Source organism: Thunnus maccoyii, chromosome 24 (assembly GCF_910596095.1).
Source record: "Thunnus maccoyii chromosome 24, fThuMac1.1, whole genome shotgun sequence".
Lineage (NCBI taxonomy): Eukaryota > Metazoa > Chordata > Actinopteri > Scombriformes > Scombridae > Thunnus > Thunnus maccoyii.
In genome coordinates, this window is record NC_056556.1 from 6,117,291 (window position 1) to 6,235,066 (window position 117,776).

Consider the following 117,776-nt stretch of genomic DNA (forward strand, 5'->3'; position numbering starts at 1 on the left):
AAATCCAACACACATTATCAAGGTGAGCAAAGCATTTCTACAAATAACCTTTTCACCACATGTTGCACTATTATGATATGCATTCAACGGGACATCTGGTAGCTTATAACAGCAGACCTGAGGTATATTTTGAGTAAAGTAGGGAATTAGAAAAATAATGAAATATAAACCATTTATATATCTCCCATTTTAATTAACTTAGAATAGGGATTATGATTATAAATAAAATCTAACTCACAAACTAACTTACTACTTTTTTCACCAAAACATCCAAAAAAGAGATGGCTGTCTCTAGTTTGTATCCCAGTATACCTCACAAGGACAGCCTGGAAGCTCTGAGTTATTTTTTGAATCTCAGAACTGAATTGGATCCCTCAATGGAGTTTTTGTTATCTTTAACCAGGGAAGTATTGACAAAGAATTATTTTAAGTTTCAGGACCAATATTATCTCCAACATCAGGGCTCAGCTATGGGCTCACTGGTGGCTCCGTATTATGCAAGTCTGTTTAAGAGGAAATTTAAGTTAGATTTTATTCATAATAATAATCCCCATTCTAAATTAATTAAAATTGGAGAATATATAGATGATTAATTTTTCATTTGGAGTGGTAGTGCTAATGACTTGAAAGAATTCCATGCATACATGAACTCAAGGAAGGAATCTATTAACTTAACATTGTGTTTTGATGTTGGATGTATCTCTTTTTAGGATGTTTTGGTGAAAAAAAGTGGGAACCTCTATACACACGGCAGTATATAAAAAGAAAACCGAGAAGTTTACCTTACAGTCAATTATTGGGGATTAGACGCATCTGTAAATCGGAGGATTCATTTGAGTCACATGCTAAAGTCTTATGTGATAATTTTAAGTGTGTAGGGGTTATGGAGAGACGTTATTGGATTAGTATCTTAAGAGGGTACGCCTAGTTCAGCGATCAGAGCTACTTAAACCAAGGGAGGGATCTCTTCTCGGGGCTTGGCACTAGTGTCTACATTCAATTCTATCTTTAAGTCACTCCAAAAAGTAGTGAGTGAACATTGGCATATTTTTGGAGAGCAACCCCCATATTGCGAGTGCATTTCAAATTCCATCAATACTTTTATAAGAGGTCCTCCAACTTACGCGACCTCTTGGTGAAGTCTGATCTACCTAAGAGTTACATGCACTTTTTGTCTCAGATTCCCAGTGGTAACTTTCCTTGTCATAATTGTGTACACTGTTATGCTATTATTCAGGGTAATTATTTCACCCACCTGAAATCTGGTGTGGAGATTAAGGTTAAAGGCAGGATTACATGCAATACCAAATATGTTGTTTATTTGTTAAGATGTCCATGAAATTTATATTACGTTGGTAAAACAAAACGAGAGTTCAAAACTAGGATCTGTGAGCATAAGTGTTCCATCCACAATCATGACGATATATCATCTATGGCTAGGCATTTTAACAGCCATAACCATAGTTTGTCAGACTTACATTACATGAGCATTGAAACTGTGAATATGCCACGGAGAGGTGGCAGAGACAGAATCCTTCTACAGAGGGAGACGTACTGGATACACTCCCCGAATATCCTCATTCTTGAGGGGTTGAATGAACAGATTTCATTTTCCTGTTTTCTAGTGAAGAATCTGCTACTTGATTGAGGTGTTTGCATTTCAGTTTATTTTTTTTCTATTTTATTTTACTTTATTCATTTTATTTGTTTAATTCACTTTATTTTTTTTTTTATTATTTATTTATTTATTTATCATTATTATTATTATTATTATCGGTGGTAGTAGTAGTAGTATTTTTATTTGTCTCTCATGAACTGAACAGAATTTGGTTTCGTTTTGGTTTATTTGAGTTCTATGAGATGTCATAACTCTATGCTCTTAGAAATTGTGAATATGCCAAGGAGAGATGGCTACAGGGACAGAGTTCTTCTGTAGAAGGAGACATATCGGACACACTCTCTAAATGCCTTGACTCTCAATGGATTGAGTAGGAGATTTCATTTTCCTTTTATGAACTTAAGATATTTTCTTTGTATGATCTGTATATAATTCTCTATGATGTGCCACATGAATGAGATTTGATTCTTATTTGATTATTTCCTTGTCTTTTTATTTGTCTTTTTACGAACTGGACATAAGTCGTTTTTGCTTTTTTGTTTATTTTGTTTATTATGTTATGACTCATATGTGTAGCTCCCTCTGTTTGGATGAACCTGATGTGTCAGTTGTGGATGTCTATAATAAGCTCACCTGTTGTGGATTGTGTTGATTGCCAGCATACACACTGAGGAAGGGCACCTGTCCCGAAATGTCTAAGTGGCAATTCAAATTTAAAATCAGTAGACTAGGTGTGCTGTCCTAATCCCCTTCTTTATTCAATGTCAATATTCTAAGGATTTAGCACCCGGCTTTTTGATTGTGAGTTGAGTGCGTTGAATTACATACTTTGAGTAAAACGTGAGAAAATGAATTACACATTTGAAACACATCCTTTCAGTGACAGTGACTTCAACGTTGGGGCAAAGATGTATGAATATCTTTTTGAAATGTAAATTCTGACATGGAGGGTTGCTACAGAAATACTATCTGTAGTTTCTGCATCATGAATAGAAATATTGTAGCAGAGCAGCTTGTCTTCATCCTCACTGAATCATGTTCCATCAGGTCAGTTTACAGCAGAAACAGTCTCTTACTTTGTGTCTGAGGGTCCAGGTTCATTACTGAAGTTCAGAGGAGGACGGTGGGACCGGTCACTCTTCATAGACAGACAGTCCCATGCTGGAGACTCTGCTCTCTGTCTGTGGTCTGTCTGACCTCTGTAACACCACCAAGATGTTTTTATTCATATCATGTGAATCCTTGATAAATTCTCTGATGACAAAGCCATTGAAGGAACTCTAAACACACAAACTGCTGCTCCTGCAGATAATAAGTCGCAGATTAGATCACAGCTTTTCTAAATGACTGACAGCTGACACAGATACGAACTCAAAGTCAAAAGCTTTGCAATTTAGCATCACAAAAGTCGTTACAGGTCACCTACCAAATTTGAAGTTGCTCTGGTTAATTCTCTGGGAGGAATTTGTTAAAATACAACACTTATAATTGGCTTCACTTTGCAAAAAAAAAAGGCACAGTAAATTCAAAGTGGCTGACTTCCTGTTGGACTTAGGGTATGTGTCCGAGAGGCTTTTTTTTTCAATCTGAAGATGTTACATCTGCCTACCAAGTTTCTTACATCTACATCAAATTTAAAGGTTGGGGTTCTGACTTTAACATTTTCTGGGGGGCACCCTTGAGCTATTTTGCCACACCCAAGTCCAAGATCCATATCAGATATCAAATGTTGCCCCTTTTAATGCATGTGAAAAGTTTTGTGAGTTTTCAAGCACCCCTAGCAGCTCTTAAATGCTAAACGTAATTAGGGAATGCTATAGAGCCAACCTGCCACACCTAAGCCCAACTACGATATCAAATTGAAATATTTACTAGTTCGAACATGGATCCAAAGTTTCTTGACTTTTTGTGCATTCTAAAGGCCTCAAACCTGTGTTTGTAAACTGAAAATTGATGCAAGAAATCCAAAATGGCTGACTTCCTGCCGGGCAGAAAAAAAAACTTAATTATGTCCTGAATGATGAGGACAATGATCCCACCAAATTTCATGAACATCAAAGCAGATTTATTCCAACATGGCTCTGTGTTTGAGGGCGCTATGGAGTAGGCGGTGCTACACAAGTGGATCATTAATGCAGCAATACATTTAGCCATTAGTCAATCAGTTTACAGCAGAAACAGTCTCTTACTTTGTGTCTGAGGGTCCAGGTTCATTACTGAAGGTCGGAGGTTGACGGTTGGACTGGTCACTCTTCATAGACAGACAGTCCCATGCTGGAGACTCTGCTCTCTGTCTGTGGTCTGTCTGACCTCTGTAACACCACCAAGATGTTTTTATTCATATCATGTGAATCCTTGATAAATTCTCTGATAACAAAGCCATTGAAGGAACTCTAAACACACAAACTGCTGCTCCTGCAGATAATAAGTCGCAGATTAGATCACAGCTTTTCTAAATGACTGACAGCTGACAAAGATACTAACTCAAAGTCAAAAGCTTTGCAATTTAGCATCACAAAAGTCGTTACAGGTCACCTACCAAATTTGAAGTTGCTCTGGTTAATTCTCTGGGAGGAATTTGTTAAAATACAACACTTATAATTGGCTTCACTTTGCAAAAAAAAAGGCACAGTAAATTCAAAGTGGCTGACTTCCTGTTGGACTTAGGGTATGTGTCCGAGAGGCTTTTTTTTCAATCTGAAGATGTTACATCTGCCTACCAAGTTTCTTACATCTACATCAAATTTAAAGGTTGGGGTTCTGACTTTAACATTTTCTAGGGGGCACCCTTGAGCTATTTTGCCACACCCAAGTCCAAGATCCATATCAGATATCAAATGTTGCCCCTTTTAATGCATGTGAAAAGTTTTGTGAGTTTTCAAGCACCCCTAGCAGCTCTTAAATGCTAAAAGTAATTAGGGAATGCTATAGAGCCAACCTGCCACACCTTAGCCCAACTGCGATATCAAATTGAAATATTTACTAGTTCGAACATGGATCCAAAGTTTCTTGACTTTTTGTGCATTCTAAAGGCCTCAAACCTGTGTTTGTAAAGTGAAAATTGATGCAAGAAATCCAAAATGGCTGACTTCCTGCCGGGCAGAAAAAAAACGTAATTATGTCCTGAATGATGAGGACAATGATCCCACCAAATTTCATGAACATCAAAGCAGATTTATTCCAACATGGCTCTGTGTTTGAGGGCGCTATGGAGTAGGTGGTGCTACACAAGTAGATCATTAATGCAGCAATACATTTAGCCATTAGTCAATCAGTTTACAGCAGAAACAGTCTCTTACTTTGTGTCTGAGGGTCCAGGTTCATTACTGAAGGTCGGAGGTTGACGGTTGGACTGGTCACTCTTCATAGACAGACAGTCCCATGCTGGAGACTCTGCTCTCTGTCTGTGGTCTGTCTGACCTCTGTAACACCACCAAGATGTTTTTATTCATATCATGTGAATCCTTGATAAATTCTCTGATAACAAAGCCATTGAAGGAGCTCTAAACACACAAACTGCTGCTCCTGCAGATAATAAGTCGCAGATTAGATCACAGCTTTTCTAAATGACTGACAGCTGACAAAGATACTAACTCAAAGTCAAAAGCTTTGCAATTTAGCATCACAAAAGTCGTTACAGGTCACCTACCAAATTTGAAGTTGCTCTGGTTAATTCTCTGGGAGGAATTTGTTAAAATACAACACTTATAATTGGCTTCACTTTGCAAAAAAAAAAGGCACAGTAAATTCAAAGTGGCTGACTTCCTGTTGGACTTAGGGTATGTGTCCGAGAGGCTTTTTTTTTTCAATCTGAAGATGTTACATCTGCCTACCAAGTTTCTTACATCTACATCAAATTTAAAGGTTGGGGTTCTGACTTTAACATTTTCTAGGGGGCACCCTTGAGCTATTTTGCCACACCCAAGCCCAAGATCCATATCAGATATCAAATGTTGCCCCTTTTAATGCATGTGAAAAGTTTTGTGAGTTTTCAAGCACCCCTAGCAGCTCTTAAATGCTAAAAGTAATTAGGGAATGTTATAGAGCCAACCTGCCACACCTAAGCCCAACTGCGATATCAAATTGAAATATTTACTAGTTCGAACATGGATCCAAAGCCATTGAAGGAGCTCTAAACACACAAACTGCTGCTCCTGCAGATAATAAGTCGCAGATTAGATCACAGCTTTTCTAAATGACTGACAGCTAACACAGATACTAAGGGGAAGATGGGACAAATTATTTGAATGAATAATTTTTAATATACAAACACAAAATCAACCACTGGGGACAGAAAAATAATGTCATTGGCAGAGGTTATTAAAATTAAAGCTGCAAGCAGCAATGACCGATGAATGATTTTTGAGTACCTTGACCCCAAGACTCCAGGAACAGCACTGGGATTTGAAGCAAATTTGACATAGCAGCCGAACCATGTAATTACAACTTCCAGGTCCGTCACGTGTTGCCCATTGGCGCAAAAAGCATTTTTCCTACACACAATCATAGGAAAAGGCTAAACTGGAAGTAACGAGCTAGGCCGGCAGAAGTCTCTGGTGCATATGCTCTATGGGCCTCACAGATGCGGAAGATCTGAGTAATTTTATAACTGGAAGTTGAACTTTTTTGGCTTCATGTATGGATGTATAAAGAGAACTGGATACAGCGTCGGAGGCGGGGTCCTGTTCATTCCTATGAAAGTTGTGGTGAATGACGCCAAAAAAGTTTGACTTCTGAGTATAAAAGTATTGTGCTTTGGAGCCTACTGGCAACGCCCGAGCCAAATCACTATAAAAGATATAATTTCCCCTCACTTCTGATGCATGTGCAAAGTTTTGTGAGTTTTCGAGCACCTTTAACCCTCAAAAATGTGATTCATTACAGAGAAGAAGAAGAATTGCTTCAGATACAATAGGCCATCGCACCACTCTGACCTAATAATCTCTACAAAAACAACAGGTTCCTCACACTTTCAGTGCCAGGGCCCTAATGAGTCATATAAATGAGTTGGTAGCAGCTCTCTTACTTTGTGCTTGAGGGTCCAGGTTCATTACTGAAGGTCGTAAAATGATCGTTGTACCGGTCACTCTTCATAGACAGAACGTTGGATACTGGAGGCTCTGCTCTGTCCTCCTCTTCCTCCACACGAGCACTCATCTTGTGGACTTCAGTCAGTCTGAGAGGTAAACCAGTAACACTGACTGTGAGATTAGAAAGCAAGATTCAAGAGAAACAAATTATTCAAACAAATTATTAACTCCCCGTTTTATTTCCTCTCTTTATATCCACACAAGTTCATTCTAACTCTTCTCCCCTCTACAGTCTTCAGGGAGGAATTTGAGACTTTCATAGTAAAATAAGAATGTTTTATTAACACTCACCCTGCGTCAGACGTCAGTTTTTATCCATCTGCTCTGCTCCGTTGAAGACTTTCAGTTCCAGTACTGCCACCTACAATAAATCACACGACTCTGTCAATGTGTGTGTGTGTGTGTGTGTGTGTGTGTGTGTGTGTGTGTGTCATAAACATGTTTATGAGGATCTCTTTTGGGTTAAACAGGTTCAATTAAAATAGGTTTTGGTCAAAATGTTAGTACTTCAGGTAACCCTTTATAATACAGTTTGGAGTGTAACTTCCAGTCATTACCATGTAATTTACCAGAACTTGCAGTGTTATATAACTTTTTTCTTTTGAATTTTGCCTTCATTTGTTAGTCTAGGACAGGTCTTCACACTGAGTTGCTGAGTTCAGTGTCATCCTCAAGGGAACATCAATAGTAAATGTTAAATAAAATTTGTCTTATCAAATGTGTTGTGAGGATAAAACTTAGCCTACTTTTAATCTTTGAAATGATTTCTAGTGTTTCTACATCTTCTTATTCTGTTGTATGATTACAGGCTCGTTTACATTTTCACTTGGTTGAATATGACTTTTTGCTGTTCCTAAAACAGAAGTTTTCTGCAGGTACTTGGTATCAGCGTTTCATCTCATATCATATTAAGTACTTTATTCATGGTTCTGATGATGTCGCTCGTAATTAACAACCCCTCCTCTTTCACACACTTTGTTTATTCTATTCATAAACATTGAGCTGTTCTTGGGGGCGTTTGTCTGTTTTAATGCCAGTTTCGTCCTACATTCGAATACACATTTTCACAATTTCATCATTAGACTTCAGGGGTTTCTTATGTTTTTTCACAGTGCTGTCAAGTCTTTTTTCCCTTGGTTTTTACCTGCATAACCACATAGAAATTTGTTTTGGGCTCTGAGCGCTTCGAAAACACAGGTGACCTACGCTCAACACTGTACCTGAACGCCTCCTGTGTCATCGGGAAACTGCTGAGTGTCTATCACGGTTTGATGTCATTTATGGTCGCTCTAGCTTCTCTGTCCTCTCCTCTGCTCTATTTGTCGGTGTTTGTGTTTAGCTTAGTTATTATCGTGTATTAAAATGTGTTAAATTCCTGTAAATTTAGCTACTGGCTGAAACAGCCCCTCCTCTCAACCAGCAGCAGAGGGAGGAGGAGGAGGAGGACAGGATGAAGATACTGACTGATGTCTGTGTTCTTCATTCTTTTTAAAGTTCACGCAGTATTTTAATGTCAGGAATATTATTTATTTTACTGACATTTTTTTATTTCTTTAAAGTGAGATATTGTTGGATTTATATAGTGACTTTGGCGACTGTTCTAAATTTATTCTCTCTTTAATAATTCAAAAATCCCCAATTCTTTGGTAATGAAAAAGAACCATTAAGAGTATTGATAAATACTCTTATTTCATTCCACCAGTGCAGTCAACAAAGCAACATAACTCATCACTATAACGACCATCTCTACTGTTATCAGATCATTTTCAACACCTGCAGACACAAACATGGTGAAAACTGTTGGTTACGTTACCTTTAGATGCTGAAAATAATCTGAATCAAGATGATGAATGAAGGTGAAATTAATCAGCAGCTTCAACCAGGAAACCAACCAGAAGAAGAACAAACATGTAACTCACAGCAGGAGGTTTTTAAGGTCTGTTGATTCACAAACAGTCTCAACTCTCTGTATTCATCTTTAACCTGAAGTGTTCTTTAAGGAAATCTGATAACTGAACAGCAGCTCTGAACTTTGAAACAAAAAACCCGGAACAATAGTCAAATATTAACAGACTTTATAAATCTTTATGGTTGGATCATAAAGTCTGATGCAGGGACGCTGGAAGTCAGTCAGAGTTGAGGTCGCTGAAGAGAAAGTCTATATAATGATGCAACATTCATAATTTCTGTATAAACTTGAACGGCCAACAATAATTTACACCAGTTTTAGAACATTTTACACTTCAACAGAAAGCAAACTTGAACACCACCACTACCGAATAGCGAAATAATTTCGAGCAAATAAAAAAAACTTAACATCGTTTTTTTCTCATCCTCCGGAGCAAGGTTGCTACCTATATTGTGAACAAATGGACTGCATTTAGAAGAAATTATAACGGCTTAATTTGCCGACAACAGAACGGCAAAAACTTCCTGTTCTTTCAGCGAGGGCTACGTGAGAAAGAGTTCGACACAACACCGGAAATACCACGCAAACAAGTTATCTACCCATTTTATTTCCTCTCTTTATATCCATAGAAGTTCATTCTAACTCTTTTCCCCTCTACAGTCCTCAGGTAGGAAAATGACTTTCATGGTAAAATAAGAATATTTCATTAACACTCACCCCGCGTCAGACGCCATTTTATCCACCTGCTCCGTTGAATTTAGTTTCACTTCTGCAACTTACAAGAAATCACATGACCCTGAGGGGAGAGAGACTTCAAATCTCTTCCTTCTCCAAGTCATCCAGTAGTTGCTGAGTTCAGTGTCATGCTCAAGGGAACATCAATAGCCAATGTTAAATAAAATTTGTCTTATGGAGTGTGTGTTGGGATTTAAACTAGTAACATTGTTTTAAATATTTTTAAAAAAATACAATCAGCACCTCTTGGGATACTTTGAAGGACAAAGAATGCTATCGCCTCCCTTTTTCAATCAATCAATCAAGTTTACTTAAAATCTTGTGCCAAAGATCTTGTGCCACATTATAATTTAAAACAGATGAATAAAAACTAATAAAGGACTGGAAACGGACCTGTTCTTGAGTTTCTGTCCGTGCAGCATGAGCAGGCTCTGGGCCCAGGTCATGTAGAACTGCAGGTGACCTGACTTCTCCAAGCACGCCGCCACAAAGCCCAGCAACTTCTCAACGTAAATGTCCGGAAGAGAACCACAAACCACTCGGACTGGAAAACACACACACACACACCCCCAATCCATATTGTACAAGGATTTTCAGCTTCAAATACACAGTAACATTATTTTACATTTAACTACGACACCAGGAGGCGCTGCGTTGTGGGAAAGATGGTCACTCACTCTGATCATGCGGCACCGTTTCCAGCACTTCCTGCTTGAGGGCTTTTTCATTGAGTCTGAACGCCAGAACGATGGCCGACGCCCAATCCTGGAGCCGCAGCTGCTTGCGTATGCTGGCCGGCGTCACGTCAAGGTCGAGGTCATAGGGGTCAAAGACTAGAGATCCATCAAGGGAGTAGACCAGCAGGCCCTCGGTGGTGGTGGCGGCCCAGCTACGACCTGAGAGAAGGAAGAGGGAACTACTTTATTTACCAGCTGACAGCAGACATTCCCCTCAAAGGCTCCATCGTCTTCTTAACGTGAAAATAAATTAAATTTTAAGTGTGTAATGTGAACAGTATGTGTTTTTATTTCCTTGATGTTTACAAATCCTTTAGTTTCCCCCCTCATCTAAATTCCTGAGCTTCTTCAACTTAATTTTAGACCATATTTGAAGATTTTTGTTGATGCACATTATGTTTTATTGTGAGAGCTGCTAGGCAATTTTATGATTGTACCTAGAAGTATGATGGGTGACCAGGCCAAAAATTAAAATATTTGGACTGTTTTTGCTGAATTAAAATGTTCAGAACTAACAAACATTTCCAAAACTGTAAGGAAAGCCATCTAATTTTATAACATATCATTTTTTTCTCCTCGGTCAGATTTTACTCGTGAATATTTGTTCAAAACACTTGGTGATGCCAACTTCTCTGCATGAGGAAAAAAAAAACCTCTCACTTGTAATTCTGTTACCTACCAGTAGGGGAGAAACGCAGCGAGCTGACTCTGATGTCTGGCTTGAAGTGTCGGGAACTCATATCACCTTCAAAGAGACACACAGAGAGAAAACAACAGTGAGCACAGGGAGTGAAGTGATGCAACATCAGAGATTGAGGGAACACGATCTGAAGACCTTAAGCAACAACAAAGTGTCTTTAATTGAACACTTTGTTGAAAATATGTCTATTTAAGGAGAAAAACCAAAGTGACTAAGAAATAAACCACTGCTGTTGGGTGAAAAAGATAATAATAATAATGATACTTATAATAAAGATAATGATTGTTTTTCTTTATGAAAGCTCGTCTGACTGTTAAAGGACACTTCGCACCTCTCCTGACTCCAGGGAGGCTGATGTTGACGCTGTCGGTCCAGGAACTCCTGAAGGCAAAACAGGACCACAGTCTCTGGTCATGTACATTTGCAACTGAAAAATATTCTTCTATCTTTTTAAATTACATTTTTTTTTTTACCAGGATACTATCTATTTCTACATTTGAAAGCACTAACAAGTCCTTCTAACTGAACAAAGTTTCAGATTTCATGATGCATTGCTCTAAAAACTGTGGCTGAGCTGAATGTGAGGTCTTACCTCCATGGCATCGAAGGACAGGTTGCAAGAGATCTCAAACTTCTTCATGAGCATCTGCTCCTTGACGTTGTAGATGCAGACAAACTTGGACTGGCCTCCTGCCAAAATAGACTCCCCGTCCGCAGAGTAGCACAGCGACGTGAAGGACCTGATAGACAGCAAAGATGACACATAACCTGAATCATAAATCCTGCAAATGAAACATTTCCTCTATGGTTTGGACCAGAGGAAATAAACTATGAGAGAACTGCAGACAGAGGGTGTGATCCTGCCCACTCACTTGCCCTTGGCCGACTGCTTGGCTGTGATTTTATCGGTCTCTTTGCGGCCCATCTGCAGGTCGTGGCGTCCAGCCACCGAGCCGCTTTGTGTGGCTGTGTGAGGGTTCCAGAAAGAGATCTCACCGTTCAGAGTGGCCACGGCCAACTCTTGACCGTCAGGGCGGTAAGTCACTGACAGGCCTGAGAAAAACATGGAAAGAAGTGTGTGTTTGGTCACGTTAAGCAGAGTTACTCCACATTATTCTGAATAGCTTGAGTCTTTGTGTTAATTATTTCAAAACATAAAGAGCCTTGAAATTCTCAAAATAAGTTTGGATACTTTTAGAAATTTTCTACAAATGCACAGGAATCAAACAAAACCTGAGAAAAAAAAATGTTTATAACCACTTTAAAGAATAATTTAAATCTTTACAAATCCATGTGCTTCTACCAATCATTATTTACCATCAGAGGTTAGGGGAAGTGTTTCCTTGACCTGCCAGCTGTCCATCATGTCCCACAGCCGGATGGTGCGATCCCACAAGGCTCTGGCCAAGATGGACTGGACTGGACTGGACTGAAGCACAGGCAGCTGACTGGACCCTCATGGCCCCCAAGGACCTAGTCACCCACAGGGAGGAAGGAGACGAGGTCAATAAGAACATATTTATACCGAAGCCAAGTTTTTTTTATTACATTTCACTGAAAAAAATGTCTACCTCCATTATGTGCCTACCTCCAGCAGTCTGCCTGTCTGCATGGACCAGAGGAAGATCTCAAAGGAATCCTGGGCTCCTGCGCTCACCAGCTCTCCACTGACATCTACTGCGAGGGAGGAGAACTGCGCAGGACGAAGCAACGTGAACGTCCAGAAGTTTCGGTATCTGTAATGAATATATGCACACACAAACTCCTTCATACATATACTGCTAAGTTACAGATTCATATATTACATCCTCATGCTCATTCTCCATCTCTATCAAACTTTGGAAGCGAACCAGCTTCACTGTAAGTTCACCTGTGCAGGTCGAACGCTCGGACCGTCCCGTCCAGAGAAGCGTTGACGATGACAAAGCCGCTGAAGGTGAAGGTGACGTTGGTGACGCTGTTGGTGTGCTCTGTGAAGGTGACGAAGCAAAGGCCGCTGTTGGTGTTCCACACTTTGACCTGCGGAAATGAAACCACAGTTTGATGTCAGATACAAACACGCTGAAATCAAAGCACAGGGTTGTTTTTTTTTGGTTTTGAAATACAATGAAAGCAATTTAAAGTCTGGTGAGGTTACATGAAAATTAAAATGTTGAATCATCTATGACATCAGTGTAGATGCAAAAAATACATAACTGTCTGTCAAAAGACAAGACTGACTGAAACATTTCTCTATTCCTGTTTGAGAGTTTTCATCCTTACAGATTCAAACACAATGGAAATTAAGTCATTTATTTTGATTTTTTGACATTTTTACATGAGTCCTGGTGTTTTTCATGCTCATTTTAGCCTTGCAACAAACTAACTTTTCCTTTTCCAGGTTTCAATTTGGTTTATTATTGAAGCTGAGGAAAAAAACTGTGACCTACCTTGAAATATTCTTCATGTAACTTACGTCTTGTGGTTTTTATTCCACAAGAATGTAATGAGAGCTTCTTAACAACAACAAAAAAGTGTGGATATATGTAAAACGAAATGAAACAATCATTTATTTCTAGACTTGTATTTTTATTTCTTTTTTTTCCAAGCTCTTACAATCATTATATTATTTCTCCCTTTTTTCAACAACTGCATATAAATTGAGAAAAATGCTGCATTTGGAAGATGTGGAGCACTCACTTAGCCATCGTTGCCTCCTGTTACGATGTACTGTCCATCAGGTGAGTAAGCCAGCGAGGCCACGTTGTTAAAGTGTCCCTGCTGCTTGAAGACGTACAACTCGCTCTGCCACTCCCACACCAGCAGCTGACCCATCCCTGAAACACACAAATATCCACAAATATCCCAGAACAATAAAATACTTCTATTTTAAATTTTACCAGCACTGGTATGCTGCCCAAGCGGCTTAACTGTTTCCTGTTTTGAAAATGAGATCTAATCATTTAATTTGGAGAGAAATTGCCTCTTGTGTGCTGTAGACTGTGAATGTATTATTCTACAGTATTATTGTGTGAGAGGATGTGGACAGATCTATGGGTGTGGCAGGAATCACTCCAGGGTGTCTGATCAGAACATTAATTTTGTGGTGTTCAGGTGAGAGTGTGGAAAAAAGGAGATGCAGAGTCCAGGTCTAAGGTTTAGGCTGTTTATCTAAAGGTGTGTGATTCTGTAACAATAAACACACAGTACAGACTGATTAGCGATCGAAAATCTAGCATATCAACCTAAACTAGACAGACATCTGCCCAGATAACAGGTAACATACAGAGATAAAGGCTGGTAATGTTTGTGTAATAAGCTAGTAAATATAAATAAAATATTAGCTAATATCATAAAATATTAGCAAACAGTGAATTAGCAAACTGCACAACATATGAATGAGTCACTGTAACAGTTACTAATAAACAAGCATTCAGTGTATAAGGATATAAAAATATAAAAATAATGACAGAAATGCACTGAAATGATAGTCTGAATACAGTTACACAACTCAGACTATTACAAGCTAGCAGCTAACTCTGAATCACGTCATGTAAACAGAAAAACCACAACTAACTCTCTAAAATACACTCGTGGCTAAATATAAACACTAACTGCGTGTAACATAAACATGAGCGAATATTAAACTCACGTTGACGCACACACTCAGAGAAATGTCCGTTAGACGTCACCGTGACCCGAGGTAGGATCAGCTCTGACGTCACCTGCAGGTCTCACTCACTGCTGCGTTCGCGTGCACGCGCAGTGCGGGCACACTGAGCTCATGCGTACAGAGCATAATCAGACACAGGAGATATCACGGGGAAATATGAACAGCTACATGGCCTTTTTTACAATTATGTTTTCAGTATCTTTGGATCCCATATGGCCTGATAAAATAGTAAATTAAATGTTTCAAAATATATCAGAATTTCTACATAATCCATCTGGGTTCCCTTCATATTCTAACAGAGAATGCAAATGTGTTTCATGCTAAAAGTCACATGGCTGACGTTAATAATGCACACATTCATGTACAGTAATAATTCATTTCATGCTTTACTAATATTGACATGAATGGGTGATTTCAAAAGATATTAATGTACATATTTCTCTCCTCTGACCATGCTGGTCCATCTGTTTCTCTTTTTGTTCCCTTTAATCCACTGATGTTTTATTGCTGTGCTATCTACCATGGCTACTATGTACAGTATGAGCATTTCTTTCTTTCCACAGGATTTGATAAGCTGTTGCAACATGTACTGTATATGTGCAAAGCCACACACACACCAACACTATATTTACAATTTCCTTGCACAATGAAAACTGTAACTGAAATGTAATATTCAGTTACATATTAACAGACAGGGAGCCCAAATTAACTCACTATGACAACGCTAAACATGTTTATGGTCTGTAATGTAATACAGTGAATGATGAGTATCTTTTTGTGAGTGTATGTGTGCGTTTATGAATTGAATTACGACAATGATGAGGTCTATTTGAGTTTGTGTATACAGTACTGTGCAAAAGTTTTAGGCACTAAAAGTAAAGTGAGAATGCTTACAAAAATATTGCTATAAATTGTTTTAATTTATCAATTAACACCTTACAAAGTTGAGTAAACAGCAGAAACCTAAATGAAATCAATATTTGTTGTGAGCAGCTTTGCCTTTAAAACAGCAGCAGTTCTCCTCGGTTCACCTTAACACAGTTTTTCATGGTAACTTGCAGGTAGGTTGTTGTAACCATCTTGGAGAAAAATGTTCTTCTGTGGATTTATTATTTAGGCCGTCTCAGGTGCTTCTTCATGTAATCCCAGATTGACTCCATGATATTGAGATCAGGGCTCTGTGGGGACAATACCACACTATCTGTTGCAGGACTCATCATTCTTCTTGTTGCTGAAAATAGTTCTTTATGACTCTAGCTGTATGCTTGGGGTCATTGTCATGTCATGAATAAATTTGGGACCGATCAGACACCTCCCTGATGGTATTGCATAATGCATAAGAATCTAAACATCTAGGGTGCCTAAAACATTTGCACAGTACTGTATGTGTTTGAGAGACTTTGTGACAGAGAAATGAAAATAAGTGTGTTGATGTCCATGTTGTAAAAGGAAACAGCATCATAATGCATGATTTGAATTAACATGGCACCATAAGGAACGTACTGCATGTGAGTGTGTGAAGAAGAAAGAGGCAGCATCAGATCTCACCTTATTTAATAAACATGGAACCAGATTTGTATTTCTGCATCTTTTTGTGTGTGTGAGAGTCATTATGATTAAATATAAATGTTACTAGATTTGTGTATGTGAGTGAAAGAGAAAGAAATTATTGAATAATCATGAAACCAGATTGAAAGCAGCCACTCTGTCTCACAGCTCTGTAATCACTAAATGTCGTTTGGGAAGTGACCGTAAGCACTTTAAACCACCGACGTGTTTCACAATCAGACCAATGAATAAAAGATTTGAGTTTTAAATGCCTACATTTTAAATTTAAAAGAAGTGGAGATGTGGGACTGTGGAAAGTAGATAAATCAAATGATTGTGCTCTGCTTTTCTGATTGAAGTTGACGTCCTTTCTTACAGCAACAGATACAAAAGCAGATGCTGGAGTGTCAGACTTCATAACAGCAGTGATGGTGTTACTGTTTACAGATCAGGTGGGATTAGGGACAGCAGCGTTTAATGTCACTGAGGTTTAAATTGAATTTATATTACTGACAACACAACTTGTTTAAAAAGAGAGCATGAAAGAGAAAAGACTGCAAATGGACCAGAGAGAGTGCAAGAGAAACAAACTGATCTCTAACTTCATTTAACAATATACAGTTTAAGGGAAGACAGTGTATTTATATGCACGTTTAAGCCTAATAATCCCTTTTCATGTATGAAATTTCATCCTGCACTCATACAACAGTGATGATATAGACTGCCCACTCCTGCACTTGATAGAGTAAATACATGTTGTGCTGCAGCATTTGGGCCTCCTGTTGCTGGAGTCTTTATCACTTGTAATTGAAACTGAAGTCATGCTGTTCTTGGTATTTTTTGTGGATATTTTGTGTTGGTTTTAACAATCTGCATGATGTTTTTAGGGATCTTTTTAAAGATAGAGATATAGAAAGAAAGAAGAAAGACACACACATACACTCACTCAGTAATAGACCCTGCAAGATGTGAAAATATAATCATAAATAGTTTTATCTCCTCATTTATCCTCTTTTTTTTGCAAGTAATTGAATGTGAATTTGACACCAGCCAGCAGCTGGACAGATGTTGAGTGGAACACCTCTTCCTCCCTAATACCTGCAGCAGGGGAAACACTCATACATGTAGACACACACATGCCAGAACAGCAGGTGGCTTCCTGTAACAGCGTCACTGTTCTTGTTCAATGCTGCGTCGACACTGGATGTACAACACAGGGATTGACATGAGATGCATTTTCAGTTTTTCCTTTTCAGTCCATCGTATAATTATCACTCAATATTTTTTTTAGCACTTTTATGATATTGAGAAAACAGCAGGAATGAATAGCGTTGTTCTTTCATTTCTCTTCTACCTTCAGCTACTAATCTCTCAGATTGTTTTCTCTCTTTTATCACGTCCGTATGGGCAAGATGAACATTTCCTAAAGCAACAGCCACCTGTGAATGTACATGAAGGTAAAGGAGTTGTAGATTCATTGCTTCTACATTTGAGCCGCAGCTCTTTATATAGACTGTGTGTGTGTGTGTGTGGCTGCAGTTTCTCATGGGGTGAGGCACTGAGTCGTCTGTTTCTGCTTCAGTGAAACTCTGTAGCTGAAGCTGCCACCACCAAGACATTACAGGCCATAGAAAGACTGTGTGTGCATCTCTTATCAGTATTGAAGGGCATCATTTCCACTGGGGATGGGGAGGACATGACCCTCTCACTTCCAAGTTGTGTCCGTACATTTGCACTTTTACAGTTTGAGTCACTTTGTGGACATTTATTTTTTTGCCATTGGTTTCTCCTCTCAGGCTACACACAGGCTGCCTGAAGGCCTGGACATGCTTGACACCAATAAGTATGCAAACATGTTTATTACTTAGTAGCTGTTGTGTATCGTCATACTGGAAGGTCTGGTGATAAGCCTGACATCATCTCATCTCATCAAGCCTGAGACCAGTGAAATGTAATAATCACACAAACAGGGATGATGGTGAACACTTTCAGACAAACTCTCCTACATGACATTTCTTGTCTCACTAAGTTTTTTATGAAAAGTGACAGAAATGAAATGATGAATGAAAAAAAGGACCTTAAGAGAGCGGTTCAAATCCTGCAAAGTGTCTCACCTCTGCACACCTGGCCGATCGCTGCATGAAATGGACATGCTCGTCAGATTGTCAGTTTCAGTAACTTAAATAATTGTGGGACGCAGCCCCCACAATCCCATAATCAGCAATTATGTGGCAGGAGGGGGTGTCTGAAACCCCCTCCTGCCACAAAATCAGGTGTGGCAGGAGGGGGTTTCAGACACCATGACGATGTGATTCCATAAATCCTGATTTGTACAGATGTTTGGGGCCATCTGACAGGACCCGACACAACTTAGGCCCCTCAACAAGTTTTAGAAAAAAAGTCAGTAGCTGTTTGTGTTCTTCCTTGTGTGTGTGACTGTGTACATTTGTGCATCGGCACAGTCCTGTGCACGTCCTCGCAGCAGCTTCAATATCTTGTGACATGGAAGGGCTTGAAAGGAAAGAGAGGATGGAGCAAAAGAAGGAGAGAAAGAGAAGGTGAGAGAGATGAGAGAGGTTAGGGATTGATTATTGATCGCTGTGGAGTTGTCAGGAGGCCGAGGAAAGATGGAGGAACACAGGCTATTTTCCTCTCATTCATCGACTGAGAGCACAGAGAGGTTGGTGGAGAGAGAGCACTGCACAAAAGATTCATGTCATTCTTCCTTCGCGTACCCTCTCTCTCTTTTTTCTGTCGGTTTTGTTCGGATCTCATTTTCCTCCTTGTGTTTAGAAATATTGAATTAAGAATGAAGATGAGACAAAAGAAAACAACAAGGGAGGATGAAAGGAAAGAAAAAATGGATAGAAGGAAGGAAAAGCACACTCATATGCACATAAGCAGTATTTACTTTACTACTAAACAGAGCAAATCAGCAGGAAGAAAAGACTTTCCAGTTTCCAATTCACAAATCAAACAAGCGCTCATTAAAACCTCGTCGTCTCCAGTCGTCCCACAACTCACTCCAACAAATTCCACTTCATGGAAACACACATATTTCACCCCGAGACAGAAACCAAACGTAATCCTATGATTCATTTCCATTCAAATAACACAAATCCAAGAGAGTCTTATTAATGATCGCAGTGAATGTAGCCCACAGATTTCTTCATCCATTTATCAGTGTGAGGATGAGTGTGTGTGTGTGTTTCTTTTTACATGCATGCATACGTTACGCCCATAGAGTGGTTGCCTTGGCAACGGTAAACTACAGCGCTGTTCGGGCTCTAACCGTCTACATTCTATTAACCGTTAGAAACAAACTGAAAATAAACGTTATTAACCGTTAGAAGAAAATTAATAAAACAAAGAAATATAAACTATAAAACACTCTAACATTAAATCTTATAAATACATATATATCAGTGGAGTCAAGCAAACGTTACATCTGACTCCCTTTGACGTTTTGACAGGTGTAATTTGATGATAACCATCATCGTAAACGGCAAGCTAGCGCCAACTCGTCCCAGTTTAGGACACCAAGCTAGCGCAAAGACCGCTGACAAACTACAAACTACACGCTACAATACATAACAGTACATTAAATAGAAAAACTGATAAACTGTATAAATGTTTACATGACATTTACACACCTGAAAGAACAGATGGAAAAAAAGAGTGTGAGTCTGCTGATCCTCCGTGGCTTTACTGATTATACGTTAACTGCCAACTGAAGAATGCAGCGCAGGCTCTCAGCTTATAAACCCCCAGCTGATCTCCTGCCTTTTACACTCCAAATAGAAATATATGAAATTGAATGGAGGGTCTGTTAACGTGTAAAATAGCAAGTTCAACATACCTAGGATATCTTTTTGTTATCTGGCTTCACTGAACCTAACATTGTCCATCCAGATAAATAGAAATATATGAAATTGAATGGAGGGTCTGTTAACGTGTAAAATAAAGTGCAAACATATAAAAGAAAATAACACAAGTCAGTTGGCAATTGCATGTTAATATCCTATGTGCCACATATATGTCAATACAAGTCCTAGACTCAATTATTCCACTAAGGAGACAGTGCATAGTAGCGTCTCTCTCTCTCACACACACAAACCTGAATACACTCACCCATAACAGGAAATGGCTTACTGACTGCTGTGTGTGACTGACATGCTGAGTGCAGACTGCAGCATAGTGTCCTGCTCTCCTTATTCTTCTACAGAAGGACGACACACTTAATGAGTTGTCCCAACACACACAGAGGTGCATATTCACACTTACACACTTGTACTTCCATACTTGTGAGGACTCTCAGTAACCTGAAACATTCCCTATAGCTTCTTATCTTAACCTTGTCCCAACTCATTGCCTACCCCAGACCCTTAACCTGACCCTTACCCAATTCTAACCTTCACACTAAACCAGATCTTAAAGAGACCCTTTAAGAAGGGAAGGGCAGACAAAATATCCTCACTTTCCAAAAATGTCTTTATTTTCAAGCTCTAAAGCTCAACTGGGTCTTTTAGGGGACACTGAATGTGCTGCAGCTGCTTGTTTTTTTGGGTCATGAATGTGATACAGACGATGTTTGTGCTGCAAGAAATCTGACGTCAAAGTGAATCCAATACAAGATGTTTTACTAATAACATTTTAATCCAATCTTTTAAACAGTCTGACCTCATCTGATCAAAACAACATGTCAATAAAGTTTCTATAAATATATAAATAATATATAAATACACTGAATCCTACTTGCTGTAGCTGTGCTGATCTAGATGTTAGCCTGACCTCTGACCTCTCTGGGTTGCAGCGAGTGAGAAGAAATTCCCTCCAATAAAGTAAAGACTGTTTCTCCAACCAAATAAGCTTCATGAGGTCACATTATTGATAAAGATAAATTACATATTATTAAACTCAATTATCATTTACATTTCCACAGGAAAAATACATGAATGAATACATTATAATATAAAATAACAATAAACTAGAAAAGGTGTAACTTTCTGTGAGAAATGTGAGTGTGCTTGCTTTAGCTGACAGATGGTGTTTCAGTACATTACCAAGAGCCCCAAACTCTTCCAATGAACCAGCTTCAATAGTCAGGACAGCGCCTCGGTAAAGGGTGACGGCAGGAGCATTTTTAATCAGCCAGCTGGAAAGTTCATCACTGAGCTAATTGAGCTGGGGAACTTTTTATTGTGACGCAACAGACCACTGACCCACATCTACGCCCTGGTGATCACACGCTTTCCTGTGGAGAAGTCAAATTAGCCGTATACCTGTGCGAGGGAGCGACATCATACAGAAAAAAGAAAGATACTTTGATATTTCAATTACTAAAAACAGCTAAATTGAATAGATGCTGCACATTTCATAAAGATGCTGCACATTCTTACATTTGAATGAAGTTTGTAGGTAAAAGCACGTGAGACTAGTTAGTGAGAGTCTGATTTGATAAAAATAATACAGAACAACCCCATAGAAAACCCTGTAGAATAACACACACACACACACAGAAAGAACTGCTTTGTGTTTCAAGAGTTAATACTCTGTACTGTACTATAGTGAATTAACAGAACAACTAAAAACATGCAGCTCGTTAACCTTCATCATTTAAAAAGCTCTGATTTGCACTTTTTCTTTTTCACATTCTATCTTTTATCTCCTCGCACAAACACACAAATACACACTTTTTGAATCTCTGGCCTGTGACACACACACGTAACATCAATATTTCTGTCAACTTGGTTAGAGTGAATCAAAACTGCAGTTCATATAATAGGAACATAGACATCCCTCTTCATCATTTCTTGAATTCAGGGTGAATTGACACAGAACCAACAAGAATATGACAAACTGGCCCTTTTCAAATAACACACAAAATCCTACAAAATATTATTATACTGTATGTATCCTTAACGCTAACTTAACACATATCACACCAGAGAAGAAGAATGAACTATTCTGACCTTGAGGGTGGTGTTTCAGCTTTTTAAAGTCTCTGTTTAGGTTGATAGTATGAATTTTCTTTCCATCTGTTCTAACAGTAAGATGGTCCAGTTGCCAGCAAACTTCCTGCAATCTGTAGACAGGAATGTACAGATCCCAATATTGGTAGTATGTAGATTTGATTAGATTGATTTAATCCAGGAGTTATTAATAGACTATAAAAACATTACAATGAAAATCCCACTTCTGTGTGTGATTGTACCTGTTGGTCTTGGAGGGGTTGAACTCATAAGATCCGCCAACGGCTTTCTGCATTCTCTCTGAATTAATCCGCCAAAGTTTTAAGGAGTGGTCCATCACACATGACATCATTTATTCACCCAAGAGATCAAAAACCTGCAGTTGGATGAAAAAAAACAACAACACATCTTAAACGCCATCTAGTTTTTCTGTGTTAGTGGATTATTCTTCAGATGGCAGCTGTGATTAGATGTTACTCACAGCACTCAGGACTTCATCTCGATGACCTTCAACGCCTCCAAATATCTCCACTAATGTGTCTGCCTGTTTGTTCATAGACGAAGGGCCTGATCTGAGGAAACAGTCACACAATATCACTGCCAGATAGTTTACACATTTCTGTATTTATGTGATCAATGAAGCTTATGAGACACCAGAGATACAGAGTCAAATGGACTGTTTGTTCATCAGCACAGTTTTACTGAAAACTGAACAAAAACTGGAGAGATATTTATTTTCCTCTTTACAGCTTAATTAATTGATCACTTGCAGCTGTTGGTGGTGACAGTGAGGCAGCAGCAGCACAGCTGAAGTTTCACCTCCTTCCAGCTTCCCAAATGCGTAAAGCTGCTTTTCCTCCATCACATATAATTTTACTCTGACCTCTAGAAACTTGTAACAGCATTTTTCATTAGTTTTAACTGATTGAAAAAACAAATAATCCAGAGGACTCAGTAAAATCTGAACACATAATACAGACATAATACACACATTTTTAGATTCAGCGTGACTTACACTCCCCGACGATATCATCATATGTGATGTGCATCGCGAATAAATGTCCATAAATCTGCTTAGAAATTAAAAAAGTCGCTCCCCATAAATTTTCTTCAGTATCAAGTAATCCAGTGATGTCTGTAGATTCATGGCTACAATGCAAACTGATAATAAAAAGGAAATGATAATAACTAAATCGGGATACTTTTAATGGCGCCATTTTGTCAACATGTAAACAAATATAGGCAAAAAAAAAACGGGGCTCAAGTAGTAGCTCACAGCTAACTCGCTGACTCCATGGCAACACTATACTTCCTGTTTATATCCCCCTAAAGCATTATGGGAAATGTTGTTCCATAACTGAGAGCATGATTATCCTTCAAATCAGTGATGTGTAAGTCTATCTGTTGTGAATTAGAGCTATTGGCTGGTGTTTGGTACCGACTGGTATCTCTCAGAATAACTTGACAGCAAAGAGCAGCCAATAGCAGATAAACTGTTCAGTAGTAGCCTGCTTTCACCAGCAGATGGCAGCGTTATTCTATTGCTGTGATTGACTGACCTGCTGCATGTAAACTCCTTCTGCTTCCTTGTGTACATGTAGTCAGAGATGTACCTGCACAGGTGACTCAACAGTCAACAAGTCTCAACAGTATGCCTGTATGAAGACTCTGTACATATGAAATGAATGTGGTGGACAATAAATCTAATGTGTTTATTTTGTACGATAAAGAATGAATTCTTCAATAACTAACAGTCACCAATGTTAAATCTTTGCTTTAAAAATCAAATAGCACTGAACTGTAGGAAGTAACGATGGGAATATGTTTTAATGCTGTTAAAAGATGCTGAAAATGAAAATAAAAACTGTGTTTACATTATGAAGGTGCCTTTTCAATGACACTGTGTACAGCTGAAGAAAGACTGAACTAAAAGTGTGTACTAGAGAGTCATTCCTGTGGTGCGTTCATGTGCTAGTGTGATAAAATGGACATTAAGGCATTCAGGTTTGCATCTTTTCAGAACAGTCAAAAGTTAAAGTTACCTTTAACTACCTTTAGAGTTTAAAAGTTAAAAAGGAAAATACTAATTTGGTCGCTTCATCAAATAAAAAGGCTGCTGTTCTTCAGCTGAGTGTCAAAACTCAGAAGACACAAGTTACTACAACACCTGAAAGCACCACAGAAAAAAACATCAGCTATCACAGAGCAGTCTTATAAGTTTTATATTATCAGCACTACTACTGCTAAATGTTTTGCATTTTTACATAAAAAACCTGAAACAACTTATGCAATGATGAAACAATGATGCTGGTTGAAACACTGACAGTCGATATGAACAGGAACATGTTCAGGGGCTGTAATCTCTTCTGCAATAATACAAGATGAAAAACTCAAAGACAGCAGACTCATTAATGCACTTACTGTAATAATGCAAATGTTTACACCAAGAGCTGAGATTGAACAAGCTGTGGAGAGAAAGTTTAGTCCTGGGTGCATCCAGCCGCTGGTGGACATTCAAAACACCTGAATAGTCAAAAGAAATACACTGAAAATCCAGAATTGGAGAACAAATAAGCTTTATTTACCACCAGCAGGCCTGAATTATATCAGTCTTTATATCTGACAACTTGGAAACAGGTGAGACAGGCTGTGGATGTCAGGAAGTTTGTGTTAATAACAGCAATAATACAATCGATTACACAATTCATCAAAAAAACAACAAAGATGTAGTGAAACTTTGCACTAATATGAATGACACTTGACCTCACCTGCAGGCTGATTGCTGCATTATTTGCTGAAAGATATAAAGAAATATGCACTGACTCAGTATCATGTCTTTCTTACACGAGAATAACATCAACATAAAATAGACACGGCGGTCTACAACACTACAAGGCCTATTCAAATATAAAATAGACACAGCGGTTTGTCTAATCAAACACAAAGCAGACAGTCTACAGCACCACAGGCAGTGACACAGACAGGTGCCGAGATGCGGAAAACATGGAGTCAAACAAGAAAAGAGCAGCGCAATTAAGAGAAAAATCTGAATAAATGAACAGAAATTGCTCTTTTTTGTATGATACTTTTTATCATCTTGTGCCCTCAAACATTTATCAAGGTTAACTAAATTAAGTGTGAAACTAAGCACTAATAATAGCAGTGGTGTGGTCAGAGGACAAGTCAGACAGGTCATTATAAAGAAATAAGATATACCGGAGGATAACATGCCATTTTATCAAAACAGTGTGTTTCATAGTGGTGTAACACAACAAACCACATTACATTCAATTAGAAAACTCTAAGATGGCATCTAGACAGCATATTTATGTTCTCACCAAAAAGAAACAATGCACATATCATACTGTAGATACATGACTCACACATATTTCTTTATGTATATTCTTTATGAGTTTTTGTTCATGTCATAAAGTATCACTGCATGTATCAAATACACGACTTACTCACTCTTGTTTTCTGCAGGAATGAATTCTCACAAGCAACAAGCAGCTTCTGCACAGGCTCATTCTCAAACCACACAGTCAACAGGTGACTGAACCACTTAGAAATGCAAAACTGGGGAAATCCACCTTATTCAAAGCCTCGGCGGGCTTGTGAGTCCCAGTACAAGATCCAGTTCATTATATAACTTCCATAAATTATGGAAGTGACATGTTTCACTCACCAAGTGTTGTCCCTGCTCAGCCTGCTGTAGTTTAGTGTAAATTAGTCCATTTGTGTCTTCCAGCATCCTCCATAGAACAAAATAATCCCAACAGGTTAACCAACTTTGTACATATCACGGTCCCTTTTTAAATCTTCATCCTCCTCTCCTTCATGGTGCCACTTTGTCTTTGTCGATGTTTATGTCCCGCTCAACACACAGCAAAGTGAGGTTGGATAGTCTGGCCGTTAGCCGCTGTCAGGCTAGTAGTGCTAGCAATAACGTTAGCTTGATGGTCCGCTTTTCTTACTCTCTCGCTCTTTGCGTTTTAATGTAGCCGATTTGTACTTTACCTCCTACCTAGATTTAAAAAAAAAAAAACACACATCACCTCGATCGTTAACTTGACAGTGTGCGACAACATGACGCATTCACGGACACACAGGCTGCTGGCTTTTAAAACTCCCGGCAGCCAAATAGAGAGGCAGGGGCCCGATTAAGGGGGTACTCAGGGGGTGGAATCAACGACAATACAAACATACAAGACGAGAACCTCTTGGCAGTGGTGGGGGCTCGTCTCTGATCTGCAGAAGACACGACGTGGTCTGAGTCTGACTTTTTATTATTCGCTACAATCAACACACAAACTTTACTTGTTATATCCAAAGATGATATTTCCTCTTCTGTTTTTGCTGATTAATGCTGTTACCTCTTCTTTAAAGTCCTTTCTGAAGATTATTTGAAGGTTATTTTGCAAAATGTTCCACTTTTTAGGTCCAAGTTTGAGATGTGTTCAGGAGCTCATTTTGGTGCAGCTACTCTCTCTCATACAACTTTTTTTTTCAGATGTCAGATGTCTATGAGTTGTTAACTGCTCCACCAAATAGTGATTTTTCCCTCAAAACTTCTCACATGGTTTCATTTCAATAAATGTTCAAATGATCCAATATTTCACCAAAAATCAAAGATTAGAGAAAAAGTCCGAAAACTGAAAACAGATTTGTGTATCAGAACTTTGTTTTTTCTTCTTTCCTCTCCCATTAATCATCTCACGACCCCTCAGATCTATCTGGTGACCCTTTGGAGGGGCCCAACCCCTAGGTTGGGAACCACTGGACTAAACTAGCTAACTGTATACAGGGTTCAATATTAATGTTTTTTTTATTATTATAGTTAATTTTATTTGCTCTTATACAAATTGTTTTATTTATTAGCAGTTATTAAATAACAACAAAGACTTAAGTTAATTGTCATGTTTAATCTTTATTTATTAAATGAAACAGAACAAACACACAGAGTCTCATAGATGTGAAGCAACAAATATTCTTGCATATCAGAAATGTTATGACTCATCTCCTATATTTCACTGAACACTAATTTCTTTTGATCAGCCCAGTTTCTTTCATATAATGAAATAGACTCACTAACCTGATGGCAAATACATTTTTAGACTCATTTCTATCCACTTCAAGTTTCCTGATTTCCCTCTTTAATGTTTCTCGTTCTCAAGAGAAAATTACATGCTGCACTGATTCCTCTATTTGACAGATCTCACATAATCCTGAGGGATGTTTGTTTCACGCATCACACTACTAGCCTTCTCAATATTACATATTGATATATAATATAAGTCAATATTCTCTGATATGTACAATCCTGTAAATTAACGGTTATAGTGTCAAGTGATTCTGCAATAATCTGCAGTGTCACTCTGGTTTCGACAGATACAGATGGTCACATGTCTGACAGTAAAGAGACATTTAAAACTTATATACATTTAAAACATATATGCAACTTATATACAAAGGCAGGAAAGTCTTACTAAACAAGCCTCTGCTGGAGATGATCCACATGGACCAAAATCCAGACTGAGACTTAGGTCCAGGAGGAGGGTGGAGGAGGTGGTTGAGTGGAGGAGTCTGGGTGTGTCTGCAGAGACTGTGTAGAAGGACAGAGCAGGAGCAGAGCAGTCCAGATACACTGATAATACTCTGTCAGATCCAGAGGAACACACAGGGATGATGGTGGACTTGACTTTGTGTGTGACAGTGGAGCTGTTCTCAGATCAGTTCAGACTGCAGCACTGAGACTCATCTCCACTTCTGATTCCTCTGTCAGTCACTGCTGGATGAAGCTCTCCTCTCCACTCTACCTCCCAGTAACATGGCCCAGTCAGAGTCTCTCTACACACAAGCTGCTGCTGCTGCTGCTTCAACCTCTCTGGATCATCAGGATACAGCTGATCCTCTCTCAACACGAACTCCTGGATGTTCACTCACTCTGACAGAGATCACTAGTTGTCAAATCTGATGAGAGGAGAAGAAACAACAGAGGTCATAAATCAGTTTTTAGTGAGACTCACTTCATCAACTGTCAGTCAGTGATGCAGCACATCCAGTATAAAGACCAGCAGGGACTTCAGTCCTGTTCAGACCAGAAGTGGAGCAGCTGTGCAGCGTAGCCTGCTTCCTCTCAGTTCTCATGTTAACGTGTTGGAGTGAACACACTGAGCTCCGATCTCACAGACCTGCAGAGACTTTTGGCATCAAGTCTGTTTACTCTGCAGATTTCACTGAAGTACACAGAGGAAATAAAGTGCAGAGAGTCATGAACACATCATTACTGCACAAACACTTTAGTGACACATTTACTGTTGTTACATGTGACCTGCTGTTAAAGTGAAAGCAAGAGTCTCTGTGTGTTGATCAACATCTTATCTGCTTTTGAAACATCATTTGACAAATAAAAATGGAGGCTGTCATTGAAAATATTTGGAGGAAACAAAATAAGTGATGGACAGATATAAAGATGTGATTCCTGGACTTCAGCAGAGGTTCTGGTCTGTATAAAGACCACATGGTTACTAAACGTAATCATGGTTCAGTGAAATCAGAGCCAGTGATTTGCAGGCTTCAGTCAGACTGATCTTAGAGCTCTGACAAAGATGAACTGATCAATTCTTTAGTGTTGAAATGAGAGAACAAACACTTTCAGATCAGATTTGATGGTACGACAGTTGGATGAATGAGGACCACTGTCTCTATACATCTTGTAGACATGAACAACAACAACAACAGTCATCTTCACATCGACTCAAACACATGATCACAACAAGCTTCTGGCTGATCTGATTGGCTGACTGTTCTCTCTCTCTCTCTCTGTCGTTGTGTCCGATCCTGAAGCCTGTCACCGTTCTCCTCTCACAGCTTCACTGAGGAAAGCAGCCACTGAGAAGGTTGGAGGTTCACCAGGAAATACTGGATCTTTGCTTTGATACTAACTGTGTTTAATACAAAACTGCTGAAACCAGCACGGACTGACTCCAACTCTCTACTCACATCAGAGTCTTCAGTCTACAGTCTGGACTCTCCTTAAGATCAGACAGCAGCTTCTTGTTTGAAGAACTCAAGGAGTTTTGACACAGATCCAGCACTCTCAGATGGGAGGGGTTGGACTTCACAGCTGAGACCAGAGAAGCACAGCTGATTTCTGACAACCTGCACCACCTCAATCTGAATAAAGAAGAAATCATGTAGTGTTAGAAGCAGATTATTGTGTTTGAAATCATTCAATGTTTCATAATCTGTTCAGAGCTGAAGAAGGTTTAGAATGAACAAGTTTAGAAAATGGAAACTCCAAACACCTGAACCCAACAAGATGCAGGTTAAAAACTGTCAAATTCAAACAGTGAAAAAGAGCTTCATTAATATTAATGACAACATGCTGCTACTTCAATAAACACACAGTGACTTAACAGTGAATTAGCCAGTGCAGCTTTTTCATCTTATATTAAATATGAAGACCAAAAAGATGCTCAGTGTGGATCAGTATAAAGTCTATGTGGTCACAGATGTTTTAATGTTATCAAAATTGATTTAAAATAAAGATCTGAATGTTTGAAAGTTTGTATCCACTCTGCTGAGGAAACTCATGGACTTCAAGTGGGACTTCATTTAAGATGGTGAGATTACTCAATCCCATTACTGGCTTCTATTTATCAAAACACCAGCTGGTCTCATTCGTCTAATTCTTTCTCCCTCTCAATCACACACACACACACACACACACACACACACACACACACACACACACACACACACACACACACAGTCAGAGGGCTACCAAGGCTGGATTGGGAGAACTGGTGTCTTTGACTGGGCCATAAGTCGTTAACTAACTCACTCCCCTGCCATCGCCCAATACTTGGACTTCTGCACTTAACCGTGTTCCTTGTTAGAGCCTGACACACAGTTCATATTTGGACATGATGTAACATGTCTGCTGCTGTTCATTATATTTTCATTTATATTTCAACTGTTTTTGACAGACAGCATTATATTGACAAAACATCTTTTATTTATGTAATGTTCATCTTTTTATTTGTACCACTGATATGCCTTAAGGCTGGACAATATCTCCAGTATATTCAGATGTTACATGATATAGAGCCAGATATTATCTGAGAGTTTGGTTGTAATTCTGTGATGTAGCTCAGTTGTCTGTAACTGTTGCTGCTCCACAAAGCAAGGTTAGTAAGTTTACCACATGACTTTAAAAATGGTAAAACTGCTGAAATTTGGTTTCTTATCATGAACTTGAATTGTGAATCATAATTGAATCATATCCAAATAGCTCATTCAAATGTTGCTTTACAGATTCAAAACACTATCATGATGATGTCATCTTTTCACACTTATCTGCCTAACTTTCTAATCCTGCTCTGTGGAACAGTCCTCTGGTTAAAAGCTGCTTAACAGCAAATGATGCCGTTTTATTCAACTGAACTCTTCTGTTCTGGTCACCTGCTTTGGTTTTCTAAACACTGTTTCATATTTTTAAATATATTGTTAGTCAAAAAAGGTGATACTGTATAGTTGATCATGTCAATATTTCTGAGCCTAAGTGCCTTGTACTACTATTTCCATCAAAAAGCCAAAGACAGTTTGAGAGAGAACGCTCTGTTTCAGCTTTTTGTTTAACATGCAATTGTTCTGCATGTGAAGTTTCCAACTTTATATTCAAATAAAAAGTCAAGTGCAATAAGAAGCTGTGTTTTTTTTCTTACATTGTAATTACATGATTGAAATATCAGTGATTTAGCTCTGTTCTTCATTCCTAAAGAACATTTTGTTCTGGTTTGCATTATGTGCTTGTAGCCAGCTTTGGACACAGATTTTATGAAGAATGACAACCAGGTCTATTAAAACCTTTTTCTTGACAAAAGTGCCTTTAATTGTATGTATTGTGACTATTCCTCTGTGTTTAACCTGATAAGTCAGTATTCATTTAGGTTAAAAAAAGGTTTATTAAAATGTTTGTAAAAAAAAATACAAACTAAATAGTGAAATCAAACAAATCTGTCAACTGTAAGATATTGTAAAAGAAAAAAAAACAGTTATATTAATAAAGCCATGAAAAACCAGATCATACTGTATTTTTCATTAACAACACGAAACCGTAAACTTTAGTAACAGTAAAAAAATGTTAATTTTACAGTAACTTAATGGCAACCCTGCTGCCAGTTGTTGAATGTTTTTACAGGAAGTTTTAACAGTGTGTGTGTAGAGGTGTGTGTGTTTCTACTGTAGCAGCCTGGTGTCATCAGGAGATTTAATGAAGGTAAACACAGTGAACGGTGGTGCGTAACAGCACTGCGCTCTGGCGCAGCACTTCTCAGAGGCTGCAGATTTATCAACATATCAGTCCTGCTGACTTCAGATGCTGCAGGGATTTAATGAAGTGAAGGAGAAGCTTTTCATACAGTAGAAACAGCTGTGGACAACAGATACTGTAACAATCACCCACATTCATTTATACATCACTGCACACTGATTTACTGACTTTCCTGCTTTAACCACATTAAACCTTATTTTCTGTGCACATGTTGGTTGGAGAGTGTTTAACTGAAATAAATGATTTATATTTGAAGCATTAATCTGTTGTTGCAGCACGTCTGCATCCAGTAGACTATTTAGTATGAAACACAGGCGCCTGATACTGTATCAGTAGCCTATGTGACGCTCACAAAAACAAAGGGATTTTATGAGGATGACGTATGACTGCAGCGTTCTACTATAGTCATACGTCATTGTTCAGTTTGAACAACAGCTGACATTTTTGATCTTTGAGCACAAAATTAAGTTATTTGTCCACAAATATTTGGTGAACATTGCGGCTAATCAACATGGTCAGAAAATGACTCAGAAAAATATGAAACATCTCAAAAATGCCAAAATACACTGGAGGGAGGCTTTAAATAGTATTTAAATGTTTGAAAACAACATTTGAATGTGTAAATCTGAAGGAGATTTTACCTCATAAAAATCATCCTTATGTCTGCAGTTTAGTGTCACCACAACTTTCACATCATATTAATCTCAGCACAGAAGTAAGAAATGGTGTCTGACCTCAGAGTCTCCAGTCTACAGTGTGGACTCTCCAGAAATTCACACAACTTTGTTCCTGAACCGTTGAGACTCTCGTTGAAGCTCAGATCCAGCTCTCTCAGATGGGAGGGGTTGGACTTCAGAGCTGAGAGCAGAGAAGCACAGCTGATCTCTGACAACCTGCAGCCCCACAATCTGAATAAAGAAGAAATCATGTAGCGTTAGAAGCAGATTACATGGGTGCAAGAGCTCCGTCTACAGACGGATTTCCATCAAAAGTGAATTATTTGTTCCATCATAGTCTGTTTATTTTTACCACTAACACAAAAAAGATTTTACTCTGCCACCACATTTCTGCTTTTTTCACTTTGTAAACAATTAAATGGCGAGGGAAAGAGACGTTCGTTGTTCCAGACATCAACGCTTGTTCCAGCTTCCTGCGGTTGTTTATGCATCGATTTATACGTCTGTTTTCTCCAAAATAATCAAAGGTATGGCAGTTTTATTTAATGTGCACTTATTTCTCTGTAGGGATGGGTACCGAAACCCGGTATTAAACGAGCCCTGAGGATAAATGATTAAAGACTGTAGTATTGATAAGCTCCGATGTTACCGGTTCTTTTATAAGCACTTTTTAATGTTTTGGTGTAATTTATTCTCAAACTGCAGCCTCTCCTCCACACACACACACACACACACACATAAACACAGACACACACAAACAAACACACACACACACAGACACACACAAACACACACACAAACACACACTCTCACACAAACACATACACACACACACACACACACAAACACACTCTCACACACACACACACACACACACAGAAACAGAAACACAAACACACACACAGACATACACAAACAAACACACACACACACAGACACAAACACACAGACACACACACACAAACACACACTCTCACACACACACACACACACACGCAAACACAAACACACACAAACAAACACACAGACACAAACACACACTCTCTCTCTCTCTCTCTCACACACACACAGGCACACACAAACACACACACACTCTCTCTCTCTCTCTCTCACACACACACACACACACACACACACACACACACACACAGGCACACACAAACACACTCACACACACAAACACAGACACACACAAACACACACTCTCACACACACATACAAAAACACACACTAACACAGACACACACACACACAAACACACACTCTCTCTCACACACACACACACACAAACACTGAGACGCACACACACAAAAACACACAAAAACACACACACACACAGACACACACACACAGACACACACACACACACAGTAAAGTCAGTGAACAGCAGATCACATGTGAAGTGAAGATTACTCGAGTTGACGACAACTACGCTCGTTATTTCTTAAGTGCAACAACACCTTAGCGAGTAAAAAGCCAATACTCTATCAATACACCTGATCAACAAGCATAAACATGTAGAAAAGTGATATTTTCAACTGCTCTGTCCGCAGTCTCTCATCCACCGCTGCTATGTTTTACACAACCACAGCGCGCTAGCTCGGCTAATAGCTAATTGTTAGCAACAAGCTAAAACTAAAGCTGTCTGTATGTAGTCTAACTGTTTCGCTTAGTTTTCCACCAATCTTCAAATTTGGCTCATTCTTGTAAACTCAGCTGCTGGCTGAGACAAAGCAGCCTCTCCTCTCTACCAGCGGTACCTGCAGCAGTCAATCACATCAGCAGCAGAAGGAGGAGGAGGAGGACAGGAGGAAGGACTGATACTGACTGATGTCTGTCTTCTTCTTTCTTTCTAAACTTCACTCAGTATTTTCATGTCAGGAATATTATTTATTTTATTGACATTTTACATTTGTTTTCAGAGATATTATTGAGTTTATAAAGTGACTTTGCTGTTGTAAACATGACTGTTGCAGCTGGGTGGCTGTGGCTCAGGAGGTAGGGTCAGGAGCGGGTCGTCTACTAATCGGAAGATTGGCGGTTCGATTCCCGGCTCCTCCAGTCCTCATGTCGATGTGTCCTTGGGCAAGATACTTAAACCCAAATTGCTCTTGATGGCTGTGCCATCAATGTATGAATGTGTGTGAATGATTAGATTCCCTGTGATGGGCAGGTTGGGACCTTGCATGGTAGCCCCTGTACCCATTCAGCGTATGAATGTGTGTGAATGGGTGAATGTGATTCGTAGTGTAAAAGCGCTTTCAGTGGTCGGAAGGCTAGAAAGGCCCTATACAAGTACAGTCCATTTACCATTTACTGTTGCTGCTCTAGAAACAATGTTTAGTTATATTTATAATATAAATAAATTCTAATCCTGTTCTGAATTTATTTTTAAAAAAAGAATAAATTCAGAACACAGTTTACGGCTCGACTTTAAGGCTTGTCCGATTTCCTTATACGACAAATGGAAAAGAAATGTATTTGTCCCACCACACAAGTTAAAAGTCACAAAAAAAAATCCTCACAATGTTTCATCTGCTCTGCACCTCTACTGTGCGCACTGAAAAAGAGGGATGATGCATCACAGACAGACAAAGTCTGTGACGAGATGTCAAGAGGCAGATATTCACATTTTATTACATAATGAAAAGGTCCAAACCTTCAGATGCACAAGAAAGAAAACGGAGAAAAGAGGAGGAGGAAAAGAAAGACCAATATAAGGTATGTCGTCTAATGTTAACATAGCTAGCTAAGTAGCAATAAAGCTAATGCTAGATAATGATGCTACGATAGCTGCTGGACTCACATATCGTTACAGATTGAAGGATATGAGACTGAATGACAAGCCAGTAGCGAGCTATCTGGATAACTGCTCCTTCCTACAACGTAAGGCTTTGTGCTGAAATTTCACTGACCAATATCAGTGATAATGGCTAACGCTATATCCATAAAAACTTAGATTTCTGCACTGGGTTGCACCAACTATGTGTAAGCTGGCATGAGCCACTTGGCATCGTAGCACATTGTAGTAAACTGGATCAATAGTGAAATATCATATCAATAAATTAGATCTCTACTGGATTACTGTGCTGCTAAATGGCAACAATTAGAGTTATGTTGTAACTTATCTCCGTGGTGAAAACTTTTATTTTAGTGATGCATAAATCACAACTTAGTGACAATAATTTACTTATGACTAAGTTTGAACTGACACACAGCTGGTGCAACAGGCTGCAGCAGTTGTTTGTCTACTCTGAAGCTACATGTTTTTGCTTGTAACAGGCTGATATCTACTCTATAACTGTCCAGATGCTCTCAGGAAATATCTGCAGAAGCCTCCAGCTGCTGGAGAAGTTACATCTGATCTCCCATCTACACCACTCTCTGAAGCAGGTCAGTTCAGCCACTTATTTGTGGTCTCTGTGTAACTGATAATACACTGCTATGTTGTCTTTATTATTATTATTATTATTAATATATTTATTATTAGTAGTATTATTGTTATTTGAATGTCACAGTTACAACTTGTTAATTTCAAGTCAAATATCAATATTATCTTTTATTAAATGGTTTCTTACATACTTGTGTTATCATGGTAACACTAGTGCAATAAAATATATTGAATCATAAATATAATTTCTATATTATAAAGGGAACATAGCTAACTTAAATACTAATCAATATTAGACTGCAACCATCTATATTTATTCAAGTTGTCTACAGGACACATTAAAGCTAGAATAACTTATTCCATCTAAAATAATTTAAACTTGGATTCTTGACCTTTTTTCACTCATGTAATTGAACAGTTCTGGTCAACCGTTATCTATAATTTATGCTTCAGATGTGTTTATTGTCTGATGTGTTGTCATTTATGAATCATTGTGTGTCCTTACTAAAGGATTAATAACTATATTTACATGTATGTTTAGATTTAACTGCAGGTGAAGCAACAACAGACACAACAGACACTTCTACTACTCTACAGCCTGCAGACACCATCAACTGGAACAGATCCTGAAGTATGTGAGTCCATCAAGGCAGCAGCTATAGATCCTGCTGACTGGCAGCCCTGTCTGATATGGTGAGGACAGAGATAGTCAGCAGAGGCCATATCAGCTAAAATAAGACTCGACATTTACAAAATGGGAGCATGGGAGAAGTTCCCATCACCACCACTTCTACAGAAAATAAGTGAATGGAGAGAAAATCAAGAGAAGTTGGTTGGGTATATTCCAAGAAAAAATTTTTAAAAAGTCTTTACTGCTTCTGCTGCAGCCTGTTCTCACAAAAAAAACTACAAACTAATCAGTAATTGATTTAATGACTGGAAAAATTGCAGTGAAATACTCAAAACCCACGAGAACAGTCCAGGGATCTCATTTGTTGAGTAAGCAGGAACGGGGCCTGAAAGAGGCGTACGCCACTTCCCAAGCAAAAGTTGTGATCTATAAAAACAAACTTGATGGGACAATGTGCGCACCTGCACCTAAACTCTTACCCATGCGTAGGAACATTTTAGAGGAAATCCACAACGCAGAATTGAAGAGAATTGAAGGCAGATTGTATAATAATCCTCTCACACATTTAATTTCACTTAATATCAAACATCAATTATAGATCCACATTATCAGAAACACTCAAACCAGCAGTGTTATCTGTACTTTGGCTTGTAGTGAGCCATAACTTCCATAAACATCTTTCAATTTGTAAAGATATAAAGCAACTCAGATCTTAAAGTCTGCCCAACATTTCATCAGTGCTGCCTCACCCGGAGCACAAAGGAGAGAGTCAGTTGTGGAGCAGCAGCAGCTGAAATGAATGATGTCAGGATGTGGCAGGTGGCAGGATTCTGCAAAGTCTGGGTTGCCTTTCTCCAATATTAGCTAAGCATGAAAATACTGATTGATTTTCACCTTAGCCACGTTAACTTACTGATGAAATGATCATCTTTGATTGTAGAAATCTAAGATGACATCAAATAACTTCAACAAACGGAACTAAAACATATTTACAGGACAGAGCGTTAATAGATTTTTAATATTTGGTTATACTGTGCATATATCACCAAGTATGAGTTCCCATGTAGTTTATATGTGTAAAATGGCTACAGTAAACACGGCTGTATTGTCAAGCACAGAGACACTGGAGACACAGCGGTGGCTGCCACACACACTCTGCCTTCTCCAGTCACCTCACCGGCTCATCTTCACCACCTGTGCTCACTGTGTCAATTAGAGAAATACCTGTATGCTGGATTTTGGAGTAAATATAAACTAATATAGTGTTTATTGTATTTTACATATTGAGTGAGTGGTGTAAAAACTACTTATACTGGTTAACTGGGAGCTGGCCCACTGCAGGGTGTGTTAAACATTTAACCAGAGATGTCTGACTTAACAATCCACAGGAATGTTTATTGAGGTTGTACATGGTTGTTTTGGGTTACACACATAATTTCAATACGTGTGAAAACGGGGAAATAAAAGGTTAAATGTCTGTTCATGCCTGTTGCGGTCCTTCCTCTGCTGCTGCTGAGCACAAGTGACAAGAGAGGCTCCGATACACTGACTCTCAACACTGATTGGCCAGGTGTCTAAAGACAGAGAGAGTGATTGTTGCGGCGAAAGAAACACATGTACATGAATATTCATGAAGGCTTTTGCATCATTTATGGTTGAATGTGGGCGTGTAGAGGGCGGGATATGACGCTGATCCATGAGCGCACATTTCCAGGTGGACTGTGATTTATAAAGGGAAATATACGTGCATTCATGTGTACGCATGGTTTTATAAATCTGATTATTTTTTGGTGCACGCCATTGTCAGCTTTTGTGCGCACGTACAATTTTAGTATGGATCCTACACACTGTTTTATAAATGAAACCCCAGAACATTGTGGGCACATGACATCATGGAAGGAGTCATCTATCCAGTGTAATCTATCAATAACCAAGTGCCAGCATCTTGGATGTTAGTAATAGGTAAAGGTAGTTAATAATAGTAATATTTAACAATTGATTCATTCTGTGAAACGTGATTTGTTTGTTTGAAAAGTAATTGTAATTTATAAAAATCTATATTTTTGTCTTGAAACCATTGTGGTGTCTGATGTTTGTTGTCCATATTTTTACTGTAGAATGAGCGGGTGTGTCATGGACTCATGGTTTGGGCTCTTTGTGTTTTTTCTTCTTTTGGTTTTCTGTGTTACACTTGTGTTGTCCAGTCTTTTTGCTCATTCATGTTATTTGAGTTGTATCTTTGAAAGACTGTATTAGATTATTGGTTAGCTTGTAGTGCTGTGTACCTAGGTTGATTTATTCAGAGACACTTTGATTTATGCTGGCTTGTTATTGAGTGCTGTTGTGTTTTCTGGGTTTTACTTTGCTCTGTGTTTCTCTTGTGTGTTCCTTCACTCCTCCTGTTTTCATGTGCTCCTCCTCTCACCTGCCCTGCAGTAGCCTCGTCGGTCCTGCCCTGCTCCTAGTGTCTTCCCCAGCCTATCAGCTCCCAGCCTGCCCTTGTATTGTGCCACCTGTTCCTTGTTGTCTGATTACTTCAGTTTGTATTGAAGTTCAGTTTTCAGTTCAGTCTTTGTCGAGTCGTCTGTTCAGTTAGTCAATTCTGTTCTGTCGTGTTTGCTCAGTTTCCTGCTCAGTCGATTTTTTTTTTGTATCTTGTTCTACTCAGCTCATCCTGCTTTTGTTTTTTTCCTGCCAGTCTTTGAAATAAAGATGCTTTTCTTCAGCCCTGCTTTCTGGTCTCTGCATTTGGGTCCACCTGCTCCTCAATGTATGACAGGGTGGTGATGAGGCAGTACTGGTGGGGTAATGTGGTTTGGGGGGGGGGGCACCAAATCCTGATCTCTCCTAGGGCACCAACATGTCTAGAGCCAGCCCTGCTGTCAGATTTATTAAAGGAAAGCTTTTACATTTTCAGAGTGAGTGAAGAAATCAGGAGAGAGGAGACAGAAGTGAGGAAGAATTGCAGGATGTAACTTAATGGTGTTGAAAGAAAAACAAGGAGAAAGTAAAGAAGTGATTGAAAAGGAAGAAGGTGCAACTGATTCAAGATTTAAAGAAACAGTTGAAGGAGTAAAGAGAAACACACAGAGGCAGCCCAGGCGTCAGGTGATGGAGAGACATGAACACATTCAAAGCAGGAGGCAGAAAAAACTGTTAAGGTCTGACTTCCACCTGTATCTAGATGAATTACTGTTCTGTAAATATGTTTAAAGGCACAATCTGTTATCCAAACTAAAGGACATCCTAACAAACAAAAGTCAAAGCACAAGATTCAAACCTGCTATAAAAGGACTTACAGATGTTTTAACACAGGTACTAACACTACACAACAACTCTGTTAACATGATGTTTCCTTCAGCTGTTAGAAGGTCTTTGACCTCAGTAACTGTTGTAAACACAGCACTAAAACTGACACTTTCAGTTATTAGGAAACAAAATGCTGATTCATCTGATTCATTTATAAGTCAAACTGTTGTCTTGATTTGGCTTTAAGTTTAAACAAATTAATTCCCCATCAGTCACTTTTGTTATGTTGTTATATTACAAACATTGATCTATATTAAGGACCATATAGAGGCTGAGAATCCAGATTTGTTTTTCAGATAGAGACTGATTGGTCCATCTATCATCCATAAGGCCTACGTTTATTTATGTGTTGTAAATAAATACTTTTAATATTTAAACATTAGGTTAATAAATATTGTTAATATTTGTTTAATATTTATTTACCTATTTTTTGTGCACTTGTTTCATTTCAGCTCAGTGTAGAGAAATACAGCGATACAGACAACCGCCTTACTGCGTATCTATGACGACACTGTCGACACCGCGTATCCGTATCTGTGACACGCCTGCTCCGTAACATAACTAGTAGTTTCAGGGGGCCTACCACCCCCCCTGAAAACAATCCTAGTAGAAACACTGTCAATCATTATTATTAAACGTCAGAAGGATGATCAATAATTAATCTATAGAGCTCATATTGAAACAGACTTTACAAAGTGCTTCACAATTCAGGATCAAATGAAAAGATCATTAACAGGGAAGTAATGGCTTGAATAAAATTCATTAATTGAATCATTTATATGTTGACACTGTTTGGATGCTTTCAACTGTTTGTTGGTCTGATTTCTACGTTCACAAACAAAATGAAAAAGTAAATTATTGTCATTTTTACTCTTACAAGTGACTTTTGTGGATGTGTAACAGTTAAAAAAGTCACTTTAATAATTCTTATTTATAATTTGTGTTTGTGAATTTTATCTCAATGAGGAATTTTTATTCATGAATGTTTCCTGTGGAAATGACCTTGCTGCACATCGTCCCTTCTGTCCCTCACAGAGCTGTTTTGCATTGCTGAGGGTAAGTTGTGTGGAAAAATGCTGCTGCACTATTTTATTGTTTTCTATGGAAATTGAACCGTTTATGTTGTAACATTTAATGCATATTGTTTACTGTTAATACTATAACTTAAACTAGCTGTTTCATGTTGTTTTGACCGTTAATATGAGTTTTGTAGATGCTTTTGTTTAACTTTCTTGGTGCCATTTGTATTACAGCAGGCTGTCCTGCGTCATGTAGTCAACGTAGCGCTGCAGAGATTTTAGCATCTATTTCCTGGTGTAAATTCTGTTATTTTGCATGTTTAGGAGCAGATGTGCAGGAGAGACCAGAAGGTGATTCATATGTGTTACATTGTCTTCTGCAGGAGCAAATAAAGGCTGGAAACCAATCCTTTGAGTCGTCTCGTTACATGTCCTTACCACATCTGTCACACATGGACAAGTGAAAGATAAATTTACTTGTCTGAAGGACAAGTGCCTCAAAAAGTTAATGTGGAGCCCTGCATGCACACCTGTCACCTGCTGTTTTGGTTCATGTATGTGCAGCAGTGCAACGTGTAAAAGGGCTGAGTGAATATAGATCAACTGGTGTGGTGATTAATAAATACTCTCTCAGCCAGTCACATCACTGGTCTCATAGCTGTGAAACACTTGTGCCAATCACAGTTAAACGTGATAACGACAGCTCAACAAACGGAAAGCTTTTCTTCAGGAAATGTCTGGATGGTTCAGAGCGTCACGACATGAACACACATCACCACAAATCTGCAGCCAAAGACAGATGGAGCAGTTTTTTCATCAGTTAATATAATAACAATAGAAATTTTTAAAAAATGTAAAAAAATGTATTTGGTGAAACTGTTTACTGACGGACTGACACTATTTCAGCAATAATTATAGCCTAATGTATCTCACCTCGTACACGGTCACATGTGTCTCAAGCTAACTCGACGTCTCCTTCATAAAAAAGCAGAATATTGAGTTATAACCGACCAGCCTGATGTGTGTAGAGGTGTGTGTGTTTCTACTGTAGCAGCCTGGTGTCATGAGGAGATTTAATGAAGGTAAACACAGTGAACGGTGGTGCGTAACAGCACTGCGCTCTGGCGCAGCACTTCTCAGAGGCTGCAGATTTATCAATATATCAGTCCTGCTGACTTCAGATGCTGCAGGGATTTAATCAAGTGAAGGAGAAGCTTTTCATACAGTATAAACAGCTGTGGACAACAGATACTGTAACAATCACCCACATTCATTTATACATCACTGCACACTGATTTACTGACTTTCCTGCTTTAACCACATTAAACCTTATTTTCTGTGCACATGTTGGTTGGAGAGTGTTTAACTGAAATAAATGATTTATATTTGAAGCATTAATCTGTTGTTGCAGCACGTCTGCATCCAGTAGACTATTTAGTATGAAACACAGGCGCCTGATACTGTATCAGTAGCCTATGTGACGCTCACAAAAACAAAGGGATTTTATGAGGATGACGTATGACTGCAGCGTTCTACTATAGTCATACGTCATTGTTCAGTTTTAACAACAGCTGACATTTTTGATCTTTGAGCACAAAATGAAGTTATTTGTCCACAAATATTTGGTGAACATTGTAGCTAATCAACATGGTCAGAAAATGACTCAGAAAAATATGAAATATCTCAAAAATGCCAAAATACACTGGAGGGAGGCTTTAAATAGTATTTAAATGTTTGAAAACAACATTTAAATGTGTAAATCTGAAGGAGATTTTACCTGATAAAAATCATCTTTATGTCTGCAGTTTAGTGTCACCACAACTTTCACATCATATTAATCTCAGCACAGAAGTAAGAAATGGTGTCTGACCTCAGAGTCTCCAGTCTACAGTGTGGACTCTCCAGAAAATCACACAGTAGATTCTTTTCTGAAACGTTGACACTGGAGTTTCCACTCAGCTCCAGCTCTCTCAGATGGGAGGGGTTGGACTTCAGAGCTGAGAGCAGAGAAGCACAGCTGATCTCTGACAACCTGCAGCTCTTCAATCTGAATAAAGAAGAAATCATGTAGCGTTAGAAGCAGATTACATGGGTGCAAGAGCTCCGTCTACAGACGGATTTCCATCAAAAGTGAATTATTTGTTCCATCATAGTCTGTTTATTTTTACCACTAACACAAAAAAGATTTTACTCTGCCACCACATTTCTGCTTTTTTCACTTTGTAAACAATTAAACGGCGAGGGAAAGAGACAATCGTTCCAGACATCAACGCTTGTTCCAGCTTCCTGTGGTTGTTTATGCATCGATTTATACGTCTGTTTTCTCCAAAATAATCAAAGGTATGGCAGTTTTATTTAATGTGCACTTATTTCTCTGTAGGGATGGGTACCGAAACCCGGTATTAAACGAGCCCCGAGGATAAATTATTAAAGACTGTAGTATTGATAAACTCCGATGTTACCGGTTCTTTTATCAGCACTTTTTAATGTTTTGGTGTAATTTATTCTCAAACTGCAGCCTCTCCACACACACACACACACACACACACACACACACACACACACACACACACACACACACACACACACACACACACACACACACACACACACAGTCAGAGGTCTACCAAGGCTGGACTGGGAGAACTGGTGTCTTTGACTGGGCCATAAGTCATTAACTAACTCACTCCCCTGCCATCGCCCAATACTTGGACTTCTGCACTTAACCGTGTTCCTTGTTAGAGCCTGACATACAGTTCATATTTGGACATGATGTAACATGTCTGCTGCTGTTCATTATATTTTCATTTATATTTCAACTGTTTTTGACAGACAGCATTATATTGACAAAACATCTTTTATTTAAGTAATGTTCATCTTTTTATTTGTACCACTGATATGCCTTAAGGCTGGACAATATCTCCAGTATATTCAGATGTTACATGATATAGAGCCAGATATTATCTGAGAGTTTGGTTGTAATTCTGTGATGTAGCTCAGTTGTCTGTAACTGTTGCTGCTCCACAAAGCAAGGTTAGTAAGTTTACCACATGACTTTAAAAATGGTAAAACTGCTGAAATTTGGTTTCTTATCATGAACTTGAATTGTGAATCATAATTGAATCATATCCAAATAGCTCATTCAAATGTTGCTTTACAGATTCAAAACACTATCATGATGATGTCATCTTTTCACACTTATCTGCCTAACTTTCTAATCCTGCTTTGTGGAACAGTCCTCTGGTTAAAAGCTGCTTAACAGCAAATGATGCAGTTTTATTCAACTGAACTCTTCTGTTCTGGTCACCTGCTTTGGTTTTCTAAACACTGTTTCATATTTTGAAATATATTCTTAGTCATAAAAGGTGATACTGTATAGTTGATCATGTCAATATTTCTGAGCCTAAGTGCCTTGTACTACTATTTCCATCAAAAAGCCAAAGACAGTTTGAGAGAGAACGCTCTGTTTCAGCTTTTTGTTTAACATGCAATTGTTCTACATGTGAAGTTTTCAACTTTATATTCAAATAAAAAGTCAAGTGCAATAAGAAGCTGTGTTTTTTTTCTTACATTGTAATTACATGATTGAAATATCAGTGATTTAGCTCTGTTCTTCATTCCTAAAGAACATTTTGTTCTGGTTTGCATTATGTGCTTGTAGCCAGCTTTGGACACAGATTTTATGAAGAATGACAACCAGGTCTATTAAAACCTTTTTCTTAACAAAAGTGCCTTTAATTGTATGTATTGTGACTATTCCTACGTGTTTAACCTGCTAAGTCAGTATTCATTTAGGTAAAAAATAGGTTTATTAAAATGTTTATAAAAAGAATACAAACTTAATAGTGAAATCAAACAAATCTGTCAACTGTAAGATACTGTAAAAGAAAAAAACAGTGCTATTAATAAAGCAATGAAAAACCAGATCATACTGTATTTTTCATTAACAGCATGAAACCGTAAACTTTAGTAACAGTAAAAAAAATGTTTATTTTACAGTAACTTAATGGCAACCCTGCTGCCAGTTGTTGAATGTTTTTACAGGAAGTTTTAACAGTGTGTGTGTAGAGGTGTGTGTGTTTCTACTGCAGCAGCCTGGTGTCATCAGGAGATTTAATGAAGGTAAACACAGTGAACGGTGGTGCGTAACAGCACTGCGCTCTGGTGCAGCACTTCTCAGAGGCTGCAGATTTATCAACATATCAGTCCTGCTGACTTCAGATGCTGCAGGGATTTAATGAAGTGAAGGAGAAGCTTTTCATACAGTATAAACAGCTGTGGACAACAGATACTGTAACAATCACCCACATTCATTTATACATCACTGCACACTGATTTACTGACTTTCCTGCTTTAACCACATTAAACCTTATTTTCTGTGCACATGTTGGTTGGAGAGTGTTTAACTGAAATAAATGATTTATATTTGAAGCATTAATCTGTTGTTGCAGCACGTCTGCATCCAGTAGACTATTTAGTATGAAACACAGGCGCCTGATACTGTATCAGTAGCCTATGTGACGCTCACAAAAACAAAGGGATTTTATGAGGATGACGTATGACTGCAGCGTTCTACTATAGTCATACGTCATTGTTCAGTTTTAACAACAGCTGACATTTTTGTTCTTTCAGCACAAAATTAAGTTATTTGTCCACAAATATTTGGTGAACATTGTGGCTAATCAACATGGTCAGAAAATGACTCAGAAAAATATGAAATATCTCAAAAATGCCAAAATACACTGGAGGGAGGCTTTAAATAGTATTTAAATGTTTGAAAACAACATTTGAATGTGTAAATCTGAAGGAGATTTTACCTCATAAAAATCATCCTTATGTCTGCAGTTTAGTGTCACCACAACTTTCACATCATATTAATCTCAGCACAGAAGTAAGAAATGGTATCTGACCTCAGAGTCTCCAGTCTACAGTGTGGACTCTCCAGAAAATCAAATGGCAGCTTTGTTCCTGAACTGTTGAGACTGTAGTTTTCACTCAGATCCAGCTCTCTCAGATGGGAGGGGTTGGACTTCAGAGCTGAGAGCAGAGAAGCACAGCTGATCTCTGACAAACTGCAGTCCCACAATCTGAATAAAGAAGAAATCATGTAGCGTTAGAAGCAGATTACATGGGTGCAAGAGCTCCGTCTACAGACGGATTTCCATCAAAAGTGAATTATTTGTTCCATCATAGTCTGTTTATTTTTACCACTAACACAAAAAAGATTTTACTCTGCCACCACATTTCTGCTTTTTTCACTTTGTAAACAATTAAACGGCGAGGGAAAGAGACGTTCGTTGTTCCAGACATCAACGCTTGTTCCAGCTTCCTGCGGTTGTTTATGCATCGATTTATACGTCTGTTTTCTCCAAAATAATCAAAGGTATGGCAGTTTTATTTAATGTGCACTTATTTCTCTGTAGGGATGGGTACCGAAACCCGGTATTAAACGAGCCCTGAGGATAAATTATTAAAGACTGTAGTATTGATAAACTCCGATGTTACCGGTTCTTTTATCAGCACTTTTTAATGTTTTGGTGTAATTTATTCTCAAACTGCAGCCTCTCCTCCACACACACACACACACACACACTCACACTCAAACTCACACACACACACACACTCTCTCACACACGCACACACACACACACACACACACACACACACACACACACACACACACACACACACACACACACACTCAGAGGGCCACCAAGGCTGGACTGGGAGAACTGGTGTCTTTGACTGGGCCTTAAGTCATTAACTAACTCACTCCCCTGCCATCGCCCAATACTTGGACTTCTGCACTTAACCGTGTTCCTTGTTAGAGCCTGACATACAGTTCATATTTGGACATGATGTAACATGTCTGCTGCTGTTCATTATATTTTCATTTATATTTCAACTGTTTTTGACACACAGCATTATATTGACAAAACATCTTTTATTTATGTAATGTTCATCTTTTTATTTGTACCACTGATATGCCTTAAGGCTGGACAATATCTCCAGTATATTCAGATGTTACATGATATAGAGCCAGATATTATCTGAGAGTTTGTTTGTAATTCTGTGATGTAGCTCAGTTGTCTGTAACTGTTGCTGCTCCACAAAGCAAGGTTAGTAAGTTTACCACATGACTTTAAAAATGGTAAAACTGCTGAAATTTGGTTTCTTATCATGAACTTGAATTGTGAATCATAATTGAATCATATCCAAATAGCTCATTCAAATGTTGCTTTACAGATTCAAAACACTATCATGATGATGTCATCTTTTCACACTTATCTGCCTAACTTTCTAATCCTGCTTTGTGGAACAGTCCTCTGGTTAAAAGCTGCTTAACAGCAAATGATGCAGTTTTATTCAACTGAACTCCTCTGTTCTGGTCACCTGCTTTGGTTTTCTAAACACTGTTTCATATTTTTAAAGAAATTGTTAGTCAAAAAAGGTGATACTGTATAGTTGATCATGTCAATATTTCTGAGCCTAAGTGCCTTGTACTACTATTTCCATCAAAAAGCCAAAGACAGTTTGAGAGAGAACGCTCTGTTTCAGCTTTTTGTTTAACATGCAATTGTTCTGCATGTGAAGTTTTCAACTTTATATTCAAATAAAAAGTCAAGTGCAATAAGAAGCTGTGTTTTTTTCTCTTACATTGTAATTACATGATTGAAATATCAGTGATTTAGCTCTGTTCTTCATTCCTAAAGAACATTTTGTTCTGGTTTGCATTATGTGCTTGTAGCCAGCTTTGGACACAGATTTTATGAAGAATGACAACCAGGTCTATTAAAACCTTTTTCTTAACAAAAGTGTCTTTAATTATATGTATTGTGACTATTCCTATGTGTTTAACCTGATAAGTCAGTATTCATTTAGGTTAAAAATAGGTTTATTAAAATGTTTGTAAAAAAATACAAACTAAATAGTGAAATCAAACAAATCTGTCAACTGTAAGATATTGTAAAAGAAAAAAAAACAGTTATATTAATAAAGCAATGAAAAACCAGATCATACTGTATTTTTCATTAACAGCATGAAACCGTAAATTTAGTTACAGTAAAAAAATGTTGATTTTACAGTAACTTAATGGCAACCCTGCTGCCAGTTGTTGAATGTTTTTACAGGAAGTTTTAACAGTGCGTGTGTAGAGGTGTGTGTGTTTCTACTGTAGCAGCCTGGTGTCATCAGGAGATTTAATGAAGGTAAACACAGTGAACGGTGGTGCGCAACGGCACTGCGCTCTGGCGCAGCACTTCTCAGAGGCTGCAGATTTATCAACATATCAGTCCTGCTGACTTCAGATGCTGCAGGGATTTAATCAAGTGAAGGAGAAGCTTTTCATACAGTATAAACAGCTGTGGACAACAGATACTGTAACAATCACCCACATTCATTTATACATCACTGCACACTGATTTACTGACTTTCCTGCTTTAACCACATTAAACCTTATTTTCTGTGCACATGTTGGTTGGAGAGTGTTTAACTGAAATAAATGATTTATATTTGAAGCATTAATCTGTTGTTGCAGCACGTCTGCATCCAGTAGACTATTTAGTATGAAACACAGGCGCCTGATACTGTATCAGTAGCCTATGTGACGCTCACAAAAACAAAGGGATTTTATGAGGATGACGTATGACTGCAGCGTTCTACTATAGTCATACGTCATTGTTCAGTTTTAACAACAGCTGACATTTTTGATCTTTGAGCACAAAATGAAGTTATTTGTCCACAAATATTTGGTGAACATTGTAGCTAATCAACATGGTCAGAAAATGACTCAGAAAAATATGAAATATCTCAAAAATGCCAAAATACACTGGAGGGAGGCTTTAAATACTATTTAAATGTTTGAAAACAACATTTGAATGTGTAAATCTGAAGGAGATTTTACCTCATAAAAATCATCCTTATGTCTGCAGTTTAGTGTCACCACAACTTTCACATCATATTAATCTCAGCACAGAAGTAAGAAATGGTGTCTGACCTCAGAGTCTCCAGTCTACAGTGTGGACTCTCCAGAAATTCACCCAGCATCTTCATTTCTAAATCCTGGATTTTGTTGTTACTCAGATTCAGCTCTGTTAGATGAGAGGGGTCAGACCTCAGAGCTGAGGCCAGAGGAGCACAGCTGATCTCTGACAAACTGCAGTCCCACAATCTGAAAAAAGAAAATATTTTGTATTATTAGAAGCAGATTATTCTGCTTGAAATCATTCAATGTTTCATTATCTGTTCAGAGCTGAAGAAGGTTTAGAATGATCAAGTTTAGATAATGGAAACTCCAAACACCTGAACCCAACAGGATGCAGGTTAAAAACTGTCAGATACAAACAGTGAAAAAGAGCTTCATTAATATCAATGACAACATGCTGCTACTTCAATAAACACACAGTGACATAACAGTGAATTAGCCAGTGCAGCTTTTTCATCTTATATTAAATATGAAGACCAAAAAGATGCTCAGTGTGGATCAGTATAAAGTCTATGTGGTCACAAATTTTAATTTAATAAGTTTTAATGTTATTGATATTGATTTAAAACAAGATCTGATTGTTTAAATGTATGTTTTTAAATTGATAACTATGGTTTAAAATTAAATAATTAAATACTATTTAAATGTTGAAACAACATTTGAACATCTAAATCTGAAGGAGATTTTACCTCATAAAAATCATCCTTATGTCTGCAGTTTAGTGTCACCACAACTTTCACATCATATTAATCTCAGCACAGAAGTAAGAAATGGTGTCTGACCTCAGAGTTTCAAGTCTACAGTGTGGAATCTCCTCAAGTTCAGACATCATCTTCATTTCTGAATCCCTCAGTTTGTAGTTGTAGCTCAGATTCAGCTCTCTCAGATGGGAGGGGTTGGACTTCAGAGCTGAGACCAGAGAAGCACAGCTGATCTCTGACAAACTGCAGTATTTCAATCTGAATAAAGAAGAAATCATGTAGCGTTAGAAGCAGATTACATGGGTGCACGAGCTCCGTCTACAAACGGATTTCCATCAAAAGTGAATTATTTGTTCCATCATAGTCTGTTTATTTTTACCATTAACACAAAAAAGATTTTACTCTGCCACCACACACACACACACACACACACACAGAGCAAAGTCAATGAACAGCAGATCACATGTGAAGTGAAGATTACTCGAGTTGACGACAACTACGCTCGTTACTTCTTAAGTGCAATAACACCTTAGCGAGTAAAAAGTCAATACTCTATCAATACACCTGATCAACAAGCATAAACATGTAGAAAAGTGATATTTTCAACTGCTCTGTCCGCAGTCTCTCATCCACCGCTGCTATGTTTTACACAACCACAGCGCGCTAGCTCGGCTAATAGCTAATTGTTAGCAACAAGCTAAAACTAAAGCTGTCTGTATGTAGTCTAACTGTTTAGCTTAGTTTGCCACCAATCTTCAAATTTGGCTCATTCTTGTAAACTCAGCTGCTGGCTGAGACAAAGCAGCCTCTCCTCTCTACCAGCGGTACCTGCAGCAGTCAAACACATCAGCAGCAGAGGGAGGAGGAGGAGGACAGGAGGAAGGACTGATACTGACTGATGTCTGTCTGTCTTCTTTCTTTCTAAACTTCACTCAGTATTTTCATGTCAGGAATATTATTTATTTTATTGACATTTTACATTTGTTTCCAGAGATATTATTGAGTTTATAAAGTGACTTTGCTGTTGTAAACATGACTGTTGCAGCTGGGCGGCTGTGGCTCAGGAGGTAGGGTCAGGAGCAGGTCGTCCACTAATCGGAAGATTGGCGGTTCAATTCCCGGCTCCTCCAGTCCGCATGTCAATGTGTCCTTGGGCAAGATACTTAAACCCAAATTGCTCCTGATGGCTGTGCCATCAGTGTGTGAATGTGTATGAACCATTAGATTTCCTGTGATGGGCAGGTTGGGACCTTGCATGGTAGCCCCTGTACCCTTTCAGCGTATGAATGTGTGTAAATGGGTGAATGTGATTCGTGGTGTAAAAGCGCTTTGAGTGGTCGGAAGGCTAGAAAGACGCTATACAAGTACAGCCCATTTACCATTTACTGTTGCTGCTCTAGAAACAATGTTTAGTTATATTTGTAATAAAAATAAATTCTAATCTTGTTCTGAATTTATTTTTTAAAAAAGAATAAATTCAGAACAGAATTTAGGGCTCGACTTTAAGGCTTGTCCGATTTCTTTATACGACAAATGGAAAAGAAATTTACTTGTCCCACCACACAAGTTAAAAGTCACAAAAAAAATCCTCACAATGTTTCATCTGCTCTGCACCTTTACTGTGCGCACTGAAAAAGAGGGATGATGCATCACAGACAGACAAAATCTGTGACGAGATGTCAAGAGGCAGATATTCACATTTTATTACATAATGAAAAGGTCCAAACCTTCAGATGCACAAGAAAGAAAACGGAGAAAAGAGGAGGAGGAAAAGAAAGTCCAATATAGAGGTATGTCGTCTAATGTTAACATAGCTAGCTAAGAAGCAATAAAGCTAATGCTAGATAATGATGCTACGATAGCTGCTGGACTCACATATCGTTACAGATTGAAGGATATGAGACTGAATGACAAGCCAGTAGCGAGCTATCTGGATAACTGCTCCTTCCTACAACGTAAGGCATTGTGCTGAAATTTCACTGACCAATATCAGTGATAATGGCTAATGCTATATCCATAAAAACATAGATTTCTGCACTGGGTTGCACCAACTATGTGTAAGCTGGTGAAGAAGAATACCCTTTGGGAGCAGACTCAATCATCAAAGGAGAACACATTTAGTTTGGAGACCTGATAATCAAATAACGTCTGAGACAACTCTCTGATCAAACATATGCCAAGTTTGTGTCCTTTCCACCTCCTGACCCCTGCTGATGTGACCTCTCCTGTATTGCCCCTGGATTTGCCTTGATCTTGTATGTAAATGCCCTCCCTTTCTACCCCTTTTGTCTACCATTTGTTAGTCACCCTCCTGAACTCTACTGATCTGACCCCCCCCCGACGTGCCCCTGGCAAACCATGATCTTGTATGTAAATGCCCTCACTACTTTGATCCATACTGTAGCTTTTGTTCACCATTTGGTGCTTTGAGTTTTACTGTATAAAGTCTCTCCACTTCTTCTGCTCTGGGTCAGTCTACTGTATCAGACCAGCTCTGTGTCAGTAAGCTCACCGCATTTCCGGAATGCTATTAAACCACTTCCACCACAGCAAACTTTGAACAAGGATTCGAGTGTATTTTCTTCAACAAATGGTGCCGTGACCCGGATGGCAAGAGACCTTCAACGGAGACTCCTTTCCCAGACCAAAAACACACCAGTGACCAAATCCAAATTTCAGAGGTAAGGTCCTTTTGAAAACCTAATTACTGTTGCTGTGTATTGTTGGAGGTCTGTGGAATTGGAGTCCCGGAGAAGGGTGACGCCATCCTGATTTTAAGTAAGTTTGCTGTGTGGTTGTGGTTGTGTATGGGGGTTAATGAGATGTGTTCTCTGTAAGATGTTTCTGTAGATGTTTAGGAACGCTTGTAGTTTCATAACTGAGGTTACTTGCTTCTTCCTTGCCTTAGAATCTGACTCGCTCTTCTTAAGGTTTTATATCTCCAGTAATATCCTGTTACAGATAAAATGGCCATTATGAACTAGATCCTGACGAGGATTGGACCAAGGGTTGGTCCCCAGTGTTTGGGAAACACTGAGAGATAGTCTGTGGAGATGTTTCTGTAGATGTTTAGGAAACGCTTGTAGTTTCATAACCTAGGAATCTTGACTTTGTTGTGAGGTTACTTGCTTCTTCCTTGCCTTAGAATCTGACTCGCTCTTCTTAAGGTTTTATATCTCCAGTAACATCCAGTGACAGTACTAGATCCTGACGAGGATGGAAAATAGTCCAGAAGGGGACTAGTGAGTAGGCCTACGCAGGTTCCAGTGAAGAAGTAGGGTGATTTGTTCTCCCAGGGATTGACTAGTTCTCCCAATACTCAGAAACAGGTATATTTCATTTGTAAGAATCTGACTCGCTCTCCTTACACAAAAAAAATGATTTGTATCTTCTGAGTAGAATGTTGATTTGAAAGATTTGGTAAGTGAATTGTGGGAAAAAGTAGGTGTATATGAAAGTTGTTTTTTTGAAGGGATTTTACAGAAGGAAAATGTAAGTTATTTTAGCAGAAGGTTTGGGAAAGTGTTGACTGGTCCTGTTAAATACATGTATGGTAAATGGTACCAAAAGCTTAAAATTTGTTGCAACATAAAAATAAAAAAAAAAATAAGAAAACGTGATATAAAGAAAATAGAAATTGAAGTACGGAAAATAAATGTTGAAGGAAAAACATTTACAACAAATAAGAGAAAATAAATGTTGAAGGAACAACATTTACAACAAATAAGAGAAAATAAATGTTGAAGGAACAACATTTATAACAAATAAGAGAAAAATGTGGTAAAGAAAGAAATTAGCCACAAATGTAAAATCCTATGCAACTAAGAGTCTAGAAAGAAATAACACAACGCAGAGTTTAAACTAGTGCAACTAGTGTAACGACTAGAAAGAAATAACACAACGCAGAGTTAAAACTAATGAAACTAGTGCCACAGCTAGAAAGAAATAATACAACTCAAAGCAGAAAACAATGCAGTATAACTAAAGAAAGAAAAAAAAAACTAGAACCAAATGACCAACACAAAGTCTAAAACAAAATAACACTTAAAATTGGATAAGTCTTCCGGAAGCACCAAAACAAATATGAATGATTAAATCAAAAGATTTAATCTCATATTGCAAAGTTTTTGTTGATGTTTGTCACTTCACGTATGTCTTTGTCTGTAACTGTTGAGGAACGCGTTTTATGTTTTCTTTTCCTTTTCCAAATCTCATATTGCAAAGTTTTGTTGATGTTTGTCACTTCACATGTGTCTTTGTCTGTAACTGTTGAGGAACGCGTTTTATGTTTTTTTCCTTTTCCAAATCTTAGAAAATGACTGTTGTAGGAATGATATGGTGATCTGAGACTAAACAAAATTGTTTGTAGATCAAATTATAACAGTTTTTTCTAAGTATCTCACTACACAGGCGGAGCAGAGAAAATGGCAGAGAATCCCTGTAGGACTTCACAATTGGACAAAGTTGACCTCCTGGAAGAGGCATTGAGAATTCCTTCATTTGGGGTGAGAAATTGCTCATTTGCAGCAACCCAATCCACATCAAACCCTGTCTATGGCACCTCCAGCAGAAGACCTGTATCTGAAGGTCCTTTCACTGAAAGCATGTGAAGTTTCACAACTTCACACTCCTTTCTTCTGTCTGACACCACACCCGTAAATCTACTAGGGAGAGATTTGTTATGCAAACTAAACTGTACCATCTATTGTTCCCCAGATGGCATCTTTTTAGAGACTAATCAACATAACACAACAGCTGTGCTTGCAGCCCTAATAGATCAAAATCAACCCATTTGTGAAGAGAAAGGGAAAATCTATGATAGAATAGTGTCCAGTGTGCCCCCGTCAGTATGGGCTTCTTCTTCTAATGATGTTGGTTTGATTAAGACTGCAGAGCCAGTACAAATATTACTGAAACAAAATGTCTCTCTGCCAAGGATTCCACAGTATCCTCTTTCACAGGAAAAGAGAGAAGACATTCGTCCTGTCATCCAGTCTTTACTTAACCAAGGAATAATAGTGCCATGCAACAGTCCATGTAATACACCTATACTTCCCGTGAAGAAACCAGGTAAACCAGAATATAGATTCGTACAGGATTTACGAGCTATCAATACAGTAGTACTTCCCCGTTTCCCTTTAGTTCCAAATCCAACTACTGTATTGTCTTCATTACCTGCTAACTCAACTCACTATACGGTACTTGATCTCTGCAGTGCCTTCTTTTCTGTCCCCTTACATACAGACAGCCAGTATTTGTTTGCATTCACCTATGATGGACAACAATATACTTTCACCAGATTACCTCAAAGTTACACTGAGTCACCTACAATATTTTCTCGTGCTTTACACAGTGACCTCAAAGATCTTTCATTTCCAGGAGGTTCAACCCTAATACAATATGTAGACGATTTACTTTTGGCCTCTCCTTCTGCTTCTGTTTGTGAAATTGACACTGTCATCCTTCTCAAGGCTTTAGCTGAAAAGGGTCACAAAACTTCACAAAAGAAAGCTCAGTTGTGTCAAAATGTGGTTCAGTATCTGGGACACACACTATCAGGTTCAACAAGAGTATTAACTGACTCCAGGATAAAAGCCATATTGCAAGTGCCCAAACCCACTACTATGTCACAAATGAAAACATTCTTAGGAATGACAGGATATTGCAGACAATGGGTAATTGATTATGCATCACTTGCAGCTCCACTCCAAGAGATGTCCAAACCCTCAACATGTTCCCAGCCACTCACCTGGTCACCACAAGCCGAGGAATCTTTTAATAAGCTAAAACAGGAACTGTTGTCAGCTCCTGCACTAGGACTGCCTGACTATAATCAATCCTTCAACCTATTTGTGCATGAGAAATGTGGATTTGCACAATCTGTTCTTACTCAGCGCCATAATTCTGCTTACAGACCTGTTGCTTATTTCTCCTCCAAATTAGACCCAGTAGAGAGAGGACTTCCACCTTGTCTAAAAGCTGTAGCTGCAGCTGCACTTGCAATCAACAAATCTGCTGATATTGTTCTAGGTTCGCCACTCACAGTCATGGTCCCGCATGATGCACTCACCCTAATCACCAGAGAGGTACACAGACATGTGACAGGGACCAGAGAGGCAAAATATGTACTAACACTCACTGCTCCACACATTACACTCAAAAGATGTACCATCCTTAACCCTGCTACACTTCTACCTACAGAAGAGGATGGTGATAACTCATAACTGCATGGATGTCATCTCTTGTTCATCTAAACCTCGTCCTGACCTTTCAGAAACTCCTATCCCTAACTCTGATCTTGTTTTCTATACTGATGGCTCTGCTTATAGAGAAAATGGAGTGCCATACGCAGGGTATGCAATTTGCGAATTAATATTAATAATAATTAATAATTTTTCAATTATTGAAAACGTCGCCCTGCCACCCTCAAGCTCCGCCCAAGTAGCTGAGTTGCATGCAATGACGGAGCCTGCTACCTGGCCAAAGGTAAAACTGTTACCATTTACACCGACTCCGGGTATGCTTTTGGATGTTTATATGACTTTGGCATGTTATGGGCGAACCGAGGATTCATTACATCCTCGGGGACACCCGTTAAACATGACAAATTCATCGATGAACTGTTAGATGCATGTCAACTACCTTCATCTATTGCAGTTGTTAAGTGTGAAGCCCACACCAAATCCAACGATCCTGTTTCAAACGGCAATGCTTTGGCTGACCATGCGGCCAAAACAGCTGCCAAAATTGGTAACCCTGTCCATGTTAAGCTCTGTCCTTCCATACCTGCTAACGACCTTGCTTCTCTTAATGATGTAGCCCTCTTACAGTAGACTGCTGATGTGGAGGAGCATAGGTTGTGGTTTTCCCATGGATGTAAATATGTAAATAACTTGTGGGTCCACAATGACGGCCGCATTGTGGCGCCTACGTCCCTGTACCCATGGCTTGCACGCATGTCACATGGCTTATCGCATGTAAGTAAAGGAGGAATGTGTCTGACAGTGTTGAAAGACTGGTATGCTCCAGGATTTACATCGTATGCCCAAAAGTACTGTAAGAAATGTTTGATTTGTCAACAGCACAACCCGGGGATAACAGTACAGACAACAATGTCGACACATCCTCCCCCTCAGGGACCTTTTGAAACTCTACAGCTAGATTTTATTCATATGTCGAAATGTGATGGATATGATAATGTTCTTGTATGTATAGATATGTTTTCAAACTGGCCTGAAGCCTGGCCTTGCAAAAAGGCTGACTCTGCTTCTGTAGTGAAATGCTTGCTGAAAGACATTGTTCCAAGATTCGGCATCCCACAGAGCATCAACTCAGACAGAGGAACTCATTTCACTGGACAAATAACGACTGAACTCTGTAACTCACTGGGAATTAAACAAAGACTACATTATCCATACCATCCTCAGTCTGCAGGGCTAGTTGAACGGCAAAATGGTGTTCTGAAGAACAAACTAGCCAAACTGTGTGCTGAAACAGGTCTAAAATGAACATCACTATTGCCATTGGCCCTCATGTCAATGAGGACCACACCCATCAGGAAACACAAACATACACCTCATGAGATTATTACGGGTAGACCAATGACTGTATCAAGTAATTCAATACTATGCATGAAGAAGATGGATCTTCATGCTATGGATGAATCAATGATATCATTCTGCTCAGCCCTAACCTCTGCTGTTCAGTCAATCCACAGACAAGTAAAAGCTGTCCAGTCTCCTCCTAGTGACCAGCCGTGCCATAACATCCAACCAGGGGACTGGGTCTGCATCAGAGAGTTCCGACGCAAGAACGCCCTGAAACCCCGCTGGTCCAAACCACAACACGTCCTGCTTACCACCAACACAGCAATCAAGTGTGAAGGTCGCCCCACGTGGGTCCACGCATCCCACTGTAAGAAGACGCCTCCCCCACCATGCACCTGAAAACGGCAGGACCCATCTTCATCCTGTGGGCTGTCTTCTTCACCTGTGGGCCCGTAGAGGGGTGGCTGCAGCTCTGGGAAGAAACTCCTTCCCCGAAGGACAACGCAGGGCTGACAGCCCCAGAAGAAGAGGTACAGCACCCGCAGCCGCCGGAGGAGAAGAGGAGCACCGCAGGGCCCAGAGCCCCAGAAGAAGAGGCACACCGCCCGCAGCCGCCGGACGAGAAGAGGAGCACCGCAGGGCCCAGAGCCCCAGAAGAGGAGGTACAGCGCCCGCAACCGCCGGAGAACAAGGGGAACACCGCAGGACCTAGAGCCCCAGAACAACATGTACAACACCCACCGAGAGTCATAACAGACACCAGAGACCCAGGAAAAGATACACGACAAACCCCAACACACTCACAGCCATCAAAGGAACAGATCAGACGATCCTACAAACATCACAAACGAGACCTTTTGATACAACAACAGGGGAACACACCCATAACAGTGCTCCCATTCCAAGTTACGGAGCCATGGCAGCTTTGGATCAAATAAGAGACCCTTCTCATGCGGTTGAAGATCTTGCAAACACTACCGCAAAAGGCATGTCCATGTTCTCAAAAGAAATGACTGCTGTGAGAAGAATGACTTTACAAAATCATGCTGCTCTGGATTATTTACTGGCTTCTCAAGGAGGAACCTGTGCAGTAATTGGAGCTGAATGTTGTATTTTCATACCTGATCACAATGCCACCATACAAGAAATAACTAACCATTTGAATAATATTGCCAAAACATTACATAACCCTGTCACCACTGGTCTGTTTGATTGGTTTAAACAGAAATTAGGAGCATTAGGTTATGTAATCTTTGAAATTGTCTTGCTTGGATTTGGAGTCTTGACTGTTGTAAGCCGTTTGATCACCTGTCTTAAATCCATTTGTAACTCATTTATCACTCAAACAACCACTAAAATCATGTACACCACTGCAACTCCACCTATCCTACCAATAGAGTTGGAAAATGCAGACTTTTTGTTTAAAATTGAAGTAGATTTAGACTAAGTAGACTGTAGCCACATTAAAAAAAAAAAAGTGTGGATTGAAGAAGAATACCCTTTGGGAGCAGACTCAATCATCAAAGGAGAACACATTTAGTTTGGAGACCTGATAATCAAATAACGTCTGAGACAACTCTCTGATCAAACATATGCCAAGTTTGTGTCCTTTCCACCTCCTGACCCCTGCTGATGTGACCTCTCCTGTATTGCCCCTGGATTTGCCTTGATCTTGTATGTAAATGCCCTCCCTTTCTACCCCTTTTGTCTACCATTTGTTAGTCACCCTCCTGAACTCTACTGATCTGACCCCCCCCCGACGTGCCCCTGGCAAACCATGATCTTGTATGTAAATGCCCTCACTACTTTGATCCATACTGTAGCTTTTGTTCACCATTTGGTGCTTTGAGTTTTACTGTATAAAGTCTCTCCACTTCTTCTGCTCTGGGTCAGTCTACTGTATCAGACCAGCTCTGTGTCAGTAAGCTCACCGCATTTCCGGAATGCTATTAAACCACTTCCACCACAGCAAACTTTGAACAAGGATTCGAGTGTATTTTCTTCAACACTGGCATGAGCCACTTGGCATCGTAGCACATTGTAGTAAACTGGATCAATAGTGAAATATCATATCAATAAATTAGGTCTCTACTGGATTACTGTGTTGTTAAATGGCAGCAATTACAGTTATGTTGTAACTTATCTCCGTGGTCAAAGCTTTTATTTTAGTGATGCATAAATCACAACTTAGAGACAATAATTTACGTTATAACTAAGTTTGAACTGACACACAGATGGTGCAACAGGCTGCAGCAGTTGTTTGTCTACTCTGCAGCTACATGTTTTTGCTTGTAACAGGCTGATATCTACTCTATAACTGTCCAGATGCACTCAGGAAATATCTGCAGAAGCCTCCAGCTGCTGGAGAAGTTACATCTGATCTCCCATCTACACCACTCTCTGAAGCAGGTCAGTTCAGCCACTTATTTGTGGTCTCTGTGTAACTGATAATACACTGCTAAGTTGTCTTTATTATTATTATTATTATTATTATTATTATTAATATATTTATTATTAGTAGTAGTAGTATTATTTGAATGTCACAGTTACAACTTGAATCATAAATATAATTTCTATATTATAAAGGGAACATAGCTAACTTAAATACTAATCAATATTAGACTGCAACCATCTATATTTATTCAAGTTGTCTAAAGGACACATTAAAGCTAGAATAACTTATTCCATCTAAAATAATTTAAACTTGGATTCTTGACCTTTTTTCACTCATGTAATTGAACAGTTCTGGTCAACCGTTATCTATAATTTATGCTTCAGATATGTTTATTGTCTGATGTGTTGTCATTTATGAATCATTGTGTGTCCTTACTAAAGGATTAATAACTTGCATGTATGTTTAGATTTAACTGCAGGTGAAGCAACAACAGACACAACAGACACTTCTACTACTCTACAGCCTGCAGACACCATCAACTGGAACAGATCCTGAAGTATGTGAGTCCATCAAGGCAGCAGCTATAGATCCTGCTGACTGGCAGCCCTGTCTGATATGGTGAGGACAGAGATAGTCAGCAGAGGCCATATCAGCTAAAATAAGACTCGACATTTACAAAATGAGAGGATGGGAGAAGTTCCCATCACCACCACTTCTACAGAAAATAAGTGAATGGAGAGAAAATCAAGAGAAGTTGGTTGGGTATATTCCAAGAAAAAATTTAAAAAAGTCTTTACTGCTTCTGCTGCAACCTGTTCTCACAAAAAAACTACAAACTAATCAGTAATTGATTTAATGACTGGAAAAATTGCAGTGAAATACTCAAAACCCACGAGAACAGTCCAGGGATCTCATTTGTTGAGTAAGCAGGAACGGGGCCTGAAAGAGGCGTACGCCACTTCCCAAGCAAAAGTTGTGATCTATAAAAACAAACTTGATGGGACAATGTGCGCACCTGCACCTAAACTCTTACCCATGCGTAGGAACATTTTAGAGACAGGGGAAATCAACGATGCAGAATTGAAGTGAATTGAAGGCAGATTGTATAATAATCCTCTCACACATTTCATTTGACTTAATATCAAACATCAATTATAGATCCACATTATCAGAAACACTCAAACCAGCAGTGTTATCTGTACTTTGGCTTGTAGTGAGCCATAACTTCCATAAACATCTTTCAATTTGTAAAGATATAAAGCAACTCAGATGTTAAAGTCTGCCCAACATTTCATCAGTGCTGCCTCACCCGGAGCACAAAGGAGAGAGTCAGTTGTGGAGCAGCAGCAGCTGAAATGAATGATGTCAGGATGTGGCAGGTGGCAGGATTCTGCAAAGTCTGGGTTGCCTTTCTCCAATATTAGCTAAGCATGAAAATATTGATTCATTTTCACCTTGGCCACGTTAACTTACTGATGAAATGATCATCATTGATTGTAGAAATCCAAGATGACATCAAATAACTTCAACAAACGTAACTAAAACATATTTACAGGACAGAGCGTTAATAGATTTTTAATATTTGGTTATACTGTGCATATATCACCAAGTATGAGTTCCCATGTAGTTTATATGTGTAAAATGGCTACAGTAAACACGGCTGTATTGTCAAGCACAGAGACACTGGAGACACAGCGGTGGCTGCCACACACACTCTGCCTTCTCCAGTCACCTCACCGGCTCATCTTCACCACCTGTGCTCACTGTGTCAATTAGAGAAATACCTGTATGCTGGATTTTGGAGTAAATATAAACTAATATAGTGTTTATTGTATTTTACATATTGAGTGAGTGGTGTAAAAACTACTTATACTGGTTAACTGGGAGCTTGCCCACTGCAGGGTGTGTTAAACATTTAACCAGAGATGTCTGACTTAACAATCCACAGGAATGTTTATTGAGGTTGTATATGGTTGTTTTGGGTTACACACATAATTTCAATACGTGTGAAAACGGGGAAATAAAAGGTTAAATGTCTGTTCATGCCTGTTGCGGTCCTTCCTCTGCTGCTGCTGAGCACAAGTGACAAGAGAGGCTCCAATACACTGACTCTCAACACTGATTGGCCAGGCGTCTAAAGACAGAGAGAGTGATTGGTGCGGCGAAAGAAACACATGTACATGAATATTCATGAAGGCTTTTGCATCGACCATTTATGGTTGAATGTGGGCGTGTAGAGGGCGGGATATGACGCTGATCCATGAGCGCACATTTCTAGGTGGACTGTGATTTATAAAGGGAAATATACGTGCATTCGTGTGTACGCATGGTTTTATAAATATGATTATTTTTCGGTGCACGCCATTTTCGGCTTTTGTGCGCACGTACAATTTTAGTATGGATCCTACACACTGTTTTATAAATGAAACCCCAGAACATTGTGGGCACATGACATCATGGAAGGAGTCGTCTATCCAGTGTAATCTATCAATAACCAAGTGCCAGCGTCTTGGATGTTACTAACAGGTAAAGGTAGTTAATAATAGTAATATTTAACAATTGATTCATTCTTTGAAACGTGATTTGTTTGTTTGAAAAGTAATTGTAATTTATAAAAATATATATTTTTGTCTTGAAACCATTGTGGTGTCTGATGTTTGTTGTCCATATTTTTACTGTAGAATGAGCGGGTGTGTCATGGACTCATGGTTTGGGCTCTTTGTGTTTTTTCTTCTTTTGGTTTTCTGTGTTACACTTGTGTTGTCCAGTCTTTTTGCTCATTCATGTTATTTGAGTTGTATCTTTGAAAGACTGTATTAGATTATTGGTTAGCTTGTAGTGCTGTGTACCTAGGTTGATTTATTCAGAGACAGTTTGATTTATGTTGGCTTGTTATTGAGTGCCGTTGTGTTTTCTGGGTTTTACTTTGCTCTGTGTTTCTCTTGTGTGTTCCTTCACTCCTCCTGTTTTCATGTGCTCCTCCTCTCACCTGCCCTGCCCTTTTCTTCAGCTGTTAGAAGGTCGTTGACCTCAGTAACTGTTGTAAACACAGCAGTAAAACTGACACTTTCAGTTATTAGGAAACAAAATGCTGATTCATCTGATTCATTTATAAGTCAAACTGTTGTCTTGATTTGGCTTTAAGTAACAAATTAATTCCCCATCAGTCAGTTTTGTTATGTTGTTATATTACAAACATTGATCTATATTAAGGACCATATAGAGGCTGAGAATCCAGATTTGTTTTTCAGATAGAGACTGATTGGTCCATCTATCATCCATAAGGCCTACATTTATTTATGTGTTGTAAATAAATACTTTTAATATTTAAAAATTTAGGTTAATAAATATTGATAATATTTGTTAAATATTTATTTACCTATTTTTTGTGCACTTGTTTCATTTCAGCTCAGTGTAGAGAAATACAGCGATACATACAACCGTCTTACTGCGTATCTATGACGACACTGTCGACACCGCGTATCCGTATCTGTGACACGCCTGCTCCGTAACATAACTAGTAGTTTCAGGGGGCCTACCACCCCCCCCGAAAACAATCCTAGTAGAAACACTGTCAATCATTATTATTAAACGTCAGAAGGATGATCAATAATTAATCTATAGAGCTCATATTGAAACAGACTTTACAAAGTGCTTCACAATTCAGGATCAAATGAAAAGATCATTAACAGGGAAGTAATGGCTTGAATAAAATTCATAAATTGAATCATTTATATGTTGACACTGTTTGGATGCTTTCAACTGTTTGTTGGTCTGATTTCTACGTTCACAAACAAAATGAAAAAGTAAATTATTGTCATTTTTACTCTGACAAGTGACTTTTGTGGATGTGTAACAGTTAAAAAAGACACTTTAATAATTCTTATTTCTAATTTGTGTTTGTGAATTTTATCTCAACAAGGAATTTTTATTCATGAATGTTTCCTGTGGAAATGACCTTGCTGCACATCGTCCCTTCTGTCCCTCACAGAGCTGTTTTGCATTGCTGAGGGTAAGTTGTGTGGAAAAATGCTGCTGCTCTATTTTATTGTTTTCTATGGAAATTGAACCGTTTATGTTGTAACATTTAATGCATATTGTTACTGTTAATACTATTACTTTAACTAGCTGTTTCATGTTGTTTTGACTGTTAATATGAGTTTTGTAGATGCTTTTGTTTAACTTTCTTGGTGCCATTTGTATTACAGCAGGCTGTCCTGCGTCATGTAGTCAACGTAGCGCTGCAGAGATTTTAGCATCTATTTCCTGGTGTAAATTCTGTTATTTTGCATGTTTAGGAGCAGATGTGCAGGAGAGACCAGAAGGTGATTCATATGTGTTACATTGTCTTCTGCAGGAGCAAATAAAGGCTGGAAACCAATCCTTTGAGTCGTCTCGTTACATGTCCTTACCACATCTGTCACACATGGACAAGTGAAAGATAAATTTACTTGTCTGAAGGACAAGTGCCTCAAAAAGTTAATGTGGAGCCCTGCATGCGCACCTGTCACCTGCTGTTTTGGTTCATGTATGTGCAGCAGTGCAACGTGTAAAAGGGCTGAGTGAATATAGATCAACTGGTGTGGTGATTAATAAATACTCTCTCAGCCAGTCACATCACTGGTCTCATAGCTGTGACACACTTGTGCCAATCACAGTTAAACGTGATAACGACAGCTCAACAAACGGAAAGCTTTTCTTCAGGAAATGTCTGGATGGTTCAGAGCGTCACGACATGAACACACATCACCACAAATCTGCAGCCAAAGACAGATGGAGCAGTTTTTTCATCACTTAATATAATAACAATAGAAATTTTTAAAAAATGTAAAAAAATGTATTTGGTGAAGCTGTTTACTGACGGACTGACACTATTTCAGCAATAATTACAGCCTAATGTATTTCACCTCGTACACGGTGACATAGTTTAGTAATTAATGTTACACAACAGCGTTTGCATCGTAATGTGTCTCAAGGATAAAACATGAGACGCTACTTTGGCTAAAAAAAAATAAAGTTGTCAAAGAGGCTGATGAGCCCCGCTAACCCGACGTCTCCTTCATAAAAAAGCAGAATATCGAGTTACAACCGACCAGTCTGATGTGTGTAGAGGTGTGTGTGTTTCTACTGTAGCAGCCTGGTGTCATGAGGAGATTTAATGAAGGTAAACACAGTGAACGGTGGTGCGTAACGGCACTGTGCTCTGGCGCAGCACTTCTCAGAGGCTGCAGATTTATCAACATATCAGTCCTGCTGACTTCAGATGCTGCAGGGATTTAATCAAGTGAAGGAGAAGCTTTTCATACAGTATAAACAGCTGTGGACAACAGATACTGTAACAATCACCCACATTCATTTATACATCACTGCACACTGATTTACTGACTTTCCTGCTTTAACCACATTAAACCTTATTTTCTGTGCACATGTTGGTTGGAGAGTGTTTAATAGAAATAAATGATTTATATTTGAAGCATTAATCTGTTGTTGCAGCACGTCTGCATCCAGTAGACTATTTAGTATGAAACACAGGCGCCTGATACTGTATCAGTAGCCTATGTGACGCTCACAAAAACAAAGGGATTTTATGAGGATGACATATGACTGCAGCGTTCTACTATAGTCATACGTCATTGTTCAGTTTTAACAACAGCTGACATTTTTGATCTTTGAGCACAAAATTAAGTTATTTGTCCACAAATATTTGGTGAACATTGTAGCTAATCAACATGGTCAGAAAATGACTCAGAAAAATATGAAATATCTCAAAAATGCCAAAATACACTGGAGGGAGGCTTTAAATAGTATTTAAATGTTTGAAAACAACATTTGAATGTGTAAATCTGAAGGAGATTTTACCTCATAAAAATCATCCTTATGTCTGCAGTTTAGTGTCACCACAACTTTCACATCATATTAATCTCAGCACAGAAGTAAGAAATGGTGTCTGACCTCAGAGTCTCCAGTCTACAGTGTGGACTCTCCAGAAAATCACACAGTAGATTCTTTTCTGAAACGTTGACACTGGAGTTTCCACTCAGATTCAGCTCTCTCAGATGGGAGGGGTTGGACTTCAGAGCTGAGAGCAGAGAAGCACAGCTGATCTCTGACAAACTGCAGCTCTTCAATCTGAATAAAGAAGAAATCATGTAGCGTTAGAAGCAGATTACATGGGTGGAAGAGCTCCATCTACAGACGGATTTCCATCAAAAGTGAATTATTTGTTCCATCATAGTCTGTTTATTTTTACCACTAACACAAAAAAGATTTTACTCTGCCACCACATTTCTGCTTTTTTCACTTTGTAAACGATTAAACGGCGAGGGAAAGAGACGTTCGTTGTTCCAGACATCAACGCTTGTTCCAGCTTGCTGCGGTTGTTTATGCATCGATTTATACGTCTGTTTCCTCCAAAATAATCAAAGGTATGGCAATTTTATTTAATGTGCACTTATTTCTCTGTAGGGATGGGTACCGAAACCCGGTATTAAACGAGCCCCGAGGATAAATTATTAAAGACTGTAGTATTGATAAGCTCCGATGTTACCGGTTCTTTTATCAGCACTTTTTAATGTTTTGGTGTAATTTATTCTCAAACTGCAGCCTCTCCTCCACACACACACACACACACACACACACACACACACTTACCTCTTGCTGCTCTAGAAACAATGTTTAGTTATATTTAATAATATAAATAAATTCTAATCCTGTTCTGAATTCATTCTTTTTTAAAACAATTATTTTTTTAAAAAGCAATTATTTAGTATTGATAAAGAACCAATAACAGTATTGATAAAGAACCAAACCAATAAGGAGGATCAATAAGACTATTGATTGTCATGTTAACATGAAAGTAACAAGAATTTTAACTTTTTTCTTTTACTGACTGATGTAGATTCTGGTTGCCTTTAAAGTTGATAAAGATAATAAGTTCAGATATTTGCGTTATTTTTATTCTAAAATATAGTTGAATAGTTAAAATAAGTAGGCCTACAAGTGTTTTGTCAGTAAGGAGAGAAATAGCATACTTTATGAAGGTCAAATATTTTATTTTATGCTTTTCATGTATAAATTGGTGCCTTTGCCAGGAATAAAAATCATGACCAGAATGCACCAAATTGCACCATTTAAAAAAAGATTTTCCGGGGGGGCATGCCTCCAGACCCCCCGAGGTGACTTCATGCCTCGGCGCTCGTCGTTGGACACCAGTAGAAAAAAGTTCAGTCAAAAAAAAATTTTCTCTTCAGCATCCATGAGATTATTGTGTTTGAAATCATTCAATGTTTCATAATCTGTTCAGAGCTGAAGAAGGTTTAGAATGAACAAGTTTAGAAAATGGAAACTCCAAACACCTGAACCCAACAGGATGCAGGTTAAAAACTGTCAAATACAAACTGTGAAAAAGAGCTTCATTAATATTAATGACAACATGCTGCTACTTCAATAAACACACAGTGACTTAACAGTGAATTAGCCAGTGCAGCTTTTTCATCTTATATTAAATATGAAGACCAAGAAGATGCTCAGTGTGGATCACTATAAAGTCTATGTGGTCACAGATGTTTTAATGTTATCAAAATTGATTTAAAACAAAGATCTGAATGTTTGAAAGTATGTTTTTAAATTGTTAACTATGGTTTAAAATTAAATACTTAAAGCCCCACTCCAGCCAGTGTTACTTCCTGTTTAACGGTTAAATGGCGGTGTGGTTAATAGTTGGACGTAATCCGTTACCATGGCAACCAGATGGCCATTCTAGAGCACTGGTGATGTGGGCAATGGTAGTGATATTATAGCCTAACCTGTTCACTTACTACAGCATCAGCTATATAGACGAGGTTACATGTCAGTAACAGAGATATGTGAAATCCATAGATTAAATCAGACGATGGTTTCTTTATTGATGGGTCGTGTATCCTAAACAATGACATCTTGCTTTATTTTATAGTAAATGTTCGTAACTTTTCTTCCTCGGGTCTGGTTCTACGTGGATGTAAAAGCATGCATTGCAACCTCACTTCAATATTTTTCACCCTCAGTTGAAATTTAATAATAAATGCAAAGTGCAGCGTGGTAGGTCTCAGGCACACGGACTGTGTGGACGTCTTCATGCACACCTGTCACCTGCTATTTTGGTTCATGTATGTGCAGCAGTGCAACGTGTAAAAGGGCTGAGTGAATATAGATCAACTGGTGTGGTGATTAATAAATACTCTCTCAGCCAGTCACATCACTGGTCTCATAGCTGTGAAACACTTGTGCCAATCACAGTTAAACGTGATAACGACAGCTCAACAAACGGAAAGCTTTTCTTCAGGAAATGTCTGGATGGTTCAGAGCGTCACGACATGAACACACATCACCACAAATCTGCAGCCAAAGACAGATGGAGCAGTTTTTTCATCACTTAATATAATAACGGTAGAAATTTTAAAGAAGTATTTGGTGAAGCTGTTTATATGATTATAGACCATCGGACCGACGCTATTTCAGCAATAATTATAGCCTAATGTATCTCACCTCGTACACGGTCACATAGTTTAGTAATTAATGTTACACAACAGCGTTTGCATCGTAATGTCTCTCAAGGATAAAACATGAGACGCTACCTTGGCTAAAAAGAAAGGCGTAGAAGAGGCTGATGAGCCCCGCTAACCCGACGTCTCCTTCATAAAAAAGCAGAATATCGAATTATAACCGACCAGACTGATGTGTGTAGAGGTGTGTGTGTTTCTACTGTAGCAGCCTGGTGTCATCAGGAGATTTAATGAAGGTAAACACAGTGAACGGTGGTGCGTAACGGCACTGCGCTCTGGCGCAGCACTTCTCAGAGGCTGCAGATTTATCAACATATCAGTCCTGCTGACTTCAGATGCTGCAGGGATTTAATCAAGTGAAGGAGAAGCTTTTCATACAGTATAAACAGCTGTGGACAACAGATACTGTAACAATCACCCACATTCATTTATACATCACTGCACACTGATTTACTGACTTTCCTGCTTTAACCACATTAAACCTTATTTTCTGTGCACATGTTGGTTGGAGAGTGTTTAACTGAAATAAATGATTTATATTTGAAGCATTAATCTGTTGTTGCAGCACGTCTGCATCCAGTAGACTATTTAGTATGAAACACAGGCGCCTGATACTGTATCAGTAGCCTATGTGACGCTCACAAAAACAAAGGGATTTTATGAGGATGACGTATGACTGCAGCGTTCTACTATAGTCATACGTCATTGTTCAGTTTTAACAACAGCTGACATTTTTGATCTTTGAGCACAAAATTAAGTTATTTGTCCACAAATATTTGGTGAACATTGTGGCTAATCAACATGGTCAGAAAATGACTCAGAAAAATATGAAATGTCTCAAAAATGCCAAAATACACTGGAGGGAGGCTTTAAATACTATTTAAATGTTTGAAAACAACATTTGAATGTGTAAATCTGAAGGAGATTTTACCTCATAAAAATTATCCTTATGTCTGCAGTTTAGTGTCACCACAACTTTCACATCATATTAATCTCAGCACAGAGGTAAGAAATGGTGTCTGACCTCAGAGTCTCCAGTCTACAGTCTGGACTCGCCAGAAAATCAAACTGCAGATTCCTTTCTGAACCGTCCCGACTCTCGTTGTTAGTCAGATTCAGCTCTCTCAGATGGGAGGGGTTGGACTTCAGAGCTGAGAGCAGAGAAGCACAGCTGATCTCTGACAAACTGCAGCTCTTCAATCTGAATAAAGAAGAAATCATGTAGCGTTAGAAGCAGATTACATGGGTGCAAGAGCTCCGTCTACAGACGGATTTCCATCAACAGTGAATTATTTGTTCCATCATAGTCTGTTTATTTTTACCACTAACACAAAAAAGATTTTACTCTGCCACCACATTTCTGCTTTTTTCACTTTGTAAACAATTAAACGGCGAGGGAAAGAGACGTTCGTTGTTCCAGACATCAACGCTTGTTCCACCTTCCTGCGGTTGTTTATGCATCGATTTATACGTCTGTTTTCTCCAAAATAATCAAAGGTATGTCAGTTTTATTTAATGTGCACTTATTTCTCTGTAGGGATGGGTACCGAAACCCGGTATTAAACGAGCCCCGAGGATAAATTATTAAAGACTGTAGTATTGATAAGCTCCGATGTTACCCGTTCTTTTATCAGCACTTTTTAATGTTTTGGTGTAATTTATTCTCAAACTGCAGCCTCTCCTCCACCCACACACACACACACACACACACACACACACACACACACACACACACACACACACACACATACCTCTTGCTGCTCTAGAAACAATGTTTAGTTATATTTAATAATATAAATAAATTCTAATCCTGTCTGAATTCATTCTTTTTTAAAACAATTATTTTTTTAAAAAGCATTTATTTAGTATTGATAAAGAACCAATAACAGTATTGATAAAGAACCAAACCAATAAGGAGGATCAATAAGACTATTGATTGTCATGTTAACATGAAAGCAACAAGAATTTTAACTTTTTTCTTTTACTGACTGATGTAGATTCTGGTTGCCTTTAAAGTTGATAAAGATAATAAGTTCAGATATTTGTGCTATTTTTATTCTAAAATATAGTTGAATAGTTAAAATAAGTAGGCCTACAAGTGTTTTATCAGTAAGGAGAGAAATAGCATACTTTTTGAGGGTAAAATATTTTATTTTATGCTTTTCATGTATAAATTGGTGCCTTTGCCAGGAATAAAAATCATGACCAGAATGCACCAAATTTCATCATTTAAAAAAAGATTTTTCGGGGGGGCATGCCTCCAGACCCCCCGAGGTGACTTCATGCCTCGGCGCTCGTCGTTGGACACCAGTAGAAAAAAGTTCAGTCAAAAAAAATTTTTCTCTTCAGCATCCATGAGATTATTGTGTTTGAAATCATTCAATGTTTCATAATCTGTTCAGAGCTAAAGAAGGTTTAGAATGAACAAGTTTAGAAAATGGAAACTCCAAACACCTGAACCCAACAGGATGCAGGTTAAAAACTGTCAAATACAAACAGTGAAAAAGAGCTTCATTAATATTAATGACAACATGCTGCTACTTCAATAAACACACAGTGACTTAACAGTGAATTAGCCAGTGCAGCTTTTTCATCTTATATTAAATATGAAGACCAAGAAGATGCTCAGTGTGGATCACTATAAAGTCTATGTGGTCACAGATGTTTTAATGTTATCAAAATTGATTTAAAACAAAGATCTGAATGTTTGAAAGTATGTTTTTAAATTGTTAACTATGGTTTAAAATTAAATACTTAAAGCCCCACTCCAGCCAGTGTTACTTCCTGTTTAACGGTTAAATGGCGGTGTGGTTAATAGTTGGACGTAATCCGTTACCATGGCAACCAGATTGCCATTCTAGAGCACTGGTGATGTGTCGCAATGGTAGTGATATTATAGCCTAACCTGTTCACTTACTACAGCATCAGCTATATAGACGAGATTACATGTCAGTAACAGAGATATGTGAAATCCATAGATGAAATCAGACGATGGTTTCTTTATTGATGGATCGTGTATCCTAAACAATGACATCTTGCTTTATTTTATAGTAAATGTTCGTAACTTTTCTTCCTCAGGTCTGGTTCTACGTGGATGTAAAAGCATGCATTGCAACCTCACTTCAATATTTTTCACCCTCAGTTGAAATTTAATAATAAATGCAAAGTGCAGCGTGGTAGGTCTCAGGCACACGGACTGTGTGGACGTCTTCATGCGCACCTGTCACCTGCTGTTTTGGTTCATGTATGTGCAGCAGTGCAACATGTAAAAGGGCTGAGTGAATATAGATCAACTGGTGTGGTGATTAATAAATACTCTCTCAGCCAGTCACATCACTGGTCTCATAGCTGTGAAACACTTGTGTCAATCACAGTTAAACGTGATAACGACAGCTCAACAAACGGAAAGCTTTTCTTCAGGAAATGTCTGGATGGTTCAGAGCGTCACGACATGAACACACATCACCACAAATCTGCAGCCAAAGACAGATGGAGCAGTTTTTTCATCACTTAATATAATAACGGTAGAAATTTTAAAGAAGTATTTGGTGAAGCTGTTTATATGATTATAGACCATCGGACCGACGCTATTTCAGCAATAATTATAGCCTAATGTATCTCACCTCGTACACGGTCACATAGTTTAGTAATTAATGTTACACAACAGCGTTTGCATCGTAATGTCTCTCAAGGATAAAACATGAGACGCTACTTTGGCTAAAAAGAAAGGCGTAGAAGAGGCTGATGAGCCCCGCTAACCCGACGTCTCCTTCATAAAAAAGCAGAATATCGAATTATAACCGACCAGACTGATGTGTGTAAAGGTGTGTGTGTTTCTACTGTAGCAGCCTGGTGTCATCAGGAGATTTAATGAAGGTAAACACAGTGAACGGTGGTGCGTAACGGCACTGCGCTCTGGCGCAGCACTTCTCAGAGGCTGCAGATTTATCAACATATCAGTCCTGCTGACTTCAGATGCTGCAGGGATTTAATCAAGTGAAGGAGAAGCTTTTCATACAGTATAAACAGCTGTGGACAACAGATACTGTAACAATCACCCACATTCATTTATACATCACTGCACACTGATTTACTGACTTTCCTGCTTTAACCACATTAAACCTTATTTTCTGTGCACATGTTGGTTGGAGAGTGTTTAACTGAAATAAATGATTTATATTCTAAGCATTAATCTGTTGTTGCAGCACGTCTGCATCCAGTAGACTATTTAGTATGAAACACAGGCGCCTGATACTGTATCAGTAGCCTATGTGACGCTCACAAAAACAAAGGGATTTTATGAGGATGACGTATGACTGCAGCGTTCTACTATAGTCATACGTCACTGTTCAGTTTTAACAACAGCTGACATTTTTGATCTTTGAGCACAAAATTAAGTTATTTGTCCACAAATATTTGGTGAACATTGTGGCTAATCAACATGGTCAGAAAATGACTCAGAAAAATATGAAATGTCTCAAAAATACCAAAATACACTGGAGGGAGGCTTTAAATAGTATTTAAATGTTTGAAAACAACATTTGAATGTGTAAATCTGAAGGAGATTTTACCTCATAAAAATCATCCTTATGTCTGCAGTTTAGTGTCACCACAACTTTCACATCATATTAATCTCAGCACAGAAGTAAGAAATGGTGTCTGACCTCAGAGTCTCCAGTCTACAGTCTGGACTCTCCAGAAAATCAAACTGCAGATTCCTTTCTGAACCGTCCCGACTCTCGTTGTCACTCAGCTCCAGCTCTCTCAGGTGGGAGGGGTTGGACTTCAGAGCTGAGAGCAGAGAAGCACAGCTGATCTTTGACAAACTGCAGCTCTTCAATCTGAATAAAGAAGAAATCATGTAGCGTTAGAAGCAGATTACATAGGTGCAAGAGCTCCGTCTACAGACGGATTTCCATCAAAAGTGAATTATTTGTTCCATCATAGTCTGTTTATTTTTACCACTAACACAAAAAAGATTTTACTCTGCCACCACATTTCTGCTTTTTTCACTTTGTAAACAATTAAACGGCGAGGGAAAGAGACACTCGTTGTTCCAGACATCAACGCTTGTTCCAGCTTCCTGCGGTTGTTTATGCATCGATTTATACGTCTGTTTTCTCCAAAATAATCAAAGGTATGGCAATTTTATTTAATGTGCACTTATTTCTCTGTAGGGATGGGTACCGAAACCCGGTATTAAACGAGCCCCGAGGATAAATGATTAAAGACTGTAGTATTGATAAGCTCCGATGTTAGTTCTTTTATCAGCACTTTTTAATGTTTTGGTGTAATTTATTCTCAAACTGCAGCCTCTCCTCCACACACACACACACACACACAGACACGCATACACACACACACACAAACACAAACACAAACACATGCACACACACACACACACACACACACACACACAGAGCAAAGTCAGTGAACAGCAGATCACATGTGAAGTGAAGATTACTCGAGTTGACGACATCTACGCTCGTTACTTCTTAAGTGCAATAACACCTTAGCGAGTAGCTAATTGTTAGCTAATTGTTAGCAACAAGCTAAAACTAAAGCTGTCTGTATGTAGTCTAACTGTTTAGCTTAGTTTGCCACCAATCTTCAAATTTGGCTCATTCTTGTAAACTCAGCTGCTGGCTGAGACAAAGCAGCCTCTCCTCTCTACCAGCGGTACCTGCAGCAGTCAATCACATCAGCAGCAGAGGGAGGAGGAGGAGGACAGGAGGAAGGACTGATACTGACTGATGTCTGTCTTCTTCTTTCTTTCTAAACTTCACTCAGTATTTTCATGTCAGGAATATTATTTATTTTATTGACATTTTACATTTGTTTCCAGAGATATAATTGAGTTTATAAAGTGACTTTGCTGTTGTAAACATGACTGTTGCTGCTCTAGAAACAATGTTTAGTTATATTTATAATATAAATAAATTCTAATCCTGTTCTGAATTTATCCTTTTTTAAAATAATTTATTTTTTTAAAAAGGACTTATTTAGTATTGATAAGGAACCAAACCGATAAGGAGGATCAATAAGACTATTGATTATCAGTGTTCAGTCACATATGTTAACATGAAAAGTTTAAAGTTGATAAAGATAATAAGTACAGATATTTGTGTTATTTTTATTCTAAAATATAGTTGAATAGTTAAAATAAGTAGGCCTACGAGTGTTTTGTCAGTAAGGAGAGAAATAGCATACTTTATGAAGGTCAAATATTTTATTTTATGCTTTTCATGTATAAATTGGTGCCTTTGCCAGGAATAAAAATCATGACCAGAATGCACCAAATTGCATCATTTAAAAAAAGATTTTCCAGGGGGGGCATGCCTCCAGACCCCCCGAGGTGACTTCATGCCTCGGCGCTCGTCGTTGGACACCAGTAGAAAAAAGTTAAGTCAAAAAAAAATTTTCTCTTCAGCATCCATGAGATTATTGTGTTTGAAATCATTCAATGTTTCATAATCTGTTAAGAGCTGAAGAAGGTTTAGAATGAACAAGTTTAGAAAATGGAAACTCCAAACACCTGAACCCAACAGGATGCAGGTTAAAAACTGTCAAATACAAACAGTGAAAAAGAGCTTCATTAATATTAATGACAACATGCTGCTACTTCAATAAACACACAGTGACTTAACAGTGAATTAGCCAGTGCAGCTTTTTCATCTTATATTAAGGTCTCAAATCTGCAGCTCTGATACAGTCAATAGATTAAACCACTGAAGAAGAAAATAGACGTTAATAGTAAGATACTCAGTGTGGATCAACATAACATCATCCTTATGTCTGCAGTTTAGTGCCACCACAACTTTTACATTATATTAATCTCACAGGGATTACAGAAAAAAAAAAAAAAACTTTTCAGTGAAATTTTTTTCAAGGCGCAGCCAGGTCATGTTATTCACCTGTAATTTGTAAACCTATATTACTTGACGCCTGCTAAACAAATAACACAAGATGTAAAATTATGAGATTTCAGCACCACTTCACACATAATCATGGAGCTCTTTTTGACTGGTCCTTGGATCTTGGGCTACTCTTCTGACTCATTTTCTTACTGCTCGGTCAGCAATCTTGTGAGGAGCTCCTGTGTGTAGCCGGTTGATGGTGGAGTGAAGCTGCTTCCACTTGCAGATAATGGTGCCAATGGTGCTTATGGGAACATTTAGGAGTTGAGAAATCAGTCATTAACCTGTGCCATTCCTGTTGCTCAACAATCTTGTTGTGAAGGTTTTGTCTCTAATCATCATGAGATGGTTCTTGCATGACAGCTTGGTAACAAATAATATCTTCACAGATGTCTAACCCTTTTTAAAAGAGTGGAAGTGCTAACAGCCACATGCACTAACCCAGCTGATTGTAATTAGCACAGGTAAGAGGACTAATTAATGGAATCACCTGGTTCCGTGCTTTTTCTTACTGCCTGTTCAATACTTTTGTCCTGTGTCATTCCAATTCAATGCACATAAGTGTTTTGTTGATTGGGATGTTATGATTTCTTTAGCTGTGTTGCCTTATTGATTAAATACCAATGTCTGCTCTTAATTTCATATGAATAGCTGCACTGGAAATATGTCTCCTGAAAAAAGGTTGATGTGTTGAATACTTATTTCCCCCACTGTACATTTATATTTTCTTATTTATTAATGATTATTATACACATGAGATTAAGCGAAGACAATGCACATGAAATAATTATATTTGTTCTGACTTATTACATGAGTTTGCCTAATTTGCATAATTTCATAATAAAAATTAAAGGTTATAATACAGAAACACATTGGATGAGAGTGTATATTACTAAGTTTCATTTTGATAGAAGAACATGGATTATTTTGTACTTATTCAACTGTGGTGCCTTAAAACACATCCACCCTCATCCATGTTTAGGTTATTAAGAAATTTCACATAGGCTTGGCTATGCTGCAAATTGAGCCTACTGGTATAGAAGAAATAGATGATATAAATTAGGGATGTCAATGATTGATCGATTATGGGTTAATTGCCATTAATAATTCAACTGATTGAGTTACAGGTGTTTCTGGTGACCGCCCGTAAGGGCCGCACAAGCTGTAAAACGAACGCACCTCCCTGCCTTCCGACGAAGGAAAACAGTTGCAGACTCGCAGTGAGCCTCAATCTGCTCACTGTGTCGTCTGGTTGAACTCTGAAGCATAAAGCTGTGAAAACTCCACGGAGTTGTTGTCTGGCGGCTGTGCGGTTTAGCTATCTGAGGCTCATGCTAACGCTAAACTAACATGTTGAACAGAAGCAGCTGCTCGGTTAATGCAGGCTGAGAGCTGACTGTCAGACAGCAGGACTCTAATTACACATGCTTCCAACAAAATCAACACAAAAGTGATGAACTGTCTAAGCGACACTCCCCTGATCTGAGTATAAATGCATTTTAGCGGTGACAGTAAATGGACAGATAAAGTCACAGCAACAGTATTGTTTCGTCCCCGGGACATCCGTCCAGCTGAGCAGCTGTTTCCAGCAGCTGGACTAACGTTAGCTACAGTAAACACACGTCACTCTATCATATAGATCAGGTCTGCAGATTGTTTTGTATAAAACTAACCAGATGATATCTGTTGTGGGGAGATTGGGGTAACCTGTTTCACATTTACATTGTTACACTGTAATGTCCACTGTACCAACAAATTATATACATTTATTTTAGTCTAAAATACAAAATGTGTAATATTTCACTCACTATTGTATATCTGAGCAGGTTGCAAGTTATATACTGTAGATAAACACCTACTATACATTATGTACTGTACATAAAGTAACATCATTTTACCATTTACCATTACCTATGTTTGACACAAAATAAGAGTAGACTACATTAGGAGTTAAAAGAAAAAATAAGCAAACACCAGGTTACTTAAATGATAAATAACACAAATAATGACTTAATTTAGAAATTACAGAGCTCCCGTCTGTTGCTATTCAACAACTGGCCGCCAATATCCAAAGCATTAAACACAGCAAACAGCTGCACAACTTCCAGCTTCACTAGAGGACAGCCCGAGCGCCCCCGCCAGCGGGAGCAGCGCTGCCGTCGTAGAAGCAAACGCGTCACAGGGCATTTAACACGGAAGAACATAATCACACCACGTACCGTTTTGTTCAGAAGAAGCTCGGCTAGTAAGCTAGCGTAAGCATTTCTACCTAAACGAAACACAAATCAAACAGCAAGCAACTGTGAGCGTATAACAAAAAGCGCCCCGATATCTTTCATTTCACGCTATCACTATCCGACCAAAACTCACTGGAAAAAACGTCGAAGAAATATAGAAAAACTTCCGTTTTTACATTAACAACTACAAATTGTGTCTTACTTTTTCTATTTTTGTAATCAAAAGTTGCGTCTGGCCGCATAAAACCACCAGTAATGGCTACTCCAATGTCTCTGGGTCATATTGAGTTGATTACAGCCTTTCTGTATCCACTCTCCCGGTAGGAAGGACAGAGTGAAGTCGGCCATCGTCTAAGTCTTCCATGCGAACACACGGTCTATGTCTCCATCTAGTGGTTGAATAGTAGTTGTGGTGAACTGACACAGATCAGTCAAAAGCAATCGATAGCGGAGTTTGTGAGCTTTGATTAGAGGCCTAAACCGTCCAAATATGGTCCAAATCGACCAATGGTTTCCGGAGATATTGATGCCTATTGCTCAGGTTAGCTGAGATCGTTGCTCAGATTACATTAAGATTACATTACATTTGATGTAATTACAAATAGCTAATTCGGAATTTTTTCTCCACTAAAACTTCTCTAACTTTGCTCTGCTTCACCTTCTTAGCATCATTTTTGGGACAGGTAATGTTCACATATTGTTTTATGGTTTACTAGAGGTTTTGGGCTGCAACTGCATAATTTCAAAGGGGATATTTACTATAATACTGTTAAGTTGGGGGTTTTTTTTAGGTGAAAATGAAATCTTTCATTTATGCCATGTTCCATCTTCATTTACTCTGACCCAGTAACATCTATACTGATACTTACACCTCTGCACAAATCTCACACGTGTTACCTTTATTATGATATAAAAAGTGTTCATATAAACCTTGTAGTTGCAGAGATATACTGTATTCATTATGAGTATGCCATTTTCGAGCAGGGGCCTGAGTCAGAGGCCTAGGGCTTAAGAGGTTAATTAGATCAGACTAGATGTATTGGACAAACCTAACAACTAATTAACACTTAATTATTAACACAAAATTGCTGGAGCCTTCAATGGCAAATAACCCGTAACTTTATCCTACAAATCAGAATCAGAATCATCTTTATTGGCCAAATATGTTTACACATACAAGCAGTTTGACTCCGCTTTAGTGGCTCTCAATGTTCTTACACAGAATAACAACACAACAATCCTCAGAAATATACACAAGGAATGACTATATACAGGTGAATCCGTTTCTGTAAACAGGATTGAAATAGTGTTAAGAAGTGAAGAGTGCGAGGAGTGATGAGATAAATATTAAATGGTAAAAAAAAATGTCGTTACTTCATTTACATATATTAGGTGGTTATGTACAGTATATTCAGCCTGTTCATACACCCACCGGGCGCACGGGCCAACAGTTAAGTCTACAGCCTACAGGACACAATTAAACATCTATCTGCATGTTATTTTCTTTTAATAATAATGTGTAATTTACTTGCAATTAGTAGGATAAACGTGAACTTGCCCAGCGCCATGCTAACGTTAGCTGGCCAACTACCATCTGTAGCAAACCGTTATTTATCTGTCCATCGTTTATGTTTTCACTGTCACTGACTCGTTTTCACTGATTGAACTTTCAACAACAATAATATGAATCTTACCGCTTTTATTCCATCATGTTGAATTCCGATGTTTGTTCTGTCACTCAGAACTATGAGCTAAAGTTGAGCGATGCTCTGTGTTTAGATATTCCGCGCTGTCTGTGTCACGTGATTCATGTAAACAATCCCATTGGCTACTGAGATGTGACAATCTACGAAGAACAACATCTGGTTGATGCAGCTCTCACCGTTTTTTTTTTTTGTTTTTTTTTTTTTACATCAAAATCAATTGATTCATTCAAAATCACAAACAAAATACAGAATGAATAGGAAGTTTCTCTCTCTCTCTTTCTTTTTTTTCTCCTCTGATCTACACTGATCTCATAAATGGCCTCCATGGACACAACAACATTCAGACACCTATTCATGTCAACAAAGCTCAATAAAATGCTGCTGACTGTAAAATGGATCAAATTAAACATGATGGATTAAAAGCTTATGTATTACTTTTATTTATCTTCTTCCTGTAAATGGTAACAATTAAGTGTAATTTCATTAAAACACTACAGAACTTGAGCATATACAGAAAAAATAATATTTTCCTCCTACTGAGGAACTTATTTCCAACCACAGATTTACTCTCATCATCACTGCTGACTGACTGTGATCAGTGCCAAACACCAGACTTTCACATGACTTCCCTCTTAACTGGTGGTGCAGCTACACAAAGTAAGATCATTTTCTGCCAGGAAGCATCATGCACATGTTGAAGTGTAGCAGCTAAAACACGACTTGAGATACAAACTGCATTTGGAAATATGATTTGCTCTCTTTGTCTGTACTCCTGTATGAGAGTTTTAAAGTGTGTGTGAGAGAGACTTTATGTATAAGTTCCTAAAAATAGTGTGTTCTCAATGTTTAATTAAGACATCATTCATGAATATGCAATGAAAGTCTTGAACTTTTTTCCCATTTGGTTTATAGATTTGAGTTTCACACACATACCAAAAAATATTAAATATTAAATTGGTCTAACATAAAGTTGTCCAATAATTTCAATAATTTCTTACAAATATCAGACCCTTTTGATTGTAGACTAAATTCAAAGTGAAACCAACTGTTCAGGCATTTTGGATTTTAAACATTTTAGTGATTTGTGAAATACAAATGAATCAAATTAAATGTGAAACTTCTATTATGAATTTAAATAACTGGGTCTATACAAGATGTACAAGAGGAAAACACAGTCTGTGAACTGACCTCAGAGTCTCCAGTCTACAGTTTGGACTCTCCAGTCCAGCAGACAGAATCAATCCTGAGTCCTTCAGGTTGGAGTTTCCACTCAGGTCAAGCTCTCTGAGATGGGAGGGGTTGGACTTCAGAGCTGAGGCCACAACTTCACAGTGAGTCTCTGAGAGTCCACAGTCCTTAAGCCTGTTATTACAAATTATATTATATTTAAATATGTTAAAATCAAACACCTCTATGATAAATATAGACACTATGCATTTTGATGACAAAGCAAATTGTGTTGTGGGGGCTAAGCAGTTCCATATAGTGCATATATGGTAAAATGCTGTCTGTTGTGATAAAATGCTGACTGTCAAAACACAAATCCTTAAGTCCTGAAGTTCTTTTGCTGGATTTGTATTAAAACTATGACGTGAAGGATAAACTGTAAAATGTAACATTGTTTATAATTAAACAGAATAACTGTGTTCATAAGTGTAAACACATCGACTACAAAGATTTTCTTGCTCTCAAAGTTTTGGTTACAACTGAAGAACAATTGTTGTGAGAATAACTGGTTTACAATTTTGGCAACAAGCAGCTGTAACACAAGCTGAACACACTTTAATAGTTTGTAAGTTTTACTATGTGCATGTATGTAAAGGAGGGATGTATGATATGTCAGTGGCTGATATTTTATTGGCCAAAAAATGAGAAAATGTAACTACTGTATGTTTATTGTTTTGGTAATTGAATTCCAGCCAATAATTGTGTCCGATAATGCAGAGCCTTTTTACAGTGACTGTGGACTAGTGACATTATTGTAAACCTGGTTGTGAACAGGGAGTTTTTTAAGGTCAGGTCTTGTGTTGGTACTGGAGCAGACTGAGAGTAACAGAGCAGACATGGTTTTAGAGTAGATTATAGCAGTCTTTTTTAGATTAGATTAGATTAGATTAGATTAGATTATTTTCATTTCGAACATGTTAAAAGAACAAAATAAAATATATAGGCAGCGAAACAAAACAAAACAAAAAACAAAAATAGCAGCAAACTTTCAGTAAGCAACACAAACACATAATAACCTTTCAATGTTCGAAAAGGGCGTAGGGTGAAGTAAAGAACTTTTCTAGTCCTACCCCCCTTTTTGACTACTTTATCAATCAAATCAAAGCCAAAAAACATTCAAAGCAACACAAGAGAATAAATATAACTTGCAAAGAAACAATAACTACAAACAAAAACAACACAAGTCAAAAAGACACTGTACCAAATCATATTATTCCAGTCCACCTCTTTGTTCATTCATTCTATATCTTGTCTATTATTACTCCAAGAAATTTGATTTCAGGCACTCTTTTGATTTGTGCATCATTTATCATGAGTTTCTTTCATGAGTTAATAGTCTGTACAGTCCTGCCTCTCTTGCCTTTCTATCCTCTGCTCTCTGTGTTGATGACTCTTTGCAAAAGGCCAGTTTAACTTACAAACAAAAATAACTTGCATTGTTTTAAGATTACCAATACCGGTTACTGTATTGGTATCAGACACAACAAACTGATAATTATTGGTTGTTTTCGGCCCTGAAATTCCACATCGGTGTATCTCTAATGTAAAGTGATTCACACTTTACAGCATGCACTATACATTTACATTACACTTTACTGTAACATTGATATGATTGATGTAGTATTGGCTTTATAATATTAATATTTTTGTTTCACATTCGCTCTCAACACTGTTAAACATTCCCTTAAAAATGTTTATCTTTCTTACTGGTACAAAGAATACATCGTTTGGAGACCAAATGAGCTCTTCAGAGTTGGGTACAGAGGCAACAGGAAGTATCTAAAACTTTTTGGACTGAGCAGCTGGACATGAGAGATGTATGTGTGTTCTGCAGTGATTGATTTATAATGTTGATAATCATATCTGGACTTACACAGCCTTTCTGCAGTTCCTCACAACTGGGATCAGTCTCCGTCGTCCCTCCTCTGATGTGTTGTACTTCTTCAGGTCCAACTCATCCAGAACCTCCTCGGACATCTGCAGCATGTAGGCCAGAGCCGAGCAGTGGATCATAGAAAGTTTCTTCTTTGATCTGTTCTCTGACTTCAGGAACTCTTGGATCTCCTGATGTACTGAGCGGTCGTTCATCTCCATTAGACAATGGAAGATGTTGATGCTTCTGTCAGGAGAAACAGAGATGTTCCTCTTCTTCATGCTGTTGATGGCTCTCTGGATGATTTCTGGACTGTTCTCTGTCTGACCCAGCAGGCCTCCTAAGAGACTCTGGCTGGACTTCACATAGAGGCCATGAAGGAAGCGAACAAACAGGTCCAGGTGGCCATTTTTACTTCTAAGAGATTTCTCCATAGCTTTCATCAAGAAGACATCCAGGGATGAGTGACTGTATTTTTTTCCCAGGAAGGCGTTCAGTACCCTCGTGTTCCTGCTGGTGTAACAGTGGTACATGTAGACTGCAGCCAGAAACTCCTGAACACTCAGATGAACAAAGCTGTAGACTGTTTTCTGGAAGATCACACTCTCTGTTTTGAGGATCTCTGTACAAAATCCTGAGTACACCGAGGCCTCTGTGACATCAAGACCACACTGCTCCAGGTCTTCTTGGTAGAATATGATGTTTCCTTTCTCCAGTTGTTCAAACGCCAGCCTCCCCAGCTTCAGAAGAACTTCCCTGTCAGCCTTCGTCAGCTCCTGTGGACTCATCTCATGTCCCTCATTATACTTGTGCTTCTTCCTCTTTGTCTGAACCAGCAGGAAGTGTGAGTACATGTCAGTCAGGGTCTTGGGCAGCTCTCCTCTCTGGTCTGTAGTCAACATGTGCTCCAGAACTGTAGCAGTGATCCAGCAGAAGACTGGGATGTGACACATGATGTGGAGGCTCCTGGATGTCTTAATGTGTGAGATTATTTTGCTGAAGAGATCTTCATCACTGAATCTCCTCCTGAAATACTCCTCCTTTTGGGCGTCAGTGAAGCCTCGTACTTCTGTTACCCTGTTAACACATGTAGGAGGGATCTGATTGGCTGCTGCAGGTCGGGAAGTTATCCAGATGAGAGCTGAGGGAAGTAGATTCCCCATGAAGAGGTTTGTCAACAGCATGTTGACTGATGACTTCTGTGTGACATCAGACACGACCTTCCTGTTCTTGAAATCTAATGAAAGTCTGCTTTCATCCAGGCCGTCAAAGATGAACAAAACTTTACAGACAGCCAGCTTCTCTGCTGTGACCTTCTTCAATGTTGGATGGAAATCATGGATCAGCATGAGAAGACTGTACTGCTCATTTTTGATCAAGTTCAGCTCCCTGAATGAAAAGAGAATCACCAGACTGACATCTTGGTTTTCCAAGCCCTCTGCCCAGTCCAGAGTAAACTTCTTTACTGTGAAGGTTTTTCCAACACCAGCGACGCCACTTGTCATAACGACTCTGATGTGTCTCTGTTGGTCAGGTAAGACTTTAAAGATGTTGTGACACCTGATTGGAGTGTCATGGAGGATCTTCATCTTGGAAGCTGTCTCAAGCTGCCTCACTTCATGTTGGGTATTCACCTCTTCACTCTGTCCCTCTGTGATGTAGAGCTCAGTGTAGATGCTGTTGAGGAGGGTTTCACTTCCTGCTTCATCAGTTCCTTCAGTCACATGTTCACATCTCCTCCTCATACTGATCTTATGTTCATGTTCAACCTCCCAGAAAGCAACATTCACTAAAACAGAGAAAACATGTGAGATTAAAGAGAGACATGCTGACAATTATTCACTATTACCAACACAAATACAATCAGTCTTACTTTGTACAGTGATGGTCTGACTGTCTGTCTGCAGTCCAGATCTTGTCCTGGATCTTTTTCCACACTGAGGACAGGAGAAGTCTCCTGATGAAGCAGACTGGTCCCAGTATGAGTTGATGCACTGTCTGCAGAACCAGTGTCCACAACTGGTAGAGACTGGATCCTTCAGGACGTCCTCCTGACACAAAGAACAGCAGGACAGCTGCTCCGCCACAGACACACCACTCCTCCTCTTCCTCATCCTCTCTCTATAAAGACATTTCTTCATCAATAATATGCTTCATTGATTGATTGTTGAAAAATATTAAGATTTGGCCGACACTGTCTAGAAGCTCAGACAGTCACAGAGAACAGTAAAAGTGTAGCTTCTTTTCTGAAATAATTATTAATTTTATTCAAACTCTCCTGCTTTCATAAATACATATTTAAGTCTTGTAAACTGACATAAAGAGATTAATTTGTCTCTCCACCGAAAACAACCCTTAACTGTGTTTCTTTTCATTTAGTGATCTGCTTGTAGTTTGCTATTAAGACAAATTCAAAACTTCCTGCAGCTGCTTCACTGTAAAAGCCTTCCATTAAAAGAGAGCTGATTATGTCCTTTACTGCTTTACAGTCCCTTTTCGCAGCTTATCTTGGGTTAGTTAGGTTTGACTCTCTTATCTCACCAAAGCCATAAACTATAACCCACATTCCTGAGGACTTTTGTGAAGCCTCCCTACAAATCTGAGCCAAACCTGGAATTCATGTGAATTCAATGTCTAATCATTATACAAGTTATATCATGTTATTTGTCATGTAAATACAAGAATAGTATGAGTTTCATAGTTGTGTGACTATCTACTGAGGAGATATTAAACTTTGATCTTATCAACTTTTATTAACTTTATACTACATGCAACAATACTGCCTTCCAGTGACAAGAGTTAAATTTCCTTATGTTAAGAGTTGATGAATGTTTGGTAACTATGTATTTGTATTTTAAAACACCTAAGTGTTTAACTTTTGATCTAGTAGTTGTATTGAAAGAGTGAATTTTCAGTAGTAATAGGAATGTAAAGATATAATATTTGAAGGATTTCAGTTTAAAGTTTTCTTTTATTGTTAAACAACAGTCATAATGAATACTTTGATATTATGAAGTAAGAGTTATGTTGAACTTATATTTAAATATGTTTCTGACAGTAACCGAATCACATACGTGTTTCCTTACTGTAGTTCCTTTCACTATAGTATTAAACTTTATTTCAGTGTAGATGGTTTGAGACATGTAAATATTTTGAGAAAGTTGAATCAGTGAAGGTTGTATGCTTAAACATCATCAAGCATCAGTATGAAGGTTAATGTTTGTTGTGTTATTTAGAAGAGCTGACTTATTATGAAAAATATGTAAACTGCTTAACTGTTTTCTTGAATGGTTTTACAAATATGATACAAGCTGACAGGAAATGTTCAGACCTAGTGACTTTGAAGTGTGATTTTTGCATGTAAAAACTCAGAATTAGACTTTCCCTAAAAATCCCTTTATTTCTGAAGAAGCAGGCTACAAAACCTCTGAGAACTTGAGAAAAATTCTTAAGACATCTCTTTCATTTCTTCTCCAACCAAGTATATGCATATTCAATCTTTTACTGAAACAAGTTTAGTTTGTTTTTGTTTTATTTGGAACATTAAGTCTCATATTTCCACATACAGTAATTTAATTTTGAAGTAAACACATACAGTATTTTATTTCGAAGTAAACGCCGCTGAGGATTTGAGCATAGTCAGATTAAACTTTATTCGACACTCAACTCAAGTTACTTCAAGCCAACCAAAGTCTGAGTCCTCAACTTAAACTCCTGAAGAGGAAAACGCTTTAATCTGGACCTCTACCTGCTTTCTGAGAGCAATACTGCAAACTAGTAGTTAAACCATCCTGAAGACTCTTTCAGAGCAGCCTGGAACAGCTTGACTCCCTTTTACTGGTGTTAAACACCTCTGCATCTATGAAGACGCACCCACAGTCCAAAGCCTGATCTGGGCTCTTAAACTGCCAAACAACGCTGGTGATGCTGCACCAACTAATGTTGGACCTGCCGAGATGACGTCTCTAGCACGACTAAACACCTCAACAGTAAGGCATAACATGGCTTTGTGATCAAGGGTTGATGCAGAATAATGTTAAAATTAAAAGATAATTTCTTTAGAGCTAATAATAAATGGTTGTTTGTTCATTTGAGCTGCAGTAAACAGAGGTCACTGTTTGGGACAAGAACTCACAATTATGAGACTGATTCACTGATTATGTTTAACAAGGGTTAGTCCTCCCTCCTGGCACTAACAAATCCTAACCAAACAGGAGGTGGTGCCCACAATAACGAGGTAATTTAATAATAAAGCATCAATACTCCTACAGCCGACACCGTCTAGAGGCTCAGACAGTCACAGAGAACAGTAAAAGTGTGTTTTATTTAAACTCTCCTGCTTTCATAAATACGTATTTAAATTTTATAAACTGACATAAAGAGATTTATTTGTCTCTCTGCTGAAAACAACCCTTAACTGTGTTTCTTATCTGGCTGTCTTACTAAACATTTAGTGATCTGCTTGTAGTTTGCTATTAACACAAACTCAACACTTCCTGCAGCTGCTTCACTGTAAAAGCCTTCCATTAAAGAGAGATGATTATGTCCTTTACTGCTTAACAATCCCTTTGGGCAGCTTATCTTGGGTTAGTTAGGTTTGAACTGAGGTTAGAAGTGGTCTAAAACTTGTGGTAGACCAGCAGTCTAAGACACACAGCATGTAACAGTGTGTTTCATGCATTAGTAAGGTCCACTTACTAATGATTCACAGCTTTCAACTGCAAGCTCCAAAAATGTGGATCTTTGAGCTTAATTTTCTTCCATGTTTTCCACACTATATTTTATATAAGCAGTTAGCTGAAGAGAAAACTCAAACACACATAATCAAGGTGAGCAAAGCATTTCTACAAATAACCTTTTCACCACATAATGCACTATTATGATATGCACTGATACAACACAACATCTGGTAGCTTATAACAGCTGACCTGAGGTATATTTTGAGTAAAAACATGAGAAAATGAATTACACATTTGAAGCACATTCTTTCAGGTTTTGAATTGATGCAGATCTTTACAGTGACTTCAACGTCGGGGCAAAGATGTCTGAATATCTTCTTGAAATGTAAATTCGGACATGGAGGTTCTCAGGTTGCTACAGAAATACCATCTGTTGTTTCTGGCTATAAAACGCAGATTAAGATCCATCTTAGTTTGAAACAGTGTCTATAATAATAGTTCTGCATCATGAATAAAAATATACATAATACTTTATTCCAACATGGCTCTGTGTTTGAGGGCGCTATGTAGTAAGCTTCGCAATTTAGCATCGTAAAAGTCTTTAGATGTCACCTGCCAAATTTTAAGTCCCACTGCTTGATTCTCTAGAAGGAGTTTCTTAAAACGTCTGTCAATGGCTTTGCTTTGCAAAAAAAAAATTCACAGTAAACTCAAAGTGGCTGACTTCCTGTTGGACTTAGGGTATGGCTCTAAGAGGTTTTTTTTTTTTTAAGTCTGGAGATGTTTCATCTGCCTACCAAATTTTGTACATCTATGTTAAATTTAAAGGTGGGGGCTTTGACTTTGAAATTTCATAGAGGGCGCCCTTGAGCCATTTTACCACACCCAAGCCCAAGATCAATATCAGATAGCAAGTTTTGCCACTTCTGATGCATGTGCAAAGTTTGGTGAGTTTTCAAGATTCCCTAGCACCTCATAAATGTAATTAGGGGGCGCTATACAGCTGACGTGCCACACCTAAGCCCAATTGTGTTATCAAATCAAAATATTTACTAGTTTGAACATAGGTGCAAAGTTTCTTGAATTTTGTGCATCCTAAAGGCCTCAAACGTGTTTGTGAAATGAAAATTGATGCACGAAATCCAAAATGGCTGACTTCCTGTTGGGCGGATTTTTTTTTTTTATTATGTCCACAATGATGAGAGCAATGATCCCACTGAATTTCATGAACATCAAAGCAACTTTATTCCAACATGGCCCTGCGTTTGAGGGCGCTATGGAGTAGGCGGTGCTACACAAGAGGATCATTAATGCAGCAATACATTTAGCCATTAGTCAATCAGTTTACAGCAGAAACAGTCTCTTACTTTGTGTCTGAGGGTCCAGGTTCATTACTGAAGTTCGGAGGTTGAGGGATGGACCAGTCACTCTTCATAGACAGACAGTCTGATGCTGGAGACTCTGCTCTCTGTCTGTGGTCTGTCTGACGTCTGTAACACCACCAAGATGTTTTTATTCAAATCATGTGAATCCTTTATAAATGCTCTAATGACAAAGCCATTGAAAGAGCTCTAAATACACAAACTGCTGCTCCTGCAGATACGTCGCAGATTAGATCACAGCTTTTCTAAATGACTGACAGCTGACACAGATACTAAGGGGAAGATGGGACAAATGATTTGAATGTGTGTTAAATTTTAGATAGCAAATAAATATTAGTAGAAATTTTAATATACAAACACAAAATCAACCATGGGGAACAGAAAACATAATGTCATTGGCACAGGTAATTAAAATTAAAGCGGCAAGCAGTGATGACCAGGCCCTCGCACCTCATGTGCATCAGAGGGAGCGGCAACTGTGATATCACTACTGGAGGTCGGTTGACACGGCTCTGAATTTCCAGGAGTACTGGACACTGTGTGAATGGGTAAAATATTATTTCCTGTGTGCGGTACGTGGCGCTGGAGATGACATATTGGTAATTGTATATACATTTGATGAACAATGTGTCATTTAGACTTCACATCCTGTTGCCCGTAGGATATACTATATAAGTGAGATATTAATGCAGCAATTCATTACCAGAGAGCAACTGTCATGAAAATTGGGCATTGAATGTAGGAGATAAATACCACTTCCTGTGTCCACTATGTGGCGCTAGAGAACACCCACTAATTATACGTCATGTTGCTGTATATCATGTGCAGACCACACCATGTAAATTTCATGTAAATCAGATGAAGTTTGTCACATAAGGTAGCCTTCCTGTTGTCAGTAGTTGGTGCTATGACTATGGCTCAATATTGACATGTAGATGTGTTCAGGCCTGGACTCCCATCAAACATGAGAAATTTGGGGCAAAGTGGACAGGGTAAAGTTGAGTCACAACAACTCCATGTTTCGTGTTTTGGGCAAAATTGACCGGCACACCATGTCAAGGGCGTTCCACGAACACTCAGAAGCTTCGCAATTTAGCATCGTAAAAGTCTTTAGATGTCACCTGCCAAATTTTAAGTCCCACTGCTTGATTCTCTAGAAGGAGTTTCTTAAAACGTCTGTCAATGGCTTTGCTTTGCAAAAAAAAAATTCACAGTAAACTCAAAGTGGCTGACTTCCTGTTGGACTTAGGGTATGGCTCCAAGAGGTTTTTTTTTTTTTTAAGTCTGGAGATGTTTCATCTGCCTACCAAATTTTGTACATCTATGTTAAATTTAAAGGTGGGGGCTTTGACTTTGAAATTTCATAGAGGGCGCCCTTGAGCCATTTTACCACACCCAAGCCCAAGATCAATATCAGATAGCAAGTTTTGCCACTTCTGATGCATGTGCAAAGTTTGGTGAGTTTTCAAGATTCCCTAGCACCTCATAAATGTAATTAGGGGGCGCTATACAGCTGACGTGCCACACCTAAGCCCAATTGTGTTATCAAATCAAAATATTTACTAGTTTGAACATAGGTGCAAAGTTTCTTGAATTTTGTGCACTCTAAAGGCCTCAAACGTGTTTGTGAAATGAAAATTGATGCACAAAATCCAAAATGGCTGACTTCCTGTTGGGCGGATTTTTTTTTTTTATTATGTCCACAATGATGAGAGCAATGATCCCACTGAATTTCATGAACATCAAAGCAACTTTATTCCAACATGGCCCTGCGTTTGAGGGCGCTATGGAGTAGGCGGTGCTACACAAGTGGATCATTAATGCAGCAATACATTTAGCCATTAGTCAATCAGTTTACAGCAGAAACAGTCTCTTACTTTGTGTCTGAGGGTCCAGGTTCATTACTGAAGTTCGGAGGTTGAGGGATGGACCAGTCACTCTTCATAGACAGACAGTCTGATGCTGGAGACTCTGCTCTCTGTCTGTGGTCTGTCTGACGTCTGTAACACCACCAAGATGTTTTTATTCAAATCATGTGAATCCTTTATAAATGCTCTAATGACAAAGCCATTGAAAGAGCTCTAAATACACAAACTGCTGCTCCTGCAGATACGTCGCAGATTAGATCACAGCTTTTCTAAATGACTGACAGCTGACACAGATACTAAGGGGAAGATGGAACAAATGATTTGAATGTGTGTTAAATTTTAGATAGCAAATAAATATTAGTAGAAATTTTAATATACAAACACAAAATCAACCATGGGGAACAGAAAACATAATGTCATTGGCACAGGTAATTAAAATTAAAGCGGCAAGCAGTGATGACCAGGCCCTCGCACCTCATGTGCATCAGAGGGAGCGGCAACTGTGATATCACTACTGGAGGTCGGTTGACACGGCTCTGAATTTCCAGGAGTACTGGACACTGTGTGAATGGGTAAAATATTATTTCCTGTGTGCGGTACGTGGCGCTGGAGATGACATATTGGTAATTGTATATACATTTGATGAACAATGTGTCATTTAGACTTCACATCCTGTTGCCCGTAGGATATACTATATAAGTGAGATATTAATGCAGCAATTCATTACCAGAGAGCAACTGTCATGAAAATTGGGCATTGAATGTAGGAGATAAATACCACTTCCTGTGTCCACTATGTGGCGCTAGAGAACACCCACTAATTATACGTCATGTTGCTGTATATCATGTGCAGACCACACCATGTAAATTTCATGTAAATCAGATGAAGTTTGTCACATAAGGTAGCCTTCCTGTTGTCAGTAGTTGGTGCTATGACTATGGCTCAATATTGACATGTAGATGTGTTCAGGCCTGGACTCCCATCAAACATGAGAAATTTGGGGCAAAGTGGACAGGGTAAAGTTGAGTCACAACAACTCCATGTTTCGTGTTTTGGGCAAAATTGACCGGCACACCATGTCAAGGGCGTTCCACGAACACTCAGAAGCTTCGCAATTTAGCATCGTAAAAGTCTTTAGATGTCACCTGCCAAATTTTAAGTCCCACTGCTTGATTCTCTAGAAGGAGTTTCTTAAAACGTCTGTCAATGGCTTTGCTTTGCAAAAAAAAAATTCACAGTAAACTCAAAGTGGCTGACTTCCTGTTGGACTTAGGGTATGGCTCCAAGAGGTTTTTTTTTTTTTTAAGTCTGGAGATGTTTCATCTGCCTACCAAATTTTGTACATCTATGTTAAATTTAAAGGTGGGGGCTTTGACTTTGAAATTTCATAGAGGGCGCCCTTGAGCCATTTTACCACACCCAAGCCCAAGATCAATATCAGATAGCAAGTTTTGCCACTTCTGATGCATGTGCAAAGTTTGGTGAGTTTTCAAGATTCCCTAGCACCTCATAAATGTAATTAGGGGGCGCTATACAGCTGACGTGCCACACCTAAGCCCAATTGTGTTATCAAATCAAAATATTTACTAGTTTGAACATAGGTGCAAAGTTTCTTGAATTTTGTGCACTCTAAAGGCCTCAAACGTGTTTGTGAAATGAAAATTGATGCACAAAATCCAAAATGGCTGACTTCCTGTTGGGCGGATTTTTTTTTTTTATTATGTCCACAATGATGAGAGCAATGATCCCACTGAATTTCATGAACATCAAAGCAACTTTATTCCAACATGGCCCTGCGTTTGAGGGCGCTATGGAGTAGGCGGTGCTACACAAGTGGATCATTAATGCAGCAATACATTTAGCCATTAGTCAATCAGTTTACAGCAGAAACAGTCTCTTACTTTGTGTCTGAGGGTCCAGGTTCATTACTGAAGTTCGGAGGTTGAGGGATGGACCAGTCACTCTTCATAGACAGACAGTCTGATGCTGGAGACTCTGCTCTCTGTCTGTGGTCTGTCTGACGTCTGTAACACCACCAAGATGTTTTTATTCAAATCATGTGAATCCTTTATAAATGCTCTAATGACAAAGCCATTGAAAGAGCTCTAAATACACAAACTGCTGCTCCTGCAGATACGTCGCAGATTAGATCACAGCTTTTCTAAATGACTGACAGCTGACACAGATACTAAGGGGAAGATGGAACAAATGATTTGAATGTGTGTTAAATTTTAGATAGCAAATAAATATTAGTAGAAATTTTAATATACAAACACAAAATCAACCATGGGGAACAGAAAACATAATGTCATTGGCACAGGTAATTAAAATTAAAGCGGCAAGCAGTGATGACCAGGCCCTCGCACCTCATGTGCATCAGAGGGAGCGGCAACTGTGATATCACTACTGGAGGTCGGTTGACACGGCTCTGAATTTCCAGGAGTACTGGACACTGTGTGAATGGGTAAAATATTATTTCCTGTGTGCGGTACGTGGCGCTGGAGATGACATATTGGTAATTGTATATACATTTGATGAACAATGTGTCATTTAGACTTCACATCCTGTTGCCCGTAGGATATACTATATAAGTGAGATATTAATGCAGCAATTCATTACCAGAGAGCAACTGTCATGAAAATTGGGCATTGAATGTAGGAGATAAATACCACTTCCTGTGTCCACTATGTGGCGCTAGAGAACACCCACTAATTATACGTCATGTTGCTGTATATCATGTGCAGACCACACCATGTAAATTTCATGTAAATCAGATGAAGTTTGTCACATAAGGTAGCCTTCCTGTTGTCAGTAGTTGGTGCTATGACTATGGCTCAATATTGACATGTAGATGTGTTCAGGCCTGGACTCCCATCAAACATGAGAAATTTGGGGCAAAGTGGACAGGGTAAAGTTGAGTCACAACAACTCCATGTTTCGTGTTTTGGGCAAAATTGACCGGCACACCATGTCAAGGGCGTTCCACGAACACTCAGAAGCTTCGCAATTTAGCATCGTAAAAGTCTTTAGATGTCACCTGCCAAATTTTAAGTCCCACTGCTTGATTCTCTAGAAGGAGTTTCTTAAAACGTCTGTCAATGGCTTTGCTTTGCAAAAAAAAAATTCACAGTAAACTCAAAGTGGCTGACTTCCTGTTGGACTTAGGGTATGGCTCCAAGAGGTTTTTTTTTTTTTTAAGTCTGGAGATGTTTCATCTGCCTACCAAATTTTGTACATCTATGTTAAATTTAAAGGTGGGGGCTTTGACTTTGAAATTTCATAGAGGGCGCCCTTGAGCCATTTTACCACACCCAAGCCCAAGATCAATATCAGATAGCAAGTTTTGCCACTTCTGATGCATGTGCAAAGTTTGGTGAGTTTTCAAGATTCCCTAGCACCTCATAAATGTAATTAGGGGGCGCTATACAGCTGACGTGCCACACCTAAGCCCAATTGTGTTATCAAATCAAAATATTTACTAGTTTGAACATAGGTGCAAAGTTTCTTGAATTTTGTGCACTCTAAAGGCCTCAAACGTGTTTGTGAAATGAAAATTGATGCACAAAATCCAAAATGGCTGACTTCCTGTTGGGCGGATTTTTTTTTTTTATTATGTCCACAATGATGAGAGCAATGATCCCACTGAATTTCATGAACATCAAAGCAACTTTATTCCAACATGGCCCTGCGTTTGAGGGCGCTATGGAGTAGGCGGTGCTACACAAGTGGATCATTAATGCAGCAATACATTTAGCCATTAGTCAATCAGTTTACAGCAGAAACAGTCTCTTACTTTGTGTCTGAGGGTCCAGGTTCATTACTGAAGTTCGGAGGTTGAGGGATGGACCAGTCACTCTTCATAGACAGACAGTCTGATGCTGGAGACTCTGCTCTCTGTCTGTGGTCTGTCTGACGTCTGTAACACCACCAAGATGTTTTTATTCAAATCATGTGAATCCTTTATAAATGCTCTAATGACAAAGCCATTGAAAGAGCTCTAAATACACAAACTGCTGCTCCTGCAGATACGTCGCAGATTAGATCACAGCTTTTCTAAATGACTGACAGCTGACACAGATACTAAGGGGAAGATGGAACAAATGATTTGAATGTGTGTTAAATTTTAGATAGCAAATAAATATTAGTAGAAATTTTAATATACAAACACAAAATCAACCATGGGGAACAGAAAACATAATGTCATTGGCACAGGTAATTAAAATTAAAGCGGCAAGCAGTGATGACCAGGCCCTCGCACCTCATGTGCATCAGAGGGAGCGGCAACTGTGATATCACTACTGGAGGTCGGTTGACACGGCTCTGAATTTCCAGGAGTACTGGACACTGTGTGAATGGGTAAAATATTATTTCCTGTGTGCGGTACGTGGCGCTGGAGATGACATATTGGTAATTGTATATACATTTGATGAACAATGTGTCATTTAGACTTCACATCCTGTTGCCCGTAGGATATACTATATAAGTGAGATATTAATGCAGCAATTCATTACCAGAGAGCAACTGTCATGAAAATTGGGCATTGAATGTAGGAGATAAATACCACTTCCTGTGTCCACTATGTGGCGCTAGAGAACACCCACTAATTATACGTCATGTTGCTGTATATCATGTGCAGACCACACCATGTAAATTTCATGTAAATCAGATGAAGTTTGTTACATAAGGCTGCCTTCCTGTTGTCAGTCGGTGGTGCTATGACTATGGCTCAATATTGACATGTAGATGTGTTCAGGCCTGGGGTCCGTTTCACAAAGCAGGTTTAGTGAAAACTCAGAGTCTGTTAACCCTGAAATGAGGGAAAGTCTGAGTTTTCCATTTCAAAAAGGGAGGTAACTCAAACCAGAGAAAGAGGGATAACTCTAGCCTGTTTCAGAGAGAGGGGTAACTTAAGCTCTTGGTCAGTTACCGTAGTAACAGACTCTATGAACCTAACCTGGTCGGGACCAGGTTTTTCTCAATGAACCTTGAGTGTCTCTCGGTCTCCGCCCTCTTTCAGAGCCACACACTCCATTTGATTTCCTCATTCATTCAGTCAGCAGGCGAGTTTTGGCGTAGCCTAGTTCTGCCGTCTATCATTTAAAAAAATCATTAAAAAAATCAGAGTCAGTATATTAGAAGTCCATTAGGCACAGTAGGTGGCGACTTTTTCACTAACATGGCATGTCCTTTTGATAACGATCCCGTGGATGAAGGTGCAGCATTACTGCGCAGAGAATTAAATATTCGTTGAGAGATGGTTATCAGACCGCGCATAGATGTTCTAGCATTTCCGGACAATTATCTTTTTGAGCGGTACCGTTTCACGTCACAGTCCATCATCTACATACACAACCTAATCCGTCCTTACATTTGCAACATTACCAATCGTAGTCATGCTCTCACATCCCAGCAGATATTGTGTGTTGCGCTGCGTTTCTTTGCAAACGGAAGTTTTTTGTACAGTGTCGGAGCCAGCCACTGGCCTTCCTATAGTCTGGCTTATGGCCAGCTCCTCTGCCTCCGTTAGAAGTGGCGGTGCTGGACCACCACCCGTTTTACGGGCATCTGCCTTCTTTCTGTTGGCTGAGTAGAAGTCTGTGTTAGTTTAAATAGGCTTAATTATTTAACAGAACATGATGTAGATGAGAAGACATTTATGTGTGTGAAACCAGCATTATGTTGGGGATAAAACAACTGCTCAGTCAAACAGCCACTTAATATTTACTTTACAATGTAAAACATGATCAAAGTGAGGTACCCCCATGAGATTATGTCGAGGTCTCACCTGTTTGAACACTGTTTTTATATTTCATCCTAAACTGCGGCCAAGTGCGCTTCTCCCTCGCGGGATTGGACCTAAATGAAATAAATTAATAGGCGACCAATCAAGCAGTTTTCCTCTGTAATATTATTGTGATTGCAAAGGACTACATTTAAACTTACGCATTGACCCGAGCAGCGATGTTCTCCCACGTCGTCTCCCTCTCTTTTGCAGCTGCAGCGGTGTTGCACTTCTTTTTGAAAACATGCTCAAACTCGCCGTATTGTCGCATTAAGATTTCTAGTTCTAGTGGGGTGAAAAACGCAGCCCTCCTCTTCCCCGTTGCCATGGCGACTCGTTGAATCGGGGCTCCATTGATGCTGACTTTTTATAGTTGTGGTGCACGCGCTTAACTCCAGGTGAAACTACTCCGAGTTGAATAAACTGACTCAAATCAGCTGTTCTGGAACCGGAAACTCAGAGTTTCCTATCTCAGAGTAGATCAACTCAGAGTTCAGGATTAGACTCAGAGTTTGTTGAACCTGCTTTGTGAAACGGACCCCTGGACTCCCATCAAACATGAGAAATTTGGGGCAAAGTGGACAGGGTAAAGTTGAGTCACAACAACTCCATGTTTCGTGTTTTGGGCAAAATTGACCGGCACACCATGTCAAGGGCGTTCCACGAACACTCAGAAGCTTCGCAATTTAGCATCGTAAAAGTCTTTAGATGTCACCTGCCAAATTTTAAGTCCCACTGCTTGATTCTCTAGAAGGAGTTTCTTAAAACGTCTGTCAATGGCTTTGCTTTGCAAAAAAAAAATTCACAGTAAACTCAAAGTGGCTGACTTCCTGTTGGACTTAGGGTATGGCTCCAAGAGGTTTTTTTTTTTTTTAAGTCTGGAGATGTTTCATCTGCCTACCAAATTTTGTACATCTATGTTAAATTTAAAGGTGGGGGCTTTGACTTTGAAATTTCATAGAGGGCGCCCTTGAGCCATTTTACCACACCCAAGCCCAAGATCAATATCAGATAGCAAGTTTTGCCACTTCTGATGCATGTGCAAAGTTTGGTGAGTTTTCAAGATTCCCTAGCACCTCATAAATGTAATTAGGGGGCGCTATACAGCTGACGTGCCACACCTAAGCCCAATTGTGTTATCAAATCAAAATATTTACTAGTTTGAACATAGGTGCAAAGTTTCTTGAATTTTGTGCACTCTAAAGGCCTCAAACGTGTTTGTGAAATGAAAATTGATGCACAAAATCCAAAATGGCTGACTTCCTGTTGGGCGGATTTTTTTTTTTTATTATGTCCACAATGATGAGAGCAATGATCCCACTGAATTTCATGAACATCAAAGCAACTTTATTCCAACATGGCCCTGCGTTTGAGGGCGCTATGGAGTAGGCGGTGCTACACAAGTGGATCATTAATGCAGCAATGCATTTAGCCATTAGTCAATCAGTTTACAGCAGAAACAGTCTCTTACTTTGTGTCTGAGGGTCCAGGTTCATTACTGAAGTTCGGAGGTTGAGGGATGGACCAGTCACTCTTCATAGACAGACAGTCTGATGCTGGAGACTCTGCTCTCTGTCTGTGGTCTGTCTGACGTCTGTAACACCACCAAGATGTTTTTATTCAAATCATGTGAATCCTTTATAAATGCTCTAATGACAAAGCCATTGAAAGAGCTCTAAATACACAAACTGCTGCTCCTGCAGATACGTCGCAGATTAGATCACAGCTTTTCTAAATGACTGACAGCTGACACAGATACTAAGGGGAAGATGGAACAAATGATTTGAATGTGTGTTAAATTTTAGATAGCAAATAAATATTAGTAGAAATTTTAATATACAAACACAAAATCAACCATGGGGAACAGAAAACATAATGTCATTGGCACAGGTAATTAAAATTAAAGCGGCAAGCAGTGATGACCAGGCCCTCGCACCTCATGTGCATCAGAGGGAGCGGCAACTGTGATATCACTACTGGAGGTCGGTTGACACGGCTCTGAATTTCCAGGAGTACTGGACACTGTGTGAATGGGTAAAATATTATTTCCTGTGTGCGGTACGTGGCGCTGGAGATGACATATTGGTAATTGTATATACATTTGATGAACAATGTGTCATTTAGACTTCACATCCTGTTGCCCGTAGGATATACTATATAAGTGAGATATTAATGCAGCAATTCATTACCAGAGAGCAACTGTCATGAAAATTGGGCATTGAATGTAGGAGATAAATACCACTTCCTGTGTCCACTATGTGGCGCTAGAGAACACCCACTAATTATACGTCATGTTGCTGTATATCATGTGCAGACCACACCATGTAAATTTCATGTAAATCAGATGAAGTTTGTCACATAAGGTAGCCTTCCTGTTGTCAGTAGTTGGTGCTATGACTATGGCTCAATATTGACATGTAGATGTGTTCAGGCCTGGACTCCCATCAAACATGAGAAATTTGGGGCAAAGTGGACAGGGTAAAGTTGAGTCACAACAACTCCATGTTTCGTGTTTTGGGCAAAATTGACCGGCACACCATGTCAAGGGCGTTCCACGAACACTCAGAAGCTTCGCAATTTAGCATCGTAAAAGTCTTTAGATGTCACCTGCCAAATTTTAAGTCCCACTGCTTGATTCTCTAGAAGGAGTTTCTTAAAACGTCTGTCAATGGCTTTGCTTTGCAAAAAAAAAATTCACAGTAAACTCAAAGTGGCTGACTTCCTGTTGGACTTAGGGTATGGCTCCAAGAGGTTTTTTTTTTTTTTAAGTCTGGAGATGTTTCATCTGCCTACCAAATTTTGTACATCTATGTTAAATTTAAAGGTGGGGGCTTTGACTTTGAAATTTCATAGAGGGCGCCCTTGAGCCATTTTACCACACCCAAGCCCAAGATCAATATCAGATAGCAAGTTTTGCCACTTCTGATGCATGTGCAAAGTTTGGTGAGTTTTCAAGATTCCCTAGCACCTCATAAATGTAATTAGGGGGCGCTATACAGCTGACGTGCCACACCTAAGCCCAATTGTGTTATCAAATCAAAATATTTACTAGTTTGAACATAGGTGCAAAGTTTCTTGAATTTTGTGCACTCTAAAGGCCTCAAACGTGTTTGTGAAATGAAAATTGATGCACAAAATCCAAAATGGCTGACTTCCTGTTGGGCGGATTTTTTTTTTTTATTATGTCCACAATGATGAGAGCAATGATCCCACTGAATTTCATGAACATCAAAGCAACTTTATTCCAACATGGCCCTGCGTTTGAGGGCGCTATGGAGTAGGCGGTGCTACACAAGTGGATCATTAATGCAGCAATACATTTAGCCATTAGTCAATCAGTTTACAGCAGAAACAGTCTCTTACTTTGTGTCTGAGGGTCCAGGTTCATTACTGAAGTTCGGAGGTTGAGGGATGGACCAGTCACTCTTCATAGACAGACAGTCTGATGCTGGAGACTCTGCTCTCTGTCTGTGGTCTGTCTGACGTCTGTAACACCACCAAGATGTTTTTATTCAAATCATGTGAATCCTTTATAAATGCTCTAATGACAAAGCCATTGAAAGAGCTCTAAATACACAAACTGCTGCTCCTGCAGATACGTCGCAGATTAGATCACAGCTTTTCTAAATGACTGACAGCTGACACAGATACTAAGGGGAAGATGGAACAAATGATTTGAATGTGTGTTAAATTTTAGATAGCAAATAAATATTAGTAGAAATTTTAATATACAAACACAAAATCAACCATGGGGAACAGAAAACATAATGTCATTGGCACAGGTAATTAAAATTAAAGCGGCAAGCAGTGATGACCAGGCCCTCGCACCTCATGTGCATCAGAGGGAGCGGCAACTGTGATATCACTACTGGAGGTCGGTTGACACGGCTCTGAATTTCCAGGAGTACTGGACACTGTGTGAATGGGTAAAATATTATTTCCTGTGTGCGGTACGTGGCGCTGGAGATGACATATTGGTAATTGTATATACATTTGATGAACAATGTGTCATTTAGACTTCACATCCTGTTGCCCGTAGGATATACTATATAAGTGAGATATTAATGCAGCAATTCATTACCAGAGAGCAACTGTCATGAAAATTGGGCATTGAATGTAGGAGATAAATACCACTTCCTGTGTCCACTATGTGGCGCTAGAGAACACCCACTAATTATACGTCATGTTGCTGTATATCATGTGCAGACCACACCATGTAAATTTCATGTAAATCAGATGAAGTTTGTTCATCATAGAGGGCGCCCTTGAGCCATTTTACCACACCCAAGCCCAAGATCAATATCAGATAGCAAGTTTTGCCACTTCTGATGCATGTGCAAAGTTTGGTGAGTTTTCAAGATTCCCTAGCACCTCATAAATGTAATTAGGGGGCGCTATACAGCTGACGTGCCACACCTAAGCCCAATTGTGTTATCAAATCAAAATATTTACTAGTTTGAACATAGGTGCAAAGTTTCTTGAATTTTGTGCACTCTAAAGGCCTCAAACGTGTTTGTGAAATGAAAATTGATGCACAAAATCCAAAATGGCTGACTTCCTGTTGGGCGGATTTTTTTTTTTTATTATGTCCACAATGATGAGAGCAATGATCCCACTGAATTTCATGAACATCAAAGCAACTTTATTCCAACATGGCCCTGCGTTTGAGGGCGCTATGGAGTAGGCGGTGCTACACAAGTGGATCATTAATGCAGCAATACATTTAGCCATTAGTCAATCAGTTTACAGCAGAAACAGTCTCTTACTTTGTGTCTGAGGGTCCAGGTTCATTACTGAAGTTCGGAGGTTGAGGGATGGACCAGTCACTCTTCATAGACAGACAGTCTGATGCTGGAGACTCTGCTCTCTGTCTGTGGTCTGTCTGACGTCTGTAACACCACCAAGATGTCAGATGAAGTTTGTCACATAAGGTAGCCTTCCTGTTGTCAGTAGTTGGTGCTATGACTATGGCTCAATATTGACATGTAGATGTGTTCAGGCCTGGACTCCCATCAAACATGAGAAATTTGGGGCAAAGTGGACAGGGTAAAGTTGAGTCACAACAACTCCATGTTTCGTGTTTTGGGCAAAATTGACCGGCACACCATGTCAAGGGCGTTCCACGAACACTCAGAAGCTTCGCAATTTAGCATCGTAAAAGTCTTTAGATGTCACCTGCCAAATTTTAAGTCCCACTGCTTGATTCTCTAGAAGGAGTTTCTTAAAACGTCTGTCAATGGCTTTGCTTTGCAAAAAAAAAATTCACAGTAAACTCAAAGTGGCTGACTTCCTGTTGGACTTAGGGTATGGCTCCAAGAGGTTTTTTTTTTTTTTAAGTCTGGAGATGTTTCATCTGCCTACCAAATTTTGTACATCTATGTTAAATTTAAAGGTGGGGGCTTTGACTTTGAAATTTCATAGAGGGCGCCCTTGAGCCATTTTACCACACCCAAGCCCAAGATCAATATCAGATAGCAAGTTTTGCCACTTCTGATGCATGTGCAAAGTTTGGTGAGTTTTCAAGATTCCCTAGCACCTCATAAATGTAATTAGGGGGCGCTATACAGCTGACGTGCCACACCTAAGCCCAATTGTGTTATCAAATCAAAATATTTACTAGTTTGAACATAGGTGCAAAGTTTCTTGAATTTTGTGCACTCTAAAGGCCTCAAACGTGTTTGTGAAATGAAAATTGATGCACAAAATCCAAAATGGCTGACTTCCTGTTGGGCGGATTTTTTTTTTTTATTATGTCCACAATGATGAGAGCAATGATCCCACTGAATTTCATGAACATCAAAGCAACTTTATTCCAACATGGCCCTGCGTTTGAGGGCGCTATGGAGTAGGCGGTGCTACACAAGTGGATCATTAATGCAGCAATACATTTAGCCATTAGTCAATCAGTTTACAGCAGAAACAGTCTCTTACTTTGTGTCTGAGGGTCCAGGTTCATTACTGAAGTTCGGAGGTTGAGGGATGGACCAGTCACTCTTCATAGACAGACAGTCTGATGCTGGAGACTCTGCTCTCTGTCTGTGGTCTGTCTGACGTCTGTAACACCACCAAGATGTTTTTATTCAAATCATGTGAATCCTTTATAAATTCTCTGATGACAAAGCCATTGAAGGAGCTCTAAATACATAAACCGCTGCTCCTGCAGATACGTCGCAGATTAGATCACAGCTTTTCTAAATGACTGACAGCTGACACAGATACTAAGGGGAAGATGGGACAAATGATTTGAATGTGTGTTAAATTTTAGATAGCAAATAAATATTAGTAGAAATTTTAATATACAAACACAAAATCAACCATGGGGAACAGAAAACATAATGTCATTGGCAGAAGTAATTAAAATTAATTTGCATGCGTCAGAGGGAGCGGTAGCCATGGTATCACTGCTGGAGGTCAGTTGACACAGCTCTGAAATTTTAAGGATTATTAGACACTATGTGAATGGGTAAAACATTATTTCCTGTGTGCAGTACGTGGCATCCCAAGTCTCTTAAATTGCATCCATGTGTCCCTCACTTGCATCCTTTCCTTGCATCTCAGTCCCTCCCACCGTGGATGCAAGGAAAGATGCAAGGAAACTAAGTGAGGAGAGAGGAAATGAGGAAATATGTTTTTAAACACATGGGACATCCTTTCGTCTGAAGCGTCACATGAAGCGACGTCTGTTTCTGATAACAGCTGGATCAGCTGCCATTCGACTGTCACAGCTGTGGCGATTTTTCATGGAGTTTGTGTCTGCACACATGTGCACTGTGATAATACTAATAAAGGTGAACAGTTATCACTGCCAGAGCAGCTGTTTTCTCTCTGCAGCCTGTTAGCTGTTTAACAAACACCTGCACATGAATAACAACCTGCATTCAGTATTTATACTGTGTCCTGCTCAGAGGCACATGAACTATTTCTGCTGGCAGAATGCGTTCATATTATTTATTAATTATTTGAGTCTGTATTTATTGATATTCTGATTGTTTATTCATTATTTAATAAACCAGAATATGATCAGGGTGTCTTTTGAACACTGGAAATTGTTTATTTGGCTAAATATTTCAGGGAAATTTTAAATTATGTAACTCATATCAAACCCAATGCTCAGGAATTTTCAGCCTTGCATGTGACTGAATGGATATGACGACAAAAGAGCCCAATCACTATAAAACATATAATTTCCCACCACTTCTAACACATGTGGAAAGTTTCATGAATTTTCGAGTACTTTGAGCCCAAGACCCCATGGAGAGCACCGGGTTTTGAAGCCAATTTGACACAACGGCCAAACCGCATAATTACAACTTCCAGGTCTGTCATTTGATGCACATTAACCCAAAAAGCATTTTTCACAAGTTTTTCACACAATCATGGGAAAAGGCTTAACCAGAAGTAGCTGGAAGTAGCCGGCTAGGCTGGGGGAAGTCTCTGGTGCTCATGCTCTATGGGCCCCACAGATGAGGAAGATCTGTGTAATTTTATACCCGGAATTCAAACTTTTTAGGCTTCATGCATGGATGTATAAAGAGAACTGGATACAGCGTCAGAGACGCGGCCCTGTTCACTCCTATGGACGTTGTGGCAAATGAAGCTAAAACATTTGGCTTCCGGGTATAAAATAACTGCACTTTAGAGCCTGCTGGCGACGCCCAAATACTATAAAAGATATAAATTTCCCCTCACTTCTGACGCATGTGCAAAGTTTTGTGAGTTTTCAAGTACCTTTAGCTCCTCAAAAGTGTGATTCATTGCAGAGAAGAAGAAGAATTGCTTCAGATATAATAGGCCTTCGCATCACTCTGACCTAATAATCTCTACAAAAACAACAGGTTCCTCACACTTTCAGTGCCAGGGCCCTAATGAGTCATATAAATGAGTTGGTAGCAGCTCTCTTACTTTGTGTTTGAGGGTCCAGGTTTATTACTGAAGGTCGTAAAATGATCGTTGTACTGGTCACTCTTCATAGACAGAACGTTGGATACTGGAGGCTCTGCTCTGCCCTCCTCTTCCTCCACACAAGCACTCATCTTGTGGACTTCAGTCAGTCTGAGAGGTAAACCAGTAACACTGACTGTGAGATTAGAAAGCAAGATTCAAGAGAAACAAATTACTCAAACAAGTTATTATCTCCCCGTTTTATTTCCTCTCTTTATATCCACACAAGTTCATTCTAACTCTTCTCCCCTCTACAGTCCTCAGGGAGGAATTTGAGACTTTCATAGTAAAATAAGAATGTTTTATTAACACTCACCCTGCGTCAGACGTCAGTTTTTATCCATCTGCTCTGCTCTGTTGAAGACTTTCAGTTCCATTACTGCCACCTACAATAAATCACACGACTCTGTCAACGTGTGTGTGTGTGTGTGTGTGTGTGTGTGTGTGTGTGTGTGTGTGTGTGTGTGTGTGTGTGTGTGTCATAAACATAAAATAGGTTTTGGTCAAAATGTTAGTACTTCAGGTAACCCTTTATAATACAGTTTGGAGTGTAACTTCCAGTCATTACCATGTAATTTATCAGAACTTGCAGTGTTATATAACTTTTTTCTTTTGAATTTCACCTTCATTTGTTAGTCTAGGACAGGTCTTCACACTGAGTTGCTGAGTTCAGTGTCATCCTCAAGGGAACATCAATAGTAAATGTTAAATAAAATTTGTCTTATCAAATGTGTTGTGAGGATAAAACTTAGCCTACTTTTAATCTTTGGAAAATATTTCTAGTGTTTCTACATCTTCTTATTCTGTTGTATGATTACAGGCTCGTTTACATTTTCACTTGGTTGAATATGACTTTTTGCTGTTCCTAAAACAAAAGTTTTCTGCAGGTACTTGGTATCAGCGTTTCATCTCATATCATATTAAGTACTTGATTCATGGTTCTGATGATGTCGCTTGTAATTACCAACCCCTCCTCTTTCACACACTTTGTTTATTCTATTCATAAACGTTGAGCTGTTCTTGGGGGCGTTTGTCTGTTTTAATGTCAGTTTCGTCCTACATTCGAATACACATTTTCACAATTTCATCATTAGACTTCAGGGGTTTCTTATGTTTTTTCACAGTGCTGTCAAGTCTTTTTTCCTTTGGTTTTACCTGCATAACCACATAGAAATTTGTTTTGGGCTCTGAGCGCTTCGAAAACACAGGTGACCTACGCTCAACACTGTACCTGAACGCCTCCTGTGTAAACGGGGAATCTATGCTGAGTCTCTATCACGGTTTGATGTCATTTATGGTCGCTCTAGCTTCTCTGTCCTCTCCTCTGCTCTATTTGTTGGTGTTTGTGTTTAGCTTAGTTATTATCGTGTATTAAAATGTGTTGAATTCCTGTAAATTTAGCTACTGGCTGAAACAGCCCCTCCTCTCAACCAGCAGCAGAGGGAGGAGGAGGAGGAGGACAGGATGAAGATACTGACTGATGTCTGTGTTCTTCATTCTTTTTAAACTTCACACAGTATTTTAATGTCAGGAATATTATTTATTTTACTGACATTTTTTTTATTTCTTTCAAGTGAGATATTATTGAATTTATATAGTGACTTTGCTGACTGTTCTGAATTTATTCTTTCTTTAATAATTAAAAAAAAACGCCAATTCTTTGGTAATGAAAAAGAACCGATAAGAGTATTGATAAATACTCTTATTTCATTCCACCAGTGCAGTCAACAAAGCAACATAACTCATCACTATAACAACCATCTCTACTGTTATCAGATCATTTTAACACCCGCAGACACAAACATGGTGAAAACTGTTGGTTACGTTACCTTTAGATGCTGAAAATAATCTGAATCAAGATGATGAATGAAGGTGAAATTAATCAGCAGCTTCAACCAGGAAACCAACCAGAAGAAGAACAAACATGTAACTCACAGCAGGAGGTTTTTAAGGTCTGTTGATTCACAAACAGTCTCAACTCTCTGTATTCATCTTTAACCTGAAGTGTTCTTTAAGGAAATCTGATAACAGAACAGCAGCTCTGAACCTTGGACTGAAAAACCCGGAACAATAGTCAAATATTAACAGACTTTATAAATCTTTATGGTTGGATCATAAAGTCTGATGCAGGGACGCTGGAAGTCAGTCAGAGTTGAGGTCGCTGAAGAGAAAGTCTATATGATGACGTCATATTAAATGCTACACTTACATTACACTTCAACAGAAAGCAAACTTGAACACCACCACTACCGAATAGCGAAATAATTTCGAGCAAATAAAAAAAACTTAACATCGTTTTTTTCTCATCCTCCGGAGCAAGGTTGCTACCTATATAGTGAACAAATGAACTGCATTTAGAAGAAATGATTACGGCTTAATTTGCCGACAACAGAACGGCAAAAACTTCCTGTTCTTTCAGCGAGGGCTACGTGAGAAAGTGCGACACAACACCGGAAATACCACGCAAACAAGTTATCTACCCGTTTTATTTCCTTTCTTTATAGCCATAGAAGTTCATTCTGACTCTTCTCCCCTCTACAGTCCTCAGGTAGGAAAATGACTGAGACTTTCATGGTAAAATAAGAATATTTCATTAACACTCACCCCGCGTCAGACGCCATTTTACCCTCCTGCTCCGTTGAATTTAGTTTCACTTCTGCAACTTACAAGAAATCACATGACCCTGAGGGGAGAGAGACTTCAAATCTCTTCCTTCTCCAAGTCATCCAGTAGTTGCTGAGTTCAGTGTCATGCTCAAGGGAACATCAATAGCCAATGTTAAATAAAATGTGTCTTATGGAGTGTGTGTTGGGATTTAAACTAGTAACATTGTTTTAAATATTTTTAAAAAAATACAATCAGCACCTCTTGGGATACTTTGAAGGACAAAGAATGCTATCGCCTCCCTTTTTTTTTTAGAGATTTTTGGGCCATCCGGTCAGATGTAGGACATGCTTGAAGGACTACATCTCCCAGCTGGCCTGGAGGAGTATATTGCAGAGTCAAAAGACCATTTGTGCTACTAGATTCTGACCAGAAGGTTACTTGAAAAGGGGAAGAAGCTTCAACTGCATATGCCAGACTATCTTAAAACTATCTAAAATATTTAATCATAAGCACTGCACACCCACACAGGTGTTCAGTTTCTACTTCATTAAACCTCTGCTCAGGTTTCAATGTGGACGGAGGTGTGCTGGCAATTACATGAGGTCTCAAAACTTCAACGGCAGAGTCAGAGAGATATAAATCAATCTAAATCTGTACATACATGCTCACACAAGTCTATTCAGCCACAATAAGTGGAATCACATGTCTGAGTCCAGCAAGACCTTTAACCCAACTGAAAGCAGACCAAAAAAATATAAAACTTGCACATTTACACATGAATTTAATAAAAAAACAGTTTACAATCATTTTTAAAGAACATATAAATCTGTTTGCTTTGACAGTCCAACATTATTATTCTCCATTTGTGGCGATGTTGTTGGAATGAGGTCAGGCCTACAGCATCATCTCTGCGTCCTCCACAGAGGCCTCGCTCATCTCCTCAGACAGCTCCTCTTCATCCTCCTCCTTGACCCCCTCATCCTCCTCAGCTGCTCTCTTCATGCCCCTCTGCTTGGACAGGGCCACGGCATAACGAATGTTGTACATGTTAAAGTCACACCTGAACAGAGAAAATACACATGAAAAATTACTGACTTAACATGAATCGGTTTGAATTTGGGTTTCGAGATTCTCTGTGGACACTTGTACTGTAACATGACGGCATTCAAGGAACAGAAAGAGGAAAGTGTATAAAAAAATATTTATTAAATGTTTTGACATTGCTAAAGATCTTTGTAAATGTAGGAAAATTGTGCAAATGTAAAATATTAACACTTACAGTTTGGACATATTGTCAAAGTGTCTCTGGATGCTCTTCTGCAGCGCCTGCAGGGTGGGCAGTACGGCTCCTGACCTGCACAGCAAACATCATCAAGTAGAGTCAATCAATCAAGTTTACTTAAAATCTTGTGCCAAAGATCTTGTGCCACATTATAATTTAAAACAGATGAGTAAAAACTAATAAAGGACTGGAAACAGACCTGTTCTTGAGTTTCTGTCCGTGCAGCATGAGCAGGCTCTGGGCCCATGTCATGTAGAACTGCAGGTGACCCGACTTCTCCAAGCACGCCGCCACAAAGCCCAGCAACTTCTCAACGTAAATGTCCGGAAGAGAACCACAAACCACTCGGACTGGAAAACACACACACACACCCCCAATCCATATTGTACAAGGATTTTCAGCTTCAAATACACAGTAACATTATTTTACATTTAACTACGACACCAGGAGGCGATGCGTTGTGGGAAAGATGGTCACTCACTCTGATCATGTGGCACCGTTTCCAGCACTTCCTGCTTGAGGGCTTTTTCATTGAGTCTGAATGCCAGAACGATGGCCGACGCCCAATCCTGGAGCCGCAGCTGCTTGCGTATGCTGGCCGGCGTCACGTCAAGGTCGAGGTCATAGGGGTCAAAGACTAGAGATCCATCAAGGGAGTAGACCAGCAGGCCCTCGGTGGTGGTGGCGGCCCAGCTACGACCTGAGAGAAGGAAGAGGGAACTACTTTATTTACCAGCTGACAGCAGACATTCCCCTCAAAGGCTCCATCGTCTTCTTAACGTGAAAATAAATTAAATTTTAAGTGTGTAATGTGAACAGTATGTGTTTTTATTTCCTTGATGTTTATAAATCCTTTAGTTTCCCCCCTCCTCTAAATTCCTGAGCTTCTTTAACTTAATTTTAGACCATATTTGAAGATTTTTGTTGATGCACATTATGTTTTATTGTGAGAGCTGCTAGGCAACTTTATGATTGTACCTAGAAGTATGATTGGTGACCAGGCCAAAAATTAAAATATTTGGACTGTTTTTGCTGAATTAAAATGTTCAGAACTAACAAACATTTCCAAAACTGTAAAGAAAGCCATCTAATTTTATAACCAACATTTTTTTCTCCTCGGTCAGATTTTACTCGTGAATATTTGTTCAAAACACTTGGTGATGCCAACTTCTCTGCATGAGGAAAAAAAAAACCTCTCACTTGTAATTCTGTTACCTACCAGTAGGGGAGAAACGCAGCGAGCTGACTCTGATGTCTGGCTTGAAGTGTCGGGAACTCATATCACCTTCAAAGAGACACACAGAGAGAAAACAACAGTGAGCACAGGGAGTGAAGTGATGCAACATCAGAGATTGAGGGAACACGATCTGAAGACCTTAAGCAACAACAAAGTGTCTTTAATTGAACACTTTGTTGAAAATATGTCTATTTAAGGAGAAAAACCAAAGTGACTAACAAATAAACCACTGCTGTTGGGTGAAAAAGATAGTAATAATAATGATACTTATAATAAAGATAATGATTGTTTTTCTTTATGAAAGCTCGTCTGACTGTTGAAGGACACTTCGCACCTCTCCTGACTCCAGGGAGGCTGATGTTGACGCTGTCTCCGTCTCCAGCTCCCTCATCCACCAGCGCCAGGCTGCCGAACTCTGTCATCTTCCGTCGGTCCAGGAACTCCTGAAGGCAAAACAGGACCACAGTCTCTGGTCATGTACATTTGCAACTGAAAAATATTCTTCTATCTTTTTAAATTACTTTTTTTTTTTACCAGGATACTATCTATTTCTACATTTGAAAGCACTAACAAGTCCTTCTAACTGAACAAAGTTTCAGATTTCATGATGCATTGCTCTAAAAGCTGTGGCTGAGCTGAATGTGAGGCCTTACCTCCATGGCATCGAAGGACAGGTTGCAAGAGATCTCAAACTTCTTCATGAGCATCTGCTCCTTGACGTTGTAGATGCAGACAAACTTGGACTGGCCTCCTGCCAAAATAGACTCCCCGTCCGCAGAGTAGCACAGCGACGTGAAGGACCTGATAGACAGCAAAGATGACACATAACCTGAATCATAAATCCTACAAATGAAACATTTCCTCTATGGTTTGGACCAGAGGAAATAAACTGTGAGAGAACTGCAGACAGAGGGTGTGATCCTGCCCACTCACTTGCCCTTGGCCGACTGCTTGGCTGTGATTTTATCGGTCTCTTTGCGGCCCATCTGCAGGTCGTGGCGTCCAGCCACCGAGCCGCTTTGTGTGGCTGTGTGAGGGTTCCAGAAAGAGATCTCACCGTTCAGAGTGGCCACGGCCAACTCTTGACCGTCAGGGCGGTAAGTCACTGACAGGCCTGAGAAAAACATGGAAAGAGGTGTGTGTTTGGTCACGTTAAGCAGAGTTACTCCACATTATTCTGAATAGCTTGAGTCTTTGTGTTAATTATTTCAAAACATAAAGAGCCTTGAAATTTTTAAAATAAGTTTGGATACTTTTAGAAATTTTCTACAAATGCACAGGAATCAAACAAAACCTGAGAAAAAAAAATGTTTATAACCACTTTAAAGAATAATTTAAATCTTTACAAATCCATGTGCTTCTACCAATCATTATTTACCATCAGAGGTTAGGGGAAGTGTTTCCTTGACCTGCCAGCTGTCCATCATGTCCCACAGCCGGATGGTGCGATCCCATGAGGCGCTGGCCAGGATGGACTGGACTGGACTGAAACACAGGCAGCTGACTGGACCCTCGTGGCCCCCAAGGACCTAGTCAACCACAGGGAGGAAGGAGACGAGGTCAATAAGAACATGTTTAAACCTAAGCCAAGTTTTTTTTATTGCATTTCACTGAAAAAATGTCATTATGTGCCTACCTCCAGCAGTCTGCCTGTCTGCATGGACCAGAGAAAGATCTCAAAGGAATCCTGGGCTCCTGCGCTCACCAGCTCTCCACTGACATCTACTGCGAGGGAGGAGAACTGCGCAGGCCGAGGCGACGTGAACGTCCGGAAGTTTCGGTATCTGTAATGAATATATGCACACACAAACTCCTTCATACATATACTGCTAAGTTACAGATTCATATATTACATCCTCATGCTCATTCACCATCTCTATCAAACTTTGGAAGCGAACCAGCTTCACTGTAAGTTCACCTGTGCAGGTCGAACGCTCGGACCGTCCCGTCCAGAGAAGCGCTGACGATGACGAAGCCGCTGGAGGTGAAGGTGACGTTGGTGACGCTGCTGGTGTGCTCTGTGAAGGTGACGAAGCAAAGGCCGCTGTTGGTGTTCCACACTTTGACCTACGGAAATGAAACCACAGTCTGATGTCAGATACAAACACACTGAAATCAAAGCACAGGTTGTTGTTTTTTTGGGGGGGTTTTGAAATACAATGAAAGCAATTTAAAGCCTGGTTAAGTTGCATGAAAATTAAAATGCTGAATCATCTGCGACATCAGTGTAAATGCATATAATACATAACTGAGTGAAACATTTCTCTGTTCCTGTTTGAGAGTTTTCATCCTTACAGATTCAAACACAATGGAAATTAAGTCACTTATTTTGATTTTTGACATTTTTACATGAGTCCTGATGTTTTTCATGCTCATTTCAGCCTTGCGACAGACTAACTTTTCCTTTTCCAGATTTCAATTTTGTTTATGATTGAAGCTGAGCAAGAAATATTCTTCATATAACTTATTGCTTGTGGTTATTATTACACAAGCATGAGAGCTTCTTAACAATAACAAAAAAGTGCAGATATATGTGTAATGAAATGAAATCATCTTTTATTTCTAGACTTGTTTTTTTATTTCATTTTCTTTAAGCTCTGACAATCATCATATTATTTCTCCCTTTTTTCCACAACTGCATATAAATTGAGAAAAATGCTGCATTTGGAAGACTAGTGCAGTGCCTGTTCAAAATGTGCCTGTTTGGAACGGGCTTATTTCTCAATACCTTGAGAGAGCTGTGCCCGTCCCCTAAACGCTTCTCACGCAGATTATCAGTAGACGCTATAATTTACCGATGCTCCCTAAACACCTCACACCTTCAAAATGCGCAGGAGACATCCTGTGTTATGTCTTGAATATACATACAAAGTTCCTGCTTGTGAGGAACAGGGACAGAGCTTAACTCTCTAAACTTTTTTAATTCATTCTCTATAGTAGTTCTTATCGCTACAGATGTAATCCCATCTCCAACCGCAGTGTGGATTTGCAATGGCAGAGTGGTGCTGTCTGTATTTACACACATACATACAGATTCCTTGCTTTATATAGAGAGATGTGGAGCACTCACTTTGCCATCATCGCCTCCTGTTACGATGTACTGTCCGTCAGGTGAGTAAGCCAGCGAGGCCATGTTGTTAAAGTGTCCCTGCTGCTTGAAGACGTACGACTCGCTCTGCCACTCCCACACCAGCAGCTGACCCATCCCTGAAACACACGAATATCCACAGATATCCCAGAATAATAAAACACTTCTATTTTAAATTCTGCAAACAAAATTCTGAAAAACAGTTGAACTCAGTGCTACTTATTGAGTAAAATATTAGACTATTCAATTAACTCCATGCAATTTGAAGATCTTAAATGGGCAAAACACAAAAAAGAGCAACAACTAAAGAGGAAAAGACTTCTTACCCGAGCACCCGAAGCCGATCCAGTCTCCAGAGCTGTTTATAGCCACTGAAGCGATTCTCTGGTCTGAAATACTGAAAGGACTCAAATAATCAGCTAAAGCATTATAATTTAAATGAGAAAATGTGACGAATGTAAATCAGCTTTTCTCTCACCTCAGCGAGTGTATAAGGTTGAACTCTGGAAGTTCGTGCAGGTGGAAGATTCCCGAGGCAAAACCTGTGACCAGGATGTGTGTCGGCTTGTGGTAGGCGGCCGCTGTCAAGTTGTTAAAATCCCCCTCCTTATTGAAGAAGTGCCTACAAGAGCACAATCCTGCTCAATTAAACCCATAATATACTGTCTTTTTAATGAGATTATTGCATGTATATCCACACTTGAAAATGGCTATTGTATATTTTAATTATGATGCAAATTTCATCATCAAATCCTAACTGACAGGTCTGGATTCACCATTATAGGATTGAAAAAAAAGAGATTTCATTGACAAAATCAGCCAAAAAAAGAAAGAAAAATAAAAGTTCTTACTTGCTCCTCTGCTTGTATCGAACGTTCTTAGTCTCCTCCTTCTCTTTGGGAGCTTCAGCTTTCCCTCTGATGACCTCTCCCTCCTCTCCCTCCACCCTCTCCTCCTCATCCTCATCCTCATCCTCCCCTTGTCTCGGGGGCTTGGGCTTGTCGCGGCTTTTCTTCAGGACGAGGCCGTCCAGTTCGGTGTCGCTCTCCCACACGCACAGCGTCCCGTCCTGGCTCACCGTGTACAGCTGGAGACACAGGATTAACATACAGTTTGTGGTGATAATGAGGATTTCATTCTGTGAGCAGAGTCGTCTGTATTGAAACTCACATCCAGACTGTCCTTCTCAAAGAAACAGCCCACGATGAGGTCCTTGTGTCCACCCAGGGAGTAGTAGATGAGGTTGGCCCAGCGCTCTGCGCCGAACACCCACGTTGACATGTCTTTGCTGCCAACCACAAAACACCTGAAGGAAAAGGATTCGTTCGATCAGTCGCAGGCTTCTTTTACACTTTGGTGTCACACAAATCATTTGACTTTTACTCACTTGGAGTCGTCTGTCCAGTCGATGCAGGTGGTTTCATCATAAGGACCGTAGTAGCTCTTGTCCAGGACGAAGGCGTTAAACTCCCGCTGCTTCCCAGGTGCGTGGTACATCAACGCTACATTCTCCTTTGTGACAACAAACTTCCTGAGGAAGTCACAGTTTAATAATGGTGAATTAAAAGCATCCAGGAGAGTCACAAATATACTGTAACATTAAAACAGATTAGCAGCACAGATGGTCACAACCCTAAGCAGTATTTCAAAATGCCAAATTTAACAAAACTAGTGCAGCACCCGTTCCAAACATGCCTGTTCATAACGGACTGATTGCTTATTATTTCTTGAGAGCCACATATATATGTATCAATTGATAAATCTATCAATTAAAATGATAAGGATTTAATAAATTAGATTTTAATCCAGACAGATTAGACAGAAGTTGAAGCGCAGAAGCAGTTTATGGCCTTCCATTGGTTGATTCTGCTGCCAATGAAACGTGTCTGTGCTCCTATTGGCTAGTTTTACTGCCTGCGCCTCTGTTTTGTTTCTCCTGTGTGCTGGTTCTCCTCTCTCGCAGCCTTTGTCCCACTCAGCAAGTCAGAGACCAGAAGCCCCGCCCCGCTGTGATGTGAAGGTGTTTGTATCAAACAGTCCCTGCTCCACTCAGACACAGAGCAGAGCAGCTAGCGGTTCGTTTTGTTAATTCAAAGTGTATTAAACGTGACGTGTGTCCAAACAACTTCACACTTGACACTGCACAAAGAGAGATATCCTCCCCTCCTCCCTCTCATGGCACGGTTGTAAAGCTCTGATCATGACATGCAGTAGCAGCAGAGCCCAGAAGTGGATCGGCTGATGGCTTGTTTATTCAGAGTTTAAATTCATTAATATTTATCATGCCGTGTGTCCAAATTGCACCAAATTCGACACTGCGCTCCTTTCCTTCCCCAGCCATACACCTGCCAAGTGTTGCGTTGATCCGATGAACGGTTTAAGAGATACACGAAGGACATACAGACAGAGATTCCTTCCTTTCATAGACAGATGCAGGAAAGGACCCCATAATTTATGCCTTTATGATGCTCATATGATTTTTCTTGAATGCAAGTTGTATCTGATACTAAAAAGGATGGATGAAAGTGTTTAAAGGGAGAAATTAAAAATCTGTGCATACTTCTGTGCATAAATTCATCTTTATGTTGTTTCTTTCAGTTTCAAAAAAATCTCCCCACACATCAATAAAATCAAACCTGAAATCTTATAAATTCTCAACCTTTCCTTTTCATAATAAATAGAAAAAATGAGGTCTGTTGAAGTGTTGATTCTTCAGTTAGAGCTCCCTCAGACATCTTTACCTGCCGTCAGGGGAGAAGCGGATGCTGCTGACAGGTTTGTGAAAGTGGAAATGATGGAGGATGGCTCGGGTGATGAGACTGACCAGAAGCGCTGCGCCATCTGTACGACACAAACATGAACAGACGCATTTGGGTTTTTAATGTTTTCTTATTATTGGGTATCACAAGACAAAACAGGAAGAGAAAGAAAGTTTTTATTTAGCACAGTCAGTGTAATTTCTCACCTTCATCCACCAGGATTGCCAGGTTCCCGTCAGGAGAGAGACCCACACATGTTATGTTCTTTGTAGTGGAGACTGGCAGCGTCTCAGATGTGTTGCTAGAGGACAGAGAAGAAATTGCTTCAGACTTGCTTTGGCTTTTATTATTAATAAATGCCAACTTTGCTTTGATTTTCATCTGTTTACACATACAGGTTTCATTTTAGTTCAGTACCATTCTGAAAACAAGTTCAGGTGTAGGCTGCGTTACTGAATTACAGCAAAATGTACAACACCAGTTTATATTTGAGAATGTGTTTTGTTTCATCCTGCTGCTACATTTATTCACCAACATCTGGTAATTCATATTGTACTGTATATAAAAACAAAAGTTATATGGAAGAAGGTTAGTCGGAAAAACCCTGGGCTGGATTATCCATACATTGCATCCGCTCGGGGGAACCATACCTTCACATCACCTCACCTGACGCTCTATGATCACTCAGCTGTTGAAATGGTTGCTTGCAACAGTCGTTATTGGGCTTTCCTTATTTGGTATATGTGTGTAATGATTTCTTTAGACATACTCTGTAATGGTTTTGCATGTAGGCTTCATACAGGTCGTTTATGATGGAAATATTGAGTTGCATTCAGATTTGAGCATCAGTGGCCCTGTTTACACTCGGTATTATCATGCGTCTTGGGTCGATTCGGGTGGCCACTTGTGATCGGCTCTCACTTCCCTGCTCTATATGAAAATAAATACGTCCATCATTTCCGTTTGCAAAGACCAAATTCATTGTTGGTTTGAACCGGCGGGGGGACCGGGGGTCCGTGTAACCTCCGTCCAAAGCTGTGTTCAACTTGTTTGATAACAGGATAAACAAATATATTATGAGTTAATGTTCATTAATGTTCTGTGCTCTTCTGCACATCCAAAAGGTCAGTTGTTACACACACACACACAGTCCAGGCTCATACAGTGAAATTGTTTGGAGTAAAGCAGCTGTCCGCAGCAAAACTAAAAACTCTAGTTATCAACTTGACAGAACAGAGGAAACTATTCAACAGTGTTTAGCTTCTGAAATATTTTTTAGACAGACAAGCGAAAAACAAATCATTTTCTGGTTTTGGTTTAATTTCTATTCCAACTGCCAATTTGATGAGGAAACGGGAAAAACAGGAGAAAACGGGAAGTGGATTTGTTTTTGTTTTCTTTTTTTCACATGAAAATGGAAAAACAAAATAACGCATTTATCCCGTTACCAAACAAGTTGAACACAGCTTTGGATGGAGGGCTCATGGACCAGGAGGCAGCGATGCAATTCCTGTGTCTAGGAATGTGACCACATGCGGGACAGACCACCTCTGAATGTGGTCTGAGTGATCGGATCTCAATGCGTCTTGCGTGTGTTCACATCTTGTAATTAGAGCTGTCCACTTGTGATCGGATCACCTGAGACCAGGTGTGTGTTGAGCCTGTACTTCAGCTATAAGTCCATGTAAATCTATGGTCTTTATAATTTCACTTTTTTATATGTAAAGTGGGAGGAGGGGGGCACCACATTGTGTTTATCAGGCCTGTAAACACCCAACTTAAAACTTACTTTTTCAGGTCGAAGACGGAGACTCTGTTTCCAACTGGACTGATCACAGCGTTGCCATCTTTGGAAAAATTCAGATTCCCCTGACGATAGACTGCTCCGAGTAGATTTGAAAACTACAACAAACAGCAGATTGCTTACAGGCAGATATTAACAAATAAAACCACTCATACCAATTTACCAAACAGTAAAATGTTCTGCTTGAGTTGAGACTTTATTAAAATACAATCAACTCAGTGGCTCTTCAGTTGTGAGTTATTTTAGCTGAAAACGGAGAAGAACCCATTTAAAAACGATAAAAACTAGACAACCAAATGATTTTTGGTGTGACAGACGTCAGCACAAGTTAAGTGTGAATGCTCACACTTTAACAAAGCTACACAGTTTACACCTCACTGATGTGCAATAGCAGTCTAAACTGAACAGTTTTTGAATGAAGTTTGGTGTGAGTTCTCTCTCATACATTAGCTAAACATCACGTACTTACCCTGTAAGCAAACTTCATGTTTCCAAATATTCCTTACACTTCATGCATTTATCTGGTGTCTTAATATTTATATAGCACGAGTAAAAGTATTAATATTACACATGCTTCTTCCTCCGCTGCTACACCACACGTGTTTGCATTTTGTTGACACTTCATACATCCGGTTTGAGTTGAGCTAAACCCAAACACACTGCGCCCCCTGGCGGAGCGGAGGGTAAACGACTGAAAATGAGAAACATGGCACATTAATTTTAATAATAGAAATAACGCCTCGCGGTTGCCAACCAGTCAAGTTACAGTTTCCATCCAAGTCTATCCAGACTCATATTATATTTATAGTGGAGACTTTGAAGGAATTTAATACAATCACCACAGTTTCAAGGTGAGTACCCAAGATTGGTGTCACCATCAATATCCGACCACAATCAGAATACTATGATGACACAGTGAAGTTGACCTTTGACCTTTTGGATATTAAATGTCATCACTCCATCATTTTATCCTATCAGACATTTGTGTGAAACTCTGTCATAATTGGTGGGTGAATTCTTGAGTTATGGCCAAAAACATGTTTTATGAAGTGACTTTGACCTTTAAACTTTGACCACCGAATTCTAATCAGTTCATCCTTGAGTCCAAGTGGACGTTTGTGCCAAATTCCCTCAAGGCATTCCTGAGATATCGTGTTGAAGAGAATGGGACAGACACCGAAAACATAAAAAAAGCATACATGGTTGGTGTATGTTACTTAATCTCTGTTTGAAAAATCACAAATGTTTTGTTCTATCTTTGTGAAACCCTCCTAAAATTCCCAATTAAATATCAATATTACACTTTAAAATTCATAGCATGTCTGTTTTACTTTGTACTGGGTTACAATGAGTTTGCTCTATGGTTTGTTTTAGTTCATGTGGTGTTACAAATATTCTTTTAGCATGTCCTATTGTAGGAATAGATCCCTTCTGCAACATTCAGGTGTTTTATAAGACTATATAAGGCTAAATAACACTTTTTTCAGTAGGGAAGCAGTCAAATCTCTGATGCAAGTCTTGCAGGGTAAGAATGAATCGACTGTCATGTCAAATTTCTATACCTAATAAGGCTGAAAATAGGTTTTTCAGCATCTTTAGCTAGTGTTAACCTTAAATAATCATTTTAAAAACAATTACAGTACCATGAAGCAACTGAAATCCCATTAAACATATAGGGTGACAGTATGTAACCTTTGACAGAAGGAAGAACCCTTTTTTTCTTTTCCAGACACATGACTTCTGAAATATACACGCTTAAAGGTTTTGTTGCTACAGCCTTGGTCTGATATGACCAGTAGCTTATGGTAACTAATGTTAACTAATGTTAGAACACTTTAAATACTGCCTGACTGACATTAATGGTAAAGTAAATTGACTTTATGCTTCTTCTGTCC

At 39.1% G+C, this 117,776-nt stretch overlaps 3 protein-coding genes, 5 long non-coding RNA genes and 1 pseudogene across 29 annotated transcripts in view; 4 read left to right on the forward strand and 5 right to left on the reverse strand.

Annotated features, from left to right (window-relative positions):
- LOC121892195 (NACHT, LRR and PYD domains-containing protein 12-like) overlaps window positions 1-9,621 on the reverse strand; it is a 100,026-nt gene extending 90,405 nt beyond the window's left edge. For 2 of the 7 annotated variants that reach the window (XM_042405101.1, XM_042405096.1), the window contains exons 1-6: window positions 9,335-9,621; window positions 7,000-7,069; window positions 6,645-6,819; window positions 4,918-5,040; window positions 3,808-3,930; window positions 2,695-2,817 (exon numbers count right to left, since the gene is read on the reverse strand). In XM_042405101.1, the coding sequence (XP_042261035.1) occupies window positions 2,695-2,817; window positions 3,808-3,930; window positions 4,918-5,040; window positions 6,645-6,775 (500 nt within the window). In that variant the 5' untranslated portion in view covers window positions 6,776-6,819; window positions 7,000-7,069; window positions 9,335-9,621. The remainder of the gene's footprint in view (window positions 1-2,694; window positions 2,818-3,807; window positions 3,931-4,917; window positions 5,041-6,644; window positions 6,820-6,999; window positions 7,070-9,334) is intronic. The other 5 variants (XM_042405100.1, XM_042405099.1, XM_042405097.1 and 2 more) reach the window with 4 other exon arrangements.
- The window catches only part of LOC121892421, a 174,542-nt pseudogene extending 159,637 nt beyond the window's left edge, over window positions 1-14,905 (reverse strand).
- Window positions 14,906-20,624: 5,719 nt separating this feature from the next.
- Window positions 20,625-26,227, reverse strand: LOC121892201. Of its 7 annotated transcripts, XR_006094327.1 has the most exons (7): window positions 25,647-26,227; window positions 24,730-24,755; window positions 23,521-24,484; window positions 22,443-22,533; window positions 22,204-22,337; window positions 21,962-22,074; window positions 20,625-21,271 (listed from the first exon to the last, which is right to left on the reverse strand). It is a non-coding gene; the product is annotated as an uncharacterized LOC121892201 (long non-coding RNA). The 7 variants fall into 7 exon arrangements; XR_006094332.1 differs by lacking the exons at window positions 24,730-24,755; window positions 25,647-26,227 and having other exon boundaries at window positions 23,521-23,629; window positions 23,720-23,733; XR_006094331.1 differs by lacking the exons at window positions 23,521-24,484; window positions 24,730-24,755; window positions 25,647-26,227 and adding an exon at window positions 22,977-23,514 and having other exon boundaries at window positions 22,443-22,528.
- A 641-nt stretch (window positions 26,228-26,868) lies between these two features.
- LOC121892194 (NACHT, LRR and PYD domains-containing protein 14-like) lies at window positions 26,869-105,957 on the reverse strand. Of its 9 annotated transcripts, none has more exons than XM_042405088.1 (24): window positions 105,709-105,952; window positions 103,421-103,490; window positions 103,066-103,215; window positions 101,095-101,217; window positions 99,930-100,052; window positions 98,527-98,649; window positions 96,635-96,757; window positions 93,175-93,297; window positions 91,283-91,405; window positions 89,391-89,513; window positions 87,499-87,621; window positions 83,326-83,573; window positions 81,453-83,241; window positions 79,541-79,714; window positions 72,157-72,333; window positions 68,517-68,693; window positions 64,905-65,081; window positions 49,092-49,268; window positions 48,322-48,495; window positions 45,236-45,412; window positions 42,196-42,372; window positions 32,033-32,206; window positions 28,964-29,137; window positions 26,869-27,931 (listed from the first exon to the last, which is right to left on the reverse strand). In XM_042405088.1, exons 3-24 carry the CDS (start codon window positions 103,194-103,196, stop codon window positions 27,919-27,921), a joined length of 4,923 nt encoding a protein of 1,640 aa, XP_042261022.1. In that variant the 5' UTR covers window positions 103,197-103,215; window positions 103,421-103,490; window positions 105,709-105,952; the 3' UTR covers window positions 26,869-27,918. The 9 variants fall into 9 exon arrangements, with proteins under 9 accessions (XP_042261022.1, XP_042261021.1, XP_042261025.1 ...); XM_042405087.1 differs by having other exon boundaries at window positions 103,066-103,240; XM_042405091.1 differs by lacking the exon at window positions 72,157-72,333 and having other exon boundaries at window positions 103,066-103,240; window positions 105,709-105,951.
- LOC121892209 lies at window positions 34,163-38,722 on the forward strand. The gene is made up of 2 exons (XR_006094341.1): window positions 34,163-35,368; window positions 35,908-38,722. It is a non-coding gene; the product is annotated as an uncharacterized LOC121892209 (long non-coding RNA).
- LOC121892211 lies at window positions 39,487-40,732 on the forward strand. The gene is made up of 2 exons (XR_006094344.1): window positions 39,487-40,362; window positions 40,650-40,732. It is a non-coding gene; the product is annotated as an uncharacterized LOC121892211 (long non-coding RNA).
- On the forward strand, window positions 50,439-60,989 carry LOC121892210. 2 transcript variants are annotated; one of them, XR_006094343.1, is made up of 3 exons: window positions 50,439-50,965; window positions 58,883-58,966; window positions 59,419-60,989. It is a non-coding gene; the product is annotated as an uncharacterized LOC121892210 (long non-coding RNA). The 2 variants fall into 2 exon arrangements; XR_006094342.1 differs by lacking the exon at window positions 50,439-50,965 and having other exon boundaries at window positions 58,716-58,966.
- On the forward strand, window positions 62,817-63,333 carry LOC121892212. Its single transcript, XR_006094345.1, has 2 exons — window positions 62,817-62,964; window positions 63,251-63,333. It is a non-coding gene; the product is annotated as an uncharacterized LOC121892212 (long non-coding RNA).
- Window positions 105,958-106,475: 518 nt separating the features above from the next.
- pwp2h (PWP2 small subunit processome component) lies at window positions 106,476-116,522 on the reverse strand. The gene is made up of 21 exons (XM_042405110.1): window positions 116,351-116,522; window positions 115,867-115,979; window positions 114,284-114,378; window positions 114,060-114,159; window positions 112,706-112,849; window positions 112,489-112,624; window positions 112,170-112,405; window positions 111,797-111,940; window positions 111,645-111,715; window positions 111,301-111,437; window positions 110,149-110,297; window positions 109,867-110,014; window positions 109,609-109,759; window positions 109,164-109,344; window positions 108,884-109,031; window positions 108,565-108,673; window positions 108,213-108,278; window positions 107,475-107,693; window positions 107,193-107,343; window positions 106,991-107,065; window positions 106,476-106,771 (listed from the first exon to the last, which is right to left on the reverse strand). Exons 1-21 carry the CDS (start codon window positions 116,366-116,368, stop codon window positions 106,606-106,608), a joined length of 2,757 nt encoding a protein of 918 aa, XP_042261044.1. The 5' UTR covers window positions 116,369-116,522; the 3' UTR covers window positions 106,476-106,605.
- Between the last annotated feature and the right edge of the window lie 1,254 nt (window positions 116,523-117,776).

Bases quoted from the DNA above. Each gene is read 5' to 3' on its own strand.
- LOC121892194 (XM_042405088.1), bottom strand. From the start codon at position 103,196: ATGAGTGCTTGTGTGGAGGAAGAGGAGGGCAGAGCAGAGCCTCCAGTA. The intron at 93,298-96,634 runs GTAAGAGACTGT...GTGGTGTTACAG, and splicing joins CCTGGACCCTCAGACACAAA to ACGTCAGACAGACCACAGAC. The intron at 72,334-79,540 runs GTCAGTTCACAG...TTCTTTATTCAG, and splicing joins TGTAGACTGGAGACTCTGAG to ATTGAAGAGCTGCAGTTTGT.
- pwp2h (XM_042405110.1), bottom strand. The intron at 112,850-114,059 runs GTAAAGATGTCT...TGACTTCCTCAG, and splicing joins CGCTTCTCCCCTGACGGCAG to GAAGTTTGTTGTCACAAAGG. The intron at 107,694-108,212 runs GTAGGTAACAGA...TCCTTCTCTCAG, and splicing joins GCTGCGTTTCTCCCCTACTG to GTCGTAGCTGGGCCGCCACC.